This window comes from Oncorhynchus masou, chromosome 2, assembly GCF_036934945.1.
Source record: "Oncorhynchus masou masou isolate Uvic2021 chromosome 2, UVic_Omas_1.1, whole genome shotgun sequence".
Classification (NCBI taxonomy): Eukaryota; Metazoa; Chordata; class Actinopteri; order Salmoniformes; family Salmonidae; genus Oncorhynchus; species Oncorhynchus masou.
In genome coordinates, this window is record NC_088213.1 from 15148316 (window position 1) to 15271686 (window position 123371).

Below are 123371 nucleotides of genomic sequence, written 5' to 3' on the forward strand. Positions count from 1 at the left end.
AATTGGGCATGCAAAATTATTCAGCCCCTTTACTTTCAGTGCAGCAAACTCTCTCCAGAAGTTCAGTGAGGATCTCTGAATGATCCAATGTTGACCTAAATGACTAATGATGATAAATACAATCCACCTGTGTGTAATCAAGTCTCCGTATAAATGCACCTGCACTGTGATAGTCTCAGAGGTCCGTTAAAAGCGCAGAGAGCATCATGAAGAACAAGGAACACACCGGGCAGGTCCGAGATACTGTTGTGAAGAAGTTTAAAGCCGGATTTGGATACAAAAAGATTTCCCAAGCTTTAAACATCCCAAGGAGCACTGTGCAAGCGATAATATTGAAATGGAAGGAGTATCAGACCACTGCAGATCTACCAAGACCTGGCCGTCCCTCTAAACTTTCAGCTCATACAAGGAGAAGACTGATCAGAGATGCAGCCAAGAGGCCCATGATCACTCTGGATGAACTGCAAAGATCTACAGCTGAGGTGGGAGACTCTGTCCATAGGACAACAATCAGTCGTATATTGCACAAATCTGGCCTTTATGGAAGAGTGGCAAGAAGAAAGCCATTTCTTAAAGATATCCATAAAAAGTGTTGTTTAAAGTTTGCCACAAGCCACCTGGGAGACACACCAATCATGTGGAAGAAGGTGCTCTGGTCAGATGAAACCAAAATTGAACTTTTTGGCAACAATGCAAAATGTTATGTTTGGCGTAAAAGCAACACAGCTCATCACCCTGAACACACCATACCCACTGTCAAACATGGTGGTGGCAGCATCATGGTTTGGGCCTGCTTTTCTTCAGCAGGGACAGGGAAGATGGTTAAAATTGATGGGAAGATGGATGGAGCCAAATACAGGACCATTCTGGAAGAAAACCTGATGGAGTCTGCAAAAGACCTGAGACTGGGACGGAGATTTGTCTTCCAACAAGACAATGATCCAAAACATAAAGCAAAATCTACAATGGAATGGTTCAAAAATAAACATATCCAGGTGTTAGAATGGCCAAGTCAAAGTCCAGACCTGAATCCAATCGAGAATCTGTGGAAAGAACTGAAAACTGCTGTTCACAAATGCTCTACATCCAACCTCACTGAGCTCGAGCTGTTTTGCAAGGAGGAATGGGAAACATTTCAGTCTCTCGATGTGCAAAACTGATAGAGACATACCCCAAGCGACTTACAGCTGTAATCGCAGCAAAAGGTGGCGCTACAAAGTATTAACTTAAGGGGGCTGAATAATTTTGCACGCCCAATTTTTCAGTTTTTGATTTGTTAAAAAAGTTTGAAATATCCAATAAATGTCGTTCCACTTCATGATTGTGTCCCACTTGTTGTTGATTCTTCACAAAAAAATACAGTTTTATCTTTATGTTTGAAGCCTGAAATGTGGCAAAAGGTCGCAAAGTTCAAGGGGGCCGAATACTTTCGCAAGGCACTGTATATGTGTTGATATTAATGCTAAGTGTTGAATAAAAATGGAAGCTTTCAGATTGTTCTCGATGACACATTTGCCAAAATGAGCGAAGAAGTGAAAGAATACGCTAATCTGACAGTGACTCCAGCATTACAGTTGAAGGATGTTGGAGTATATGGGCCACGTCTCGTCTTCTTGGAAGAAAGTAGGCTTTATTTAATTTATCCTTTATTTAACTAGGCAAGTCAATTAATTAATTCTGATTAAAATGACGTCCTACCAAAAGGCCGTCATAGCAAGGCAGCAACACATGACAACACAGCATGGTAGCAACACAACATAACAACAACATGGTAGCAACACAACATGGTACGAACATTATCGGGCACAGTCAACAGCACAAAGGTCAAGAAGGTAGAGACAACAATACATCACACAAAGCAGCCACAACTGTCAGTAAGAGTGTCCCTGATTGAGTCTTTGAATGAAGAGATTGAGATAAAACTGTCCAGCTTGAGTGTTTGTTGTAGCCTGTTCCAGTCGCTAGCTGCAGCGAACTGAAAAGAGGAGCGACTCAGGGATGTGTGTGCTTTGGGGACCTTTAACATAATGTGACTTGCAGAACGGGTGTTGTATGTGGAGGATGAGGGCTGCAGTAGATATCTCAGATAGGGGGGAGTGAGGCCTAAGAGGGTTTTATAAATAAGCATCAACCAGTGGGTCTTGCGACAGGTATACAGAGATGACCAGTTTACAGAGGAGTATAGTGTGCAGTGATGTGTCCTATAAGGAGCATTGGTGGCAAATCTCTAAATTATGTCTCTGTAATCTAGCATGGGTAGGAAGGTCATCTGAATCAGGGTTAGTTTGGCAGCTGGGGTGAGAGGAGCGATTACGATAGAGGAAACCAAGTCTAGATTTAACTTTAGCCTGCAGCTTTGATATGTACTGAGAGAAGGACAGTGCAGCATCTAGCCATACTCCCATGTACTTGTATGAGGTGACTACCTCAAGCTCTAAACCCTCAGAGGTAGTAATAACACCTGTGGGAAGAGGGGCATTCTTCTTACCAAACCACATGACCTTTGTTTTGGAGGTGTTCAGAACAAGATTAAGGGTCGAGAAAGCTTGTTGGAGACTAAGAAAGCTTTGTTGTAGAGCATTTAACACAAAACCAGGGAGGGGCCAGCTGAGTATAAGACTGTATCATCTGCATATAAATGGATGAGAGTGCTTCCTACTGCCTGAACTATGTTGTTGATGTAAATTGAGAAGAGCTTGGGGCCTAGGATTACACCTTGGGGTACTCCCTTGGTGACAGGCAGTGGCTGAGACAGCAGATTTTCTGACTTTATTTACACTGCACCATTTGAGAGAGGTTGTTAGCAAAGAGACACCAATACTCCTTAGCCGGCCCACAAGAATGGAATGGTCTACCGTATCAAAAGCTTTGGCCAAGTTAATAAAAATAGCAGCTCAATATTGCTTAGAATCAAGGGCAATGGTGACATCATTGAGGACCTTTAAGGTTGCCGTGACACATCCAAAACCTGAGCGGAAACCATATTGCATACCTGAGAGAATACTATAGACATCAAGAAAGCCAGTCGGTTGATTATTGACAAGTTTTTCCAACACTTTTGATAAACAGGGCAAAATAGAAATAGGCCTATAACAGTTAGGATCAGCTTGATCTCCCCCTTTAAATAAAGGACAAACTGTGGCTGCCTTCCAAGCAATGGGAACCTCCCCAGGAAGGAGAGACAGGTTGATAGGGGCAGCAACCTTAAAGAGGAAAGGGTCTAAACCATCTGACCCAGATGTTTTTTTGGGGGTCAAGTTTAAGCAGCTCATTTAGCACCTCGGACTCAGTGACTGCCTGCAGGGAAAAACTTTGTAGCAGGGCAGGGGGGAAAGAGGGAGAAGAATCGAGGATAGTCACATTAGAAGGGGTGGAAGATGAGGAAATGTTGGACGGGCAAGGAGGCATGGCTGAGTTAAATAGGAATCCTGACTTAATAAAGTGGTGATTAAAGATCTCAGCCATGTGCTTCTTGTCAGTAACAACCACATCATTAACTTTAAGGGACATGGGCAGCTGTGAGGAGGAGGGTTCATTTTCCAGGTCTTTAACCGTTTTCCAGAACTTCTTGGGGTTAGACCCACAGAGAGAGAACTGCTCCTTAAAGTAACTAACTTTGGCCTTCCGGATAGCCTGAGTGCACTTATTTCTTATTTGCCTGAACAAGAACCAGTCAGCTTGAGTATGTGTGTGCAGAGCCTTTTGCCAATGCAAGTCTTGAGATGAAGTAACTCTGCAAGATCACGGTCGAACCAGGGGCTGAACCTGTTTTTAATTCTAATTTTCTTTATGGGGGCGTGTTTGTCAACAATACCACTGAAAATATCAAAAAATAAGGTCCAAGCGTCTTCGACAGAGGGGATCATGCTGATTCTATACCATTTCACAGAGGCCAGTTCATGAAGGAAGGCTTGCTCATTAAAGGTTTAGCAAGCGTCTATGACAAATCAGGACAGGTCGTTTCACTGAGCAGCCATTACGAACACAGGCTATAAAACAGGGATCACTAAGGTCATTACAGAAAACACCAGACTGATACCTATCAGGATTATTTGTGAGGATAACATCAAGGAGAGTAGCCTTTGCTGGGTGTTTGGAGTCATATCTTGTAGGATTGTTGATAATCTGAGAAATATTTAGGGAGTCTCATTGATTTAGGACTTGGTCAGGGGGTTTAAGCATGTCCCAGTTTAGGTCACCTAGCAGGACAAATTCAGACCTAGTCTAAGAGGCCAGGAGAGAGCTTAGGGCAGGTAGGGTACAGGCCGGTGCTGATGGAGGACAATGGCACCCAGCAACAGTCAACAAAGAACTATTTGAAAGTTTAATACTTAAAACGAGCAAATCAAATAGTTTGGGGACAGACTTGGTGGAGACAACCGAGTACTGAAGGTGATCCTTGGTAAAGATTGACACTCCCCCACCTTTGGAAGATCTGTCTTACTGTTTGCTAAGTCAAACGACACCGCTGGTTCTGCTCACACTGCCCTACCCTGTGCTCTGACCTCTTTCTCCCCTCTCTCTCCAGATGAAATCTCGCTTCTTGTGACGGCCGGCCGCCCAACAACTTGCCCGCTTGACCCTATCCCCTCCTCTCTTCTCCAGACCATTTCCGGAGACCTTCTCCCTTACCTCACCTCGCTCATCAACTCATCCCTGACCGCTGGCTACGTCCCTTCCGTCTTCAAGAGAGCGAGAGTTGCACCCCTTCTGAAAAAACCTACACTCGATCCCTCCGATGTCAACAACTACAGACCAGTATCCCTTCTTTCTTTTCTCTCCAAAACTCTTGAACGTGCCGTCCTTGGCCAGCTCTCCCGCTATCTCTCTCAGAATGACCTTCTTGATCCAAATCAGTCAGGTTTCAAGACTAGTCATTCAACTGAGACTGCTCTTCTCTGTATCACGGAGGCGCTCCGCACTGCTAAAGCTAACTCTCTCTCCTCTGCTCTCATCCTTCTAGACCTATCGGCTGCCTTCGATACTGTGAACCATCAGATCCTCCTCTCCACCCTCTCCGAGTTGGGCATCTCCGGCGCGGCCCACGCTTGGATTGCGTCCTACCTGACAGGTCGCTCCTACCAGGTGGCGTGGCGAGAATCTGTCTCCTCGCCACGCGCTCTCACCACTGGTGTCCCCCAGGGCTCTGTTCTAGGCCCTCTCCTATTCTCGCTATACACCAAGTCACTTGGCTCTGTCATAACCTCACATGGTCTCTCCTATCATTGCTATGCAGACGACACACAATTAATCTTCTCCTTTCCCCCTTCTGATGACCAGGTGGCGAATCGCGTCTCTGCATGTCTGGCAGACATATCAGTGTGGATGACGGATCCCCACCTCAAGCTGAACCTCGGCAAGACGGAGCTGCTCTTCCTCCCGGGGAAGGACTGCCCGTTCCATGATCTCGCCATCACGGTTGACAACTCCATTGTGTCCTCCTCCCAGAGCGCTAAGAACCTTGGCGTGATCCTGGACAACACCCTGTCGTTCTCAACTAACATCAAGGCGGTGGCCCGTTCCTGTAGGTTCATGCTCTACAACATCCGCAGAGTACGACCATGCCTCACACAGGAAGCGGCGCAGGTCCTAATCCAGGCACTTGTCATCTCCCGTCTGGATTACTGCAACTCGCTGTTGGCTGGGCTCCCTGCCTGTGCCATTAAACCCCTACAACTCACCCAGAACACCGCAGCCCGTCTGGTGTTCAACCTTCCCAAGTTCTCTCACGTCACCCCGCTCCTCCACTCTCTCCACTGGCTTCCAGTTGAAGCTTGCATCCGCTACAAGACCATGGTGCTTGCCTACGGAGCTGTGAGGGGAACGGCACCGCAGTACCTCCAGGCTCTGATCAGGCCCTAAATCCACACAAGGGCACTGCGTTCATCCACCTCTGGCCTGCTCGCCTCCCTACCACTGAGGAAGTACAGTTCCCGCTCAGCCCAGTCAAAACTGTTCGCTGCTCTGGCCCCCCAATGGTGGAACAAACTCCCTCACGACGCCAGGACAGCGGAGTCAATCACCACCTTCCGGAGACACCTGAAACCCCACCTCTTTAAGGAATACCTAGGATAGGATAAAGTAATCCTTCTCACCCCCCCTTAAATGATTTAGATGCACTATTGTAAAGTGGCTGTTCCACTGGATGTCATAAGGTGAATTCACCAATTTGTAAGTCGCTCTGGATAAGAGCATCTGCCAAATGACTTAAATGTAATGTAAATGTAAATGTAAAAAAGGTTATAGCCAGAAAGGTTAACATCAGTGTTCAAAACACTCTTTCTTAACCACGTCTCAGTAATGACCAACACATCTGGATTGGAGCTGTGAACTCACACTTGATCCATTTAGGTAATAAGCTTCTAGTGTTAACATGCAGAAAACCTAGGCTTTTACGAGAGCAGAAATTAGCGAAGCAGATATCAGAGCACAAGTCAGAATCGGGGCTGGCAACAGTAGATGGGCCAGGGTGTACATGCACATTCCAGATGTCATCAACAGTAGATGGGCCAGGGTGTACATGCACATTCCAGATGTCATCAACAGTAGATGGGCCAGGGTGTACATGCACATTCCAGATGTCATCAACAGTAGATGGGCTAGGGTGTACATGCACATTCCAGATGTCATCAACAGTAGATGGGCCAGGGTGTACATGCACATTCCAGATGTCATCAACAGTAGATGGGCCAGGGTGTACATGCACATTCCAGATGTCATCAACAGTAGATGGGCCAGGGTGTACATGCACATTCCAGATGTCATCAACAGTAGATGGGCCAGGGTGTACATGCACATTCCAGATGTCATCAACAGTAGATGGGCCAGGGTGTACATGCACATTCCAGATGTCATCAACAGTAGATGGGCCAGGGTGTACATGCACATTCCAGATGTCATCAACAGTAGATGGGCCAGGGTGTACATGCACATTCCAGATGTCATCAACAGTAGATGGGCCAGGGTGTACATGCACATTCCAGATGTCATCAACAGTAGATGGGCCAGGGTGTACATGCACATTCCAGATGTCATCAACAGTAGATGGGCCAGGGTGTACATGCACATTCCAGATATCATCAACATATCATCAACAGTAGTTGGGCCAGGGTGTACATGCACATTCCAGATATCATCAACAGTAGATGGGCCAGGGTGTACATGCACATTCCAGATATCATCAACAGTAGATGGGCCAGGGTGTACATGCACATTCCAGATATCATCAACAGTAGATGGGCCAGGGTGTACATGCACATTCCAGATGTCATCAACAGTAATACAGTCAAGGCACGGCAGAGGACAGGGAGAGCTCATAGGACAGGGAGAGCTCATAGGACAGGGAGAGCTCATAGGACAGGGAGAGCTCATAGGACAGGGAGAGCTCATAGGACAGGGAGAGCTCATAGGACAGGGAGACCTCTGCAGTGCCGATTTATGACATCTGAATGTGCATCAGATGGCAAAAATATCAAATTGTACAGCAATTTCATCAGGTAACATGAATACAAAGCCAGTGAGAGGTGGCTAGAATAGGATGGGAGGCCAAAAGTCTGTAACCAATAGAGAGTCAGTCCCGAGTCTGGGGACAAACAGTCTGTCCCACGGTTGGGTAAAGAAACAAAGTACTGGGCCTTGTTTCCGAATGTATCAGGGACGTTCCGTTTGAATTTGGCCAATGTTTTAGATATTCCTGCAATAATCTATTTACATTTCCTTAGGGGGAAGGATGTTCACATAAATTTGCAAATCTAAAATAATTATTGGGAAATAATTAACTCAAGTTATCCAATGTGTGATATTTTGGACTGAACCCAGGCCTCTTGAAGGACGCCTCAAAGTCTGTGTTGGTGTCATTTCAAGTTTTATTGTCACGTGCACAAGTACAGTGACATGACTTCATTGCAAGCTCTTTCCCAACGATGCAGTAATCAATATCTGTAGTTCCATAAAGTCAAGTAGAACAAAAACACACAGTAAATATTTGAAACATTTGAAACGTTGTGCTCTGAAACATAAGTAGTGTTTATATTTTTGAGTGGGCTCTACTTATTTATGAGTTATGATCTGTTTTAGAAGAATATAAAGGTTCTGCCTCGGCTGTCTCGTTATTGTGAAAGACTATTATCGTCATTTGGTTGTCATCTAATGATTGGTTGCAGGTTGTTTTTGGAGAAATACTTGTTTGTTGTATTTTAACAAATGCCTCTCCTTGACAGATAACCTTGGTGTTTACATCTGTAAACAAAAAGGATCTCCTCAGGATATCTACGTTTCTGATTGTTTAGCTATGAAATTCAAAACGTTGAACGTGGACGAGTTGGCAAATGTGTAAGTACCTCCATCTGAAAATGTACCAAATACTTTGTTTGTGACGACATGAAGCATCACAATAACTGGTGGGCTGTTCATGAAGAGAAACATTTGATCAATTAATGAACTAAACTAATCTCCTTCATCAAACTTCTGGCCTTAAAGCTGGAATCCTTCATTGAAGCAATAACAAAGCAGCCACCCGCCTGTTTTTTGGTAAAAAGCTGAGGGATGGGCCTGGAGTAATGTAACCATTCTCAAATTCAGAGCGAGTGCTATGTATGGATGGAAGAACCATCCATGACATCAAAATGATAGTTTTAACCATGTTCTGAGGCTATACAGTATTTCATCACATTTTTTTTTTTTTTTTTACAAACATTGGGAGTAAAACAATCTTATATGTTGGGTTCAGATGGGATACGACAGTTGAACTACGCTCATGAGGCATTTATAAGTTGTATTTTTCACAAATAAATGTGTATATATCATTAATTGATGAGTCCAAAATGGGTGCAGCAATGAATGATTCTAGCTTTAAGCCTGTTCTACCTCATCCTGTTAAAGTGTGATGGACATGAATAGTGATATGTGCTTCGCTAATCTTCAGACTTGCGAAATGCTGTATAATGTAGGTTATCTGGCAGCATAACGAGATTCATTATTTAAAAGCTGGGGTACAGGGCTGAATGGCTTTAATAATGAACAAATCAAATGCATTACAGTCCATAATATAGTTGTATCTATGGAAACTCAGAGTGGGTTCTATTTCTATGGTGAACTTGTTGCAGCTACAGCTCATAATGCTCATAATGCCATGTCCCTTTTATTCCTGCTGTTTTTCATATCTCAGAATGAGACATCAGAAGTGACCTGACCTTCATGACCACCAGGACTCCTAAAGAGGCCATACTGGTAATTCAAGATATTCTGATAAACAGTTGAAGTCGGAAGTTTACATACACTTAGGTTGGAGTCATTAAAACCTGTTTTTCAACCACTCCACAAATTTCTTGTTAACAAACTATAGTTTTGGCAAGTCGGTTAGTAATTTTTCCAACAATTGTTTACAGACTGTTTCAGAATTCCAGTGGGTCAGAAGTTTACATACACTAGGTTGACTGGGCCTTTAAACAGCTTGGAAAATTCCAGAAAAGGATGTCATGGCTTTAGAAGCCTCTCGCTCGTTGACATAATTTGAGTCAATTGGAGGTGTACCTGTGGATTGGAAAATCAAAAGAAATCAGCCAAGACCCCAGAAAATAAATTTTAGACCTCCACAAGTCTGGTTCATCCTTGGGAGCAATTTCCAAACGCCTGAATGCTCATCTGTACAAACAATAGTACGCAAGTATAAACACCATGGGACCACGCAGCCGTCATTCCGCTCAAGAAGGAGACTCGTTCTGTCTCCTAGAAATGAACGTACTTTGGTGTGAAAAGTGCAAATCAATCCCAGAACAACAGCAAAGGACCTTGTGAAGACGCTGGAGGAAACAGGTACCAAGTATCTATATTCCACAGTAAACAAGTCCTATATTGACATAACCTGAAAGGCTGCTCAGCAAGGAAGAAGCCACTGCTCCAAAACCGCCACAAAAAAAGACAGACTAAGGTTTGCAACTGCACATGGGGACAAAGATCTGACTTTTTGGAGAAATGTCCTCTGGTCTGATGAAACAAATATAGAACTGTTTGGCCATAATGAACATTGTTATGTTTGGAGGAAAAGGGGGAGGCTTGCAAGCTGAAGAACACCATCCCAACCGTGAAGCATGGGGGTGGCAGCATCTTGTTGTGGGTGTGCTTTGCTGCATGAGGGACTGGTGCACTTCACAAATAGATGGCATCATGAGAGAGGAAAGGTATGTGGATATATTGAAGAAACATCTCAAGATATCAGTCAGGAAGTTAAAGCTTAGTCAAAATTGGTTCTTCCAAATGGACAATGACCCCAAGCACACTTCCAAAGTTGTGGCAAAATGGCTTAAGGACAACAAAGTCAAGGTATTGGAGTGGCCATCACAAAGCCCTGACCTCAATCCCATAGAACATTTGTGGGCAGAACTGAAAAAGCGTGTGCGAGCAAGGAGGCCTACAAACCTGACAGTTACACCAGCTCTGTCAGGAGGAATGGGCCAAAATTCACCCAACTTATTGTGGGAAGCATTGTGGAAGGCTACCCGAAAAGTTTGGCCAAAATTCACCCAACTTAAATCATTCTCTCTACTATTATTCTGACATTTCACATTCTTAAAATACTTTTTTTACTAGGATTAATTGTCAGGAATTGTGAAAAACTGAGTTTAAATGTATTTGGCTAAGGTGTATGTAAACTACCGACTTCAACTGTATATCATACATATTTGTGATAATTAAGATATAATTAATGATATACACTACTGGTCAAAGGATTTAGAACTACCTTCTCATTCAAGGGGTTTTCTTTATTTTTTTACTATTTTCTACATTGTAGAATAATAGTGAAGACATCAACACTAGGAAATTACATACATGGAATCATGTAGTAACCAAAAGTGTTAAACAATTCAAAATAGATTGCAAAGCTGTCATCAAGGCAAAGGATGGCTATTTGAAGAATCTATATATATTTTGAACACTTCTTTTAGTTACTACATGATTGCATATGTGTTATTTCATAGTTTTGATATTTTCACTATTATTCTATAATATAGAAAATAGTAAAAAATAAAAACCCTTGAATGAGTAGATGATCTAAAACTTTTGACCGGTAGTGTATATGATATATATATGTATGTGTGTATATGTATATGTGTGTATATATATATATATATATATATATATATATATATATATATATATATATATATGTATATATGTGTATTGTGGCAAACCTCTTCAAGGTTAGGAGCGTTTGTCACAAACTAAGTGGTAAACTGTCACCAAATCACCCAAGAATGAGAGTTCTTTCGAACAGGACAGTACCTGTGTGTTTGTTTCTCTGTCCTGGTCCACCCAGGCCGTAGGCGAGGTCAAGGATAGCAGGGTTCGGTACACAAATCGGGTTCTCGGTAGGTCCAGGTCCAAACGCCAAGTCCAAAACAGTCCAGCTCATACACGGTAAATCCAGCCAATCTCTATTGTCTCTTTCTCTATTGTTCATAGATCCTTCCAGCACTCTCTTCTTCTCTTCCTGGTTTTTCTTGACCCTTTATCTGTGGGCTGGCTCCACCTTCTGAGGGTTCCCCTTGCTTCTGGGACTTGTAGTTTTGGTGGTCGGACATTTTGATCTGTAGTTCTGACAGGGGTGGCCATTTTAGTGATCGGGCAGAGCCCGTTTATTAGTTCTGCTCTCACATATCTGCCATTGTTCACTCGACCCCCTTCTTTGCCACACATCTCTCCCCCTAGATCCGACCCCCTAGGTCGGGCTACCGCAGCAAAATATGCGTGCATGCGGGATAACCCATCCACGTTTCCCATTATGCATCCAGGTGAGTGGGGCATGGTCACTGATGAGGGTGAAGTGGCGCCCCAGCAGGTAGTATTTCAGGCTTTCTAGAGCCCACTTTACTGCCAGCGCCTCTTTCTCATCGACTGAGTAGTTGGTTTCCCCTGGTTCCAGCTTCCTGCTTAAAAACAGGATGGGGTGTTCCACCCCTTCTACCTCTTGGGATAGCACTGCTCCCAAGCCGACCTCTGAGGCATCCGTCTGAACCATAAACTCTCTCTCAAAGTCTGGTACCACCAGCCCTGGATTACAGCAGAGAGCCTCCTGTAATGTCCTAAATGCTTTGGTGGCCCTTTCATCCCATTTGACCATGTTTGGCCCTCTGGCTCTAGTCATGTCGGTAAGTGTGGCGGCCACTGTGGCATAACTTGGGATGAACTTCCGGTAGTAACCGGTCAGCCCTAGGAAGGCTCGAACCTGCTTCTTATTTACTGGTTTCGGCCATTCTCTAATTGCCTTCACCTTCTTATGTTGGGGTTTGATTAACCATCTTCCCACAGTGTATCCCAGATACTCTGTTTCCTCTAACCCCACATAACACTTGGCAGGGTTTACCGTGAGCCCTGCCTTTCTAAGGGCGTCTAACACTGCCTGTACCCGGGGTAAGTGGGATTCCCAATCTGGGCTGTAGATCCCCACGTCATCTAAATAAGCTGCGGCATATGCTTTGTGCGGTTTTAGGACTTTGTCCATGAGCCGTTGAAAGGTGGCTGGGGCCCCGTGTAAGCCGAATGGCATGACGGTGTATTGAAACAAACCGTCAGGTGTTGCAAAGGCTGTCTTTTCTTTGGCCCTGGGGGTCAGAGGAATTTGCCAGTACCCTTTTGTCAGATCAAGAGTCGTAATGTACCGAGCATTACCAATTTTCTCCAGTAGTTTATCTACTCGGGGCATGGGGTAGGCATCAAACTTGGAGATTTCATTTACCTTCCGAAAGTTGTTACAGAACCGCAAAGACCCATCGGGTTTGGAGACCATCACAATTGGGCTAGACCACTCACTATGTGACTCTTCGATCACTCCAGCTGTCAACATTTTCTCTGCCTCTGCTCTAATCGCGGCCCGTCGAGCCTCGGGTACCCGATATGGCCTCATACTCACTTTTCTCCCTGGTAGGGAAACGATATCATGAGCCGTAACCTCAGTTCGGCCAGGTACCTCTGAAAACACATCTCTGTTTTTCTGGATCAGGGTCTTTACTTCCTGTACTTGTGCTGGGGACAGAGTGGGTGAAATATTTACTTTGGCTGTCTCCTGGGGATTTTCATGATGAAGTGGGGGAAACTATTAGGCATCATCCCAACATTTATGTGAGTACCATCTACGACCTGCACATCTGCTCTGGCTTGCTGCAGGGTTGGATCCTGGTTTTGGGCCGTCCCAAAAGTAGTCAAGGACCCTGCCAGGTCTGCGGGTTCTAGATCGTCGTCCTCTGGATTCAGATCGACCCCAGCCCCACTCGTACCGGGCTGTTCGTTATCAGCGAGGTTTGCCACTTCATCCTCCTCCTCCCCTACTAGCACCTGTGATGTTGTCCCCTGGGAGACCTCTTTTCCTGGCTTTGGTTGAAGGCCCCATGCTTCTTCCTGCTTGGTCAGGGTTGTTGGCTTCTCAAATATGCCATTCTTGTGGCCTAACTTCGCAAAGTTAGGAAAGTCTCTACCCAATATTACATCATATGGCATCTTTGGGACCACGCCGACCTCATAATCCAGCAGACCGTCCTCTGTTTGTATGCTCACTAAGGCTGTGGGGTACAGACGGGTATCCCCATGAATGCATGTAACACTGATATCCTGTCTTGTATCCAGTTTATGATTCGGCACTAGGCTTGCAACGACCAGGGTTAGCATACTGCCGGAATCCAGCAGTGCTTCAACCTCTTTCCCTTCAACCTTCACCCTGCACATATGTTTGTTTCTTGATCTTTCAAGTACAGTGGTTACAACAGGACATGCATATACCGTATATCATCTTCATTTTCACCTAGGTTACATTGCATTGGCTCTTCTTTAATAGGGCAGTAGGCTGCAATATGTCCTGGTTGATTACAATTGTAACAGATAATAGGGGTTCGGGGGGAGACCCCCTCGACACCCAGTCCCGGTTTCCGTTTTTTCCCTTAGTGTCTCGGCCTGATTCTGATTCTTTCCTCATGGCCCCACGCTGCTCTCTTCCCCCTCTATATGCTGGGACAGCCTTACACTGTCCGCTGGTTTGCCCATGCCTGGGGAACGGGAATCTTTCCTCCTGTGCCTGCTCAGCTGTTCCTGCCATACAATACCGTTCAACCAGGCCCACGAGATGGTCGGCGGAAAGTACCTCGTTCTGGCCAACCCATCGTCTCACTTCTTGGGGTAGACCTCGCTGAAACTGGTTGAGTACGATGGTCTCGACGATCTCGGCGGATGACCGGGTCTCTGGTCGCAACCATTTCTGTGCCAGGTGAATCAAGTCGAACATCTGTGTTCGTGGGGGTTGTCCCGGTCGGTAGGACCACTGGTGGAAGCGGTGTGCCCTCACGGTATTGGTCACTCCCAGTCTAATCAGAATCTCTCCCTTTAGTTTATCGTAATCCTGTGCATCTTTCAACTCCAGGTCGAAATACGCTTTTTGAGCGTCCCCTGCCAGGTATGGTGCCAGAAGCCCTGCCCATTCTTCTTTCGGCCACTTCTCCTTCTCTGCCGTCCTTTCGAAGGTGGTAAGATATGCTTCAAAATCATCCTGCGCTGTCATTCTTTGAAGAAAATGATTGGCCCTCCTCTGGGTATTTGCAGCTGGTAATTGAGCCCCAATTTGGTCCGCTAGCCCCTTTAGGCCTTCTCTTAACTCCCGGGTGTTTCTCTCTTGCTCTTCTCTGAGCAGCTGGTTGGTGCGGTGCTGGACCTGTTACGTGTCCTGATACATTCGCATTGCATCCTGATGAGCTATTTGTTGAGCTCTAGTTGCCTCTTGTTGGGCGGCCGTCGCTTGTATTTCTTGTAACAGGGCCTGAAAATGAATTACTTCAAAATCATACCATGTGATTTTCTGGGTTTTTGTTTTAGATTCCGTCTCTCACAGTTGAAGTGTACCTATGATAAAAATTAGAGACCTCTACATGCTTTGTAAGTAGGGAAACCTGCAAAATCGGCAGTGTAACAAATACTTGTTCTCCCCACTGTAACTCTGCAATGTTGGGTTGTATTGGAGAGAGTCTCAGTATTAAATCATTTTCCACAAACAGTCTTTGCCTGTATTTAGTTTTCATGCTAGTGAGGGCCGAGAATCCACTCTCATATAGGTACGTGGTTGCAAAGGGAATCAGTGTCTTAGTGCGATTTGACAAGACCAGACCCCGTGTTGCGTCCCATGTACACACTCTAATTGTATGAACGGTTGAAAAACTGCTCACACCAGAATGGGTTCATTTAGATTTGACAATGATGACATTGGTTGCCACCAGGGTGCTGCAGAGTTTTCACAGTTTTTGATAAGGCCCTTAAATGCACACCCAGCATCTGGTGAGGTGCTGAGTCACTCCTTGACGTGGTCAGTATGGCCCTTGCTACTGGTGAGCTGCAGTCAAGAGAATTATCTTCCACCCTTGAACAACAAGGTCATAAACATTTTCAAAGCTGATTAATACACCGTTATGTCCATATTTCCTTCTGATAGACTAGCTATAAGTAGCTAATATTAAAGAGATGAGGTTAGGTAGGGATTGTTTCCAATTAGTGTAAATGTGATAATCATGGGGGTTTTGTGTTTGTGCAAAAGTCCCTTCTCTATCCACCATAACCCGGAAACCGATAAGTGGTGAGGAGTTTGTCAATTTGTTAGTAGGCAAACTGTCCTCTTTAAATCTGCCACAACCCCTTTGAATCAGCTATTGTTTTCTTGAAAGAGAAAAGCATTGTAAGCATGTAGGAACGATATGCTACTGATGCTTTTATCAACAAAATGACCTGTACAACTAGCTACATTTATTTTGGGATTCCACCCTGTAAATGTAATTTGCCTGATGACGCGCAATTGGAGAAGGAGAGGCTCATTTCATACAAGTGCATTTTCGTCACTTTCCCCCCTCCCCGCCTCTCCTTGACTACCTTTGACCTTTTTTCAAAAGGAGAACAGATATGAGAGGACATGGGTATATTGAAAGAGCCATAAACTATAATATATTAATCATAATGTTTTAGATACCATAATACAATTTGTACCGTATTACAGGGGAAATTCATGCTAAGTGTATAATTTGCAATGTTATAATGCGTCTTACTGCTGATTTCTATCCTTTGGTGTGCCAATTTCCAATTACATTTAGTCAACATATTCACAAATGGTGGCTTTGAACACAGTTTTTAGGTTTAGATTGATTTATGTTCATAGCTAGCTAGCAGCACAAGCGAATATGATGCAGGTAGCTTAGACCACATATCCTAGTGAATATGACTCAGGTAGCTTCGGTTTCATTTTCATCCAGCCTTACCCTTTCCAAGAAATGAAAGGTGCAAACAGAACCTGAAAATTCAGAACAACTCAGCACTACCAGTGGAGCAACATCAATCTGCCAAGGTAACGTTTAACACATTGTTAAGAAAAATAGAGACAGAAACTTAAAAGGGCAACATCCAACAAGGAAAATATGTAATTTTATAATATTTCAACTGAATTCCAAACTTTGGCTACAGCTGATACATTTACATTATACAATCTCCATTCTATTCTAGCCTTTGTTTTTATCAAGTGAAGTAGGCCCTAAAACCAATTAGAAACAAATAGTTGTCAATGCTAACACGTCTTATTTTACAGGTTTATTCTCATTTGTCAGAGATTAAAGTCCAGTGCCTGTGCCATTGTCATTAACTATTTGATGTTTTATCTTTATGTTGTTCTAGATGGATAAGATGTTCAAATTTCTTCAAAAGCACAGACTGGAGCCCTACTATAAAAAATTTCTCACTTTTGGTGTCAAAGATGAGAGCGATTTCATTGATGGCGTAAATGGTGAAGATTTAGACAAAATGGGTAAGGTCACAGACTTGTAACTGACTTAATGACACCGTATTAATGCTGTGCAATTCTTTAGCTTGATGAGGCTTAAACCATTAAGTCATAGCTAAGAGTCATTTATTATTATACATCCCCAAGTCCTTATCAACAAAAATGCTAACACACACTCTCAACCTGTTTTTGTGCATATCTGCTGATGTAGTGAGCCTACAGTAGCTAGTTGTTCTCAATCAGACTAACCTACTGGTGAAAATCGAATTAATCTATGCCAGTTAGACTTGCATGTCCGCTAACACTAAAAACAGGTCTAACGAGTAGCATACGGCGTACCATGGTTATAAGGTGAATTCACCAATTTGTAAGTCGCTCTGGATAAGAGTGTCTGCCAAATGACTTAAATGTAAATGTAAATGTTTTAAATGCATGCTGCATGCCAGGACCTAAAGGGTTGTGGTTACTGTCACACCCTGACATGTTTCACCTGTCCTGTGCTTGTCTCCACCCCCCACCAGGTGTCTCCAATTTGTCCCCATTATCTCCTGTGTATTTATACCTGCATTTTCTGTTTGTTGCCAGTTTGTCTGTCAAGTCCTACCAGCGTGATTTCCTGTTGCTATAGTTGCTGGTTTCTAATCCTCCTGGTTTTGGCCATTCTGCTTGCCCTAATCCTACCTGTTTATCGCTAACTTGGATTTCTGACCATTCTGCCTGCCCCGAGCCTGCCTGCCATTCTGTACTTTACTGGCACTGCCCAGGATTACTGACCTCTGCCTGCCCTTGACCTGTTGTTTGCCTGCACCCTGTTTTGTAATAAACTGTCTGCATCTGGGTCTTATCCTGAGTCCTGATAGTTACGGTATGAATGGTTGTTTTTTTGCCATTTCGTGTAGGTTTCATTTTATTATTATTTTTTTTACATTTGACCCCCTTTTCTCCCCAATTTCGTGGTATCCAACTGTCAGTAGTAACTATCTTGTCTCATCGCTACAACTCCCGTACGGGCTCGGGAGAGACTAAGGTCGAAAGCCATGCGTCCTCTGAAACACAACCCAACCAAGCCGCACTGCTTCTTAGCACAGCGCGCATCGAACCCAGAAGCCAGCCGCACCAATGTGTCAGAGGAAACACTGTGCACCTGGCGACCTGGTTAGCGTGCACTGCGCCCGGCCCGCCACAGGAGTCGCTAGTGCACGATTAGACAAGGATATCCCTACCGGCCAAACCCTCCCTAACCCGGACAACGCTGGGCCAATTGTGCGTCGCCCCACGGGCCTCCCGGTCGCGACCGGCTGCGACAGAGCCTGGGCGCGAACCCAGAGTCGCTGGTGGCACAGCCTTAGACCACTGCGCCATCCGGGAGGCCCTCGTGTAGGTTTCATAACCTTAATAACGTCATTTTTTTCTGAACAGGTTTAAGTCAATTAGAGAAGATTCGCTTTGAAAAAATGAAAGATTCCATCCGAAGACTCAGAGCGCCACAGCAAGCGATGCCTGTACAAAAATCAATGGAGGCTTTTAATCTGCAGTACACATACCCCCACTGTCCTGAGCTAAAAGAGATCAGAGGTGAGACATACTGTAGTTGTAGGTCTTATAGGAAAGAAGGGATCATTTTATTCAGAGAGCTTCTAAAACTCATATCAAAAGCATCATGTCCCTGATCCGTCATTATGCCCCTCTTTGTGGAATGCCTCATGCTTGACCCTCAGTACAATTTTGAATGCAGACATGGATCCTGCTACCAACACCGTTGAAGACCTGATGCTAAGGATCTGCCACCAAGAGGGCATTGAGAACTCTAAAGCTGTGTGCCTCTACACCATTGAGGGAATGCCTCTAACTGATGATCCTTTCTTCAACACATGTAAGTTAACCAGATATAGTTTGCGTAATTCCTTTTGTGTTGTCCACATCACAGCTCCTCGATGTGCATTATTTCCATAGAACTCATAGCCCCTTGTATTGACATGGGGTGGCATCCATAGCTCAATACAGTTGAAGTCGGAAGTTTACATACACTTAGGTTGGAGTCATTAAAACTTATTTTTCAACCACCCCACAAAATTCTTGTTAACAAACTATAGTTTTGGCAAGTCGGTGAGGACATCTACTTTGTGCATGACACAAGTCATTTTTCCAACAATCTTTTCCATACAGATTATTTCACTTATAATTCACTGTATCACAATTCCAGTGGGTCAGAAGTTTACATACACTAAGTTGACGGCCTTTAAACAGCTTGGAAAATTCCAGAAAATTATGTCATGGCTTTAGAAGCTTCTGATAGGCTAATTGACATCATTTGAGTCAATTGGAGGTGTACATGTGGATGTATTTCAAAGCCAACCTTCAAACTCAGTGCCTCTCTGCTTTACATCATGGGAAAATCAAAAGAAATCAGCCAAGACCTCAGAATAAAAATTGTAGACCTCAACAAGTCTGGTTAATCCTTGGGAGCAATTTCCAAACGCCTAAAAGGTACCACGTTCATCTGCACAAACAATAGTACGCAAGTATAAACACCATGGGTCCACTCAGCCATAACCGCTCAGGAAGGAGACGCGTTCTGTTTTTTATTTTATTTGATTTATTTCACCATTATTTATCCAGGTAAGCTAGTTGAGAACAAGTTCTCATTTGCAACTGTGACTTGGCCAAGATAAAGCATAGCCGTTCGACACATACAACAACACAGAGTTAAACATGGAATGAACAAAACATCAATAATACAGTAGAGAGAAAAAATAAATAAATGTCTATATACAGTGAGTGCAAATTAGGTCAGATAATGGAGTTAAGGCAATAAATTGGCCATGGTGGCAAAGTAATTACAATATGGCAATTAAACACTGGAATGGTAGATGTGCAAAAGATGGATGTGCAAGTAGAGATACTGTGGTGTAAAAGGAGCAAAATAAAGAAATACAGTATGGGGATGAGGTAGATAGATTGGCTGTATACAGATGGGCTATGAACAGGTGCAGTGATCTGTGAGCTGCTCTGACAGCTGGTTCTTAAAGCTAGTGAGGAAGATGGGAATCTCCAGCTTCAGTGATTTTTGCAGTTCATTCCAGTCAGTGGCAGCAGAGAACTGGAAGGAAAGGTGACCAAAGGAGGAGTTGGCTTTGGGGGTGACAAGTGAGATATACCTGCTGGAGCGTGTGCTACGAGTGGGTACTGCTATGGTGACCAGCGAGCTGAGATAGGGCGGGGCTTTACCTAGCAGAGACTTGTGGATGACCTGCAGCCAGTGGGTTTGGTGACGAGTATGAAGCAAGGGCCAGCCAGCGAGAGCGTACAGGTCGCAGTGGTGGGTAGTATATGGGGCTTAGGTGACAAAACGGATGGCACTGTGATAGACTACATCCAGTTTGCTGAGTAGAGTGTTGGAGGCTATTTTATAGATGACATTGCCGAAGTCCAGGATCGGTAGGATGGTCAGTTTTACGAGGGTATGTTTGGCAGCATGAGTGAAGGAAGCTTTTTTGCAAAGTAGGAAGCCAATTCTAGATTTAATTTTTGATTGGAGATGCTTAATGTGAGTCTGGAAGGAGAGTTTACAGTCGAGCCAGACACCTAGGTATTTGTAGTTATCCACGTATTCTAAGTCATAACTGTCCAGAGTAGTGATGCTGGATGGGCGGGCAGGTGCAGGCAATGATTGGTTGAATAGCATGCATTTAGTTTTATTTGCGTTTAAGAGCAGTTGGAGGCCACGGAAGGAGAGTTGTATGGCATTGAAGCTCGTCTGGAGGTTAGTTAACACAGTGTCCAAAGAAGGGCCAGAAGTATACAGAATGTTGTCATCTGCGTAGAGGTGGATTTGAGAATCCCCAGCAGCAAGAGCCACATTCTTATTGGCAGACTCAACAGCTGTATACATCAATGATATCCATTGATGTATACAGAGAAGAGAGTTGGCCCGAGAATTGAACCCTGTGGCACCCCCATAGAGACTGCCAGAGGTCCGGACAACAGGCCCTCCGATTTGACACACTGAGCTCTATCAGAGAAGTTGTTGGTCAACCAGGCGAGGCAATCATTTGAGAAACCAAGGCTGTTGAGTCTGCCAATAAGAATGTGGTGATTGACAGAGTCGAAAGCCTTGGCCAGATCGATGAATACAGCTGCACAGTAATGTCTCTTATCGATGGCGGTTATGATATCGTTAAGGACCTTGAGCATGGCTGAGGTGCACCCAAGACCAGCTCGGAAACCAGATTGCATAGTGGAGAAGGTACGATGTGATTCAAAATGGTCAGTAATCTGTTTGTTAACTTGGCTTTCGAAGACCTTAGAGATGCAGGGTAGGATAGATATAGGTCTGTAGCAGTTTGGGTCTAGAGTGTCTCCCCCTTTGAAGAGGGGGGTGACCGCGGCAGCTTTCCAATCTTTGGGAATCTCAGACGATACGAAAGAGGTTGAACAGGCTAGTAATAGGGGTTGCAACCATTTCGGCAGATAATTTTAGAAAGAGAGGGTCCAGATTGTCTAGCCCGGCTGATTTGTAGGGGTCCAGATTTTGCAGCTCTTTCAGAACATCAGCTATCTGGATTTGGGTGAAGGAGAAATGAGGGAGGCTTGGGCAGGTTGCTGTGGAGGGTGCCGGGCATTTGGCCGGGGTAGGGGTAGCCAGGTGGAAAGCATGGCCAGCCGTAGAGAAATGCTTATTGAAATTCTCAATTATAGTGGATTTATCGGTTGTAACAGTGTTTCCTAGCCTCAGAGCAGTGGGTAGCTGGGATGAGGTGCTCTTATCCTCCATGGACTTTACAGTGTACCAGAACTTTTTTGAGTTTGTACTGCAGGATGCAATTTTCTGTTTAAAAAAGCTAGCCTTAGCTTCCCTAACTGCCTGTGTATATTGGTTCCTAATTTCCCTGAAACGTTGCATATCACGGGGGCTATTCGATGCTCATGCTCTGTCTCCTATAGATGAACGTACTTTGGTGCGAAAAGTGCAAATCAATCCCAGAACAACAGCAAAGGACCTTGTGAAGATTCTGGAGGAAACAGGTACGAAAGTATCTATATCCACAGTAAAACGAGTCCTATATCGAAATAACCTGAAAGGCCACTCAGCAAGGAAGAAGCCACTGCTCCAAAACCAGCATAAAAAAAGCCAAGGCTGTTGAGTCTGCCATAAAGAATGTGGTGATTGACAGAGTTTGCAACTGCACATGGGGACAAAGATCGTACTTTTTTGAGGAATGTCCTCTGGTCTGATGAAACAAAATAGAACTGTTGGCCATTATGACCATCGTTATGTTTAGAGGAAAGGGGGGGAGGCTTTCAAGCCGAAGAACACCATCCTAACCATGAAGCACGGAGGTGGCAGCATCGTGTTGTGGGGGTGATTTGCTGCAGGAGGGACTGGTACACTTCACAAAATAAATGGCATCATGAGGCAGGAAAATTATGTGGATATATTGAAGCAACATCTCAAGACCTCAGTCAGGAAGTTAAAGCTTGTGTATGTAAACTTCTGACCCACTGGGAATGTGATGAAAGAAATAAAAGCTGAAATAAATCATTCTCTCTACTATTATTTTGACATTTCACATTCTTACAATAAAGTGGTGATCCTAACTGACCTAAGACAGGGAATTTTTACTAGGTTTAAAATGCCAGGAATTGTAAAAAACTGAGTTTAAATATATTTGGCTAAGGTGGCCCGTTCCTGTAGGTTCATGCTCTACAACATCCGCAGAGTACGACCCTGCCTCACACAGGAAGCGGTGCAGGTCCTAATCCAGGCACTTGTCATCTCCCGTCTGGATTACTGCAACTCGCTGTTGGCTGGGCTCCCTGCCTGTGCCATTAAACCCCTACAACTCATCCAGAACGCCGCAGCCCGTCTGGTGTTCAACCTTCCCAGGTTCTCTCATGTCACCCCGCTCCTCCGCTCTCTCCACTGGCTTCCAGTTGAAGCTCGCATCCGCTACAAGACCATGGTGCTTGCCTACGGAGCTGTGAGGGGAACAGCACCGCAGTACCTCCAGGCTCTGATCAGGCCCTACACCCAAACAAGGGCACTGCGTTCATCCACCTCTGACCTGCTCGCCTGCCTACCACTGAGGAAGTACAGTTCCCGCTCAGCCCAGTCAAAACTGTTCGCTGCTCTGGCCCCCCAATGGTGGAACAAACTCCCTCACGACGCCAGGACAGCGGAGTCAATCACCACCTTCCGGAGACACCTGAAACCCCACCTCTTCAAGGAATACCTAGGATAGGATAAAGTAATCCTTCTCACCCCCCCTTAAATGATTTAGATGCACTATTGTAAAGTGGCTGTTCCACTGGATGTCAGAAGGTGAATTCACCAATTTGTAAGGCGCTCTGGATAAGAGCGTCTGCTAAATGACTTAAATGTAAATGTAATGTAATGTGTATGTAAACTTCCGACTTCAACTGTATATGAATGTGATGGTTACATTTCTCCAGCCACCGGGGTAGGGGTAGCCAGGTGGAAAGCATGGCCAGCCGTAGAGAAATGCTTATTGCTTTAGGCCTCATTGATACGAGGTAGCAACTTTAATTCTCTGTACTCCTTAGTCAGTGGGCTTACTACCACTGTATGTAAACATACAGGCCTGCCTACATGCAAATAATAAGGATGAAAATGTGTTTTACAGCTTTACAACTATTTTTAATGCATTAACCTGCCCATATTATTTCAATCAAATAATACTTTCAGCGACACTTTACGTAAGCAGTATTCCAGAGTATCTATAAGAGAATGAATCATTAATTTCATTAATATTCATGTGAATTCTAAAATGACTATACTTATTTGATACAGATACAAATACATGGTGATACATAACATTGATCTATTACAGGATCCATACTGTATATAAATCTGTTACGATCATAGGAAAGTTTTGGGAATTGTAATCTACTTCAATATATTTTGAGGGAAAATGACATGGAAGATCCCTTGTGTTGACAATCATTTTGAATTTAAATCCTTTTTAGGGTCTTTGAAAGACAGGCACATTCAAAATGGAAGTAAGCTTTATGCCATGTTTACACCCAGGGAGAACCTGAAGCAAGCCCCCCAAACGCCACAGCGAGAGATGAATGACATTATAGGAGAGGATAATGTTCGATGCCACATCATGCTCAAGGTAAATTCATCATGTTAATTAAAAATACAAAGCTCAAAGCAGCAAGGCTTGTAGGACTCAAGTTATTTATTAATAGCTGTTTTTGTATAATTTCAAACAGTAGTTTTGAAAGTTGTGCTCACAAGCCAAAATGGGTCCCCGGAAATGTTGTGCACAATTGTGTACAATGTCATCCATTTCGTATGATATGTTACGTCCTGAAAAAAAAAAAACATATACACTGAACAAAAATATAAACGCCACATGTGCTGGTCCCATGTTTCATGAGCTGAAATAAAATTGTCCATATGCGCAAAATGCTTATTTCTCTCAAAGTATGTTACATTCCTGTTAAAGGCTGTGCATGGTCAATCCGATGTCTGCAGTGGCCGTACAGCATTTTCTGCGATATTGCCTCTGTAGAAGTCAGGGCATTCATACTTCTTGCACTTCTTGCCCAGGAATTGAGTTTCTGTTTATACAGGACCTCCCGCCCCCACCTACTGTCAACCAATCATGTCAATGCAGAGTATACGAAGCCCCCAGCATTGTTCCAGAAATTGGGAGGTGCATGGCATCACCGTACGGAGCTCGATTTGGAGGCTCCTCAATTGCGTCACACCCTACATACGGAGCCTCCGTATCGCATAGGCAGAGTAAGCATAAAATGGCTTTTAGTGAGCTTTTCTCATTTGCCAAGATAATCCATCCACCTGACAGGTGTGGCATATCAAGGAGCTGATTAAACAGTATGATCATAACACAGGTGCACCTTGTGCTGGGGACAATAAAAGGCCACTTTAAAATGTGCAGTGTTGTCACACAACACAATGCCACAGATGTCTCAAGTTGAACAAGCGTGCAATTGGCATGCTGACTGCAGGAATATTCAGCAGAGCTGTTGCCAGATAATTGAATGTTAATTTCTTTACCATATGCTGCCTTCAACATAATTTTAGAGAATTTGGCAGAACGTTCAACCGGCCTCACAAACACAGACCCCACGTAACCACGCCAGCCCAGGACCTCCACATCCTACGGAATCATCTAAGACCAGCCACCCGGACAGCTGATGAAACTGTGGGTTTGCACAACTGAAGAAGTTCTGCACAAACTGTCAGAAACCCTCTCAGGGAAGCTCATCTGCGTGCTCGTCGTCCTCACCAGGGTCTTGACCTGACTGCAGTTCGGCGTCGTCACCGACTTCAGTGGGTAAATGCTCACCTTCGATGGCCACTGGCACGCTAGAGAAGTGTGCTCTTCACGGATGAAACCCGGTTTCAACTGTACCGTGCAGATGGCAGACAGCGTATTTATGGCGTTGTGTGGGCGAGCGGTTTGCTGATGTCAACATTGTGAACACAGTGCCCCATGGTGGCAGCAGGGTTATGGGCAGGCATAAGCTACGGACAACGAACACAATTACATTTTATTGATGGCAATTTTAATGCACAGAGATACCGTGATGAAATCCTGAGGCCCATTGTCGTGCCATTCATCTGCCGCCATCACCGCATGTTTCAAGTTTTAATGTCACATGCACAAGTACAGTGAAATGCCTTTCTTGGAAACTCAAAACCTAACAATGAAATAATCAATAACAATGTATTACTAGAAAAAAAACACAAGAGAAATAAGAATAGGAAATATTTAAAAAGTCAGTTCCAATACCATATTTACATGTGCAGGGATATTGGAGTGATGGAGGTAGATATGTATAGGGGTAAGGTGACAAGGCATCAGGATATAAGATAAACAGAGTAGCAGCAGCTTGTATGTGAGTGGCTGTGTAGAGGCAGTATAAATGTATTTGCATATTATGTGTGAGTGAGTAGTTGTGTGTGTGGGGACTGTAGGGCCCTTTGAGTGTGCATAGAGACTTATTGAAAGAAAAGGTCAATAAAGATACAAGGTAAACTCAGTCTGTGTAGCTATTTTGTTAGTTATTTATCAGTCGTATTGCTGTGGGATAGAAGCTGTTCAAGAGCTTATTGGTGTCAGACTTGATCCACCGGTACCTCTTGCCGTGCAGCACCAGAGAAAATAGTCTATGGCTTGAGTGGTTCGGGTCTTTGATGATTTTCCAGGCCTTCTTTTCACACCGCCAGCTGTAGAGGTCCTGAATGGCAGGGAGCTCGGCCCCAGTAATGTACTGGGCTGTCCGCACAACCCTCTGTAGCTCCATGCGATCAAGGGTGGTGCTATTGCCATACCAAGTAGTGATGCAGCCAGTCAATATTCTCTCAATGGTACAGCTGTAGAACCTTTTCAGGATTTGAAGGCCCATGCCAAACTTTTTCAGCCTTCTGAGGGAGAAGAGTCACTTTCGTGTCTTCTTTACGACTGTGCGTGTGTGTTTGGACCATTTTAAGTCTTTAGTGACTTCTACCTGCTCCACTACCTCCCTGTCGATGTGGATGCTTGCCCAACCGTTTCCTGTCATCCACGATCAGCTCCTTGGTCTTGATGACGTTGAGGGAGGTTGTTGCTCCGGCTCCACACTGCCAGGTCACTGACCTCCCTGTAGGCCGACTCATCATCGTCTGTGATCAGGCCTACCAACATCGTGTCCTTAGTGAACTTGATAATGATGTTGGCGTTGTGTGTGGCCACACAGTTGTGGATGAACAGGGAGTACAGGAGGGGACTACACCCAAGTGGGGCCCCTGTGTTAAGGGTCAGTGTGGAAGATGTGATGTTGCCTACCCTCACCACCTGGGGTTGTCCCATCAGCAAGTCCAGGATACAGTTGCAGAGGGAGGTGTTCAGACCCAGAGTCCTAAGCTTGGTGATGAGCTTGGAGGGGATAATGGTCTTGAATGCTGAGCTGGAGTCAATGAACAGCATTCTCACATAGGTATTCCTCTTATCTAGGTGGGTGAGGGCAGTGTGGAGAGAAATTGAGATTGTGTCGTCTATGGGTCTATTGGGGCGGTATGAAAATTGGAGTGGGTCTAGGGTGACTGGAATGGAGGAGTTAATGTGTGCCATAACCAGCCTCTCAAAGCACTTCATGATTACAGAAATGAGTGCTACAGGGTGGTAGTCATTGTGGCATGAAGTCTTAGAGTTCTTAGGAACAGAAATGATGGTGGTCATCTTAAAACATGTGGGGATTACAGACTGGGACAAGGGGAAGTAGAAAATTACAGTGAATGTGCCTTCCAGCTGTTCTGCGCATGCTATGAGAATGCACCCTGGAATACTGTCGGGGCCCGCGGCCTTGCAGGTGTTGACCTGATTAAAGACCCTTCTCACGTCGGCCTCGGCGAGCCTGATCACACAGTCCTCTGTGTCAGTGAAGGCCCTTACACCCGGCTCGATGTTGTTGGGTCTTCTTTTGTAATCCGTAATGGACTGTAGCCCCTGCCAGATGCGGCCTGTGTTATATGATTACACCTTATTCCTATATTGTTCTTTTGCTTGTTTGATGACTCTGCAGAGGTCATAGTGGGGCTTCTTGTACTTATTCATATTCTCGGCCATAGCATCGGTGTTGTCTACGATAGCTCTGTGTGAGGTAGCCCTGCTCATTAGTTTTCCAGGGCTTTTGGTTGGGGAAGCAGCGAACCCTAACTGTGGGTACAACGTCGCTGAAGCCGGTGACAGAGGTGGTTAGCTCATCAATGTTATTGGCGGAGTCTCAAAACATATTACAATCAGCGCTAGCAAAGCAGTCCTGTAGTATACTGTTTCAGATTCTGCTGAAACAGCGAGTACGCAGTCATGATCTGATTTGCCAAATGGCAGACGAGGGACGGCCTTGTATGCTTGCTTGTGGGTAGAATTGCAGTGGTCGTGGACTTTATCGCCCCTAGTGGCGTTGGAGAAGTGTTGATGGAAGTTGGGTATCACATGTCTTATTGACGCCAAATTAAAATTGGTGGCAACCAGAAAGGCATCCTCTGGGTGTAGGGTTTCCTGCTTTTTTTATAGCCTTGTACAGCTCATTAAGAGCCAGCTTATTCTTTTTATTGTCCTGAGGTGGAATGTAATACAGCGGTCTCGATAACAGCTGAAAACTCAGGAGGTAGAAGGGTTGGAATTTTACTATCAGGTATTCCAAGATGGGTGAACAGTGGGTCGATACTTCCACCGTGCTGGAATTAGCACACCAGTTGGAATTGATGAAGAGGCAAACCCCTCCACCCTCAATTTCCCCGACTCCACTGTCCTGTCCGCCCGGGGAATTGAGAATCCATCGAGTTGGATAGCCTTGGGGGTTAGCTAAGAATATTGCCGTTCCAAGAGTCCCGTTGCTAGCAAATATGCGATCGGAGGTCATCCATCTTATTATCAAGTGACTGTATATTAGCCAGTAGAATGGAAGGAAGAAGTGGTTGGTTTTCGCTTCGCCTTAATCACACCAGGATCCCCCTCTCTTGCCTCTATAATGCCGGTGTTTCCCCTTGGGTAGCCCAAAAATTGGTCTGGAATTACGAGAGCCCAGGGCAGATGAGTCAATGTAGAAGCCGGAACTGGGATAAGTATGTTCAAGAGTTCTTGTCGGCTGTAATAATAGCGGATACATTTTGTGAAAATAAAGTAAAAATAAATGACAACATAATCACAAAATAGCAAAGTTGGGTCGGGGCTTGCAAACGGCAGCCCTCCAGTACGGCACCATATTCAGCATCATAATACACGGCCCCATGATCTGTATGGACATAATTCTTGGAAGCTGAAAATGTTCCAGTTCTTACATGGCCTGCATACTCACCAGCCATATCACCCATTGAGCATGTTTGGGATGCTCTGGATCGACGTGTATGACAGCGTGTTCCAGTTTCCGCCAATATCCTGTAACTTCGCACAGCCATTGAAGAGGAGTGGGACAACATTCCACAAGCCACAATCAACAGCCTGATCAACTCTATGCAAAGGAGATCACGCTGCATGAGGCAAATGGTCACACCAGATACTGACTGGTTTTCTGATCCTCGCCCAAACTTTTTTTTTAAAGGTATCTGTGACCAACAGATGCATATCTGTATTCCCATGCATTCCCATTGATTGGAGTCCACTTGTGGCAAATGCAATTGATTGGACATTATTTGGAAAGGCACACAACTGTCTATATAAAAGTTCCACTTTTTTTGAAATATGAGACATAAAGATGAGACAATTATAATCAGAAAATATTATTGACATGTAAATATTATTGGTAACAGAATAAATAGCAGAAGAATAAGTGCAGATTAAGTAATGCTGTAATTTAAAATTGTATACCCAATGTAGGCTACTGCCCCTTTAAGAGCTAGAATTGATTTTGTACCCTATGTTCTGATTAAAATACTATATGTTGGTGAATTCTCACACTATTCAAACCCTACAATCGAATAAACAGCTTATGAAGCTCTCTTATAGATGACATCTTATAAACAAATAATCTTAACTAAAAACTCCTCACATATTTTGGAATTTCTGTGTATTCTTGAAAATCGCTTATCAATATCCAAAAATAGCATGTGTTTGTTCTGCGAACCTGCACATCATCCTCTTCCCTCTTTTGTGGCACTAATGTGAGGTGTTATGTCAGGGGAAGGGTGTTGCAGTAGTCTAGTGGGTGGTGCGGGAATAATGACAAGACAACCTGGGGAGCGTTGTGTTCACATTGCCCTGAAAAAGGGAACCGGACCGCGGAATTCAAGCAAACCGAACTCAGACCACCTCTAGAGATGGTCTCAGATCGGTTCACTTCAGGGGCTCCTTTGAGGGGTCTTAGTACCTTTTTTCACACTTGACAATTAAGCGAGATAAAAGTTGTCTGAAAGGGACCAAGTGTGAAACCACCCTGAGATCACATTCAATCTCTTTAAACTCTTGCTTTTTTATTAATTCTAACCCCTTACTGTACACTTTTCCAAACCTGCTATAAGGGCACAAGGCGAGACCCAAATGCAGAGACAGGAGGCAGATGGTTGAGCTCTGATATTTATTATAACAAAGTGTTGTGTCTTTACTATCATTAACTGAAGACTTATACTTTTATCAAACATTCTCTGTAATTAGCATTTCGTGATTAACTAATCAGGCAAATGTAATTAACTAGGAAGTCGGGGCACCAAGGAAAATATTCAGATTACAAAGTTATAATTTTCCTAATATAACTTTTCAGATATTTTAATATCTGATCAATTAGTCTTGTGATTAATTACCTATTCTTTATTTTACCTCACATTAGTCTCATTCCAAACGTCGTAAATTGTTGGTTATCTGCACGAACCCAGTCTTCACTATGAGTCATCCATACATCAATTGTCTTAAATAATTTATTTACTAACTAAGTAATTCACAGAAATGCATAAAATAACAGTAGATAGGTACAAGGAAATGATAACGGCGTGGGATAAACCGGTATGGCGGCTTGGTGGACAAAAATGGAAGTGGGGATCAACTGAGATGAGACACTACAAAGTTGATAATTATAACAAATGCAATGCTAATCGTTTGCACATGATCGCTCACTCATTCGGGAACAATAGCAATCACTATATACACTGCTCAAAAAAAATAAAGGGAACACTAAAATAACATCCTAGCTCTGAATGAATGGAATATTCTTATTAAATACTTTTTTCTTTACATAGTTGAATGTGCTGACAACAAAATCACACAAAAATTATCAATGGAAATCAAATTTATCAACCCACAGAGGTCTGGATTTGGAGTCACACCAGCATATGGTCTCACAAGGGGTCTGAGGATCTCATCTCGGTACCTAATGGCAGTCAGGCTACCTCTGGCGAGCACATGGAGGGCTGTGCGGCCCCCCAAAGAAATGCCACCCCACACCATGACTGACCCACCGCCAAACCGGACATGCTGGAGGACGTTGCAGGCAGCAGAACGTTCTCCACGGCGTCTCCAGACTCTGTCACGTCTGTCACGTGCTCAGTGTGAACCTGCTTTCATCTGTGGAGAGCACAGGGCGCCAGTGGCGAATTTGCCAATCTTGGTGTTCTCTGGCAAATGCCAAACGTCCTGCACAGTGTTGAGCTGTAAGCACAACCCCCACCTGTGGACGTCGGGCCCTCATACCACCCTCATGGAGCCTGTTTCTGACCGTTTGAGCAGACACATGCACATTTGTGGCCTGCTGGAGGTCATTTTGCAGGGCTCTGGCAGTGCTGCTGCTGGGTTGTTGCCTTCCTACGGCCTCCTCCACGTCTCCTGATGTACTGGCCTGTCTCCTGGTAGCGCCTCCATGCTCTGGACACTACGCTGACAGACACAGCAAACCTTCTTGTCACAGCTCGCATTGATGTGCCATCCTGGATGAGCTGCACTACCTGAGCCACTTGAGTGGGTTGTAGACTCCGTCTCATGCTACCACTAGAGTGAAAGCACCGCCAGCATTCAAAAGTGACCAAAACATCAGCCAGGAAGCATTGGAACTGAGAAGTGGTCTGTGGTCCCCACCTGCAGAACCACTCCTTTTTTGGGGGTGTTTTGCTAATTGCCTATAATTTCCACCTGTTGTCTATTCCATTTGCACAACAGCATGTGAAATGTATTGTCAATCAGTGTTGCTTCCTAAGTGGACAATTGAATTCCGGCGCCGACAGAGATGGCCGCCTCGCTTCGTGTTCCTAGGAAACTATGCAGTTTTTTGTTTTTTTACGTGTTATTTCTTACATTAGTACCCCAGGTCATCTTAGGTTTCATTACATACAGTCGAGAAGAACTACTGTATATAAGATCAGCGTCAACTCACCATCAGTACGACCAAGAATATGTTTTTCGCGACGCGGATCCTGTGTTCTGCCTTACAAACAGGACAATGGAATGGATCGCATGCAGCGACCCAAAAAAACGACTCTGAAAAAGAGGGAAACGTGGCGGTCTTCTGGTCAGACTACGGAGACGGGCACATCGTGCCCCACTTCCTAGCATTCTTCTTGCCAATGTCCAGTCTCTTGACAACAAGGTTGATGAAATCCGAGCAAGGGTAGCATTCCAGAGGGACATCAGAGACTGTAACGTTCTGTGCTTCACGGAAACATGGCTCACTGGAGAGACGCTATCCAAAGCGGTGCAGCCAACGGGTTTCTCCACGCATCGCGCCGACAGAAACAAACACCTTTCTGGTAAGAAGAGGGGTGGGGGTGTATGCCTTATGGCTAACGAGGCATGGTGCGATGAAAGAAACATACAGGAACTCAAATCCTTCTGTTCACCTGATTTAGAATTCCTCACAATCAAATATAGACAGCATTATCTACCAAGAGAATTCTCTTCGATTATAATCACAGCCGTATATATCCCCCCCCAAGCAGACACATCGATGGCTCTGAACGAACTTTATTTAACTCTTTGCAAACTGGAAACCATTTATCCGGAGGCTGCACTCATTGTTGTTGGGGATTTTAACAAGGCTAATCTGAAAACAAGTCTCCCTAAATTTTATCAGCATATCGATTGCGCAACCAGGGGCGGAAAAACCTTGGATCACTGTTACTCTAACTTCCACGACGCATATAAGGCCCTGCCCCGCCCCCCTTTCGGAAAAGCTGACCACGAATCCATTTTACTGATACCTGCCTACAGACAAAAGTTTAAAAAAGAAGCTCCCACGCTGAGGTCTGTCCAACGCTGGTCCGACCAAGCTGACTCCACACTCCAAGACTGCTTCCACCACGTGGACTGGGACATGTTTCGTATTGCGTCAAATAACAACATTGACGAATACGCTGATTCTGTGTGTGAGTTCATTAGAACTTGCGTTGAAGATGTCGTTCCCATAGCAACGATTAAAACATTCCCTAACCAGAAACCTTTGATTGATGGCAGCATTCGCGTGAAACTGAAAGCGCGAACCACTGCTTTCAATCAGGGCAAGGTGTCTGGTAACATGACTGAATACAAACAATGCAGCTATTCCCTCCGTAAGGCTATCAAACAAGCTAAGCGTCAGTACAGAGACAAAGTAGAATCCCAATTCAACGGCTCAGACACAAGAGGCATGTGGCAGGGTCTACAGTCAATCACGGACTACGGGAAGAAATCCAGCCCAGTCACGGACCAGGATGTCTTGCTCCCAGGCAGACTAAATAACTTTTTTGCCCGCTTTGAGGACAATACAGTGCCACTGACACTGCCTGCAACGGAAAAATGCGGTCTCTCCTTCACTGCAGCCGAGGTGAGTAAAACATTTAAACGTGTTAACCCTCGCAAGGCTGCAGGCCCAGACGGCATCCCAAGCCGCGCCCTCAGAGCATGCGCAGACCAGCTGGCTGGTGTGTTTACGGACATATTCAATCAATCCCTATACCAGTCTGCTGTTCCCACATGCTTCAAGAGGGCCACCATTGTTCCTGTTCCCAAGAAAGCTAAGGTAACTGAGCTAAATGACTACCGCCCCGTAGCACTCACTTCTGTCATCATGAAGTGCTTTGAGAGACTAGTCAAGGACTATATCATCTCCACCCTACCTGACACCCTAGACCCACTCCAATTTGCTTACCGCTCAAATAGGTCCACAGACGATGCAATCTCAACCACACTGCACACTGCCCTAACCCATCTGGACAAGAGGAATACCTATGTGAGAATGCTGTTCATCGACTACAGCTCGGCATTCAACACCATAGTACCCTCCAAGCTCGTCATCAAGCTCGAGACCCTGGGTCTCGACCCCGCCCTGTGCAACTGGGTACTGGACTTCCTGACGGGCCGCCCCCAGGTGGTGAGGGTAGGTAACAACATCTCCTCCCCGCTGATCCTCAACACTGGGGCCCCACAAGGGTGCGTTCTGAGCCCTCTCCTGTACTCCCTGTTCACCCACGACTGCGTGGCCACGCACGCTTCCAACTCAATCATCAAGTTTGCGGACGACACAACAGTGGTAGGCTTGATTACCAACAACGACGAGACGGCCTACAGGGAGGAGGTGAGGGCCCTCGGAGTGTGGTGTCAGGAAAATAACCTCACACTCAACGTCAACAAAACTAAGGAGATGATTGTGGACTTCAGGAAACAGCAGAGGGAACACCCCCCTATCCACATCGATGGAACAGTAGTGGAGAGAGTAGCAAGTTTTATGTTCCTCGGCATACACATCACAGACAAACTGAATTGGTCCACTCACACAGACAGCATCGTGAAGAAGGCGCAGCAGCGCCTCTTCAACCTCAGGAGGCTGAAGAAATTCGGCTTGTCACCAAAAGCACTCACAAACTTCTACAGATGCACAATCGAGAGCATCCTGGCGGGCTGTATCACCGCCTGGTACGGCAACTGCTCCGCCCTCAACCGTAAGGCTCTCCAGAGGGTAGTGAGGTCTGCACAACGCATCACCGGGGGCAAACTACCTGCCCTCCAGGACACCTACACCACCCAATGTTACAGGAAGGCCATAAAGATCATCAAGGACATCAACCACCCGAGCCACTGCCTGTTCACCCCGCTATCATCCAGAAGGCGAGGTCAGTACAGGTGCATCAAAGCTGGGACCGAGAGACTGAAAAACAGCTTCTATCTCAAGGCCATCAGACTGTTAAACAGCCACCACTTACATTGAGTTGCTGCTGCCAACACACTGACACTGACTCAACTCCAGCCACTTTAATAATGGGAATTGATGGGAAATGATGTAAATATATCACTAGCCACTTTAAACAATGCTACCTTATATAATGTTACTTACCCTACATTATTCATCTCATATGCATACGTATATACTGTACTCTATATCATCGACTGCATCCTTATGTAATACATGTATCACTAGCCACTTTAACTATGCCACTTTGTTTACATACTCATCTCATATGTATATACTGTACTCGATACCATCTACTGTATCTTGCCTATGCTGCTCTGTACCATCACTCATTCATATATCCTTATGTACATATTCTTTATCCCCTTACACTGTGTATAAGACAGTAGTTTAGGAATTGTTAGTTAGATTACTTGTTGGTTATTACTGCATTGTCGGAACTAGAAGCACAAGCATTTCGCTACACTCGCATTAACATCTGCTAACCATGTGTATGTGACAAATAAAATTTGATTTGATTTGATTTCACAGAAGTGTGATTGACTTTGAGTTACATTGTGTTGTTTAAGTGTTCCCTTTATTTTTTTGAGCAGTGTATATTTATGCTCAGTGTGTCGTCGGGATCTCTGTTGAAAAGTTTGTTTCTTTTGGAGAGTCTCTGCTCTCTCTCTCTCTCTCTCTCGTGGTTAGAAAGAATAGTTCAGAGTGACATTAATTCATGTCATTATAGAATAGATGTTTCGGCGGTTGTCGGTCTGCGCGTTCAATGATACCGAATTCCTAGCTGCAGACTAGTAATTAATATCAAGGGCTTGTTCTTATTCTGTCGGTATTGATAGTCTAAGAGTTTAACCACGTGGGATGGTTAAAAGATTCAGCAGTCTGGTCTCAAACCTTGGCCCTCTCGTTATCAAGGTAAGCTGGTCTGTAACCTTTGTCCTCTCGTAATTGAGAGAAACATGGTCTGTTGAGAAATTCTCCAAGGTGGGGGTTTTATTCGGAAGAGCAGAAAAAGGCTGTCTCATGACGCAAAGTCCTGGCTGTGTTCATGGGGGCGTGCCAGTGACTTAATTGAAACTTTACACAGAAATACAATTCTCTCACTTTACATCATTACATAGCATCCCATAATTTCACAAATAGTTTAATCTTTCCTTATTCATCCTGTACAGCAATTAGATGCAAGCCTCAACTGAGGCTATTATATAAACAGCGTTATGGTAATGTGGCCGTATTGTCTCTCATGAGTTTCACAAATTTGTACCAAACGAACCAGTTCGTAGCTGGATTCTTCACCAATCTTTTATACCTTCTCCAGAACATAAATGTTGTTCGGACCTCAAGTTCTGTGAGATGGAAGAAATTCCTTTGTTCTCTCTATGAAAACTTCACTCTCTCTCTATACTGTGGCCATGAGGAGATAATCTCCAGGAATTTATGACCTGAGGTTGCAGCAGCCTGAGTGTAGGAGACAGGGAGAGGGGGATGGGCTTGCTGTACCCAAAGAGGGCAACATCATGACAAACGGGAGTAGGCAAACACAAGTCGGGGACAGGCAAGAGTTCATATACCAGGTCAGTGTCCAAACAGTACCAGGCAATAGGCAGTCTCGAGGTCAGACCAGGCAGGGGTCAGAAACCAGATCAGAGTCCAAAACAGTACAAGGGGATAGGCAGGCTGGTAGTCAGAACAGGCAGGCAGGTTCAGAGTCTGGACAGTTAAGGGTTGAAACCAGGAGGACTAGAAACGTACAGAGCAAGGAAAACCACTGGTTGACTTGGCAAACAAGACGAACTGGCACAGAGAGACAGGAAACACAGGGATATATACACCGGGGATATAATAGGTGACACCTGGAGGGGGTGGAGATAATCACAAGGACAGGTGAACCAGATCAGGGTGTGACACCTGTATGTATTATTAGGTTACCAGGTAGCAATTAAGGTGTGTTTTGAAATAATGACTGTCAATTATTTTTATATACTTTTCATCAACAGGGAGACTTTGAGGTGAAGGTGGACTTGGCAAGTGACACACTACGAGATCTGAGACAGAAGCTCTCTGATGAAAGTGGAATCCCAGCACATGTCCTCCATTACAAGTAATATTATGTGCATATACAGTATAATTTAATCATTTATTCATACATTTAATAACAGAAAAAAGCAGTAAATTAATTCATAAACACAGGACATATAATAATTTTACCATCTATAGTTTCAGTACACCTTTTTTCTCACATGATAAGCATTAACTACTATTATAATGACTTATTTGATCACAGTGATTTTGGAGGAACATTAAGGACTTTTCTATACATTTTATTACTCATAAAAACACATCATTAATAAACCTCGGTACATCTAATGTTTTGACTACATATAGTATCAATATAACTTTCACACAGCATCAGGAGCCATGATAAGCCATCATTATTAAGTCAATATTGATGTTTCTGCAGATGTGAACGTGGTGGAGTTGGACGGACTTTGCTAGATTGTGGAATCAATGAGGAGTCAACTGTGGTCTTTTCTCTGTCCTCCTTCCCTGATGAGCGTCCAGACATTAAGGAATTCTACTTCAATGATGTCGTTCCCTCAGTGCAACAATCCCAGAAAGGACTCAGTGCTTTCTTTTCTTCACTTTATGCCATTGTGAGATATTCCAATATTTATTACACTGTCTTGTTACTGTCATTTTAACCATAAACCATTATAAAAACATCAGATATTTTATTACCATGCTCAGGGAAAGCACACTACAGTGTTCTTTTGCTTGTGCCGTTGGCATTCTAATGTACAGTACTTTGCCACATCATGCATTAACTTCCCCATTATCCTTATAGAACGATAAACATTATGGAGAGGGAATGAACAAAGTGATTGCATACATTCGAAAGCTCAGTGGATGCAATCCTCTGGCGCAAAGTTTGTATCAGCTGTTGTGCAGAAATGAGATTGGAACAACGACCCAGAAGGTAATGCACATTTTGTCAAACAAACTTATACATATAGAATCATTTAAGTCCACAAATGTATTAATAAAATGTATATTTTTTTAGGTTGCCATCGTTGAAGGATTGTACAATCTCTTCAGAGAGCTGTTGCCAAGCCTCCACAAAAGAAGAGGTGACAAAATCATTGAAGACTCAGATGTTTTTGAGAATGCACCAGTGTGCTGGGCCTACCTGCTATCTGAAGCAAAGGTGTGCCCATTGTCTTTTGAGATAACATTGATTAGAGCAGATGTATTGAATGAATATGCATTACACGTTACAAAATGATTTTAATGGGATATTGAGATACTGCATGCACCTCTATTTGTTTGGTAGTTAAAATATTTTTCAGACCAGGAGAATTTCAAAATGAAACAAATGTATCTGTTTTTGTTCTCTACACTAGAAAGAGAGTTCACAACATGAGGTCTATGCACCGATAGTCTTGAACTCTCAACCTGGAGAACGTTTCTGCGACCCAGTTCGAGTACCTGGGTTACCAGATGTCTTTGAGAGAGAGTATGTTCTGCAGAAAATCAAAGGTAAAACATCAGCAGTTGTGGGTGCTTGTGATATGAACAGCAAAATATTTTCTGTACCATCTACATGTGGCAAGGGCCCTACTAATGGGAAACTTCTCTGCACTACTTTTTAAGTACAAGATGATTCTACAGTATGGCAAATGACATCATATCATGTGCCAAATTCCATAGCTCAGGTCAATTGGCTCTAGATTCTAAGCATTGGTTTGCTACATGTTCACCATCAACTGGTGCTATTTTTTACGCAACGTTTCAAGCAGTCCAATCACAAGTTTTGAATCAATAGCTGTGACTTGATTGGCTAACTGCAGCTATAATGTTAGACCTAGGAACGGGTTTGCTTAAACTGATGGACATGTGCCTTTAGAGTTAACATAACTTATTAATAGAGGTGATGAATGTAGTTTCATGTCAATCAATGTTTCCTTCCAAAATTACGATTCTGTTTGGAACCCGGCATGGCAATGTTAATTGAATTTTGCTCTGATAGTCCAATATAGTGGGCATATACAGTCAAATATGAAGTTATTGGCACCCTTGAAAATTACATTATTTTATACTAATACAATTGCTCAAAATGTTTTCTTTAACAAGTAATACAAAATATCTAAAAAAGATAGGTGTCAAAATGATTGCCACTCATGTTTTCAATACTTTGTGCACCCTCACCTTACGAGGATAACGTCAATTAGCCTTTTTCTATAATGTTTTATGAGATTGGAGAACACATTGGGAAGGATCTTAGACCATTCCTCCATACAGAATCCTTCCAGATCCTTGATATCATTCATCTGTGCTTATGGACTGTCCTCTTCAATTCAAACCACAGGATGTCAATGGGAGAGACTGAGATGAAAAGTTGGTAGAATCTTATTCAAAATGATTCACAGCTATAATGGCTACCAAAAGTGCTTCGACCAAGTACAGTGCCTTGCGAAAGTATTCGGCCCCCTTGAACTTTGCGACCTTTTGCCACATTTCAGGCTTCAAACATAAAGATATAAAACTGGATTTATTTTGTGAAGAATCAACAACAAGTGGGACACAATCATGAAGTGGAACGACATTTATTGGATATTTCAAACTTTTTTAACAAATCAAAAACTGAAAAATTGGGCGTGCAAAATTATTCAGCCTCCTTAAGTTAATACTTTGTAGCGCCACCTTTTGCTGCGATTACAGCTGTAAGTCGCTTGGGGTATGTCTCTATCAGTTTTGCACATCGAGAGACTGAAATTTTTTCCCATTCCTCCTTGCAAAACAGCTCGAGCTCAGTGAGGTTGGATGGAGAGCATTTGTGAACAGCAGTTTTCAGTTCTTTCCACAGATTCTCGATTGGATTCAGGTCTGGACTTTGTCTTGGCCATTCTAACACCTGGATATGTTTATTTTTGAACCATTCCATTGTAGATTTTGCTTTATGTTTTGGATCATTGTCTTGTTGGAAGACAAATCTCCGTCCCAGTCTCAGGTCTTTTGCAGACTCCATCAGGTTTTCTTCCAGAATGGTCCTGTATTTGGCTCCATCCATCTTCACATCAATTTTAATCATCTTCCCTGTCCCTGCTGAAGAAAAGCAGGCCCAAACCATGATGCTGCCACCACCATGTTTGACAGTGGGGATGGTGTGTTCATTGTGATGAGCTGTGTTGCTTTTACGCCAAACATAACGTTTTGCATTGTTGCCTGACCAGAGCACCTTCTTCCACATGTTTGGTGTGTCTCCCAGGTGGCTTGTGGCAAACTTTAAATGACATTTTTTATGGACATCTTTAAGAAATGGCTTTCTTCTTGCCACTCTTCCATAAAGGCCAGATTTGTGCAATATACGACTGATTGTTGTCCTATGGAAAGAGTCTCCCACCTCAGCTTTAGATATCTGCAGTTCATCCAGAGTGATCATGGGCCTCTTGGCTGCATCTCTGATCAGTCTTCTCCTTGTATGAGCTGAAAGTTTAGAGGGACGGCCAGGTCTTGGTAGTTTTGCAGTGGTCTGATACTCCTTCCATTTCAATATTATCGCTTGCACAGTGCTCCTTGGGATGTTTAAAGCTTGGGAAATCTTTTTGTATCCAAATCCGGCTTTAAACTTCTTCACAACAGTTTCTCGGACCTGCCTGGTGTGTTCCTTGTTCTTCATGATGCTCTCTGCGCTTTTAACGGACCTCTGAGACTATCACAGTGCAGGTGCATTTATACGGAGACTTGATTACACACAGGTGGATTGTATTTATCATCATTAGTCATTTAGGTCAACATTGGATCATTCAGAGATCCTCACTGAACTTCTGGAGAGAGTTTGCTGCACTGAAAGTAAAGGGGCTGAATAATTTTGCACGCCCAATTTTTCAGTTTTTGATTTGTTAAAAAAGTTTGAAATATCCAATAAATGTCGTTCCACTTCATGATTGTGTCCCACTTGTTGTTGATTCTTCACAAAAAAATGCAGTTTTATATCTTTATGTTTGAAGCCTGAAATGTGGCAAAAGGTCGCAAAGTTCAAGGGGGCCGAATACTTTCGCAAGGCACTGTATTACCTCTGGGGCGTGAAGACATACGCAATCTTTGTTTTTGTATTTTTTTTAAAGTAGGAACATTTTCCTCTAAAAATATTTCACTTTGAAAAATGTGGAGTAGGTTCTGAATATTGGTAGGAATTTTTATTTAATTTATTCCCTTTTTTAATTACATTTTAAGGCAGCATGTGAAGACCGTGTGCAAAGGCTCACTAGCGACTATCTTTTTTAGATGTTTAACTTGTTAAACAAAATATTTTCCCCGAGCAATTGTATTAGTATAAAATAACATAATAATAAAATAAAAAAATGCATATAGCTTGGTATTTGTATTTATTTTATACTGTGTTTTTTGCTCATCTATTTCAAGGGTGACAATACACTTGGATTTGACAATCGTGTCTTTTTCTTCCAGCACCTATAGGTTGATGTACATTTTCAGTTGATCATGTAATTAGCAAAGCTTTTTCTGAATTTTTTTGCCAAATCTTCATATTTTACTTACCTCAATAGAAGTTCTTTGTTAAACTACAGGCTTTATGGAAAACCCTGTGAAGTAAACAATGCATGGAATGCGAGTATGAAAACCTGGACAAAGAATCTTTGAAAAATGTTGTTTTAAAGTGTTTAATCCTAAAACTAAACACAGATCTTTGAGTGATATTGTTGCAGTATAAATTGGATAGAAGTATTGGTAAGCTATTTGGGGATGTTTTTAGAGAATCCTAGCAAGCACAATCAAGGGCTTTATATAGATAATGTATTTTAATTCATAGTCAAACCCAGATTTAATAGTACTACACCTATGTTAATGATTGTTGAGATGTGTAGATGACTGCACTGAAAGAGTAAGGTAATGTTGTTTTTAGATCTTGTTTGTTCTATATACAGTACCTTGCAAAAGTATTCAGACCCCTTGGATTCATTCACATTTTATTGGTTTCCCAAGTGGGATTGAAATGTTTTTAATTAGTCAACAATCTACTCAAAATATTCTAATGTCAAAGTGGAAGATTATTTATTTATTTATTTAAGATGAATACAAATGTGATAATGAAATATAGTCATTGCACAACTATTCAGCCACTTTGTTTAAATTAGTTCAGGAGTCAAATTTGGCTTAACAAATCACATAATAAGTTACATGGACTCGATGTGAAATAATATGGTTTGATATGATTTTTGAATGACTACCCCTTCCTCTGTCCCCCCATACATCTGCAAGGTCCCTCAGTCAAGTATTACATTTCAAGCACAGATTCAACTACAAAGACCAGAGAGCTTTTCTAAAGCCTCATTTAGATGGGCAGTGATTGGTAGATGGCTAACAATAAGAAATCAGACATTGAATATGTCTTTAAGCATTGTCAAGTTAATATTTATTCTGTGGATTATGTGTGAAACCACCCAGACACATCAAAGATCGTCGTCCATCTGAACTCTGCTGCAGGACAGGAATGAAACTGCTCAGGGATGTTACCATGAGGCCATTGGTGATTTTAAAACAATTACAGAGTTCAATGACTGTGATGGGAGAAAACCGAGGATGGATCAACAACATTGTAGTGACTCCACAATAATGACTTAAATGACAGAGGGAAAAGAAGAATACAAATATACATAATAAAACATGCATCTTGTATGCAACAACGCACTAAAGTAATACTGCAAAAATACCTGTGAAAGGAATGTACTTTTTGGCCAAAATGCAAAGCCTTATGTTTGGGCAAATCCCACACAACACATCACTGAGTAACTGCCTCTGTATTTCCAAGCAAGGTGGTGGCTGCATCATGGTGTGGGTATTGGCAAAGACTAAGGAGTCTTTCAGGATAAAAGAAACGGAATGGAGCTCAGCACAGGCAAAATCCTAGAGGAAGACCGGCTTCAGGCTGCTTTACACCAGACACTGGGAGAGGACTTTACCTTTCAGCAGGAAAATAACCTACATCACAAGGCCAAATCTACACTGGAGTTGCTTACCAAGAAGACTGAATGTTCCTGAGTGGCCAAGTCACAGTGTTGATGTAAATCTGCTTGAAAATCTATGGCAACTTTGGCAAGACTTGAACATTGCTGTCTAGCCATAATTCCCAACATTTAACAGAGCTTGAAGAAATAATCTTTAAAAAAAGTTAACATTTTTCTTACACTTTGACATTACAGAGTATTTTGTGTAGATGGTTGACAAAAAAAATACAATTAAATCCAGAATGGCGCGTCTTTAATGAGTTGGACACCAAGTGAGTCATTCATAAGAAGAAGAGACGCCGCTACAGAGGTTGACGAGCCGGATGCCAGGCGAAACTGTCGATAAATGGATAGTCTACCTTTACCCTCCGTTCTACTGGTGAACATGCAATCAATGGAGAATAAACTGGATGAGCTGAATTCGAGACTATCCTATCAATGGGACATTAAAAACTGTAATATATTTTTTAGCTGAACAAGGACATGGGAATATATACACTTAGCTGGGTTTTCCGTGCATCGGCAAGACAGAACAGCAGCCTCCCGGTAAGTTCAAGGGGGTTTGGGTGTGTCTCTTTGTCAACAACAGCTGGTGCGCGATCTCTAATATTAAGTTAGTCTCAAGGTTTTGCTCACACTATTTACCAAGAAAGTTTTCATCTATATTCTTTGTAGCTGTCTATTTACCACCACAAATCAATGCTGGCACTAAAACCGCAGGCAACGATTTGTTTAAGGCCAAGTAGATTAGTGGTTAGAGCATTGAACTTGTGCCTCTGAACAAGGCAGTTAACCTACTGTTCCTAGGCCGTCATTGAAAAGAAGAATTTGTTCTTAACTGACTTGCCTAGTTAAACAAAGGTAAAAAATAAATAAATAAGCAAACAATGAAATGCTCATCCGTGGGCGGGGCGTCTAGTGGCCGGGGACTTTAATGCAGGAAAACTGAAGTCCATTTTAACTAATTTCTACCACCATGTCATACAGTGGAGCAAAAAAGTATTTAGTCAGCTACCAATTGTGCAAGTTCTCCCACTTAAAAATATGAGAGAGGCCTGTAATTTTCATCATAGGTACACTTCAACTATGACAGACAAAATGAGGAAAAAATCCAGAAATCACATTGTAGGATTTTTTATGAATTTATTTGCAAATTATGGTGGAAAATAAGTATTTGGTCACCTACAAACAAACAAGATTTCTGGCTCTCACAGACCTGTAACTTCTTCTTTAAGATGCTCCTCTGTCCTCCACTCGTTACCTGTATTAATGGCACCTGTTTTAACTTGTTACCAGTATAAAATATACTTTTTTGCCCCACTGTATGTTCAACTAGAGGGGGAAAAACCCTCTAGATCACCTTTACTCCACAAACAGAGACACACACAAAGCTCTCCCTTGCCCTCCATTTGGAAAATCTGACCATAACTATATTTTCCTGATTCCTGCTTACAAGCAAAAACTCTTAACAGGAAGCACCAGTGACGCACTCAATATGGAAGTGGTCCGATGAAGTGGATACTAAGCTACAGGACTGTTTCGTTAGCACAGACTTGAATATGTTCCGGGATTTATCCGATGGCAATGATGAGTATACCACATCAGTCATGGCTTTATTAATAAGTACATCGAGGACATCGTTCCCACAGTGGCCATACTTACATATCCCAACCGGAAGCCATGGATTTACAGGCAACCTCACTGAGCTGAAGGCTAGAGACGCCGCTTTCAAGGAGCGGGACACTAATCCGGACGCTTATAAGAAATCCCACTACATCCACATCGTTGGATATGGCAGGGCTTGCAAACTATCATATATTACAAAAGGAAACTAAGCCACGAGCTGCCCACTGACGCTAGCCTAGCAGATGAGCTAAATGCCTTCTATGCTCACTTTGAGGCAAGCAACACTGAACCATGAATGGGAGCACCAGCTGTTCCGGACGACTGTGATCACGCTCTCCAGAGTCAATGTGAGTAAGACCTTTAAACAGGTTAACATTCACAAGGCCGGATTACCAGGATGCGTACTCAGAGCATGTGTTGGTCAGCTGGCAAGTGTCTTCACTGACATTTTCAACCTCTCCCTCACCCAGTCTGTAATATGTACATGTTTCAAGCAGACCACCATAGTCCCTGTGCCCAAGAATGCCAAGGTAACCTGCCTAAATGACTACTGCCCCGTAGCGCTCACATCTGTAGCCATGAAATGCTTTGAAAGGCTGGTCATGGCTCACATTAACACCATCATCCCAGAAACCCTGGACCCACTCCAATTCTTATACGCCCCAACAGATCCACAGATGAGGCAACCTCTATTGCACTCCACGCTGCCCTTTCCCACCTGGACAAAAGTAACATCTACGTCAGAATGCTGTTCATTGATGACAGCTCAGCTTTCCAACACCATAATTCCCTCCGAGCTCATCACTAAGATAGGGACCCTGGGACTGAACACTTCCCTCTGTAATTGGATCCTGGACTTCCTGACGGGCCGCCACCAGCTGTTGAGGGTAGGCAACAACACATCCGCCACGCTGACCCTCAAAACGGGGGCTCCTCAGGGTGGCGTGTATAGTGCCCTCCTGTACTCCCTGTTCACCCACGACTCCAACACCATCATTAAGTTTGACGACAACACAACAATGGAAGGCCTGATCACCGACGACGAGGAGACAGCCCATTGGAAGGAGGTCAGAGACCTTGCAGTGTGGTGCCAGGACAACAACCACTCCCTCAACGTGAGCAAGACAAAGGAGCTGATTGTGGACTACAGGAAAAGGAGGGCCGAGCACGCCCCCATTCACATCAAGGGGGATGTAGAGCTTTAAGGCCCTTGGTGTCCACATTACTAAGGACCTATCATGGTCTAAACACACCAACACAGTCGTGAAGAGGGCACAACAAGCCTATTCCCGCTCAGGAGGGTGAAAAGGGTAGTGCAGATGGCCCAGTATATCACCAGGGCCGAGTTTCTTGCCATCCAGGAACTCTATACCAGGCCCTAAAAATTGTCAGACTCCAGCCACTCAAGTTATAGACGGTTCTCTCTGCTACCGCATTGACCCCCTCATTTTATTAATATTTATTTGTGTTTTTTGCACTGACTGTCTTTCACAGGCTCAATGTACACTCACTGGACTCTAACCATACACTCACACATATTACACTGACACACACGGACACCCAAACAAAACACACGCATGCATATTGACACCACACACACATTTCACATACGCATTCACATTTTTCACATACGCTGCTACTATTCTGTTTATTATCTATTATCTTGTGACTGCACTTGATGAAACGTTCAAAGTTCTTGAAATGTTCTGTATTGACTGACCTTCATGTCTTACCTCAATTACCTCGACTCAATTAGTACACATTTCACGTTAAGGTTGTTGTATTCTGTGCATGTGACGAATAACATTTGATTTTAATCCCACTTTGTAAAAATACAATGTGAAGAAATCCAAGGGGTATGAATACTTCTGCAAGGCACTGTATATGTGAATCAAACTTTGACATAATAGTTTTATGTAGCATGATCTTTAATTGCATGATATACTGTTTTCCCATTGTTAAGATGGAGAGAAAATCCCAAACTGCTCTGTGGAGATCCTGACAGAGAATGCAATGTCTAGAGCCTCTGATGTTGAAAAGATTTTACTCAGCCTACCTCCATCCATCAAGACGTTCCCTGTTTGGATTTCGTATGGACGTGTAACTGGTCAAAAGTAGGCTTACAATTATTTCATTATATCATAAAATACTGTATTGATATATAGTGTATTGGTAATAATAAATGTAATGGTTTAATATTAATAAAATTAAAGCTTTCAGATCAATCTAGAAGGGACATTTACAGAGATGACTAAAGAATTGAAAGCATACCCTCATCTGACGGTCACTCCACCACTGCTGTTGAAGGATTTAGGAGTGAATGGGCCACGTCTCGTCCTTTTGAAAGAAGGTAGAATACTGGGCCTTGTGCTAACTAGTTCCAGTCTTGGTACAATGTATCATTAATTAATATATATATATAAAATATTTGAGCTTAATATGTTTATGAATTCTCACATACCACTCTACCACACACAAAACATCCTATACTTCTATTTCAGGGTGTTCACTCGTTGTTGCGTAGGCCTATGCAAATGAATAGATAAGGTTAGAAAGTTTAATAGTCGCATGTACAGGTTTGCAGATGTAATTACAGGGTACAGTGAAAATCTTAATCCCCGAGCTCCAACAATGCAGGCAATTTGACCATGAAGGCCTGATTTCACATAGTCTCCTCTGAACAGTTGATGTTGAGATGTGTCTTTTACTTGAACTCTGAAGCATTTATTTGGGCTGCAATTTCTGAGGCCAGTAACTCTAATGAACTTATCCTCTGCAGTAGAGGTAACTCTAGGTCTTCCATTCCTGTGGCGGTCATCATGAGAGACAGTTTCATTATAGCGCTTGATGGTTTTGTGACAGCACTTGGAAGAAACTTTAAAAGTTCTTGAAATGTTCTGTATTGACTGACCTTCATGTCTTAAAGTAATGATGGACTCTCGTTTCTCTTTGCTTATTTGAGCTGTTCTTGCCATCTTTTTGTAATCCGTGATTGTCAGGAGCCCCTGCCCCACACAGCTTTGTCCAACCCGCTGAATTGGTCCTCCAGTTTATCCCTGTACTTGTATTTCACCATCTTAATCGATCTGCGTAGGTCGTACTTGTACTGTTTAAACAAACTATTGCCCCTGGTCACCTTGCTATGTTTATAGAGATTCTGCTTATAAACACGGCAAGGTGACCAGGGACAATAGTTTGGTTAAACAGGTTTCCCCACAAGGCTGCCATCAATCCATGGTTTTTGATCTTGAAAGACACTATCGGTATCACATCTATGCATTTTTTAATGAATCTTAGTCAGCGTATTCATTGATGTTATCGCTAGAGGCCACCCGGTACATATTCCAGTCCATGTAATCAAAACAGTGTTGGAGCATGGATTCTGATTGGTCGGACCAGCGTTGTACAGACCTGACCACCAGAACTTCCCTCTTGCGTCTTTGTTTGTAGGCGGGGAGAAGCAAAATGGAGTCATAGCCAGATTTGTCGAAAGGAGGACGAGAGAGGGCCTCATACCCATGTCAAAAAGGCATGTAGCAGTGGTTAAGCATTGAATTTTCCGAAAGTTAAACAGTCAATGAGTTGCTAAATAATTCAGGAACACGGTCCGTAAATTCCTTTTGTTAAAGTCCCCCGTGATAATGAACACTGCCTCTGGGTATGCAGTCTCCAGTTTGTTCAGGGACCAATAAAGATCTTTGAGAGCATTTTTGGTGTCAGCTTGGGGCGGGGTGTACACAGCCATAGCGATAATCCCTGAGAACTCTCTTGGAAGGTGAAATGGCCGATAATTAATGGCCAAGTTTTCCAAGTCGGGAGGGCAGAAGCTCGCCAGTTCCTGTACATTTTCTGAGTATGTTGCAGAATCTGATGTCCCGATGGAAGGAGATCCTCGCTCTGAGTTCATCAAGTTTATTCATTAACGATTGAGCATTGGTGAGTAATATGCTCGGTAATGGAGGACAGGTCGCCAGGCGTTTTAATCTAAACTAAGACCCTCTCCCCCACGTCTGCCTCTCGCCTCTGCTTCCTTCTCTCCGGTACGACTCTCAGGCAGCCCGAAGTCTCATCAAAGAGGCCAGTTAAATTTTTCCTGCCGTCTCAGGGAATTCCCGGAAGGTCGGGTGGACAGTGAATACCTAGCAATTCAGATTTTAATAGTTCTACCCGGGTGTATGAAGCAATGCACAAAATAAACAGATTAAGAACATTTGAGAAAACACTATCAAAAACATTTAAAAAGTAGAAACCTGCGATGTTTTATAGGAGCTCGAGGCAAGGCACCCTACGTCAGCGCCAGCTTAGCCAAAAATACCATCTTAGCCAAGAGTACCGCTTAGATGTAAAGTTCCCTATTGAGGGGACTAGCGTGGTTCTGGTACTGGTTCCAACTGCCATTTTAGATTAGAAATCGATCTGTGGACACGAGATCAAAATTCATGCTTGCATTCAGCGATAGTACTAGTTCTCACGGACTCAGGAGTATATCTCTTCCGCCTGTGTGACACCACTTGAAGCTGGATGTCCTGTCTACCATTTCATTCGTTCTTCCGTCTGTCCATCAACTCTTGGCTAAACGCTACGTCACAGCTACTGACAAAGCACATGCCTGCCATCCTTACATCGTAGAGCAGCAGGAGAGTGTGGTAGCACATTCAAAGATCGATTTATAGCTAACTTTATCAAAGTTAACCCACTGTTCCTAGGCCATCATTGAAAATAAGAATTTGTTCTTAACTGACTTGCCTAGTAAAATAAAGGTAATCTAAAATAATTCAGAGATTTTATTTATACAAAAAACACTTTCTGTTTGTCATAGATGGACAAGATTAATATGAGATTAAACGGAAGTTCCTAACAAGTTCAGGAAGCCAAGCTAGAGCCCTGTTCTCAAGGTTGGGGGCAGAAGTTTTGAATCAAGAGAGCCTTTAGAAAATATGGACATTTTCTCTAACACCGAACATAAAAGTATGTATTTTACAGTTAAGGAAGGTGAAATCTTATAGTTAATAGTTTTATAATATGATTGTACGAGGCCTATAATTAGAAAGCATATAATTTCAAGCCTTTTATTCATACAGTTTGTTGAATAGGAAATGCGTCATATAAAATATTTGAAAGGTGAGATATTAATCTTTCATGGAGTATGCAGCATTGCTAGTTCTTTTTATGGACCTCTCATGATAAATAATTACTTTTGGGATTACATTTTAGATGACGTCTCACAGGTTAGTGCCTTCATCAGACAGCAAAATATGATACATTGCATTTACAGTTAGGAGTTTGTTTATCACATGCTTGTTATGGAAGTGTGTATTTTGTTTATTTTATGAGAATATTAATGTTTTTACGGGAATAATTGCTTATGGTGTTTTGTGATTTTAATTGCTAGCCTATTGTTGCCATTTAAAGTGGTTTTTATGAGAAATACCTGTTTGTTTTTTTAAACAAATGCCTCTCCCTGACAGATAACCTTGGTGTTTACATCGGTAAACAAAAAGGATCTCCTCAGGATATCAAGGTTTTTGATTGCTTAGCTGGGAAATGCAAAACATTTAATGTGGACGAGTTGGCTCATGAGTGAGTATTTATAATCTGAAAACTAGTTGAACATTCAATTTAAGATCATAAGGCACTTCACAATTACTGGTGGGCTGTTCATGAACAAGGATAACATAGATAATTATTTAAATTAATGGACTGAACTATCATCTCCTTTATGTCACTTAATTGCTATGTTACTATCATTTTCTCTCCAGAATGAGAGACACCAGGAGTGACCAGACATTCATGACCAGCAGGACACCAGAAGAGGCCATACTGGTAATTAATGATAGATTACATTTGCATCTATTTCTGCTGTTGTATTTCTGCTACTGCTATGGCTCAAATGATGGAGATGTAGGCAAACACCAAGGAGCAGCACATGGTCTTACAGATACAGTTAAGTCGGAAGTTTACATACACCTTAGCCAAATACATTTAAACTCAGTTTTTCACAATTCCTGACATTTAATCCTAGTAACAATTCCCTGTCTTCGGTCAGTTAGGAGCACCACTTTATTTTAAAAACGTGAAATGTCAGAATAATAGTAGAGTGATTTATTTCAGCTTTTATTTCTTTCATCACATTCCCAGTGGGTCAGAAGTTTACATACACTCAATTAGTATTTGGTAGCATTGCCTTTAAATTGTTTAACTTGGGTCAAACGTTTCGGGTAGCCTTCCACAAGATTCCCACAATAAGTTGGGTGAATTTTGGCCCATTCCTCCTGACAGAGCTGGTGTAACTGAGTCAGGTTTGTTGGCCTCCTTGCTCGCACACGCTTTTTCAGTTCTGACCTCAGATTTTCTATAGGATTGAGGTCAGGGCTTTGTGACGGCCGCTCCAATACCTTGACTTTGTTGTCCTTAATCCATTTTGCCACAAATTTGGAAGTATGCTTGGGGTCATTGTCCATTTGGAAGACCCATTTGTGACCAAGCTTTAACTTCCTGACTGATGTCTTGAGATGTTGCTTCAATATATCCACATAATTTTCTTTGCTAATGATGCCATCTATTTTGTGAAGTGCACCAGTCCCTCCTGCTACTTCCAAAGCATACCCACAACATGATGCTGCCACCCCCGTGCTTCACGGTTGGGATGGTGTTCTCTGGCTTGCAAGCCTCCCCTTTTTCCTCCAAACATAACAATGCTCATTATGGCCAAACAGTTTTATTTTTGTTTCATCAGACCAGAGGACATTTCTCCAAAATGTACGATCTTTGTCCCCATGTGCAGTTGCAAACCGTAGTCTGTCTTTTTTATGCTGGTTTTGGAGCAGTGGCTTCTTCCTTGCTGAGCGGCCTTTCAGGTAATGTCGGTAAAGGACTCGTTAACAATATAGATACCTTTGTACCTGTTTCCTCCAGCATCTTCAAAAGGTCCTTTGCTGTTGTTCTGGGATTGATTTACACTTTTCACACCAAAGTACGTTCATCTCCAGGAGACAGAACGCGTCTCCTTCCTGAGGGGTATGACGGCTGTGTGATCTCATGGTGTTTATACTTGCGTATTATTGTTTGTACAGATGAACGTGGTATCTTCAAGCATTTGTAAATTGCTCCCAAGGATGAATCAGACTTGTGGAGGTCTACAATTTTTATTTTTAGGTCTTGGCTGATTTCTTTTGACTTTCCCATGATGTCAAGCAAAGAGGCACTGAGTTTGAAGGTAGGCCTTGAAATACATCCACAGGTACACCTCTAATTGACTCAAATGATGCCAATTAGCCTATCAGAAGCTTCTAAAGCCATGACATAATTTTCTGGAAATTTCCACGCTGTTTAAAGGCACAGTCAATTTAGTGTATGTAAACTTCTGACCCACTGGAATTGTGATACAGTGATAAGTGAAATAAGGGCCGCGGCTTTTGTGGAGCGATGGGTAACGATGCTTCGTGGGTGTCAGTTGTTGATGTGTGCAGAGGGTCCCTGGTTCGCACCCGGGTATGGGCGACGGGATGGTCTAAAGTTATACTGTTACATAAACTTCCGACTTAAACTGTAGATACCTTGAATGATAAAGATGATAACCAAAAACGATCCATGTTGATGTAACAAAGTTATACAATATAATAGTTAGATTATCTCCTCTGTTTTGTTATAGCTAAATAATACTTCTCCATCCAACCTTTTAGGTGCTAGTGGATTCAAGCTCCTCCATGAATGAGACATGCTATGATTCCGATGACAACATGACACGGTTGGATGCTGTTAAACAGCTCTTTGATAACTTTGCAACTAGAAGCATGGCGTACAATTTTCATCATGTCATTGGCTTGGTGAAGTTTGACTCATCAGTTAAAACTCTCCACACATTTACAGAGAATTTGGAGACCTTTAAGGTAAATATATTTTATAATTTTATGAAGGCAAAATGGCAAATTGGTTAAACTCTCCTCTGTGGTTTGCCGCTTGCATCTATACAGAACAAAAATATAAATGCAACATGCAACAATTTCAAAGATTTTACTGAGTTACAGTTAATATAAGGAAATCAGTCAATTGAAATAAAAACATTTATAAGTCACACCAGATACTGACTGGTTTTCTGATCCACACCCTTTTTTTTTTTTTTTTTTTTACAGTTGAATATTTGTATTCCATAGATTAGGGCCTAATGAATTTATTTCAATTGACTAATTTCCAAATCCTTGAAATTGTCGCATGTTGAATTTATATTTTTGTTCAGTATACAAACATCACATAATATTAGCATTTTAAGTCAACATTTTTGGCACTTACAGGAACACGTACACAATCTGGAGGCCAATGGATGCACTGTGCTGTATGATGCCTTGAAACGTGGCATGTCTCAACTGAAACAAGTTGGAGAGCAATTTCCAGACTGCAGACTTCGCATCATATGTCTCACAGATGGGAATGATGATGGGTAAATACAACAAACATTTAAGCGTGCAACACAGTCATTACAATATATTTGTGCATGGACAGTGCCCATTTTGATGTTACATTCAATGCATTAACACAAAGATATGGTTCAATTGGGAATTGATTTGCTAAAAACATTATCCATAGGTCAATGACTGAACCAGATGCTGTCACAACCAAACTGATGAGCCTGAACATTGTTGTTGATGCCATCATTGTTGGAAAGGTGGACAACAACATGCTGAATGGAATCAGCAATGCAACAGGTACTGTATAATGTCTAAGAAGGACAAGTGTGTTTTGCATCAGAAGTGAGTATTACAGAATATTGTAATATTATTGATTTGATTTGATTTATTTAACCTTTATTTTGACAGATGAGCCTTGTATACACATCAATACACTAAAAGCAAGTTTCAAAGTTTATTCGCCACACACATAGGATACAACTGGTGTAAAATAGTACACCTTGAGAGCTCTTTCCCAACAATGCAATGATAATAATAATATACTGTAGATAATAATAGAAAATAGAATAAAAACTTTGATGTGAGTTAGAAACACGAGAATGCAAGTATATACAGGTTCTTGCCAGTACCTTATTCATGTGCAGGGGTACAGGAGTGGCTGCAAAACACAATCATAGAAAACAAACATATTCTTCAGTAGAAAACTTCTCAATCAGCCTTTAGAATTTGCCAAGAGGCACCATTTCAGAGCTCGAGCTTGGCATAAATAATTAGATAAATTTTTATGTGATTTGAAGAATAACATATACTTGGTTTTAACTGCGTTAAGTACCAATTTCAGTTCAACAAAGGCTTTCTACAATGCAATGAAGGCAGATTGAAGCTCTGAAAGAGCCTGGTGTCGTCTGCATACAGATGTATGATTTTTTTGTTTGTTGCATAGACCTACTTTGCTTACATAAACAGTAAAAAGAACAGGAAAAAAATCGATCCATGTGTCAAATGACTGTATTTCACAGTATACAGTGTATTCGGGAAGTATTCAGACCCCTTGACTTTTTCCACATTTTGTTATTCAAAAATGGAATACATAGTTGTCCCCCCCTCATCAATCTACACACAATATGCCATAATCAAAAAGCAAAACAATTTGTTGCACATTTATACAAAAAAAACCTGGATACATATTAAGTCTTACATCTTAAGTATTCAGACCCTTTACTCAGTACTTTGTTGAAGCACCTTTGGCAGTGATTACAGCCTTGAGTCTTCTTGGGTATGACACTACAAGCTTGGCACACCTATATTTGGGGAGTTTCTCCCATTCTTCTCTGCAGATCCTCTCAAGCTCTGTCAGGTTGGATGGGGAGCGTCGCTGCACAGCATTTTCAGGACTCTCCAGAGATGTTCAATCAGGTTCAGTTCCGGGCTCGAGCTGGGCCACTCAAGGACATTCAGTGACGTGTCCCGAAGCCACTCCTGCATTGTCTTGGCTGTGTGCTTAGGGTAGTTGTCCTGTTGGAAGGTGAAACTTCGCCCCAGTCGGAGGTCCTGGGCGCTCTGGAGCAGATTTTCAGCAAGAATCCCTCTGTACTTTGCTCCGTTCATCATTCCCTCAATCCTGACTAGTCTCCCATTCCCTGCCGCTGAAAAACATCCCCACAGCATGATGCTGTCACCACCATACTTCACCGTAGGGATGGTATTGGCCCGGTGATGAGTGGTGCCTGGTTTCCTCCAGACATGACTCTTGGCATTCAGACCAAAGAGTTCAATCTTGGTTTCATCAGACCAGAGAATCTTGTTTCTCATAGTCTGAGAGTCCTTCAGTTGCCTTTTGACAAACTCTAAGCGGGCTGTCACTCTACCATAACTTTCTGGAAGGTTCTCCCATCTCCACAGTGGAACTCTGGAGCTCTGTCAGAATGACCATTGGGTTCTTGGTCACCTCTCTGACCAAGGCCCTTCTCCCCCGAATGCTCAGTTTGGCTGGCCGGACAGCTCTAGGAAGAGTCTTTTTTATTCTAAACTTCTTCCTTTTAAGAATGATGGAGGCCACTATGTTCTTGGGGACCTTCAATGCTGCAGACAAGTTTTGGTACCCTTCCCGTGATTTGTGTCTTGACAAAATCCTGACTCGGAGCTCTACGGACAATTCCTTCAACCTCATGGCTTGTTTTTTGCTCTGACATGCACAGGTGTGTGCCTTTCCAAATCATCATGTCCAATCAATTTAATTTACCACAGGTGGACTCCAGTCAAGTTGTAGAAACATCTCAAGGCTTTGAATACTTATGTGAAGGTATTTCTGTTTTTATTTTTAATACATTTGCAAAAATGTCAAAATCTGTTTTTGCTTTGTCATTATGGGGTATTGTGTGTAGATTGAGTGCGACACAAGTATTTAATCCATTTTAGAATAAAACTGTAATGTAACAAATTGTGGAAAAAGTTAAGGGGTCTGAATACTTTCCGAATGCACTGCACAACACTGCAACTCTTTCTCTTCAGCCTGCTCAAAAGCCAGCACCCCATTTCAAAGCTGTTTGCAGCTATTTTTCGCCTTAATTTCTTTTTCCCTGCCAGGGGCCAAAACAACACATTTCTCTTGCAAAATGCATCAACTCCATCACATCTTAAAGTTACTGTCACAAAATAAATCACCTTATCAAAACAGTAACAATTGTCACCAAATGAGAATATTTATTTAGCAAAATCAAAAAACTAGATCGCTGCATCAAAACCATTTGTCATCAAATGACCATTTATTACATAATGGTTCAACAAATACTAACTGTAAACATCAATAAACCATATTTTTTCTATGAAAAAGTTGGTAATACAGTTCTTCTACAATGATTTCTTTGGAACAACGTTGTCGATTTTCAAAGCAGAGTCCACAAGACAGAACTCTGTGGCCTTTTGCAAAACAACATTTTTTTTAAATGTAGTTGCCTTCTCAAAACGTAAATACATTCATCAACCCTATATTATACCATCAGAATTGCAAATACATTCATCAAAAGAACATGACTGCCTACAAAAATATTAACTCAACCATACTTATCTCAACTAAGCTGACAAAACAAAAAGTTAGTTTGTCTTGTAATATCCCAGTTGATCAATATATATTTGTTGCAGTTACTAAATCATGATGATCAAAACTTGATATACAAAAATACAACTATCAAAAGGTGCAGAATTATGGGTAATTACTCTTCTTTTATGCATATTTCACCAAACAATTTCATACACGTGAAAAATCTAATATTATTCCTGATTAAAAAAAATAAAAAAAAGATAAGCAGATTGTGTGCTGGATTCATTCACTGGTATCATCACAATCCAACTCCATGTATTCAATACATAGTTTTGTAGACGTTTCCAGTGGCGCACATAAACACACCCCACAATAGAAATAAGTGAACTGATATGAATGTATAGACCTCAATTCACACCAAAGCAAAGCTCTGTAATGTTGGGGATGATGATTTAGGAGAAACCTATTTCTTTAACTGCATTGTTGGTTACGGGCTTGTAAGTAAGCATTTCACGGTAAGGTCTGTTGTATTCTGCGCATGTGACAAAGTTTGATTTGATTTTGATCTCTGCAATGTTAGAGATAATCATAGAAATTAGACAGTCCCCGTGCCTTAGCTCTTTTCCTATATTCTACCTGTTTATGGCCTAGTTAAAGCAATTTACAATATTCTGCAGTAGTATTGGTAGGTCCCTCCAGTAACCACGAGCACAACTGTTCCTTGATTTTAACTGGTGGTTTATTCTGTAGTTTTAGTGAGAATTATCACCTTCCGTGAGAACTCATTGGCTGCTTATTCCTGGCATGAATTCACGCTTCATCCTTAATTATTATAACGTTACCATCGTAACATACACGCTTCAACCTTTATGAACTACACCTGAAGACATTAAAAACCTAGCTAACACAGCGTGGGATTGCCTTCACTCCAAAAGTGTGTTGCTACGATAATAATCCCCGTTACAACCGTTTTTAGCCATGTAGTTCCGATTGTTTTACCATTTCCCCCGCATAGCGAACACATAAACAATTCAAACGAAAAACAACGACATCGACTGACAGGTTAATTGTCAGTTACAGTATTTACTGATTGCCGGAAACAGTGAACCCATTTGCAACTGTTTCACTTCTGATTAAAACAAAATGTTGGTATTCTGTGAACAAAACACATTACAGTGAATTTTGTATTCATTGATGGCATTTGTATTTAAAGTTTTGCTAAAGGTGGTCTATGATATGCAAGTTAGGTACAAAGGAAAGAACACTATCAGAAGTTCTGTAAAAGTATTTGAGCATTTGATCATTGCTGTTCTGCTATAAATACATTTCAACACAGATCCCATTTTCTAGAAATTAACTGTACTGACTTGTGTATGCTGAAGTAGTCTCAAATACTAAAGCAGGAAGAATAAACATATTAAAATAATAATTAAACTACATTTGATACAGTTGGAATTGAGGTGTTCCGTGCTGTATATTGTAATGCTGTAAATGTGACAAAATACAGTAATATTGAAAGTAGGTCTAATTCCAAAAATGAAACAGTGAAGAAATTTTCAAAGTACAAATGTGACTGAACTTCTGTAAACAAAATTGTATGAAAGAAGTGACTGACACGACTTTTCAATTTAATTTGTGTTGATTTAGCTGGCAATTTAAAACATAAATATGATCTACTGTATAAACCATGGAAAACAAAACAACTGTATTTATGGACTTTTTGTGAGGTTAATAGTTATGCAAAGAGAGTTTACATGTTGATGGTAAAGACATTACATCATGGGAGTAATTCTTATTAACTGTGAAAAAATGATTTTGTTTTGTTTGACATGGTTTAGATTTTTGTGTCTTGTGTAAAGAGTTGTGTCTTCTGTTTTTGCAAAAGGTGTTTTGTGATAGTTGTCTACTGTTTTGCAAAAAAGTGCTTAGCATTTGCATTTAGTGTGAAAACAATGAGAAATGACTAACTATTGTGCAAAAAAGTTACTGTTTGGCCTTGTGGATCCCAGTTTCGCTCACAGTGTTCAAGCAATCTAGAAAAACTGTAAGAGGACACAGCAGACTAGTCTACTAAAATGTGATGTGTTTTTTGAGACACTACATAACAATGTCCCATATATTTGCATCAAGTAATAACAATGAAGCAACTGAATCCACTTCATCGATGTCTTCCTGTAGGAGGGTGTTGTTTTAAACCAGAGACGAGTAAAGCTGGTCTGAAGCTCTTTGAAATGGAAACTGTTCTGTCTTTGGAGATGAGGAAGCTGAAGAAGAAATTGGATCCATCCTACATTAAGAACGAGGTACGATCTATTAAATGAAATCTATTCAATAAGTATATAAATGTTTCCATTTATTTTAAATTAATTAAGTGATCCATATTTAGTATGGATGTTAAAGTCACTGTCCAGTGAAAATCTCATTTTTAAAGGTGCAATGTGCTGAAATCGCTAAAATTCTAATAGTTTGCCTAATTTCAGTTTGAGACAAAACAAGCAGTCATTGTGTAAGGAATTTCAGTTTGAGACAAAACAAGCAGTCATTGTGTAAGGAATCATTGTACCATCTAAACCGCTTTGAAATATATTTTCCATAACCAGAAATATTGTATTTTCAGGTGTTTGAAGCTTGTATACAAAAAGGAAACTTAAGAATTTGAAGCATAGAAATAGCGCACATGGAACAAACCTTCCACTTCTTAGACTTGCTTTCAATAGAATGACAGATATATAACTCACATTTATATTTGAATTTGGTCGGGTTGCCCAAAAATTGACATTGCACATATTCTGTTTGCTCATTCCCAAATAATGTTGTTGTCCTTTACTTGTAGTTATGGCCAAAGCATAAATGAGAGAGAACCCACTCAGTGAAACCCAATCTCAATTGTTTTTTTTTGTTTTTACAAACTGTTTCCAAAAATGCTTGAAATTTGCCTGGAGAATGACATCATCCTCGTTGGCCGGGACAGGCCCGTCTGTGATTGGGCCAGCAGCGTTTTTTTTAAATTTATTTTGATTAATTCTCCAGTGGGAAGAAGGAGACTAACATACTACCCAAACCGCAGGCGTGCGTCCTCGTGCACCATCGCACGCAAGTTGATGTTTCAAGTTTCCACAGCTGTCTCAAGTTTTGAGGGAGCGTACATTTGGTATGCTGACTGCAGAAATGTCCACCAGACTGTTGCCAGAGAATGTAACGTTAATTTCTCTACCTAAAGCCGCCTCCAACGTCGTTTTAGAGAATTTAGCAGGACGTCCAAATCGGCCTCACAACCACAGACCACGTCAGCCCAGGACCTCCAGATCCGGCTACTTCACCTGCGGGATCGTATGAGGGGGCTCTGAGGAGTATTTCTGTCTGTAATAAAGTCCCTTTATGGGGAAAAACTCATTCTGGTTGGCTGGGCCTGGCTCCCAAGTGGGTGGGCCTTTGCGTTCCCATGGCTACGCCCTTGCCTAGTAATGTGAAATCCATAGAATAGGGCCTAATGAATTTATTTAAAATTTGCTGATTTCTTATATGAACTGTATCTTAGTAAAATCTTTGAAATTGTCATGATGCATTTATATTTTTGTTCAGTATAATTAGAATTTCCAAGTGTGTATGCGTGTCTAATTGTCTGAGCTGGCAAAACAGTTTTTTTTAATTTACCAATTTACTCTCACACCACTGTTATTTCCACTCAGGCTAAGCAGGAGCACAGTAAAATACTGATTTTTAACTCCATTATACTTTTTTGGAAAGACATCTATTAAATTATATACTGTAATTAATTTTAGGTTAATATTTCATAGAAATCTGGAACACTGGACAGATACTTTAATAAACTTTTTATTTGATTTAAATATGGAAGTTAATGCCATTGATATAAAACAAATTGTACTGAACAATGCTCATTTGCCTGTACAGAGCATTCTAGTTGCTCTCTTCGCCAACCGAGGTTATGACGAGAAGCCAGAGGTTGCTCTGCCAAGTCAACTAAACGATAAAGTGACCTTAACAGAGAAGTAAGTGATGTTCCTATACCAGAATTTCAAGAGGCATATACAGTGGGGCAAAAAAGTATTTAGTCAGCCACCAATTGTGCAAGTTCTCCCACTTAAAAAGATGAGAGAGGCCTGTAATTTTCATCATGGGTACACTTCAACTATGACAGACAAAATGAGGAAAAAAAATCCAGACAATCACACTGTAGGATTTTTAATGCATTTATTTGCAAATAATGGTGGAAAATAAGTATTTGGTCACCTACAAACAAGCAAGATTTCTGGCTCTCACAGACCTGTAACTTCTTCTTTAAGAGGCTCCTCTGTCCTCCACTCTTTACCTGTATTAATGGCACCTGTTTTAACTTGTTATCTGTATAAAAGACACCTGTCCACAACCTCATACAGTCACACTCCAAACTCCACTATGGCCAAGACCAAAGAGCTGTCAAATGACACCAGAAACAAAATTGTAGACCTGCTGGGAAGACTGTATCTGCAATAGGTAAGCAGCTTGGTTTGAAGAAATCAACTGTGGGAGCAATTATTAGGAATTGAAAGACATACAAGACTACTGATAATCTCCCTCGATCTGGGGCTCCACGCAAGATCTCACCCCGTGGGGTCAAAATGATCACAAGAACGGTGAGCAAAAATCCCAGAACCACATGGGGGGACCTAGTGAATGACCTGCAGAGAGCTGGGACCAAAGTAGCAAAGCCTACCATCAGTAACACACTACGCCGCCAGAGACTCAAATCCTGCAGTGCCAGACGTGTCCCCCTGCTTAAGCCAGTACATGTCCACGCCCGTCTGAAGTTTGCTAGAGAGCATTTGGATGATCCAGAAGAAGATTGGGAGAATGTCATATGGTCAGATGAAATCAAAATATAACTTTTTGGTAAAAACTCAACTCGTCGTGTTTGGAGGACAAAGAATGCTGAGTTGCATCCAAAGAACACATTTACATTTACATTTAAGTCATTTAGCAGACGCTCTTATCCAGAGCGACTTACAAATTGGTGAATTCACCTTCTGACATCCAGTGGAACAGCCACTTTACAATAGTGCATCTAAATCATTAAGGGGGGTGGTGAGAAGGATTACTTATCCTATCCTAGGTATTCCTTGAAGAGGTGGGGTTTCAGGTGTCTCCGTAAGGTGGTGATTGACTCCGCTGTCCTGGCGTCGTGAGGGAGTTTGTTCCACCATTGGGGGGCCAGAGCAGCGAACAGTTTTGACTGGGCTGAGCGGGAACTGTACTTCCTCAATGATAGGGAGGCGAGCAGGCCAGAGGTGGATGAACGCAGTGCCCTTGCTTGGGTGTAGGGCCTGATCAGAGCCTGGAGGTACTGCGGTGCCGTTCCCCTCACAGCTCCGTAGGCAAGCACCATGGTCTTGTAACACCATACCTACTGTGAAGCATGGGGGTGGAAACATCATGCTTTGGGGCTGTTTTTCTGCAAAGGGACCAGGACGACTGATCCGTGTAAAGGAAAGAATGAATGGGGCCATGTATCGTGAGATTTTGAGTGAAAACCTCCTTCCATCAGCAAGGGTATTGAAGATGAAACGTGGCTGGGTCTTTCAGCATGACAATGATCCCAAACACACCGCCCGGGCAAAGAAGGAGTGGCTTCGTAAGAAGCATTTCAAGGTCCTGGAGTGGCCTAGCCAGTCTCCAGATCTCAACCCCATAGAAAATCTTTGGAGGGAGTTGAAAGTCTGTGTTGCCCAGCAACAGCCTTAAAACATCACTGCTCTAGAGGAGATCTGCATGGAGGATTGGGCCAAAATACCAGCAACAGTGTGTGAAGACTTACGGAAAATGTTTGACATCTGTCATTGCCAACAAAGGGTATATGACAAAGTATTGAGATAACTTTTGTAATTGACCAAATAATTTTTTTCCACCATAATTTGCAAATAAATTCATTAAAAATCCTACAATGTGATTTTCTGGATTTTTTTTCTCATTTTGTCTGTCATAGTTGAAGTGTACCTATGATGAAAATTACAGGCCTCATCTTTTTAAGTGAGAGAACTTGCACAATTGGTGGCTGACTAAATTATTTTTTGCCCCACTGTATGTAACTTGGCAATTGAGGTAAACTACTGTATTGTTCTAACAAAACAAATATCTCACATAATAGTTCATTGAAAAAGAACATAAAAGAATCCAAGAGCAGACTCTTTTTGGAGAAGGACAAACGCATTCTAGAAGAGCTGAAGAGCCTGCACTGTGACCCACATCCATTCTGCACAGTTTTGCCGTCAGAGTCAGACTTTAGTAAGTAAACATTATTGATCTGGTAACACTTCAATCAATGGGAAATATTACTTTACTCTTAGGTAAAGTATTTATTTTTAGGACAATCTCGGTAGAAATGATACAAATAGAGGTTCAAGACCCTCAAAAGATATCACAGTAAAATAGGATGTATTGCAAAAGGAAATAGTAAAATGGTAGTGTACTGGGAAAAATGGGTTAGTCTGTGGATATCTGAGGGTTGGAATTATGATTTAGTGTACTGTATATGTGAGCGAAAATAGCTGTAAGTAGCAGTAGAAGACATATTGTTGTCTGTTAGTTTACTCCAATGGGGACGGGTTGGTAGGGTTAAAAATAATAGGGCGATTAGAAATTATGCAAAGTTTAGTTTGATAAAACCTAAAAATCTATCTGCAATACTGAAGCTGATCTTTTATGTTGTCTTTTAAAACACACACTGAGTGTACAAAACATTAAGGACACCTGCTCTGTTCTTAGACTGAACAGGTGAAAGCTAGGATCCCTTAGTGATGTCACTTGTTAAATCCGCTGCAAATCCGTGTACATGAAGGGGTGGAGACAGGTTAATGAAGGATTTTAAAGCCTTGAGACAATTAAGACATAGAGTGTGCATGTGTGCCATTCAGAGGGTTAATGGGAAAAACAAAAGAATGCTTTGAACGGGGTATGGTAGTAGGTGCTGGGCGCACCGTTTTGTGTCAAGAACTGCAATGCTGATGGGTTTTTCACACTCATGAAAAACCGATCCAGCATTGGAGTCAACATGGGCCAGCATCCCTGTAGAATGCACTTAGTTTAGATGTGCTATGCCAGGCCTTGATAAGCACACTGGTGCGGGCAATCATGATGACCGGTAATCAGTGAGAGAGAGGTGGCCAGGGAGCCTCTCGGCCTGCCAGTCTTTTTTAGGTTACCTCTTTAGTTGTAGTTTTTTGGTATATACTGTATGTGTTTTGGTTACCGCTTTGAACAACAAACTATAGTCTGCGTGGGCTTGCCGACCAAGGCGTCAAGACGGAGCTGGTCCTGGACCGGGTTACGGTTGCTATCCCCTGGGGACACATGCATACAAATGCATACTCTCACAAATGCACATATTAAATCAGGCCATTTAGCTAGGCCTAGGACCCCTCGATGTAAGTGTAGCGGAATCAGTAGGCTAGACAGTGGCTTTCGTAACAGAAGGGACACACTCAACTTCTTATGGATCCAGGTAGAGTCAGTGATCCACGAAGTAAACAGCAATATCTTCTGCAACAACTAAGAAGGTGAAGCGTGAGGCTAAATGTCTCTGTTGTTTTGGTATTGCAGCTATCATTTTGTCGCAACATGAAGCGCACACACGCCCATGTACTGATATGTTTACATGACTGTCAAATGGTAAAATCCCCTGTTAGCATGTTCCCACAAACAATTAACCATCCCATCCAGATGACCAGTTGTTATTTTAATAATTTTGTATAATATTGTGTAAAACATTTAACCCCTGTGATTCCATACCTATTCAGCGTTTTGGAAGATTCTCATGCAAGGCCCTCCTGATACACCTTATGAGGATGGAGTCTTTGAGCTGTACTGTCAGTTGGGAGCTGACTACCCCGTCAAACCTCCACATGTGCGCTTTGTCACACCTGTATCCTTCTACACAATGAATACATGAAGACAGTGTCTTTGATATTTTGTGACTGCTTACAGCTGTCACAATATATTTATTAGTATTGCCTATAACTTCTAGATTATCAAAGGTAGTGGAATTTATGTGAAACTCCTGAAAACAGCCTGAAAATATTTACAACGCTTACCCTTGAGCAAAACTACAAATATTTACAACGCTTACCCTTGAGCAAAACTACAAATATTTACAACGCTTACCCTTGAGCAAAACTACAAACATTTACAACGCTTACCCTTGAGCAAAACTACAAATATTTACAACGCTTACCCTTGAGCAAAACTACAAATATTTACAACGCTTACCCTTGAGCAAAACTACAAACATTTACAACGCTTACCCTTGAGCAAAACTACAAATATTTACAACGCTTACCCTTGAGCAAAACTACAAATATTTACAACGCTTACCCTTGAGCAAAACTACAAACATTTACAACGCTTACCCTTGAGCAAAACTACAAATATTTACAACGCTTACCCTTGAGCAAAACTACAAATATTTACAACGCTTACCCTTGAGCAAAACTACAAATATTTACAACGCTTACCCTTGAGCAAAACTACAAACATTTACAACGCTTACCCTTGAGCAAAACTACAAACATTTACAACGCTTACCCTTGAGCAAAACTACAAATATTTACAACGCTTACCCTTGAGCAAAACTACAAATATTTACAACGCTTACCCTTGAGCAAAACTACAAACATTTACAACGCTTACCCTTGAGCAAAACTACAAATATTTACAACGCTTACCCTTGAGCAAAACTACAAATATTTACAACGCTTACCCTTGAGCAAAACTACAAATATTTACAACGCTTACCCTTGAGCAAAACTACAAATATTTACAACGCTTACCCTTGAGCAAAACTACAAATATTTACAACGCTTACCCTTGAGCAAAACTACAAACATTTACAACGCTTACCCTTGAGCAAAACTACAAATATTTACAACGCTTACCCTTGAGCAAAACTACAAACATTTACAACGCTTACCCTTGAGCAAAACTACAAATATTTACAACGCTTACCCTTGAGCAAAACTACAAACATTTACAACGCTTACCCTTGAGCAAAACTACAAACATTTACAACGCTTACCCTTGAGCAAAACTACAAATATTTACAACGCTTACCCTTGAGCAAAACTACAAATATTTACAACGCTTACCCTTGAGCAAAACTACAAACATTTACAACGCTTACCCTTGAGCAAAACTACAAACATTTACAACGCTTACCCTTGAGCAAAACTACAAATATTTACAACGCTTACCCTTGAGCAAAACTACAAATATTTACAACGCTTACCCTTGAGCAAAACTACAAATATTTACAACGCTTACCCTTGAGCAAAACTACAAATATTTACAACGCTTACCCTTGAGCAAAACTACAAATATTTACAACGCTTACCCTTGAGCAAAACTACAAACATTTACAACGCTTACCCTTGAGCAAAACTACAAATATTTACAACGCTTACCCTTGAGCAAAACTACAAATATTTACAACGCTTACCCTTGAGCAAAACTACAAACATTTACAACGCTTACCCTTGAGCAAAACTACAAACATTTACAACGCTTACCCTTGAGCAAAACTACAAATATTTACAACGCTTACCCTTGAGCAAAACTACAAATATTTACAACGCTTACCCTTGAGCAAAACTACAAACATTTACAACGCTTACCCTTGAGCAAAACTACAAACATTTACAACGCTTACCCTTGAGCAAAACTACAATTATTTACAACGCTTACCCTTGAGCAAAACTACAAATATTTACAACGCTTACCCTTGAGCAAAACTACAAACATTTACAACGCTTACCCTTGAGCAAAACTACAAACATTTACAACGCTTACCCTTGAGCAAAACTACAAACATTTACAACGCTTACCCTTGAGCAAAACTACAAATATTTACAACGCTTACCCTTGAGCAAAACTACAAATATTTACAACGCTTACCCTTGAGCAAAACTACAAATATTTACAACGCTTACCCTTGAGCAAAACTACAAACATTTACAACGCTTACCCTTGAGCAAAACTACAAGTATTTACAACGCTTACCCTTGAGCAAAACTACAAATATTTACAACGCTTACCCTTGAGCAAAACTACAAATATTTACAACGCTTACCCTTGAGCAAAACTACAAATATTTACAACGCTTACCCTTGAGCAAAACTACAAATATTTACAACGCTTACCCTTGAGCAAAACTACAAATATTTACAACGCTTACCCTTGAGCAAAACTACAAATATTTACAACGCTTACCCTTGAGCAAAACTACAAATATTTACAACGCTTACCCTTGAGCAAAACTACAAACATTTACAACGCTTACCCTTGAGCAAAACTACAAATATTTACAACGCTTACCCTTGAGCAAAACTACAAATATTTACAACGCTTACCCTTGAGCAAAACTACAAATATTTACAACGCTTACCCTTGAGCAAAACTACAAACATTTACAACGCTTACCCTTGAGCAAAACTACAAATATTTACAACGCTTACCCTTGAGCAAAACTACAAATATTTACAACGCTTACCCTTGAGCAAAACTACAAATATTTACAACGCTTACCCTTGAGCAAAACTACAAACATTTACAACGCTTACCCTTGAGCAAAACTACAAATATTTACAACGCTTACCCTTGAGCAAAACTACAAACATTTACAACGCTTACCCTTGAGCAAAACTACAAATATTTACATGCAAATGCAAGAGGATAAGTTGAGGCATGCTAAAGAGTGGTTAGAGTTAGGGTAAGGTTAAATTGAGGCATGGTAGCGAGTGATTTAAGGTTAGAAAACAAAAACACACCTGGATTTGAAATGCTGCCACTCTCGTCAGATTAGACTAAATTGTAATGTACCACAAATACAGTGCAATCGGAAAGTATTCAGATCCCTTGACTTTTTCCACATTTTGTTACGTTACAGCTGTTTTAAAATGTTTAAACTTAAATATCACGTTTACATAAGTATTCAGACCCTTTACTCAGTACTTTGATGAAGCACATTTGGCAGCGATGACAGCCTCAAGTCTGCTTGGGTATGACACTACAAGCTTGGCACACCTGTATTTGAGGAGTTTCTCCCATTCTTCTCTGCAGGTCATCTCAAGCTCTGTCAGGTTGGATGGGGAGCGTCACTGCACAGCTATTTTCAGGTCTCTCCAGAGATGTTTGATCGGGTTCAAAACCGGACATTCAGAGACTTTTTCCAAATCCGCCTCTGCGTTGTCTTGGCTGTGTGCTAGGGCCACCCTAGTCGGAGGCCCAGAGCGCTCTGGAACAGGTTTTCATCAAGGATCTCTCTGTACTTTGCTACGTTCATCTTTCCCTCGATCCTGACTAGTCTCCCAATCCCTGCCTCTGAAAAACATCCCCGCAGCATGATGTTGCCACCACCATGCTTCACTGTAGGGATGGTATTGGCCAGGTTTCCTCCAGACGTGACACTTGGCATTCAGGCCAAAGAGTTCAGTCTTGGTTTCATCAGACCAGAAAATCTTCTTTCTCATAGTCTGAGAGTCCTTCAGGTGCCTTTTGGCAAACACCAAGTGGGCTGTCATGTGCCTTTTACTGAGGGTGGCTTCCATCTGGCAACTCTACCACAAAGGCCTGATTGGTGGAGTGTTGCAGAGATGGTAGTCCTTCTGGAAGGTTTTCCCATCTCCAAAGAGGAACTCTGGAGCTCTGTCAGAGTGATCATCGGGTTCTTGGCCACCTCACTGACCAAGGCCCTTCTCCCCCGATTGCTCAGTTTGGCTGGGCAGCCAGCTTTAGGAAGAGTCTTGGTGGTTCCAAACTTCTTCCATTTGAGAATGATGGAGGCCACTGTATTCTTGGGGACCTTCAACACTGCAGAAATGTTTTGCTGCCCTTCCCCAGATCTGTGCCTCGGCGCTCTACGGACAATTCCTTTGACCTCATGGCTTGGTTTTTGTTCTGACATGCACTGTCAACTGTGGGACCTTATATAGACAGGTGTGTGCCTTTCCAAATCATGTCCAATCAATTGAATTTACCACAAGTGGACTCCAATCAAGTTAGAAACATCTCAAGGTTGATCAATGGAAACAGGATGCACCTGAGCTCAATTTTGAGTCTCATAGCAAAGTCTGAATTCTTATAAAAAAACAAACATTTTAAAACCTGTTTTCGCTTTGTCATTATGGGGTATTATGTGTAGATTGATGAGGACATATTTTATTTAATCAATTATAATAACGCTGTAACGTAATAAAATGTGGAAAAGGTCAAGGGGTCTGAATACTTTCCGAATGCACTGTATATCACTATTTTTAAGCTCCTGGTGTGAACTCAGGCTGAAATATCCTGGTTTTTTTATGCTTTCATATGAAGTGTTATATAAAATCCTTAATGTGGACGAAGGTGTACCACTGCAACATAAACAGTGTGGGTCGTATCTGCCACAACATATTTGACCGCAGCTACAACGCTCACATAACCATGAGAGAGATCTTGGATGCTGTATATGGACTGCTCATTGTCCCTGAACCTGATGATCCACTGGACAGGTTGGCTTGCAACAATTAGTTTTTATACTCTTTACAAGAGTAGTTCTAACTTTTTTGATGTGATTTTCAAGTCCATTTGAGTTTCTAAATGGTATACTCTGGCTCTGTACTTCAGCATTTTGGATTTTTGAGATCAAATGTTTCATATGAGACGAGAGTATAGAATGTCCCTTTTTATTTAAGGGTATATTCATACATATCTGTTTTACCATTTAGAAATGAAAGCATGAATGAATCGTGAATATTGAGATGCAGAAATATCAAATGTTATTAGTCACATGCGCCGAATACAACAGGTGTAGTAGACCTTACAGTGAAATGCTTACTTACGAGCCCCTAACCAAATCAAAATCAAATCAAATCAAATTTTATTTGTCACATACACATGGTTAGCAGATGTTAATGCGAGTGTAGCGAAATGCTTGTGCTTCTAGTTCCGACAATGCAGTAATAACCAACAAGTAATCTAACTAACAATTCCTAAACTACTGTCTTATACACAGTGTAAGGGGATAAAGAATATGTACATAAAGATATATGAATGAGTGATGGTACAGAGCGGCATAGGCAAGATACAGTAGATGGTATCGAGTACAATATATACATATGAGATGAGTATGTAAACAAAGTGGCATAGTTAAAGTGGCTAGTGATACATGTATTACATAAAGATGCAGTAGATGATATAGAGTACAGTATATACGTATACATATGAGATGAATAATGTAGGCTATGTAAACATTATATTAGGTAGCATTGTTTAAAGTGGCTAGTGATATATTTTACATCAATTCCCATTATTAAAGTGGCTGGAGTTGAGTCAGTGTGTTGGCAGCAGCCACTCAATGTTAGTGGTGGCTGTTTAACAGTCTGATGGCCTTGAGATGGAAGCTGTTTTTCAGTCTCTCGGTCCCAGCTTGATGCACCTGTACTGACCTCGCCTTCAGGATGACAGCGGGGTGAACAGGCAGTGGCTCGGGTGGTTGTTGTCCTTGATGATCTTTATGGCCTTCCTGTGACATTGGGTGGTGTAGGTGTCCTGGAGGGCAGGTAGTTTGCCCCCGGTGATGCGTTGTGCAGACCTCACTACCCTCTGGAGAGCCTTACGGTTGTGGGCGGAGCAGTTGCCGTACCAGGCGGTGATACAGCCCGACAGGATGCTCTCGATTGTGCATCTGTAGAATTTTGTGAGTGCTTTTGGTGACAAGCCGAATTTCTTCAGCCTCCTGAGGTTGAAGAGGCGCTGCTGCGCCTTCTTCACGATGCTGTCTGTGTGGGTGGACTAATTCAGTTTGTCTGTGATGTGTACGCCGAGGAACTTAAAACTTACTACCCTCTCCACTACTGTTCCATCGATGTGGATAGGGGGGTGTTCCCTCTGCTGTTTCCTGAAGTCCACAATCATCTCCTTAGTTTTGTTGACGTTGAGTGTGAGCTTGTTTTCCTGACACCACACTCCGAGGGCCCTCACCTCCTCCCTGTAGGCCGTCTCGTCGTTGTTGGTAATCAAGCCTACCACTGTTGTGTCGTCCGCAAACTTGATGATCGAGTTGGAGGCGTGCGTGGCCACGCAGTCGTGGGTGAACAGGGAGTACAGGAGAGGGCTCAGAACGCACTCTTGTGGGGCCCCAGTGTTGAGGATCAGCGGGGTGGAGATGTTGTTGCCTACCCTCACCACCTGGGGGCGGCCCGTCAGGAAGTCCAGTACCCAGTTGCACAGGGCGGGGTCGAGACCCAGGGTCTCGAGCTTGATGACGAGCTTGGAGGGTACTATGGTGTTAAATGCCGAGCTGTAGTCGATGAACAGATGGATTAGGGCAGTGTGCAGGGTGGTTGAGATTGCATTGTCTGTGGACCTATTTGGGCGGTAAGCAAGTTGGAGTGGGTTTAGGGTGTCAGGTAGGGTGGAGGTGATATGGTCCTTGACTAGTCTCTCAAAGCACTTAATGATGATGGAACAATGCAGTTTAAAAATTTAATTAAAAAAAAAAGTTTAATAGAATTTTTTTTAAATACGGATAAGAATAAGAAATACAAGTAACAAGTAATTAAAGAGAAGCAATAAAATAACAATAGCGAGACAATATACAAGGAGGTACTGGTACAGAGTCGATGTGCGGTGGCACTGGTTAGTTGATGTAATATGTACATGTAGGTAGAGTTATTAAAGTGACTATGCATAGATGATAACAACAGAGAGTAGTGGGGTTGTAAAAGGGGGCGGGGGCAATGTAATTAGTCTGGGTAGCCATTTGATTAGGTGTTCAGGAGTCTTATGGCTTGTGGGGTAAAAGATGTTTAGAAGCCTCTTGAAGTACAGGATCCAGTTGCAGAGGGAGGTGTTTAGTCTCAGGGTCCTTAGCTTATTGATGAGCTTTGAGGGCACTATGATCTTGAACGCTGAGCTGTAGTCAATGAATAGCATTCTCACATAGGTGTTGCTTTTGTTCAGGTGGGAAAGGGCAGTGTGGGGTGCAATAGAGATTGCATCATCTGTGGATCTGTTGGGGTGGTATGCAAATTGTACTGGGTCTATGGTTTCTGGGATAATGGTGTTAATGTGAGCCATGACCAGCCTTTCGCAGACGTGAGTGCTACGGGTAGGTAGTCTTTTAGGCAGGTTACCTTAGTGTTCTTGGGCACAGGTACTATGGTGGTGGTCTGCATGTTGGTATTGCAGACTCGGACAGGGAGAGGTTGAAAATGTCAGTGAAGACACTTGTCCATAATTTGCAAACAAATTCATTAAAAATCCTACAATGTGATTTTCTGAATTTTTTTCCCTCATTTTGTCTGTCATAGTTGAAGTGTACCTATGATGAAAATTACAGACCTCTCTCGTCTTTTTAAGTGGGAGAACTTGCACAATTGGTGGCTGACTAAATACTTTTTTGGCCCCACTGTACATAAATTGCATTCATTTCAAAATGGTAAAACAGAATAAAACAAATTAAACATTTGATCTCAAATGTAAATGCTGGAGTATAGAACCTAATTAAAAGTTTTAGCTTCACTGTCCAAATAAATACGGAGGGCAGTGTATTATATTGAATATGTTGAATTCATGCCTACATTAATATTATTTGAATAAAAATGTATTTTAAAAGTATTTTGGCAGAGGAATACCTGACCAGCAGAGAAAAGTATGAAGAAGAAGCCAAGAAGAACACAGAGGAAGTTGCAGGCCAATCAATGGATGACATGGAGAAGGTGAATGCACTTATTTATTTGTCTGTAAAGGACTGGGGCAGTCCCACTCCTTGTTGGTGTATATTGAGCAGATAGGACAGTGGAGAGAAGACAGTATATGAAGGAGAGAGGTGTGAGTCAGAAGGGCACTGGATCAGTTTTGAACCCATGGCGACTCTGGTATACTGTATGTGTATAGCTTTTTACATTTACATTTACATTTAAGTCATTTAGCAGACGCTCTTATCCAGAGCGACTTACAAATTGGAATTTTTAAAAGCTATATATTTTTTCATATGATATGCTCTGTTAATTATGAACCACATTAAGAACCACATCATTGAGACTACATTTCTGGTGAAGAAAACAAAAATACTCAAGAATGTGCTGGGGGTGGAAGTGGCCAGTGTGATATTTCATTGACACATTGGTGCATATGGACTTCAAATTTTAAAAGTAGAATCAATTTGATGAAAGTGGTGGTGAATTAAATGGCAGTGTTTTATTTAATTTCAATACTGCATTTCTCAAACCAGTTGTCAATTAATCAATTCATTATTCTATGTAATTGCTTTCATTTAATTATAATTTTTGTAACCATCCCTCGTGGAATTTACTTGTGCAGGTTTGTCACATTCTATATTTGTCAATTCAGGTTTAGATAATAATTTCTTTCTTAATTTACAGAAATTGGTGGGTGAAGAGTTGACTGAGAAGTTTATTCCTCCACATCTGATTTGTCCACTAACCAAAAAGATGTTTGTTGATCCAGTGATGACCAAATATGGAACAATCTATGAGCGAAAAGCGATTGATAATCATATAAAAACGTAAGTTTGTTACAGCTGGATTATGAATATAGATTTGTATTGTGAATTAAATATGAATCTCGAAGCAGTTTCCTTATTATCTGTCTGGTCAGTCAGGGTGTTATGATACACTATCCACGTCATAATGATTGACTTGACCATACTCAAAGGGTTATTCTGTGTCTTAGATCATTTTTCCATACGCACAGAAATATAATTTCTCTCAGATTTTGTGCAGAAATTTGTTTTCATCAATGTTAGTGAGCATTTCTCATTTGCTAAGACAATCCATCCACCTGATAGGTGTGGCATATCAAGAAGCTGATTAAACAGCATGAGTATTACACAGGTGCGCCTTGTGATGGGGACAATAAAAGGCCACTCTAAAATGTGCAGTTTTGTCACACAACACAATGCCACAGATGACTCAAGTTTTGAGGGAGCGTGCAATTGGCATGCTGACTGCAAGAATGTTAATTTCTCTGCCATAAGCCGCCTCCAATGTTGTTTTAGAGAATTTGGCAGTATGTCCAATCGGCCTCACAACCACAGACCACATGTATGGCGTTGTGTGGGCTGCTGATGTTAAAGTTGTGACATAGTACCCCATGGTGGGGTTATGGTATAGGCAAGCATAAGCTATGGACAACGAACACAATTGCATTTTATCAATGGCAATTTGAATGCACAGAGACAATGTGACGAGGTCCTGAGGCCCATTGTTGTGCCATTCAACCAATGCCATCACCTCATGTTTCAGTATGATAATGGACTGACCAATGTCGCAAGGATCTGTACACAATTCCTGAAGCTGAAAATGTCCAAGTTCTTCCATGGCCTGCATACTCACTAGACATGTCACCCATTGAGCATGTTTGCGATGCTCTGGATCAACATGTATAACAGTGTGTTCCCTGTTGATGCCAATATCCAGCAACTTCACAGAGTCATTGAAGAGGAGTGGGACAACATTCCACTGGCCACAATCAACAGCCTGATCAACTCTATGCGAAGGAGATGTGTCATGCTTATATTTTTGTTCAGCATTGCATCATTAGTAATTCTCTAAATTTAAGTTTGAATTAAAATTATTCACACACTTTTCCCCTTTTACAGGTACAGGATAGCGACTGATCCAAAAACAAAAAGATTCCTGAGAAGAACTGACTGCAAGCCACACCCAGACATGAAGAAAATGGCAAAGGACTATCGCGAACAGCAGATTCTGGAAAATAGTGATTAAAACACAATATTATAGCCAAATGTGTGTTCAAATAATGTTAATGATGGCGATGAAAGTGGTACCCATTGGGTTATTGAAGTATGATAAAATGTAAATGTTATTCATTGATTTCTGTACTGACATTTTCTAGAGGGCTTTTATGTTCTGAGGGGTTGAATCTACACACTTTATGTGTAGCTAATATGAGACAATCAGTGGTCATTTCCTGTTACTCTGTTATAATTTTTTTATGTACATTTTTTTTGTCACAGTTTCCCAGGAGATTCCCAATGTCTTGATAGAGTGATGTGGGTTACTTTTAAATGCTGTTAAGGAAATTCAATGTGTGAGATTAGTCGAAGGCCCACAATGATGGTGGTGTTTTCTTTTCAGGAGTTTACTCTAATGAAACTTAACACAATGATTTAAATAATTATTTGATATAAATTAACACAAGATAATAATTTTTAATGGTTATTATCCTATTATTGAAGTATTTCTGATTGTTCAGTTATCAAATATTCACAATATGCCCTGTCAGTTGAAGTTGTATGTCAACCTTGCCACTCGGTACCTTGACTAAGACTGACACAGTTGTTGGTTTAGTGCAGCGGCTCTCAACCTTTTTTGGTGACTGAACCCCAATCACATTGTGCTCTGCCAAAGTAACCCCCCCCCCCCCCTTTTTTTTTTTGTTCTGCCACTTGGTGGCGCTGTGTGGCAACTATATCACTTCATGGCCATTTACCAGAGTTCTCTGTTAACACGTGAGACAATCAGTTGTGGGAAAAGTACCCAATTGTCACGCTTGAGTTAAAGTATAGATACCTTAATAGAAAGTTACTCAAGTAAAAGTCACCAATAAAATACTACTTGAGTAAAAGTCTAACAATATTTGGTTTAAAATATACTTAAATATCAAAAGTAAATGTAATTGCTAAAATACACTTAAGTATCAAAAGTAAAAGTATAAATCATTTCAAATTCCATATATTAAGCAAAGCAGTCGGCACCATTTTCTTGTTTTTAAAGTGTACTGATAGCCAGGGGCACACTCAGACATTATTTACAAAAGATGCATTTGTGTTTAGTGAGTCCGCCAGACCATAGGCGGTAGTGTTCTCTTGATAAGTGTGTGAATTTCACAATTTCCTGTCCTGCTAAGCATTCAAAATGTAAAGAGTACTTTGGGTTGTCAGGGAAAATGTATGGAGTAAAAAAGTACAATATTTTCTTTAGGAATGTAGTGAATTAAAAGTTGCCAAATATCAATAGTAAAGTACAGATACCACAAAAAACTACTTTAAAGTGTTTTTAGTACTTTACACCACTGGAGACAATCAATCACTCCTTGTTGTGGAGAAGTGTAAATAAAACTATAATGCAACTGAAGAGATCGTTATAGAAATGACAAGTTCTTATCTTTGGTGTTATCTTTGGTGAAAAGATAGGCCTATATACATTTTATCACGGTCAGTTTTACATTTGTGTGTGTGTTCCTAATCTTAGACAAGTGTTGAGGCCCGTGCACATGCTCTCACAAAAATTTGATGAGGTGTTGAAAAACAGTTCACACCAGGATGGGTTCATTTAGAATTCACAATGATGAAATCTCTACTGGATGAAGACATTCAATGATATGCTGTTAATGAAGACATTCAATTATATACTGTTACTGAAGACATTCAATTATATACTGTTACTGAAGACATTAAATTATATACTGTTAATGAAGACATTAAATTATATACTGTTAATGAAGACATTCAATTATATACTGTTAATTAAGACATTAAATTATATACTGTTAATGAAGATATGAAATTATATACTGTTAATGAAGACATTCAATGATATACTGTTAATGAAGACATTCAATTATATGCTGTTAATGAAGATATGAAATTATATACTGTTAATGAAGATATTCAATGATATGCTGTTAATGAAGATATGAAATTATATACTGTTAATGAAGACATGAAGTGATATACTGTTAATGAAGACATTCAATTATATGCTGTTAATGAAGATATGAAATTATATACTGTTAATGAAGATATTCAATGATATGCTGTTAATGAAGATATGAAATTATATACTGTTAATGAAGACATGAAGTGATATACTCTGAGTAACGGTGATTTAGTGGGAGACCTTAAAGTGAGAGATGGCTCTCTGAATGATCATAGAAAAGCATCACATTTTGGGGACAATTCCAGCACCTATCCAGATCGAACTCTGAATGTTTTATGTTTCTGGGGGGAAGAGCAGTAGAACCTTGGCTATAGATGAGAGGTCAAATACCAGGTGGTACTTCTCTGGTAAAGACCAAGTATTTGATGTGGGGTGTATCAGTGTGTGTGTGGTCAGTAATGGAGAGACTGAATGACCGTTACAGTCTGGTGGTGGTCACGATTGATAACAGCTGCTGCTGTGGCTGTGCCACACAGAAACACTGTCTGAACAGCCACTATATACTTCTATACCCTATACTTAAATGCAGAAGACACATTTCAGTTGAATACATTGTTGGACAACTGGCTAGGTTTCCCCCTTTCCCCTATATACCCTACACCCAGGGATTGATTGGGGATTGTGTTTTATGTGTGCCTGTTATTTAGAGCTTTTCCTGTGATGATTCTATCACCATGGTTATAGTGGGTTAACCAGGAACTCAGTGTACACATGAACAAGCTACCCTGAGAGGACAGTGGGTCTAACATACTAAACAGGAACTCATTTAGCAGGTAGAGATATTGGTGTGCAAAAGAGCAGAAAAGTAAATAAATAAAAACTGTGGGGATGAGGTAGGTGAAAATGGGTGGGCTATTTACAATAGATTATGTTGTATTACTAAAAAGGAACTGCCCACTGGAACTTTGGTTTCTCCACTAAACTCGACTCAACACAGAGCCAATATTACAGTCTGTCAGATCCTGATAACAGACGTCAATGAGCTTGGGATCAACTGAAATGAAGCTGTTGCATGGAGTACAGAGTCTGCAGGACCGTGTGAATGACTTCTCTTTCATCCACGGATCATTTTCATTCTCCATGCGTCATGGTTAGGTGCGCACACATCCAAACTACTAGTTTTTCCATTGCTTTCAATGAACATAAAGTGTAAATCAACAGTCATTAAACTTCTCAAAGGGCAGTAACGATGAGGTCATGCATGTTCTCTAGTGAGCCCTAATTGTTTTGACCCGTCCTTGGCTCTGGGTTTTGTTCATGAGGGCATGCAATGGAAAAGGTTTAAAAACATTTTGCAATAAAAAACAAAAATGAAAGTTCTTTATTGGAAGAGTCCTGGTAGTATCTCCTTGTTTCATTCCATTTGCAGCCTAATGACCATGACTGTGATTATGAGTGGGAGGATCTTGGCAGCGAAGCGGTGGTGGTGGAGTAGCCCCTTGGCCCCCTGTCCTTAACCAGTAGAAAGAGATAGAGGGGAGTGCTGGGTAAGCTGTTGCCGTGTAAACACAGGCCCAGAAAAGGCAGTGGAATGTCTCAGTGGTGGGAGTTGGAGGAAGGTTCAGGGAGAGGCCAAGGCAGGTGGTATACATCAGCAACGAGCTGACGTCTCCCCACTAACTTATCCAAACAAGAGACAGGCGCTAGCGATGCTGGGGAAGGGAAAGAGGAGGAGCGGGGGATAGATAGACAAGGGCCAGTATCAGGGGCAGTCATTCTTCTTCCTGGCTCTGCTTTGCTCTGGTCTGTCCTCTATCCCAGAGGGAAAAAACAAGCGTTAGTGCATGAGACGAGACTGTTGCCATTTCTATAGCCCTTGATCCCGAGGCCTCCAGTCCTCCACTGATCTTGAGAACTCACGCAACAAATCACTGACGGGCAGATCAGAGCTGGTTTACATTGCAGGAGAACACTGAAGATACACATAGACAGAGGGAGTAGAACGTGCCATCCCCCACTGGGCACAGACGTCAGTTCAACATCTAGTTTTCATTTACACTTGGTTGAGTTGTCAACTAACTTGAATTCAATGTGAAATCAGCCAAAAATATCACCTTGTCATTGGATTTCCAAAATTTCCTTATGTTGATGGCTTTTTGCTAATCCAATCAGTTATCTGTGTTGATTCAACGTCATCACACTGAATTTTTGGGTTGAAATTATGAGGAAACAACGTTGATTCAACAACTTTTTGCACAGTGGGATGTCTGTGTCTCCTTTTGCCTTTAGAGTCTGACCAATATTAATGTCCCACTGGGCACAAACTGATTAAATTGACGTTGTTTCAACGTAATTTACATTTACATTACATTACATTTAAGTCATTTAGCAGACGCTCTTATCCAGAGCGACTTACAAATTGATTTGTCAACGAATCTACGTAGGAAATTCATTAGATTTTTAAAAAAGTAATCAACTGTTGTTTTGAGGGTAAAAATTCAATCACAGGATTATATACAGTATGTCATCATGGTAACCAATTTTCAACATAGACAAACCTTGTATAAAATATGTTGAATTTGTACCTTTGAAACAAGGTCAGATCAATAAAACTATAGGCTGGGCAGCACCTCCTACTGGAGAGTTGATCTATCTACAGCTAACCCTTTGGTCTCCTATCCAGGGTTTTAACCAAGCCCAGACCTGCTTAGCTATGATGTCACTGACTATTACCAATGTGCTATCATGAGAATGATTGTTGAGAGATCGCCACTTAATAGATTCACTGTTGCTATCGAAGTCATTCAAAAGGGTAGGTTCAATAGAGCAAATTAAATCAATCATGTATCATCAATTATGCTATTTTGGCCTATATAGCATTTGCCAAGTTATCAACAGCTCTAGTTGAAATTCAGCCCAGGATTCAACTAAAAATAGATAATACATGGGCCTAGAGTTTCAAGCTTTGGTTGGTTTAAAAAGGAATCAACAAGTTAATAAGAAATATGTTGGATTCACGTCTTTATCTCAACCAAAAACAAAGTCTTATTCTATATCTCAGATTTTTGGTTGAAATGGAGACGTGAATCCAACATCAATTATTAATTTGTAGACAAACTGCAATTAGAGCCAGACTCAGTGGCACAGATGGAACTATCCAAGCAGAAGATACATCTCCTTCAAATGTTGATATATGGTTGTGTTGATAACCAAACACAATTCAATATTACTTTTGCAAAATGATCTGCACAGAATCTCCAACGGCATTGATCTCTTGCGCCATGTAATTTAATCAGCTAACTGCAATCCAGGTCATTTGGTTCTGCTATGAGTTACTCTTTAAACATTATGGCCATTATAAATTCACCACAGTGGTGTCTGCCCTGTAAACATAATGTTAGGTACTCTTTAAACATTATGCCATTATAAATTCACCACAGTGTCTGCCCTGTAAACATAATGTTAGGTTATAATGTTAGTTACTCTGTAAACATTATGAGCACAGTGATAACGCATTAAGTTGTATACATAAACATAATATCTGACATTGCATTCCCATTCTAACTTTGGTGTGCTTTCAAATGGTTGAAAGTGGAGTTATAACACATTTAGGTGCAACTAAACCAAAAATCAGACATTGCTTTTCCATTGGAATTTGAATGTCCTTTTAAATGGTTGAAATCGTAATGATAACACATTGTGAATTCAGCAAACTTTTGGCTGTCTTTTTGAGTGGGTGAAAAGAGGTTGGAATCTTATTGATCAATATCTACATACTAAATATGAGCTAATTTTCCACGCTGAAATGATGTGGTGTGTCCAGTGGTGTCTGCCGTGTAAACATAATGTTAGTTACTCTGTAAACATTATGGCCATTATAAATTCACTACAGTGGTGTCTGCCCTGTAAACATAATGTTAGTTACTCTTTAAACATTATGGCCATTATAAATTCACTACAGTGGTGTCTGCCGTGTAAACATAATGTTAGTTACTCTGTAAACATTATGGCCATTATAAATTCACCACAGTGGTGTCTGCCGTGTAAACATAATGTTAGTTACTCTTTAAACATTATGGCCATTATAAATTCACCACAGCATCTAATGTATCTGTTTCATTTATTTGGGCTCGAGACTAAACAGAAAAACCCCATTCTCAATAGAGTCCTAAAACAGTCAACTTACTTCTCTATAACTTGGATATTGATGGTGTCTCTTCTGAACTTGCAGTGGCTGGGCAATGATCCAAAACCTTACTTTGAGTAATTACCATCATTTGACCATAACTGGTCATTCATGACCAGCATTTGAGCAGAATTACAGAGTAGGGTTTAGTAATGCCCTTACAATATCACTAAAATAACAGACAGGCCTTCTGGTGCGTGTAAACATAAGGTTCACCTTACATGGAGGATGATGAAGGGTTCATTTTCATGGATGTCAACAATAATTAGGAACTGGCAAACATGGCCTTCTATGGAGATATATTAACTTTCTACCTCTCTGTGTCTATTGGCACACAATCACATGGTTGGATTGTATGGTTTCCCTCTCCGAGCTCGAAGAAGACAGACCTGCTTTGTTCTTGTCTTGTTGGGGCAGACAATAAACACTTTTATTTTATTGCTGAATAACATTTTGCTTCTTAAAATGTACAAGATTTTGACAAAATATATATTAAATTACATCTGTAGCAGCTGTTGTCTTATTTTGACATCATGTCTTAGGAGAAAGTTTTGGTACTATTTAAAAGTATTATTGAGTTCTCTAAATAAACTCGGTATGGGAGGCCATTTCAAAGTATCTACCATAATGAAAAGATGCTTTTGCTTTGGAACCAGACTTTTTCTGCTCCAGCAATTTATGCTTCCCGTAAACATTTTAGACCTACTACATGTATTACCACTTATAATGTTAGTATGTCTTATGCTATTTAATTATAAACCTGCCTGCTAGATGCAGCACATCTCCTTTATGCCTAGGCCAGTTAGATAACAGAGAAATAACCTGTAAACATAATGTTAGTTACTCTTTAAACTCCTACACAACTCACTGGCAAGCAAATAATCCCAGACTTGACCTCTTGACTCTTTAGTAGATTCACAACCATGCCTGTACTCCCACGCAGTGGCCTCTCACATTCATATGACTGAAAACACTAGAGCAGGGCTCTCCAACGCTGTTACTGGAGAGCTACCCTCCTGTAGGTTTTAACTCCAACCCTGTTCCTGGAGAGCTACCCTCCTGTAGGTTTTAACTCCAACCCTGTTACTGCAGAGCTACCCTCCTGTAGGTTTTAACTCCAACCCTGTTCCTGGAGAGCTACCCTCCTGTAGGTTTGAACTCCAACCCTGTTACTGGAGAGCTACCCTCCTGTAGGTTTTAACTCCAACCCGGTTCCCGGAGAGCCACCCTCCTGTAGGTTTTAACTCCAACCCTGTTCCTGGAGAGCCACCCTCCTGTAGGTTTTAACTCCAACCCTGTTCCTGGAGAGCCACCCTCCTGTAGGTTTTAACTCCAACCCTGTTCCTGGAGAGCCACCCTCCTGTAGGTTTTAACTCCAACCCTGTTCCTGGAGATCTATCCTCCTGTAGGTGTCTGCCCTGTAAACATTTTTTTTTTAACTCCAACCCTGTTCCTGGAGATCTACCCTCCTGTATGTTTTTACTCCAAACCCAGTTATAACTAACCCGAATCAGATTATCAACCAGCTAATTATTAGATTCAGGTGTGCTAGATTAGGGTAAGAGTGAAAACCAACAGGAGGGTCCTCTCCAGGAACAGGGTTGGAGAGCCCTGTACTAGAAGCATGAGAACAGATATAATATTCTTGCACAGGGATGGGCAACTTCAGTCCTCGGGGGCCTGATTGGTGTCACACTTTTGCCCCAACCTCAGTTAACACACCTGAGTTCCAATAATAAACATATCACAATCATCAGTTTAGAATGCAATTAGTATAATCCGCTGTGTTTTCTAGGGGTGGGGAAAAGTGTGACACCACTCCAGCCCCTGAGGACTGGAGTTGACCAATCCCAAGTAAAACCCCAACGACCTCATCAAAAGGTTTGGATCTCTTCATCTAATGGCTAAGGTGTTAAACTGACAGCCACAGTGTCGTAGGTTTACCATTTGGGTGACCCCCAGAAATAGCTACACTATTATTGAGAAATGAGGTTAAGACAATTTCCCAAAGACTTACCCATACAGCAAGTGTTCCTTGCAACTCTCCACTAGTCTTCCTCACCACTACCCTTCCTCCCCACTAGTCTTCCTCTCCACTACCCTTCCTCGCCACTAGTCTTCCTCCCCACTAATCTTCCTCTCCACTAGTCTTCCTCACCACTAGTCTTCCTCACCACTAGTCTTCCTCACCACTAGTCTTCCTCACCACTACCCTTCCTCTTCGCTAGTCATCCTCTCCACTACTCTTCCTCTCCACTCGTCTTGGCCTGTTTCACCTTGACCTGTGTAACTGCAGCTGTCCTCATTGGCTCCCTTCCCAATGGGCCTTTTGTTCCATGATGATCATCACTTCTGTTTAATAAACACACAGCTCAACTATTGTGCTACCACCATTTTCACATGCTTCTCCATTTGCTTTCATAGGCCCATTTGTTATGGTGACGATCTTGCTCTACCTCACTGCTCCACTGTGATAAGGGGTGAGTGGTAAAGTTTCTGGTGCAAAATGGCTGCCATGGCTTGGCCAAGGTGGGTGCTAGACATTTGTTCCCCCATACAATGTAAAAAGCTATACATTAAATTGTTTTAATAGTAATAATTATAAGAGAATGTTTGTTTTTATTAGTGCTGATAAAATTGGTAGTGCAGACTGCGTTTCTGTCAGGAGAGGTAGGCTTTCCCATGTTGTTAGTTCCCTTTATGTTGCTGAGGCTTTATTGAAAAGGAGTACTTTTTTTACTTCCATTTCCAATTGGAATGTTAAACTGTTGGTGTTATCAATAGGAAACAGTTATGCATCCAACCACTTCAAGGCTAGGATCTCTAGAGTTACATTCAGTATTGCAAGTGGGTGGATTATCTTGCTCCAGTTAACCAAACTATTGGCTGTCTTTGAATATGCATAGGTTTCTGCTTTCCTGCACTCATGCACTGTGTGTGTGCAGGCACGCACATTAACATGTACACTATCCATGCACGTTAGCATGTACACTATCCACGCACGTTAGCATGTACACTATCCACGCACGTTAGCATGTACACTATCCACGCACGTTAGCATGTACACTATCCATGCACGTTAACATGTACACTATCCAAGCACGTTAACATATACACTATCCACGCACGTTAACATGTACACTATCCACGCACGTTAACATGTACACTATCCACGCACGTTAACATGTACACTATCCACGCACGTTAACATGTACACTATCCACGCACGTTAACATGTACACTATCCACGCACGTTAACATGTACACTATCCACGCACGTTAGCATGTACACTATCCATGCACGTTAACATGTACACTATCCATGCACGTTAACATGTACACTATCCATGCACGTTAACATGTACACTATCCACGCACGTTAACATGTACACTATCCATGCACGTTAGCATGTACAGCATCCACGCACGTTAGCATGTACAGCATCCACGCACATTAGCATGTACAGCATCCACATACGTTAGCATGTACAGCATCCACGCACGTTAGCATGTACAGTATCCACGCACGTTAGCATGTACAGCATCCATGCACGTTAGCATGTACAGTATCCACGCACGTTAGCATGTACAGCATCCACGCACGTTAGCATGTACAGCATCAACGCACATTAGCATGTACAGCATCCACGCACATTAGCATGTACACTATCCACGCACGTTAGCATGTACAGCATCCACGCACGTTAGCATGTACGCATCCACGCACATTAGCATGTACAGCATCCACGCACATTAGCATGTACAGCATCCACGCACGTTAGCATGTACAGCATCCACGTATGTTAGCATGTACAGCATCCATGCACGTTAGCATGTACAGCATCCACATACGTTAGCATGTACAGCATCCACGCACGTTAGCATGTACAGCATCCACGCACGTTAGCATGTACAGTATCCACGCACGTTAGCATGTACAGCATCCACATACGTTAGCTTCCCAGTGGTCTGGACAGGAAAAGTTCTTGACAGAGTCACACTACTACTTTGGACTTCACACACATCTATTGTCTGGACTAGCTCTTCAACCCCAACCCACCCCCATGCCAAATACAACCTCCCTGAAGTTCAAATCTGATACATATTTGATAAGAGATGGGACACATTTCACAGCATGGGCCGTCTAAATTATGCAAACGCCAGCATCCTCTTATGGCCAGAAGTGGAGTTGTGCTTAGTTGTCAGAGGGAACGCATTATGACAGGCCCATGCGATGGGGAAGGTGGTGTATGAAATATTTATCCCGCTAAGTAAAGCCTCAGCTGGCGCTGGTGGAGTTGACTGGAGGCGTTGTGTAACGTGTGATGAGCCTGCCAACCCCATCGGGCGCCCCCGAGTAATGCACTTCACTTTGACTAAGTCTGGAATGTTCCTTTTTCTGATCCCATTTCTCCCTTCCCATTACTGCTTCCCTTTAAAAAACTCCACCTGCTCAAAGCTCAACCTCCTCTACCCACTCTAAAACTCAACCTCCTCTACCCACTCCAAAACTCAACCTCCTCTACCCACTCCAAAACTCAACCTCCTCTACCCACTCCAACACTCAACCTCCTCTACCCACTCCAACACTCAACCTCCTCTACCCACTCCAACACTCAACCTCCTCTACCCACTCCAACACTCAACCTCCTCTACCCACTCCAAAACTCAACCTCCTCTACCCTCTTCAACACTCAACCTCCTCTACCCACTCCAAAACTCAACCTCCTCTACCCACTCCAACACTCAACCTCCTCTACCCACTCCAACACTCAACCTCCTCTACCCACTCCAAAACTCAACCTCCTCTACTCACTCCAAAACTCAACCTGTTTAACTCAATCTGTTTGTACAGATGAACGTGGTACCTTCAGGCATTTGGAAATTGCTCCCAAGGATGAACCAGACTTGTGGAGGTCTACAATGTATTTTCTGGGTTCTTGGCTGATTTCTTTTGATTTTCCCATGATATCAAGCAAAGAGGCACTGAAGAATCTCAAATATAAAATATATTTTGATTTGTTTAACACTTTTTTGGTTACTACAGGATTCCATATATGTTATTTTATAGTTTTGACATCTTCATTATTATTCTACAATATAGAAAATAGTCAAATTAAAGAAAACCCCTTGAATGAGGGGTGTTCTAAAACTTTTGACTGGTACTGTATATATATATGCAATTAGAGATAGGAAGTTTCATTGCAAAGAGCTGTGTTAACACTGGAAGTGTTGGCCTCGTTTCTTGTGGTTTACAAAACGCTTCTTGTTGACAAGATCTACAACGTGTGTTGAAGTCCCCTCTCTCCTTGCCTGCATCAGATACATTGTCAGCATTTCGTCTATAAATCTGAAGTGGAAGTGGTGGCACAAAACAGCATTGACCTTATTTTCTGTAGGTTTCTTCTTGGCATTGTCTACTCTTTCAAAATGGCCGCTCCAGGTTTCACTTCCTGTACACTGTGTTCTATAATCCTGAAGCTTTGTCTATGTTGGATCCCAGGGGAATCCTGCACCACTGAACCAGTCTCCAAACCAGGTTTAATATTTGATGAGATTAGTTCCGCTCACTGCTCTGCACTGTTAGTTCTGCTGACTGCCTTAGAGTCTAAATTGAGCAGGTGACTCAAGAATCCAGCTTTCTTCTGTCCAGATAACCCTCTGCTGGTATGCACATTCCAAATAGGGCACCAATCAGAGAGAATACAGATTTTAGCCGTAAAAGTGTGTAATCCCAGTGTTTCCATCTGTAATGATGACCATTGTCATTTGATTTCCATATTTTCAGAGGCAAAATACATTTGAATGTGATTCCAATGATCCCTGAGAAAAGAAAGAAGATTGAACAGGATGTAGCACTGGCCATGTTGTATTTCCCAACGACAGACAGGACTAATGTCAAAAACACAACTGGTTCTTGTCATTAAAAAAAGGTGGCCATATGGCTGATTTCCCATTAAGACTTGACATCATAACATGCGATTCCTGCTTTGTAGAAGTGTTGAATTGCAACTAACCGCCTGAAGACAATCTGCATCCCACCTACAGCACAGGTTTCAAGATTACATATTGTAAGAAAAGTGTTTATTTGGATTAGATCGATTTAGTCCCTCTAAGTCAGAAAGGACTGTGCTCTGTCACTAGTAGGGACTTGACGTTGTCTGTTAGTCAACAGATGTTCTGAGAGGTAGAGAGAGCAGGAGGGGTGGGTGGAGAGTTAATTATATGTTTGGATTTAGGTTCTTTGATTGATGTTCATTTAGACAGCAACAGACAACACTCTCTCTAAGTACTCCGCACTTGTAAAAGAGCAGCACAACAGGGCTTTAAAATGCAAAGTGGGGCCAGTAAAACTCTAAACAAAGTAAAATCCTCGTCAAACTACAATGTAAACAAACAGATGTAAGAGAGGGTACAGACATGTCAGGGTGTTATGGTATCTGTGGTTGAACTAAGAGAGGGTACAGACATGTCAGGGTGTTATGGTATCTGTGGTTGAACTAAGAGAGGGTACAGACATGTCAGGGTGTTATGGTATCTGTGGTTGAACTAAGAGAGGGTACAGACATGTCAGGGTGTTATGGTATCTGTGGTTGAACTAAGAGAGGGTACAGACATGTCAGGGTGTTATGGTATCTGTGGTTGAAGTAAGAGAGGGTACAGACATGTCAGGGTGTCATGGTATCTGTGGTTGAACTAAGAGAGGGTACAGACATGTCAGGGTGTAATGGTATCTGTGGTTGAACTAAGAGAGGGTACAGACATGTCAGGGTGTTATGGTATCTGTGGTTGAACTACAGACAGAGGGTACAGACATGTCAGGGTGTTATGGTATCTGTGGTTGAACTAAGAGAGTGTACAGACATGTCAGGGTGTTATGGTATCTGTGGTTGAACTAAGAGAGGGTACAGACATGTCAGGGTGTTATGGTATCTGTGGTTGAACTAAGAGAGGGTACAGACATGTCAGGGTGTTATGGTATCTGTGGTTGAACTAAGAGAGAGAACAGACATGTCTTTCTATATTGGTCAGTGTGTTCATCTTATCTCCGAGGTAAACATTCTTTCTTAGAAACAGTGCACAGTAGATACTGGTAGAGATGTAGAATAGTGTACATTTCAGTATTCCTCAGCCCTTTAAAGAGGCAGTATTGAACATAGCTTACTACAGTTTTTTTTTACCTGATCATAAACCAAAAACACATTCCTTGTGGGACATGAAATATGGTCAGGCCTATGTTGTTTACATTTGCAACCTGCAAGAAGGAAAACCTATTGCGAATCAGGAAGGCACTGCTGTTGAAAATGGGCAGACCAGACACTCAGTAGACAAGCAACCTTGTAGCTTTTCAAATGATTCAAATACAACAACAAAAATATTTCAAGGAATACTATTCCTTTACTACTATATATCATAGACATTACAATCTATTTGTGTGTGGCAATATTATGGAATACTCTTTTAATAGGCCTAGTTAGAAGGTTGTGTTACAGAGGAAACAGGCAGTCAGATGTTGATCTAGCCCAAAGACAGACAAGCCTATAGAGGAGTAGTTGAACTTGAGTTTCTAAAATTAGCTTGGGAAATGTGAAATAGTTCCGTCCCATGGCTATATGACAAGAACAACACACATTTACCCATACATGGTCTGCAAACCAAGCCTTTCTCTCTGATGGCATCATAAAATGTAATTGATAAGATCACTTACCTCGAAATGACTATAAGACACTGTGGAGATATGACAAACACAGTTTAAATAATAAGTGGAGGTAGCCATGGTTACCACCAAAACACAGTAGCCCCCTTAGTTCGAGACATTTAAGTCACTAGAAAGTGTATCATAAAGTCCAGTCCCAGTCTATAGTTGGTTATAGAGTCAAACGATAATCATAATGTCATCTTTTACTTTATTCATATCATTCCAAGTCTGGATTTTAGAACGGATAAGCAGCGGCTCCATTGTGAATGAAAAACTCCCCGAGAAACATTCATGTTTTTGTCGTTGAAATTTACTAAATGTATTTGTACTGTAGTTGTTGTGGTTACACTGATAATTATCCATGCACATATAACCAAATATGTTGACAAGGAAAACCATCTTAAAGTAGCCCTATGTTTACTTAACAGGTCATTCTGCCCATTATAAACCATTGTATAATGTTCTAGTCTGAGGGTGTTTAGAGCACAGACTGCCTGGTGGGATTCTTATCAACAGGCCTTCCTGTCTTTGAAATTCCAGGGCTGCTTACATGGGCCCATGCCCACTTCCTTCAGTAGCCTCAGACATTACAACTGCATAGAAACACGCGGACATCACAGCACATTGGACAGTGATTAGGGGGTCCCCAAAGGAGACAGAGGCAAATCCAAAATGAATACGCTGAGTTCATTGATGTTTTCTCACCGAGTCACTGCAGAGATGTCAGTAAAATAATTGAATTTGCAGACTGGGTTGAGGGGTATCAACACCAATGTCCTTTAACTCAATTCATATGTTTCAACGCTTGTCTTGCTATACATATAAAGTAGAGATTCAACCAGACATGCGTTCAACAATGTCAACAGTTCACAAATGTTTGCTAATAGTCTAATTTGTCTATATTGACTTGTTGCTTGAGAATTGTGTAATGGTTCAACACGCTGATGCACAAATGACATTCCTAGTTTTGTGTCGGAATCTCCTCCGGGGATCTGGCCCCATTCCCTTTCAACGGACCTCTTCCTCCATCCCCTCTCCCCTTGAGAAACTGGCAACATAGTTTATCAGATTCCTCTTCCTGGGAATATGTTGCCCTTTGGTTTTAATAGCATAACCCTCTGTGTCCATGTCCCATACTTCAACAGGAAGTGGAGGACTGTTGTAGAGAAAGGACATTGAGGGAGTGTTTGTGGTTTCACTGAAATGTATCTATATTATTATTTGTTCTGCTGATACCCGGCCGAGAAAGTCCCCTGTTTTGGGACTGAAGGTTTAATTCTTACACTGACACTAATAGCAAGACATATCAAAATCATAACATATAAGTAGGAATTTAGCATTTGCTAGTAAGCCAGTGCTGACATGTTAGCCATGCTTAGTTTGAATAGCACAATTCAAATCATTTCAGTTGTTGTTGTTGTTGTTGTGACAACATCTATGACATCTATTACAGGCTGTGAGCATGCAACAGAGAGGGCAGCAGTCCTTTCCCTAAGATGATCTGTCCTTGTCAAAAGGTTGAATGAGAAAAAACAACCAAGGGTGTTCTGTCATTCACATGCAACACATCAGACACTATCAGTACAGTTCTCTGACTGTTGTTCAGGGAGCACCAGAGATACAGTCACCATCATGATAAAATCTCATGTCATATTGCAACTCAAAGTTATTGCATTCTATTCTGTATAAAACAATAAACAGAGGCTACCTTGGCACTAACTTTGTTTTCATTGTGGGGAAGAAAGAAAAACAGCACAGAATTTAAAGGTCCAATGCAGCCATTTGTACCTAAATATCAAATCATTTCTGGGTAACAATTAAGTACTTTACTGTGAATGTTTTCAATTAAAGCGCTCAAAAATAAACAAAAATGGCTTCTTAGCAAAGAGACATTTCTCAAGAAAGAATTTAGCTAGGACTGTCTGGGAGTGTTCTGAGTGAGGAGGGGAAAACAGAAAATGAGCTGTTATTGGCAGAGAGGTTTGGAACTCTTTCTTATTGGTCTATTAACTAATTTACCGCATGGCGATGTCACCACGGAAGGCCAAAACTCCATCCCACCAAAACAGGCCGAAATGTCAGGATGTCTTCTCAAACAGCTCTTACGCTAAAAGGGCATTCTTATTAGTTTCAAAATGTCACACTATTATTCGAAATGCATAGTGTGGAAATATATTTTAAAAAACACATAAATATCATGTTTTTGACTGCAATGGGCCTTTAAGAAGTGGTGGAGGCAATGAACTGAAGTTAGAGTAAATTTGTAGATGTTTGTGTTTCCTGGGATGTGAATGACAGCCAACATGTCAAAGACTACTGGAGTCTCTGGAACAGTGTACCACAGCTGGGCAGTGTGCTGATGGAAGAGAGAAGAGATCATGTTACCAGTGTTTGATGTTGTGATCTAGAGGACGCTCTATAACAGAGATTCACCATTTAAGAACATTTTTTTATCTTGTTGTTAATCTGGAGACCTGCCAAAGGGAGATGACAGTCACGTTTTCTTTCCTCAAGCTACGGTCGGTGAGCGACAGAGACTGGGTCATGTTCAGTAGGACTCAACGTCGTAAAACGTTTTACAATATTATGAGCGTTGTTATTGGACAAGTTCAGGTAGTACCTCCCTTTTCTAAATATATGATTTTTTTTTCTACTGAACACCATTTAGTCAGGTAATCTACAGTCAGAGTCTGGTTACATTACAGTCAAAGAACAATCTTACTAGACCCAGCTGCTATTGCATTGGCATCTATGGGACAACCTTCCCGTTAAGCAGACCGGAACTGACACATTTTTTCCGGTGCTAAACGGCCTCAGTGAACTATCTTAATTTATCAACCCATTTTGCTACTGTCTTCCCTCTTCCTGTTGACTCCCGGAAGCTACATATTGACTCCCAGACGCTACCCCTGGACTGCCAGAAGCTACCCCTTGACTGCCAGAAGCTAACCCTTGACTGCCAGAAGCTACCCCTAGACTGCCAGAAGCTACCCCTAGACTGCCAGAAGCTACCCCTTGACTCCCAGAAGCTACCCCTTGACTGCCAGACGCTACATATTGACAGCCAGATGCTACACCTTGCCCACCAGAAGCTACCCCTTGACTCCCAGAAAGCTATGTGCCACTACATTGTCGACCCTAATTGGGTCAAGAACAGAGTCAACTATATTATGTAACGATTAATAAAAAATAACTGAAGAGAACAGTAGGATTCTATGATTTATATTTTGTAATAGTAAAAGCAGTTTTAATAGTAAAGTCAGCAAAGCTATGTTTTCGTTATTTCTAGAAAATACCTTGATTCTCTCTATATAAACCATCCATAAAGGGATATACATATAAAATGCACATCACTCTGTGCAGGCGAAGTCTTCAAAGTTCCTTTGGACTTCCAAGTGGATGTTTCGCTCAGCCACAGAGGACACTGGGAACACAAGCTAAGTGCTTTAGCGGCCGGTGACACTAACGCAACAGGACAGAGTCAGTGAGGCGCTGCAGAAGAAGAGTGCTGTGTGAGGTGACTTGTGGGACAATGGGGCCGCTTTTCACAAATAAAACACAACGCTCATCAAGAGCCTCCACTGTGTACTTTGGCTTTGTGTCAGGTGTTTATCTATAGCAAAAGAGGACAGGGAGACATCTGACCTGATGATAACAAAAGCTGTAACTATTAGGGGTATAGTCTACAGTAGTCTACATTTCTCCCTCTTCCAATGGTGGAACACTCTATTGTATAGTTGTAGAAACTCCACACTAGTGATGGTGTTGGGGGGGGTTGTGACGCTTTGATATTCCCATTGCTTTCTCATGCTTTGCATCAGGTTACCTGTGTACAGTTACAGTACGAGGCGTAAAATATTCCAAAATGGTTGCCTTCCATTGAAGGCCAGAAGGGTAAACATCTCGCTATGATCTTAGTCTAAAAAGTTCTATAGTGAATTTTGTAAAGCACCGAGGGTAGTCCTGACAAGGAACAGGGTCTGAATTTAGCTCAGAGCTCATCATTTAAAATACTTCTGAGATTTGTTGTCAATGTCCCCTTTAAATCAAACTGGAGAAGGCCATAAAGAGATGACCATCCAGCTTGTCGCTGGTTGAGAGTATGGTATTGACGTCTCTGGTTGGAAAGAAAGTAGCTTGTCTCATTTTTGTCTATTTTCCGTTAGTTTACCACGATCCCCAATAGTTAAACCTCTGACATAATGGAGTTTACACTGTTCTCACTGCTTTACATTAGACGTTTGATTCAAGACACCATCTTCTACGTTTGTGTTTGAATCCTGTATATTGTTGTATTAAAAGATACACTGTGGATGATAATATCTCATGAAGCCACACCAAACTCTAGTTTTAGGCAAACTATACTGAACAAAAATATAAACGCAACATGTAAAGTGTTGGTCCCATGTTTCATGAGCTGAAAAAGATTCGAGAAATCTTTCATACGCACAAGAAGCTTATTTCTCTTAACTTTAGTACACAAATTTATTTACATTCCTGTTAGTGAGCATTTCTCATTTGCAAAGATAATCCACCATCCACCTGACAGGTGTGGCACATCAAGAAGCTGATTAAATGGCATTTTCATTACACAGGTGCACCTTGTGCTGGGGACAATAAAATGCCACTCTAAAATGTGCAGTTTTGTCACACAACCCAATGTCACAGATGTTTCACGTTTTGAAGGAGGGTACAATTAACATGCCGACTGCAGGACTGTCCACCAGATCATTTCTCTACCATAAGCCTAAAACATAGTTATAGAGAATTTGGCAGTACGTCCAACCGGCCTCACAACCACAGACCACGTGTAACCACGCCAGCCCAGGACCTCCACATCCGGCTTCTTCACCTGCAGGGTCGTCTGAGACCAGCCAGCTGATGAAACCGAGGAGCATTTGTTTTCTGTAATAAAGCCCTTTGTAGGGGAAAACTAATTCTGATTGGCTCAGCCTGGCTACCCAGTGGGTGGGCCTGGCTCCCAAGAGGGTGGGCCTATGCCCTCCCAGCCCACCCATGGCTGCACCCCTGCCCAGTAATTGTGATATCCATAGATTAGGGCCTAGTGAATTTATTTAAATTTACTGATTTCCTTATATGAACTGTAACTAAAATTATTGAAATTGTCGCATGTTGCATTTATATTTTTGTTCAGTATATATGCTCATGGGCATGGGGGAGGTGTGTCCCATTCTATCCAATGAGATCACCTCTGGATAATATTTCTGCCCATGTATGAGACCCATTCTTGTCTCCATACGTTCTGTGTAGCACCTTTAATTGTAAGCAGCATTTCTCCTTTTTTTATCCCATCCATTTTCCCTCTTTAAAAACATCATGCGGGGGAAGTATTTTCAACTTTGCAAAAGTAATGAGGCTGAAGAATCGACTGTGTGGAAGCAGTGCAGTGAGATGGAAGGACCTTGGAGGACTGCTAAAAGCAAAGCCCCCCGGCAGAGGTCTATAGGACATTACAACTCAAACAGAATGAGTCTGAAAACAGTCCTTGAACACAGGTTTGATTTTCAAAGCAAACATTTAACTGTGACGGACTGGATTTAAACCCAGCACTGCTATACACCACAAGACTGTGTCAGCCCGCTGCAGAAGCTCTGGGAGCTAATACTAGTCGTGAGATTGACCTATATAGGGCTACCGAGTGGCGCAGCAGATCTAAGGCACTGCATCTCAGTGCTAGAGCTGTCACTACAGACACTGGTTCGATTCCAGGCTGTATCACAATCGACCGTGATTGGGAGTCCTACAGGACGGCGCACAATTGGTCCAGCGTTGTCTGGGTTAGAGTTTGGCCGGGGTAGGCCGTCATTGTAAATAAGAATTTGTTCTTAACTGCCTATCCTAGTCAAATAAATAAAAAATATACAGTGCAAGTCATGTGAAGACATTGAAAAGCTTTGTTTAAATCCATTCCATGACTATAGCCTGGCGTTCTTCTCACTCTGTGTAAATCCATTCCATGACTATAGCCTGGAGTTCTTCTCACTCTGTGTAAATCCATTCCATGACTATAGCCTGGCGTTCTTCTCACTCTGTGTAAATCCATTCCATGACTATAGCCTGGAGTTCTTCTCACTCTGTGTAAATCCATTCCATGACTATAGCCTGGCGTTCTTCTCACTCTGTGTAAATCCATTCCATGACTATAGCCTGGCGTTCTTCTCACTCTGTGTAAATCCATTCCATGACTATAGCCTGGCTTTCTTCTCACTCTGTGTAAATGTGACTGACCGAGACACAGAACATGAAACTGTCAGAGGTCACATAAACACAATCTTCTTCCTATAACATCAGGGGAGAGAACATCATCTACAGTGTAATATAGAGTGTGTGTGTGTGTGTGTGTGTGTGTGTGTGTGACACTGTGAACTACTATATTGTATTACTCCATGTAATATAGTCAGTAGGACTACTACTCAGTGTAATATAGTCAGTAGGACTACTAGTCAGTGTAATATAGTCAGTAGGGCTACTACTCAGTGTAATAGAGTCAACAGGACTACTACTCAGTGTAATATAGTCAACAGGACTACTACTCAGTGTAATATAGAGTCAGTAGGACTACTACTCAGTGTAATAGAGTCAGTAGGACTACTACTCAGTGTAATATAGTCAGTAGGGCTACTACTCAGTGTAATAGAGTCAACAGGACTACTACTCAGTGTAATATAGAGTCAGTAGGACTACTACTCAGTGTAATATAGAGTCAGTAGGACTACTACTCAGTGTAATATAGAGTCAGTAGGACTACTAATCAGTGTAATATAGAGTAAGTAGTACTACTAATCAGTGTAATATAGAGTAAGTAGGACTACTACTCAGTGTAATAGAGTCAGTAGGACTACTACTCAGTGTAATATAGAGTCAGTAGGACTACTACTCAGTGTAATATAGAGTCAGTAGGACTACTACTCAGTGTAATATAGAGTCAGTAGGACTACTACTCAGTGTAAAATAGAGTCAGTAGGACTACTACTCAGTGTAATAGAGTAAGTAGGACTACTACTCAGTGTAATATAGTCAGTAGGACTACTAATCAGTGTGATATAGAGTCAGTAGGACTACTACTCAGTGTAATATAGTCAGTAGGCCTACTACTCAGTGTGATATAGAGTCAGTAGGACTACTACTCAGTGTAATATAGAGTCAGTAGGACTACTACTCAGTGTAATATAGAGTCAGTAGGACTACTACTCAGTGTAATATAGAGTCAGTAGGACTACTACTCAGTGTAATATAGAGTCAGTAGGACTACTACTCAGTGTAATATAGAGTCAGTAGGACTACTACTCAGTGTAATATAGTCAGTAGGACTACTAATCCATGTAATATAGTCAGTAGGACTACTACTCAGTGTAATATAGAGTCAGTAGGACTACTACTCAGTTTGTGCTCTCTTTCAATATCTCTCCCTCTCCATTGGATCCAAAGATCTTGTTTTGTAACAGTTGAATGTCTACATATAAATATCTACCCTCCTGGGATTAAGTTGACCTATATATAGCCAATAACCCCAGATGTACAATAAACATGGTCAAAGCATGAGAAAAGGCTGCTCTATAGTTAGATGCAACTGTTTGACATATTGCCTTTACAGAGTAACAGAGGCTAAATATTTCCATGACTGCGTTTCACGCTTCTGCCCAGTCTTTCCCTGATTGTGTTTCTATACAAAGTGTTGCTATACAAAGTCAGGAAGCTGCCTGCCCTTTGAGATTTAGTAAGACCTTGTTGCGATACACTATATATACAAAAGTATTTGGACTCCCCTTCAAATGAGTGGGTTTGTCTATTTCAGCCACACCCGTTCCTGACAGGTGTGTAAAATCGAGCACACCGACATGCAATCTCCATAGACAAACATTGGCAGTAGAATGGCCTTACTGAAGAGCTCAGTGACTTTCAACGTGGCACCGTTATAGGATACCGCCTTTCCAACAAGTCAGTTGGTCAAATGTCTGCCCCGCTAGAGCTGCCCCGGTCAACTGCAAGTGCTGTTATTGTGAAGTGGACATGTCTAGGAGCAACAATGACTCAGCCGTGAAGTGGTAGGCCACAGAACTGGACCGGTGAGTGCTGAAGACACGCGTTAAAACCGTCTGTCCTCGGTTGCAACACTTACTATCGAGTTCCAAATTGCCTCTGAAAGCAACGTCAGCACAAGAACTCATCATCGGGAGTTTCAGGAAATAGGTTTCCATGGCACACCATGCGCAATGCCAAGATCACCATGCGCAATGCCAAGATCACCATGCGCAATGCCAAGATCACCATGCGCAATGCCAAGATCACCATGCGCAATGCCAAGATCACCATGCGCAATGCCAAGATCACCATGCGCAATGCCAAGATCACCATGCGCAATGCCAAGATCACCATGCGCAATGCCAAGATCACCATGCGCAATGCCAAGATCACCATGCGCAATGCCAAGATCACCATGCGCAATGCTCGCCGTCATTTTACTCTGGAGCAATGGAAAGCGTTCTCTGAAGTGATGAATCACGCTTAACCAACTGTACAGTTTGGTGGAGGAGGAATAATGGTCTGGGGATGTTTTTCATGGTTCCGGCTAGGGCCCTTAGTTCCAGTGAAGGGAAATCTTAACGCTACAGCACACAATGACATTCTAGACGATACTATGCTTTGAACTTTGTGGCAACAGTTTGGGGAAGGCCCTTTCCTGTTTTAGCATGACAATGCCCCTGTGCACAAAGCAAGGTCCATACAGAAATGGTTCGTTGAGATCGGTGTGGAAGAACTTGACTGGCCTGCACAGAGCCCTGATCTCACGCCCATTGAACGCCTTTGGGATGAATTGGAACACCGACTGTAAGTCAGGCCTAATCACCCAACATCAGTGCTCGACCTCACTAATGCTTTTGTGGCTGAATGGAAGCAAGTCCCCGCAGCAATGTTCCAATATCTAGTGGAAAGCCTTCCCAGAAGAGTGGAGGTTTTATAGCAGCAAAGTTGGGACCAACTCCATATTAATGCCCATGATTTTGGAATGAGATTTTCGACGAGCAGGTGTCCACATTCTTTTGGTCATGTAGTGTACGTGAGATACACCAGCCACAGGGCATTTCTCCAGCATCATGCTTTGGCATAAACTTGATCTAGTTTTGCTTTAAACAATTTCAATATTTGTTCATCACAATCTGTTCATAAAGACCTGGTCAACATGAAATGCATATTATAAAACATAAAATATGTATAGGATTGTGTATACTTCGATACAGAATAATTGTATTGATTCTGTACTATTAACTTTGATTAAAACATTTGACTAGTAATTAATGCAGTTTAAGAAATGCAGTAGTTATAACAATCTATGTTACAAAGACCAAAGTAAAAAAAAACATGTACATTGATTTGCAAATGTGAATAGAAGCTCACTATATACTATAACAGTTAATACTTTGGGATGATATGTCATAATCGAATTAAATTCATCGAAATGTGGTGTTATCTAAGCATTTATTCAGGATTTAAGTGAAATATCCCTGATCTTTGTCTTGAATAATATTTTCAGTAGGTGGAATCATTACCGTTATGCATTATACAGAAGAGCATTTTAAAGAAAACAGACATGTGAAATATTTAGCCTAAAGTAGGCTTATATTGAATATCAACTTTGTAAAATTAAATTAGGCTAATAAAAGAGAATTTTATCAGTGATAATAAATCTTATTAGGCTATATAAAACAAATATACAGCTCACAATTAAATAATATTAGCCAATGATACAAAAAGTATATTTTTCTAATTAAAATGGCCTATAATATCACAAATATAAAATATAAAAGGCCTATTCAGTTGGTATTAAATTCTAAAGTATCTCAAATAACTGGCACAAATAATAGGTTTATACATTCGATGTTTCTGGAATTCGATGGCTGGTGTTTAAAAAAAAAAAAGAAAGTTAAGTCAATTTGTATCAAACAATACTGAAATTGTATATGAAATAATCTTCCTTTTTTAATCATGAAAATAATCTCAGTCATTATTTAAAGGCTAATTTGATTTGACAAGAAAATAAGATACTCGAAATGCATGTCAAACAACCATACCTTGAGATGTATAGGTCTATAATAAAATGTGTGGAATGCTCATTTTATAGGCAGACAAAAAGAGAACGTATGGGTTGATAAAATATTTTCTATTGGCTCATGGTCTCCAATAGAAACGGTGATGCATTTATGAAGGGGCTGGGTTCGACACCAGCTGAGGCGGATCTCCAACATGATTACAGCACACACAGGGCTGGAACATAATTGATGACCTAATTGCAAAACAGGGGAACGACCGCGGAGACGCGCTCCACTGAAAAAGTTTACTTGTTCTCCCACCAGATTCCCCAACCAAACGCAATTGATGTGAGCAGAGGTGCATACGAGCGCTTCTTTCCCACTGTCGCACCTTCACACTGCACTTATCCACCTTAAGTTTATTTTAATGAATGATTATCTCTCGCAATACATCTTTGGATACACCACGAACTCACCTCGGCACATCTTTTTTGAAGTCGAAACGCCACCAATACTTCTTCAACCACAAGCGCACTTGGAAAATACTCTGAACTTCACATTTGTTCTCTAACTGACGCTGAAGTAAACCTCAACATGTCTATCACAAGTCTGAAGTCCGATTCCGAGACGAATAACGTTTCCATAGAAGAGGAGGTAAGAATATGGACTTTTTTTGGTCAAAAGTTCTGTATGATGTCTTTGTTTGGAACGGGTTGTGAGCGTGGCTACGAAGTCTAGCCTGGAAGAGATGTAGAGTAGCATTAAAATAGTTTTGCTCCCCAAAATTGCAGGCTAATTAATGATCAACTGATTCAAAGCACATTGCATGAGAATAAGGGTGTGAAGTTCCCTTTTAGTTATGGTTTTCTCACCAAAAAGTCGTTCCGAGTCCATTGGAACCTCTGAAAAGGGTGTGCCTCCGTTTTTTTAAATGGACGTTATTTTTTGATTGCAGGTTGCAAGTAACACAGCAATGTTTTTTTTGCAAGGATTGCTGTCTTTAAATTAGGCCTACAGTAGATTATTGTTATGGCCATGTGAAATATTGTTTTAGACTATAGCCTAATTGTAATGACATTTGTGCTGTATTTCAGGATTTTATTTGGTTTGAACTCTCAAATCTATACAATTACAATTGTAGATCTACAGGTTATACTTAATTTTAATATTTTGTTTTTCAAATCCACGGTAGGCCTAAGAATTTCAGGTTTCTGTTCTGTCGCTGTATGGACAGACCCACCTAATTTCATATACGGCGGATGAACTTCAGCTCACACGATCGGCACCTAACAGAACATGAGACTTTTATGCCATACATAGATCAGATAAGGATCGGATGTGTTCAATGTATTTCCAATCTTTCAGTGTATTTTATTTTTTTACTGTCCTCTCTGCACATTAACTGACCGGATCTACGAAATCCACTTGCTATAGACTACATTTCATGTACATTTATTTTTAACTAAGCACGTCAGTTAAGAACATTCTTATTTTACAATGACTGCCTACCCTGGCCAAATCCTCCCCTAATAACCCAGAAGACGCTGGGCCGATTGTGAGCTGCCATATGGGACTACCAATCACGGCCGGTTATGATGCAGCCAGGGATCGAACCATGTTCTGTAGTGATACCTCTAGCACCGAGATGCAGTGCCTAAGACCGCTGTGCCACTCGGGAGTCTTTATCCCAATCACTTATTTAATTTTGATCCAGATTTCCGCCATATACTTTAAGTATGGTTTTATTGCCTTAGCCTTGTATGATTTAGGCCTACACACACTTGATGCATTTTTTATTAACCTTCAACAAACATTCAATTGTCCAAGAAACCATATTGTTCTGAGGTTAAACCAATTAAAATCATTACACGAAATCTGTTTACAGTGAAGCTTAACTTCTATTCCCTAGTCAGATGTTATAATTAGTCCAATGAATTTGTCTAGATGGGATGTGGCTAACAGTACGTGCCTTAAACTTGCATGGGAGTTCTGTTGCCAGAGCACCTGAGAAATGTTGTATCCGGGCTGTGTTTCGCAGGCGCGGGTCAAAGGAAGGAAATGGTGTCACACTGTGCACTGTTGTCCACCGCTGTTCCTCTGGCAGCCCATTGTGCTGCACGGGCCTCCCCACAGAGTGGGACCCAATGGCCCTTCTGTAGGCCTGTTTATTTCCTCAGCCACTGCAGGGTCCAATGGACAACATTACAGGCCCATGTTTGTTGAATTCGCATGTGGAAATCCAACCCTTTTTCCCTACTAAATAATGGCTGCATTTACACAGGCAGCCCAATTGGTCATAAGAAAAATACATTTAAAAATAATAATCAGACCACCTCTGAAAAATATCTGATGTAAAAACATAATTTAGTGGAACAATGTTAGATTTGGGCAGCCTGTGTAAATGCAGCCTGAGTCGTGAGGGGCTGTACATCACTACTTTACTTAGATGGTCTCAAATGTAACATTCCTCCAGTACTCACAATTTAGGTGGTGTTTATTGTCGCCTTAGTACATCCTTTGTTATTGTTTTTTTTATACTGCATGTTCAAGGATTTGGGCTGACATCTGGGGGGGCTTGAAGAGGGAGCATTCCTACAGTAGCCTAGTCATTGAGGTGTTGTGGTATGGTATCAGGTAGAGTAGTGTTGCAAATTGATTTTTGTCCCACCACACCAAACGCAATCAATGCACAGGTTGAAATGTCAAAACAAACTCAGAACCAATTATATTAATTTGGGGAAAGGTCGAACAGCATTAAACATTTATGGCAATTTAGCTAGCTTGCTGTTGCCAGCTAATTTGTCCTGGGATATGAACATGGAGTTATTTTACCTGAAATGCACAAGGTCCTCTACTCTGACAATCCACACATAAAACGGTAAACATAATTTTTTCTAGTCGTCTCTCCTCCTTCCAGGCTTCTTTTTCTTTGGACTTTATATGGTGATTGGCAGCTAACTTTCATAAGGTGCATTACCACAACTGACCTCAGTTCATATCTCAATCACCCATGTGGGCATATGTTAAAAACCAATAAGAAGATGGCACGTGTGTATATGCTTCTATAAACCAATGAGGAGAAAGGAAGTGGCAGGACCTGCAGTGTGTTCTGTGCAATGATTGAATGTGTGTGAATTTATTTTGCACGGCTCGCGCACGTGACCGGTGTGGTCAGCATGTAAGCAAGTGGTATTGATCTTTATTCAGTCAACTAGGAATAGGTTAGTCTGTTAGGAGATGAATGTAGGAACTGCCATTTGTCCCGCACAGAGACTTATAGAATTAGTGTTGATATTTCAAACTGCATCAGAGGTGGACAATCCTCCCCGGCCGTCGACCGTCTGTGTGCAGGTTTTTGTTTTAGCCAAGCAGTAACACCTGATTCCGCAAATTCTTTAAATCAAGATGGCGCTCCATTTTCAGGGCGAAGTTTGTGCACGATATCCCATATGTAAAGGAGTAGAACCTGGCCATTGACTACATCCTTCAGACACGATTCATATATGTATGTATTATGCTATTTAGCAGACACTTTTATCCAAAGTGACTGTCATGCTTGTCTGATATTTTATGTAGTGGTGACCGTTTTCAAGCGCCATGCTCTACCAACTGAACTGTACAGGACCACTTTCCATAGTCTTCTCAATGTCATGCTTGATTCTATTAATGTCTAAATATGGGTTTCCTATCAAATAAATTGTATTTTGAATCCTATGCTCTGGACAATTTTTCAAGCCATCTAGCTGTATTTTACCTATCGGATAGCATTAAATGTGCAGACGTAGAATGCTGATTAGTCCATTCAATCCATTCCGTTTCTATGCATTTAACCCTGTCCGATAGGCGAAACCCGGATTGATAACTTTTGAATAAACGGGGCCCTGGAGATACACTATACTGTTTTGTTTTCCAGGTACGAACTCTTTTTGTTAGTGGCCTGCCGGTGGATATCAAACCTCGTGAACTGTACCTGCTGTTCAGACCATTTAAGGTAAGCATGGGATTAGTTTCCGAGGCGATGGGAGAATTTGGCCTCCGTATTTAACTTGTTGTCCTCTGCAACGGAGACTGCAGACGGTCCACTCCTGTCATTGGCTCTTCTGTTCCCTGCATTTTTATATTAAAACATTTCATAATGAGAATAAACAAAATGCATATCAGAAAGCTTCATCGGGTGGCAATGTAGCGATCTTAGTTTGACGTTATTACAAAGCAGATGCCCATATGATGAATTATATATTATTACCATCTTACAATACCACAGAGGACTCCAGGAATATTGAAAGTAGTAACGCTACATCACTGTTCATCTACACTACATTGTATATTATTAATCAACATGTACAGTTTCATTAACCCTCCCTCCCTGACCAAAATGGAAGTGGTATCCCTCACACATGGATGGTCTTGTGGAATGTGTAAATGAATAGCACTGCTATTGGCCAACTATCCCGTTGACCCAACTCCCCTCCAGGTCAAGAAGATTAGGATTCTTCCATTTCCTTTCATGTGTGATTCATGACAAGCTTTCAAAGCAGTTCTATGAAATCACTGAAACCAGTCCATTCTCCGCCTGTTTTCATAGATTAGATTCCATTGGATATATTGTTTGTCAGACTGGTTGTAGTCTGTACTATCTGCTGTTGTATCATTCTGTATATTAGATCTGAAGCTTTGTTTTGGCAATCGACCTCCCAACCCTTCCAGCTTGCTTTTTCTACACGCAAAGATATGGTAGACAGGTTGTTTGTCCTGGAAAAAACACAGGCCCACATGCTTTTTAGTGATTTGTATGAAGCAAAGTAGATGGGATTCAGCTGCCTCTGTTATTAGTTGTATGCATTTAGTGTTACATTTCTGTTGAAGGTGGTTTGCATTTCCTGAAAGGACAAAAACACTCTGAACCAAACATGGTCTTAAGTTGTTTAATTTCCCCATGTCTGTATATCAGGGTTAGACAACTTCTCATCCATCAATACCACAGTCAGGCTAAAATCTCCTACATTCCCCAGGAATCTGACTCATACTGACACCCAAACCAAACATTTCTTGGCCCATTTAAAACTACTAAGAATGATTCACATTAGTAATTCACTGGTTGTTGAACAGCCTATGAAGTTGGTTGAAAGATGTCAACAAATGGATTTTTCAGGAGAAGGCTGGAGAATCATTTAACATTAAATACACTTGGACATACGGAGTAAAATATAATGGGTTCCTTTAAAATGAGAAAAATACCTAATTACAGGTCTGTGGATTTCTCCATTTTTTAATCAACATATCTGAGTGGAGTGCATGTCTGGCTTCCTGCATGTGACTTCATCATTGTTAATTGGATGTCTTTTCTTACAGGGTTACGAGGGTTCACTGATTAAGTTGACGTCAAAACAGGTGAGATGCTTTCTGTTATTACTATATGGGACTCGTGGCCCCAAATGAGGGCTATATGAGAACACCTTGGATTGAGAGTGGCATTGTTCAGTTTTCCTACCACCATTTGGGTAATCAAAAAGTGGTACATGGCTAATTAACGTAGGATTGCTAACATTGGTCTAGTTACTCATTTTTCAATAGGAAATGACCTTCCCATGCAGTTGCCATGCTATCATCTTATAATATTAAACCTATGTGATTTAGCTTCTGTTGTGAACTGTTTTCAAACGTATTGAATAAGTGATTTACTTATGTGATCCGTCTACGCTCGCCTTGTCTAATGCATTTCTGATTCAGTCCCATTGTATTCTGACCATTTACCTGAAGTGACTTGTGCAGTGTTCCTGTGCTAACCTGTTGAGGTGGACATTAGGGGCCCTTTGTCTCAGTGTTCTCTCCTCTCTTCCAGCCAGTTGGGTTTGTCACCTTTGACAATCGGACTGGAGCCGAAGCTGCCAAAAACGCACTAAACGTAAGCATCAGACCAGGCGGACAGCTGACAGTAGCCGTGAATAGTTGCAATGTCGTCATCCTCCCTGGACAAAAGGATTTTGCCCAAAAATGTGTTGCTTTGTTTCTTTCTGTGGTATATAGCTACATGGTAATGCTTTACGTAAAGCCTGCATTGTGCTTAATAACTTGGTATAAGCCTTTTTAGAAGTCTTCTATCATTAGATTAGACCTAAAGGTGGCATACACAATCATGATGTAATCGAGTCATACAAAACAGAACTGTCATAATGCAGGCTTTAAGTTAAGAGTTACGCTACATTTTTGACTCAACCTCTTCTGTCCTGTTTCTAACCTATGAGGTATGGTTGGGGGTTCACTGCTGGGCTAACGGAGTTCCTCTGATCACTCAAACAAAGCATTTTGTCTCTTACAATTCAAGGGCAGGGCCATTTTTGGAAACAGAGACCAGAATCCTGTAGACTTACGGTAGTTAACTTTGGTATAATTGGACACATCTTTCGCAATACATTATAGCTCTCCTAATTTGCATATCACTGCTTAGCCATATAAATATATCATTATAGAGCTACATTGGTAGTGTTTTGAACACCTTCTGTAATATAACTTCTTATTCTGTCACTACGTAGCCACATTGGCTGTATCTAACACAGCTCTCATAGCATAGTCTTCCTTATAGGAACATCACAGCCTGTAGCCACGTAAGCAGTCTCGCACTCACACACACCAACATACTCACCTGCATGTGGGCACAATGCTTAGGGCACAGAAACACAACCAGGGTCAACCACATCCAAGGCCAAGTCTTTCACAGCTTCCTCTCCTCGTTTCCTTCTCTCCATCATGAAAGGGCTCAATATGGTGGAAGTCATGTGCGGAGTACCTACCCAAACCATGTGTCCTTCAGTAGTCATGGAGAGGAGCGTACTAGTGCCCTGTGAGACTACTTTAAAAAAGTATGCATCCTTCCACCTTTTCCTATTTGACGTTGTCACTGATCTGATGCGGTTGGATTGGTCAAGACAAAAGGGAAACTTAACTTTTCTTCTCCAGTCACGTATAAGATCAGTGGTTACCTTAATGAAGGTGGGGGGAAAAATATGCATTGGACAAGTATTGGAGCGGGGCCAATGGAGAGGGGGTCATGTAAGGCTGTTGACACTTGCCCTAGGCCGAGACTCACCTAGGCCACCTTTACAATACTGTGTCCCCGTCCCGTCTCTCCTCTCAGGGCATCCGTTTTGACCCCGAGTGCCCCCAGACCCTGCGGTTAGAGTTTGCTAAAGCCAACACGAAGATGGCAAAGAGTAAGCTGATGGGCACACCGAACCCCACTAATATCCACCCTGCTCTAGGAGCTCACTTCATTGCACGGGACCCATGTAAGTTGTTACGGCTTCACACCACCACTCTAGCCTCGACCCACACTCTCACCACTGTGCCAGTTATTCCCCCTTTTCTCTTGCTTGGCGCGTTGCAGTAAACCCAACAATTGGGTGAAATAATCTAACAACTGAAGACTAACTCACCCGCCACATGCATGAGTCATCGGACTGTAGAGTTTAATCCATTTTCTTCAATCCAGAATTTCTACAGTATCTGTGCGAGTCTGACTCGGCCTAGACTGCAGGTGCCCCCTCTCTTGCCCATCCACCTGCTTGTTGCCCCTGGATGGGAGGGGTGGCACTGGAGGGCCCTGGCATTAATGACCTTAGTGATGTGTAAATGGTACTGGGATGACTTCTACCGGGTTTAGTTATATTGTTTCCACTTAAAGATCTACAATGTTTAGACTGTAATTGCTTAACTTCGCTGACTAAGTCAGCCCAACGTAAATACTTCATACTTTCTATCGGGAATATTACGCAGAGGAAAGCAAGACAATGACGTTCCTACTTTAACTTTACAGTTCACATTTACTGTATAGTGGATTCCGTAGGGTTTTGAGTGCAATGTTCTAGTTGGCGGCAATTTCTGCTCATTCAGTTAACAGCCTCTAAGCACTACTGATAATGTCAATGGGGGCATTTGAACAGATAATTGTTATACCCAATACTGTTTCCTCTGCCCTTTTACCTCCTGCACGTTTCCAGATGACCTGACGGGGGCGGCATTGATTCCAGCGTCCCCGGACACGTGGACCCCGTACCCCCTGTACACCACGGAGCTGACCCCCGGGCTCCCTCACGGCGCCTTCGCCTATCCTGCAGCGGCTGCTGCTGCTGCAGCCCTCCACGCCCAGGTACGGGACCAACTGGTCTCTTCCCTTTTGTCCTTCCATCTCTCCACTCACTGCAGTTCAGTAAGAATGGATGCCTATAGGCCCGCCCTTGTGCTCTTGACATTCCCCCAGAGACTCATTAGCCCAGTGCCAATTCAATGCCTTGACGCCATCCTTAAAGGTCGACTCAGCAATACAACGCCATCAAACACGTTGGCCTTGACGCCTGCAAGTGTGAAGTCACCCCAACAGAATTGTTGGCTCTTTTGCGCACTTGAGGCGTGTCCATTGGGATGAGCTGTTAGTTGCATTCTTGGCAGATCTGAATTTTGTTTTCTGTGAACAGGAAATTGCCCCGCTGTGTATATCATATAGTCTACCTTTAACGCTCTGTTAAGCTTCAAACCGACTTATACCACAGAGGAAGTTATTTCTGACTCACTGAACTAGTAGCATCCCCTTCTCTGTTCTCTACACTAGTAGCATCCCCTTCTCTGTTCTCTACACTAGCAGCATCCCCTTCTCTGTTCTCTACACTAGCAGCATCCCCCCTGTTTCTCTGTTCTCTACACTAGCAGCATCCCCTTCTCTGTTCTCTACACTAGCAGCAGCATCCCCTTCTCTGTTCTCTACACTAGCCCCTCTGTTCTCTCTGCATCCCCTTCTCTGTTCTCTACACTAGCAGCATCCCCTTCTCTGTTCTCTACACTAGCAGCATCCCCTTCTGTTCTCTACACTAGCAGCATCCCCTTCTCTGTTCTCTACACTAGCAGCATGTCCTCACAGCCCCTCTCATTGATTCCACCAGAGAGTAGCCCCACTGCTTCCTAGGTGTCTGGGCCAGAAAGCTGCAAGTGTGACTGGAGGCTTTAATGCATCCCCACCTTCAGAGTTCACTTCCTTCCTGTTAAGTCCGTATCCAGCCTCACACAGTAAGGCCATTAGGGAGAGGAGACCATAGAGATCATATTAAATTACCTTTTCTAAATCTATGGAGGAGACACTCCTACCCAGTGGTGGAAATGGACTTCACTCAGGAATACCCAAGTAGGGAGGTCTGGGGACAGACTGATGGCCGTATCGCTGGCCCCATAGTTTACACCTGGAATCCAGGGGCCACAATCTGTTGGAAAACATTGAAACGTTACATCTGTTAATTACATTTCTAGCTGCAATTCGGCTTCCTGTCAGAGGCATGTTCTTTATATATTTCTATCCGAACCTTCAACAATGTTGTCCCCTGTTGAACGAGGCCCTGTTCTAAGTGGGTTCCCCCTCAATTTCACCACTGCTTCTCCTGTCAAGTGAGACTCTTGTGAGGAAACGAGCCTATGATAAAGAAGCCAGCTATAGGACCCTTCAACCAGCCTTTCCATCTGTGTGCTGTAGGAATGCTCTCACTGCAAACTGAGGCAGAGAACACTGTCTGAAGTCCTGCCATTTCTAGCTAATTGCGGTGTAAGTGCTGGTGTTATGGTACAATGGGCTACACTGCAGTAGTCAGGCCCGGCAAGAAGAATGGAAACTTTCTGCCACGGGTCATTTGAAGTTCAACGCCAAGCTCACTTGTGTAATGTATGAACATGGTGGAGTGTTAACCTGTGAAATGGGCAGCGATTGTGTTTGTCATTGGGTTAAACTACCTCAAATGTGTGTTATTTACTGGGAGAAAACTGTCGGTCATGACAATCTTCTTTGGCGGTGATAACTTACTGTCCGCGTCCTTGATTGGAACAGAAGCTTTTCTGTTTGAAATGGAAAGCAGAGTTCCTAATTGCCATCTGATGAAAGATCCCTCAAATGCTCTGAATTTGCTCCAGCCAACACTCCTGTCGAATGAATGAGGGAAATACACTGAACGTCGCATATTTGCCAAACCACCAATGAATTGTAAGTCTCCAAAACCAAAGCTTACCTTACATTTACCGGTAGTTCACCCTGTCGTGGTCAAATTTCAGGTGTCTTTTGTTTGAAATCCTAAGGCAATAACTCATATACAAAGTATGGACCGTTGTTCCTGTCAATTTGTACTGTCATGGTGTACCTGTTTGACCTCATTTAGTCCAACCAAACTAGTTGGACCAGAGGTATGGAAAGGTAGTTGTCAATCAGTTGTTTTTGAGATGGAAATGTTGATCACATGGAAATGAGACAAGCAAGCTATTCCATGAATGTTGCGTTACGATACTGTTCATTGTCATAGGGCAGCTGTGACCCACATTCCTATGGTCTTTGAATGACCCGTGCTTAAAGGGGCAGTTCATCCAAATCTCTGAAATGTGTTATCCTTTTAGAGCTTTTCAGTAGGTAACAAGACTTCAGTCCACAAGGGAAATAAATTAACGTTATCCTTTCTGTCAAGTCTTGTTTCCTACAGACCTGCTGGAAAATCTCACTGGATGCGATCAATTGTTATTGTCTGACTGGTTTCTTTGGTCTCTCTAGATGCGCTGGTACCCTACTCCATCTGAAACTAACCAGCCAGGATGGAAGTCCCGGCAGTTCTGTTAGATATATAGTGAGTATCTTTATACAAGTGCTTTCATCAAAGGGTTTTTCAGAACATACAATATGGATTACATTAAAATGATTGAAGATGACTTGTTGTCCAATTTCCCTCTTCAGATGTATTTTGGGAACCATACCTTCTCCGTCCAGTTGAAGGGAGGTTTAACTGAGCTCGTCATTAATTTAATCAGGTTATTTAATGGACAAATGTGCATTACAGACCTATTCATGTTCTCTGGAGGGGTCTGAACTGACAACCTTGCCATCGACAGATTGAGCTGATTCCTTTCGGCAACTATTCCGGTACCATCTTAGCACTTCCAAACCTCACGTGAGCCAAGTAAACGCCACAGGTCATTATTTGCTGAAGAGAATAACATTCTGAAGAAGTTATACATTATAAAGCAACTCCTTGGGTTATGGCCTAGAGAGCTGAGTTCAGTCATTGCATGTTGAAGTATTTTTGGCATGAATTAGAAAGCAGAGTTCTGTGTCCTTGTTTTTCTTAGTGCTTGTGTTGCTTCTTTATCTGGACCTAAAGTCTAGACAATGAATCCCCTTTGCTTCCTGTGTATTCCTGGTCTTACCTGTGAAAGATGGACTGTTGTGTAGATGGCTCCTCTTGCATGGACCTTGTAGAATGCACCCCTAGGTTCTGACAATCCCAGTCTCTCCCAAAATATCAATGTCTATAAAGAGTATATTTGAACAAATGCAAAGTACAAGTATTTTTGTACTTTCGTTTAATGTATATTTATGCATTTTGTGCTACTAAATAATTAATGTGTGTTTGTTTAGGAGTATTTTGTGTGTTGGTGTTTTGATCTATAATCCTGTAAGTACTTTAAAAAAGTGCAATTGTATTTGTTTGAGGGTCTACTGAAATATTCAAGAATTCTAACAGTGGCCCATGTGCCATTTGGACTGCTAAGAAATTAATTGCTGTAAAATGTTGATTATTCAGAATGTGAAACTGGACTACAAACATGAAGGGGTTGCTTTTGGAAGCCATTTTTTTAATGGTTTAGCAGGATTAGGTGGATGGAGAAATTTAAGTTTGCAGTTTAGATTAAGTTTGTCTCTGTATCTGCTGAATATGAGATGTACAACTGTTCCCATTTTATGAATTAAACAAAGTGAATGCAATTATTTTTCTGATTGAATTAACCAGGTCTAAACTATGCACGTCCTTTGTTATGCATAAACTATGGTTTGCTGACTCCACTTTACATCAGAGCTTAATTTCAGATGTTTCCAGGTCAATTATTAATTTTAAATGTACTATTGTATTAGTCTTTGTATTATCAGTAGAGCTGACCTACACCACCCACTCTGCCCTCTGAAGATGTTATGTGTTTCTGCCCAACCAAGCATGATGGCTTCTCAAGGGATTAAGTGGCCATTTTCAATAGAACCAGCTGCTTATGTACATCGGGTGATGCACTGCTGGGATTCTGTCCATTTTCATGGTCTGTTTTGTGGCCAGAATAAGCATTTATGGTATTCAATACAATTTTGGCTTATGACTAGTTAATACTTTTTCGACCCCAGGAAGGGTAGTTATATCATTTGAACTATGATAAACCATAAGTCTATGAAACAATTTAACGTTAAAGCTCAAATGCTGACTTGTCAACACAAACTAATCCACATGGGGTAGAAATAAGAGTACCAAACTGCCTTTCCTGGCCTGTTCAGTCAATATAAATATTGGTTGTAGACACTCTTGCTCTGACTAGTCGTCTCATAATGGGTGAATCTGATTTCAGCAGCATACTCTACACAACCTTGGATGTGATCTGTGATCAAACAGGATGAAACATTCCATCTTGAGTTCATAAAAAGCAAAGAATCAGTAGCTTGCCCCACATTACAGCAGCTTGACCTTCAGGGAAACGGGACATAACACAAGACCTGTGCTTTTATGCAATAGAGTTGATTTGACAGGATATCGATGACGCCTGCTGTGACATCATGCATGCTATGGATTAAGGACAGATGGGTGCTTCGGTGGCCATCTAATGCACCAACCAAATCTGAAAGTAAAAGGTAGAGCAGGTCAAACATCCGACAATGAAGTCTTTCTAAGTCATTATTGTAATCAGTGAGCAATGAACAGAATTCTGATTGGTCATTCAAAATCTAGTGTTTGTGAATGTATCAATGAAATGTAGATTTGTAACCTAGGTCTATTTGAATTTGTTTGTAAACGGATCACTTTCACAACCGGTATAAACAACTATTTGATATTAGCAAGTGTGACAGATTTAATGATGTGCATATAGTTTTACTTCATTGCTATTGTAATGGGGAACTGACATACAGTACTATAATGAAATAATTCACCATATACCATTAATGATGAATAAATTATGATTGAATGATGGATGGGGGGTCACAGGCTAAAACAAGAACATACACAAAAACAAATAATTTGTATCGGTGCTGTATGTACTGTATACATGTGCATCTGGGGTGGCAGGGTAGCCTAGTTGTTAGAGCGTTGGATTAGTAACCGGAAGGTTGCAAGTTCAAACCCCCAAGCTGAAAAGGTACAAATCTGTCGTTCTGCCCCTGAACAGGCAGTTAACCCACTGTTCCTAGGCCGTCATTGAAAATAAGAATTTGTTCTTAACTGACTTGCCTAGTTAATCAAAGGTTTTAAAAAAAAATGTTTTTTTTGTATCATTAGATACTTGTTTGAATAGGTTAGACTAGAGGTTGCCCCTGTAATATAACTGAAATGTACCTTTATAGTGACATCCATTGGGGGAAATGTACATTAACCACTCAGAAAGGCAGGCTTACATAGGGAATGTTTTGGCATGGTGGTCAATGGCCAACAGTCTGCATTTGAAAGGAAAAATGAATAGTTTAAAGTTGTATTTGTTACATGCACAAGTACAGCACCAGTACAGTGAAATGTTTAACTTGCAAGCCCTACCCAACAGTACAATAGTGACAAGTTCCAGAGCAACTACAGATACTTATACAAATCCATGAGAGAGGAACAAGTGCGTCATCTACATGTGTGCAGTCACACAAGAACCATGTTCACTTTAGTAGAGTAAGCATGCCCCCTTGTGACAAACTGAAGTAATAAAATGTGTTCGGGTGTTGGCTGACTCCATCTGTTAACAACCTGTAGCCTCCACTCCTTGGCACATGAGTTCATCTGAGAGGATTGGATATGGAGAATATTCAGGGCCGGTCCTGACTCCCCTGGGGCCCTAAGAAACATTCTGCTAAGGGGCCCTCCTACCTGACCCGTGAGAACATGTAAACCATTGTCCATTGCCACACAGTCACACCTGACACCTCAGTGCTCCCACTACAATCCTCCCTCCTTTAAAACAGTCTGGGCACCAGTCTGTCTGGGCACCAGTCTGTCTGGGCACCAGTCTGTCTGGACTGTCTGGAAGAAATTGAGAAAGTATGTCACATAGTTAAGCAGTCATTTACACAAATGCACTTCTGCTATAAAATCTTAAATGTTACTAAGTGTGTAAACATTTTAATTTTTGAATTAAAATCTTACCATCAAAATATTCCTCTTCTGCACTTTCTTGAGGCAAAATCATCAACAATGTCATCATAGGACATGTGATTCGCCACGTCATGATTTATACTCATGATGGCCAGACGTTCCTGTGACATGAAAGACCTCAGGTAGCTTTTGATGAGCTTTCATTTTGAAAAGGTTAGGAGAGAGTTCCTCCAGGTGTTTCTCACAGAGAAAGGAAAGCAGCTCAACGGCAGCCATCTTGTCTGATGGCAGATCAGGTCCATTCTGAATCTCATGTGCCAGATCCATTCCACTGATGTCACAGACATCTCTGAAGGTTAGAGTGTTTTCAACTTCCATGCAGTGAGCCTTTAAAGATTCACTGGACATCTGAGAGACAGTGCTGAAGTTCAGCAGCACTCCATATTTAGTTTTCACCTGGTTGAGTGTTTTAAATCTCTCATCCATGGATGTCACAGCAGAGTCGACCACAATGTTGAAGTCGTTGAAATCAAGGTTTTTCAGTGCATCAGTCCCTGGTACTCTTTGGATCCTACTCTCCCATCTTGTGTCACTCCATGACTTCACGGTTATGTTCACTGTTTCTTCAAAACACTCCATCTTTGTCTGCCAGTTGAAAAGAAGGTGAAGATCTTTCACTAATGCGCAAAAACCCTAACTGCATCTTTTGAAGATTTGGCAGCATCTGCAATGACAAGGTTTAGAGTATGTGCTCCACATGGGATGAACACGGCTCTGGGATGTTTCTGTTGCAGTCTGGCTTGTACTCCTTGGTGCTTGGCCTTCATGTTGGTCTCATTATCATAAGCTTGTCCTCTGCAATCTTCAAATGGAATCTTGAGCTCGTTCAGCTTATCTAAGATGACAGTGGACAGGTTCAAGCCTGTTGTAACCTCAACATTCACAAAGCCGAGGAAGGGATCCTTGATCTCTGGCTTTCCCTTTAAAGCCACGTTTCTCAGAATAATGGACATTTGCTCCTGGTGACTAATGTCAGGTGTACAGTCCAAGATAATGGGGAAATACTTTGAGTCTCTTACTTGAGTCACTATTGCTTCCAGAATCTTGTCACTCACGATCTGTATCAACTCATTCTGTGTGCGCTTCCCAAGGTATAGAACATGTGTCTCTTATTAAATGTGTAAGGACATTCCGCCATCACTTTCTTTCAGCCTCCAAAACTGTCATTTGTATCTGGTCAAGAGTCTGTCCCCTACTTAGGCGCAGATCAAGTTCTCTCCACTTAATCATATTGTTTGTGTTCAGGAAGACCCTCATGGTGTTTCAGAATGGCGTTGATATTTGACCAGTTATTCACACCTTCCTTTATTATTCTGTAGTCTTTTATAGAAAAGAGCTTACAGCATAAGCAATACACAGCGTTGTTTTTGATTGAGTATGAAAGCCAGCTCCTGGTAATCTTTTCCCCATTTGACAGCTGTCTCTTTAATACACCTGAATGGAAACCTCTTCTAGACTTGTCTATAGGGTAAGAAAAATCTAGTCCTGGTTTGAATGGACCTCTAACTCAGAAAAGGCTGTTAAGACTGGGGGCCAATCTGCTGAGTCATTTGGTGGAGCAGCAACTGTTCTATTAGGGTCTGAGCTGCTTGTGTATCTGATGCTGGCTGTACACCTCTGGTTGTAGAGTTGCTGGCTGAGGCTGCCTGTACTTCACCTGGGTCTGTGTTAGTATTTGCTGAAGCCAGCTGTACTGGGTCTGTGTTATTACTTGCTGAAGCTGCCAGTACTGGGTCTGTGTTAGTATTTGCTGAAGCCGGCTGTACTGGGTCTGTGTTAGTATTTGCTGAAGCCAGCTGTACTGGGTCTGTGTTATTACTTGCTGAAGCTGCCAGTACTGGGTCTGTGTTAGTATTTGCTGAAGCTGGCTATATTGGGTCTGTGTTAGTATTTGCTGAAGCCGGCTGTACTGGGTCTGTGTTAGTACTTGCTGAAGCCAGCTGTACTGGGTCTGTGTTAGTACTTGCTGAAGCCAGCTGTACTGGATCTGTGTTAGTACTTGCTGAAGCCAGCTGTACTGGGTCTGTGTTAGTACTTGCTGAAGCTGCCAGTACTGGGTCTGTGTTAGTACTTGCTGAAGCTGCCAGTACTGGGTCTGTGTTAGTATTTGCTGAAGCTGGCTGTACTGGGTCTGTGTTAGTATTTGCTGAAGCTGGCTGTACTGGGTCTGTGTTAGTACTTGCTGAAGCTGCCAGTACTGGGTCTGTGTCAGTATTTGCTGAAGCCAGCTGTACTGGGTCTGTGTTAGTACTGGCTGAGGCTGGATGTGGATCAACTGAGTAGACCTATCCAATCCTCTCAGATCCACACAAGTGTATCAAGAGTCAGGGCCAAGGTGTTGTTTCTGAAATAGAGTCTGAGAATGGATAATTTTGCTCTTGTGATTTTACAAAGCATAAGGGTATTTTAATTTGGAGTTGACAGTCAATGTAGGCCTACAGTAAAGGACAGCCAGCTGAAATGGGAAAACAAGTGTGTGGTGGACGCTTATGATTGACCATACCCGGGCTCGAACCAGGGACCCTCTGCACACATCAACAACAGTCACCCACGAAGCATCGTTACCCATCCCTCCACAAAAGCCATGGCCCTTGCAGAGCAAGGGGAACTACTACTTCAAGGTCTCAGAGCAAGTGACGTCACCGATTGAAACGTCATTTAGCGAGCACCGCTAACTAAGCTAGCCGTTTCACATCCGTTACATGAGTAGCCTACCGTGTTCAAAAATCCATTCTAGGATGTAATACAATTTCAATATGTGTTAAACATGTATTTATTTTTATTTTATTTAACTAGGCAAGTCAGTTATTAAGAACAAATTCTTATTTACAATGATGGCCTACCAAAAGGCAAAAGGCCTCCTGCGGGGACGGGGACTGGGATTTAAACATTTAAATAAATAAAATTAAAATATGGGAGAAAACACACATTACGACAAGAGAGATAACACAACATAAAGAGAGACCTAAGACAACAACGTAGCATGGTAACAACACATGATAACCACATGGCAGCAACACAACATGGCAGCAGCACAGGGTACAAACATTATTGGGCACAGACAACAGCACAAAGGGCAAGAAGGTAGAGACAACAATACATCACATTACGCAAAGCAGCCACAACTGTCAGTAAGCGTGTCCATGATTGAGTCTTTGAATGAAGATATTGGGATAAAACTGTCCAGTTTGAGTGTTTGTTGCAGCTCGTTCCAGTCGCTAGCTGCAGTGAACTGAAAAGACGAGTGACCCAGGGATGTGTGTGCTTTGGGAACCTTACTAGAAGGGGATTTGAACGTTTGAACTTGACATTGGCGAGCAATTTTATATGGTTGGCATTTCAAACTGTTGTTAGTCGAATGCTGTTGCTAGGGAAAAGATATCACCCAGACACTATCAACTGCAACAGTTGTAAGAGACAGGCGTTAGATATTCAACATTATGTGTCAGCATCACCAATCTGTTATGGGTTCTAAAAGTCTGAAATGTTTATTTAAGCAATAGGCCCGGGGGGGTGTGGTATATGGCCAATATACCACGGCTACGGGCTGTTCTTACGCATGACTTAACGCAGAGTGCTAGGACACAGCCCTTAGCCGTGATATATCGTCCATATATCACAAACACCCCGAGGTGCCTTATTGCTATTTTAAACTGGTTACCAATGTAATTAGAGCAGTATAAATAAATGTTTCTCATACCCATGGTATACGGTCTGATATACCACAGCTTTCAGCATTCAGAGCTCTAACCGCCCAGTTTATAATAACTGTAATACCATGGCATTGTTGAATACTCCTTTCTGACTGTCTTGAAGGGCCTTCTAGAGTGTGAATTATATCCCATAATAATGCACATTATATTAGCAAGGTATAATTCAATGACTATAGTATATTTTTTACATGTTCTATGTTTGAGCTGCTTTTAAAAGCAAAAGTCAAATTGAAAACATGACTGGCATTGTTGAAATTGATTTTCATAATAGCAAGCTAGGCCTGATGGTTTGGTTAGCTAGAGAACAGATGTAGCTATCTAGTAAACTTGCAAGCTACTTCACTGGATGTTGAACACATTTCTACCTGCAAATGAACATACTACACAAAATAATGTCACTATCCTTTTATTTGCCTAGCAACACCTTGTACAACTTCAGAACTTGGCCCCTAGTTGTGTCCTGACCATAGTAGACCGTATCTAATGCACTAGTTTACCGAACAGAACTAAAGAAGTATCCTTGTCCTAATCGCAGGGTCCGGTACATAGGTCGGGTAGTATGAACCAGATCTGGTTTGGAGCTACATCTTGACCAGTTAAGTGACAGATAATCAACGACGGTCTCGTTGCGTTCTCTGGAAAATAATGCATCTCCATGGAAACTTAGTTCCATTCCGCTTGCGCCGTCGTGGAACACACCTTCCGCGTCGCTTTACATTTTCCATAGAATGTATAGTCCCTCGTTGATTATCCCTTAATTATTACTGGACGAGGATACTTCTTTAGTTCTGTAAAATATTGCATTAGATACGGTTTATTATGGTCAAAACATACCTATGGGCCAAGTTGTAGGCTACAAGGTGTTGCTATAGGCTAATAAAACGATAGTAACATTATTTCATTACAAAAAAAGTAGTCGTAGTAATCAATTTTAAATGGATATCAATTATACATAATTTAGTTGCAATAATTATATGTGGACATTTACGTTTTTTGACTGTGCTAGAAATACGACATTTTTCATGGAATTGCATATCAACTGACCTAAAAAGGAACGTCGCATTAATTTCATGCCAGGGGTCAAATGGTTGCTGAAGTGCAAGTGAGCAAATGTTGCAGTGCTCTTACATTTATAACGTATCAAATTACAATGAGGGAGTTTGATAGTTGATGCTATGTAACATTTTAGTAATTGAACAAATTTAAATGAGCAATTGGGGTACGTGCCTTGCTAAGAGAACATTGATATATTTTCCTTAGTCAGTTCGGGGATTCGAACCAGCGACCTTTCGGTTAAAGGCTCAAAGCTCTTAACCGCTAGGCAACCTGTCACATTCATCTGCAACTGTCTCGTCTACTAATTTATTTCAGCACATTCCTATAGGTTGCAACTGTTTCATTCCAGCATTCACGCGTGAAAAACGCCAGTCAAATGCTGTGTTCATAACCAAGTGGGAAGGTGGTAATTTCCCGTTGTGAAGTAGTAAATACTAGTTGGACGCATTCATGTGCTTTGAAGTTGTTGAGATACGCCGATTGGCTAATGGCAAACAAGCTGCGCCAACCGTAAACAAAAATTACAGCTATCATGCTCGCAAACAAATTATATTGTTTTAAAAACATATTAATAGATTGATTTTTATAAATAATGTGTTGTTGTTGCATTTAACTGCTGAAAATGCTGTTATCTAGGTAATTTCCTTAGTAGGTAACGTCAGATATCAGCGAATTCGGCCTTCGTGGATGATAGATGAGTGACCCACTAGTAATTAATAGTTCAAGTGGATTTTTCCCAGTTGTATGCAATGACTGTATATATAAATGGACAAAGCCATCGATCACATGACACCATTCATCCTGTGAACACTCGATAGTGCATTGAAGCCAAATGAAGTTGGTTAAAATGGAGTCTCATGGAGTCAAAAGCCGCGTTCAAAACAACTGGGAACTCGGAAATATACGATGTCAAATCATGGCGTCGGTGATCTTCAGGTCGGAAAGTCTGAGCTCTGGAAAGAAGCAGGGTTCCAGAGTTGGATTCCCGAATTGGATGACCCTTCAAATAGATTTTTCCCAGACGGAGCTCGATTTCCCAACTCTTATTGCAAGAACTGAGGTGTCCAAATACCTTAGAAAATATGGTAGTAATCTTAAAAACAATGTTCTCCTTCCTACAACGAGTCAGGGGTTAATAACACTGATACCTAAGCATAAAAAAGGAGTACTGCTCATGGATAACTTGATGACTATAAGATATTAGCCTTACTACTTGCAAAAATAATTAAAGAAATCCTGGATGCAATCATTGATGAAACACAGTCTGTCTTCATGAGGAACAGACATATTTCTAACAATGTCAGACTAGTATTAGACGTACTTGACTACTCAGACCTAATAACTGAGGATTACTTCATATTATTTGTAGATTTTTATAAAGCATTTGACAAGTAGAGTATCAGTTTCTCTTCTATTCCTTTGAGAGACTTGGCTTTGGGGATTTTTTTCTGTAAGACTATTAAGACTCTCTATGCAAATGGTAACAGCTCTATCAAATTGAAATATAGCACCTCACCTAGATTTGAGTTAAAGAGATGAATAGGCAAGGTTGTCCTATCTCTCCGTACCTGTTTTTATTAATCACCCATCTTCTTGCAAATTCATGAAATAATAGTCCTGTACAAGGTATTTCCATAGCTGGTAAAGAAATGATTATAAGCCAGCTGGCTGATGATACTACACTTTTTTCTGAAAGACGCTAACCAAATTCCCATATCGATCAATGTGATACAATCCTGTTCCAAAGCGTCTGGTCTATATCTTAACATTAATAAATGTGAACTCATAGCTGTCAAAGATTGTGTGACACCTTCATATTATGTTATTCTAGTAAAATAAGAACTCTCATATTTAGGCATAAACATTACAAAGGATCAAAAGTCTAGAGGCTTACTAAATTTTAACCCTCTTATTAAAAACCCCCAGAAGAAGCTAAATCCATGGCTACAGAGGGACTTATTTTTAAAAGGTAGAGTCCTAATAACCAAGACTGAAGGTATCTCTAGACTAACATATGGCACTCTATCTTTATATCTTGACAGTAAAATAAGCAAGGAGATAGACCAGATGCTTTTCAACTTTCTTTGGAGAAACTGTACCCATTACATTAGGAAAACTTTTGTAATGAACACTTATGAGAATGGTGGACTGAATTTTCTGGACTTTACTACTTTAAATAATACTTTTAAGATCAATTGGATAAAACAATTCCTAAGAAGACCCACTTCTATCTGGACTTTTATTCCTCATCATGTCTTCTCTACTTTTGGTGGCCTTAACTTCATGTTGTTTTGCAATTTTAATATTGACAACATTTCAGTGAAACTTTCTGCTTTTCATCGGCAGGTTTTCTTGTCATGGTCCTTAATTTATAAACATTTTTCTCCACACAGATATTATATATGGAATAATCTGAATATATTGTATAAAAATACTTCTTTGTATTTAGAATATTGGTTCCGAAATAATATCCTATTGGTGAGCCAACTGGTAAATGCAGAGGGTCTTTTACTCAGTTATAAGGAATTCTTATCACTTTACAAGGTCCCTGTAACACCTAACGATTTTGCAATTTGGGCATTTTATTAATGTAAGAAAACTGTGGCAAGACATCAGTAGATTTATAATTGAACACATTTATGAAGATTTTACACTATTGTGGAGAGATGTACTGCGTGGATTCTTTACATACGATAGAAATAAGCTGAAACATTTTTATGTAATTAATTTCATTATTCTTTTGGCCAAATTTCATATACACAAATGTACATTTACAAACAAAAAAACACATTATCTTACCCTACAAAAATAAATGTAACTGTATTTTAAGACAGTTAAAAACTCTACTAACAAAAAAGCTGTTAGAATTGCAAGTATATGCATGTCCCTTAAGGTCCTTGTGTAATTGTAATGTGATATTGTACCCCCTAGCTCGATTGTCCATTGTATATAATCTATATATACTTGTGTTCCCTCATGTACTTTCTGTATTGATTTGTTGTTAATAAAAAAAGCTCAATTTCCCAATTCCGAGTTCCCAGTTGTTTTGAACGCGGAAATAACATGCGCAGTTTGAGCCACTCCAGGAAGTGACGTTACATGCTAGCTCAGTGCTGCCCCTCTCATTGACGAACTCAAATTGAAGACAACCGGGGAACTGCAGGCTGCCCAGGGGTGAAAGTAGATTACATTTATTCCCAGTACGGGACCTCATGTTTGCACACTCTGCGAGTGCAACACATATTTGCATGGGCCTAATCATATAATTATATTAATTCAATATCATCGATATGGGCCAAGTCGTAAAGATTTGTCATATAACTTCTAAAATGTGCTATTTTTTTATTGTGGCATAAGCACAACCACTCATTATGTTTTCATCTGATTATCAATAACTTCAAAGGGCTCCTTTACGAGGCTACCTCCACACGTTCATCCACTCGCAACATATTTCCCGCCTCCAAACAGTGGTGAATATGACGAGACATATTTTACACAAAACAACATAAAGGGTAAGGATATTTGGCGATTGTCATTAGGACAAAATTTGTGTCCACAGTTGTCTCCGCAAGTCTCGATGTCGGCCACTCTTCTCTGCCTTGGCAAAATGGCAGTCTTCTCACCGAACCACATCGCATTTTGGTGTGTAGGCTATACCACCCGTTTTAAATCTAATTCACTAATTTGTCATGCCTCTGACATGCGCTAATGATAAATAATAGTGTAGTAGCCTACAGTTTTTTTGTGGTAGGCTCGGGTTTTACCGGAACGGCGTACCCCCACTATTTATTTCGCTGGGGCCGCCTTACATGACCTTACACATGATGCTGCCATTAGCAACTATATTATCCTTATAAAGGTTCTTCTATGTGGTATTTTAAAATACTCGGTTCACGGACATACATATGTTGTATTCGAAGCAATTTTTTGCCACCATGACTGTCTTTGAAAAAACAGTTTATTTACACAAAGATTGACATTTTTCCATTCACTTATAATGGGGATCCTGTTTTCTGCTTACAATGTAATGAGATACACCGGTTTCAATGCGAGGGGGCAGTGTACTCGCCTAGCCATATACGGTAAATACCATCTTCCCACTTGGTTATGAACGCAGGGAAAGTACTTGGCAATGGTACCGCCCAAATCACCTGATTGGATAGGCATACGTTTTCCTAATCAATGTTGATAATTGTCTACCGACCACATTCATAAGTATGTCCTCGACTTGAGTAGCGGTTGTTTGAAACATTTCTGTTAGATATTTCCTACCATGGCGTTTTCATTGGTAAGAAAAACACCAACGAGTAGTTGTATTTTCGCTCAATGGTTTTTGTCTTTCAACAGTAGCACATGATAAGCATATAGGCCTAGGCTACAATTAAAAGTAGTCTGCTACTGCTAGCCTAATAGGTTTAGGCCTAAATCTGTCTAAAATGGATAAAAATACAATATCGAGATTTTTGGCCTGAAAATAAACCTAGAATATGTATTATCCATGGTGATCGATGTAGCTTACGAAGCCATATATTTTAACTTCAAATGTTAACATGTTCAAATGTTAACAAACATTACTTGAATGACATCAAACTGATATTTTAACAAGTTTGTTCTCATTTCTAGAGAGACGAACTTCGACCCCATGACAATTGGGCACCAGAATCTGCGGCCTTGTCCACTTGCAGTAACGCGGACATATATCGTAGGATGAACACCATGCTGGGCAACTCTCTGGATTTTACTGGTGTGTGCACCACATCCGGCACCAAGGGAAAGCTAGATATGCTCCTGACCGGTAAACTTCCTTGCTGCACGTGCACTTTGGAATGACACATCGTTATGCTTGTACTCAATGGCAGTAAAGGGAAACTATTAACATACTAAACATACAATTTTCCCTTTTTAATGGCTTTTGTAGTCTACACCACAGCCCTGTCATAATAGTGGGAACAGCTGATTCATGCTGCATCGTCTGCAGCATTGCAGCACTTGTAGGCTGAGCTTTCCAGAGCTTGAGGTCTTTGCCAAGACTCTCAGCCACTGCAATTCTACTCTGTATTTAACCTGATATATTTATTTTAAAATCAGTCATGCACTAGGCCACCCAGCTTGGCCACTTTGAAGTTTCTAATGAATAGTTTCTAATGAATTGCATTATAGCTTGTAACATTGTTATATTCAAAGTTCTTAATATAAGGAAAATGCCAAAATGCACCCTGGTCTCAGAGCATTTTGTGTTCTGTGTAAATCCGAGACACTTTTTAGTATATTACTTTTCGTCATCACCGCTTTTGGATTATATTTTATGAGTTATGTTAAAGAATGATCTAAAATAGATGCTTTTAGGGTTAGTGAAAGGGTTAGCTAACATGCTAAGTAGTTGCAAAGTAATAAGTAGTTGAAGCAAAAGTTGTCAGTGAGATTCAAACTCACAACCTTTGGATTGCTAGACGTTCATGTTAAATGCCCACCCTGACCAACCACCTTAAATTAGATCGGTTTTATGTAACGGTTTTATGTAACTACCAAACGTTACATAATATTCTTTGCAATCAGTATTTACATTTACTATGATACGTCTAGTCTGAGACCAGGCTGCAAAACGTCTTACACTTTTATTTGTAGCTTCAACTCAGTTGGCACCAATGGTTTTTGACCAACTTGTCATTCCTTATTATGAACCTTCCATACAGCTGTGTAACCAGACTTGAGGCATATTTTAATTTTATCATAGGCTAGTATGATTGTAAATCATTATGTTTCAGCATAAAAAATGATGATTATGACTAACATTTTACAAAGGTTACAACAATCATCCCTCCTTGAGATTGGGTGTAAATGATGCATTGTAAATCTGGCAATATTAATCCAGCTAGAAACAAAGCTTCAATGATGGCCTATCCTCTTCCACCCTCTCCTCTGCCCAGCCTTGAGTTGCTGAATCAGGACTGTAGATAGCAGTTGGATGCTGTCCAGCCCTGAAGTGCAATGGGGCAAGCTGGCAGTGCAAATCACTCTGTCCTGCTACTTCTGATCAGTCAGCTGCTGCGACTATAGCTTCTGTGTGTGTGACACTGGCAAATCTGGGAGGGTGAGCCAGCCAGCTCAATACACCAGGGATTTCTGCTCTCAGTGCCCCCTCCTACCCTGCAGCTAGAACACTACCACACCCCTCTGCCGGTCCCCCACCTTCTCTGCTCATGACTCTCTCCCTCTGTCTGCTGCAGCTCACTCAGGAAACTAGGCTAGAGCCACTGTTAGCAGCAGCGGCTGGCTGCCACCTCCATCGCTGACAGACGCTGTGCCGGGGGAGTCTGAGAATATCTCCAACAGGAATTTTTCATTACCCAGTTAGAGGAAACGGAAGGGGGGGTGGTGGGTGAGCTGATGTCATTAGCAGGGGGGTGCGAGTGAATCAGCAGTCCGGTCACATGCTAAGTCGGTCAGTGATTCAGATGGAAATGCATGGCAGTTGCAACGGGCACAGTCGCAGCAGGTTCACCTGATCAACATGCAGGGAAGGGTTGCTACAGTCTGACTTCATTTCTATCAGTAAGATTATGTTTTTGGGAAGCGAAGCCACTTCACTCGACACCCCTCCCTTCTCATGTCCTCTTCCCTCGAGGGGCAGATGCAGGGTGCTTAACTGTTTATTAGCTCATCTCTCTCCTCGTTCGTCCACAGACCTGCAGGAATCGGAGCTGGCTGCAGTGGGCAGCAGGATGCTCTTCCCCAGTAGCAGTGTCAGCGGAAGCTCTCTCCACGGGCTCCTCCAGAGGCCTGCCAGACGTCAACGACCTGGGCCTGGGCCTCCAGTCCCTTAGCCTGTCCGGCTGGGAGCGCCCCTGGAGCAGCCATGACACGGACACACACACCACTGCCGCTTCCCAAGCCCACACCAGCTCTACCTCCAGTGAGTACTGGAATACTTCCTTTGTATTGAATATTCAAATATACTGTTGACAAAGTGTACATTTAAGTAAAGACTGTAAGTACATTAACATAAAGGCTTTGGCTGTCTTGTTAGTCTACTGTACGACCTGTTCAATGTGCTGGGAAAAGACTGCTAGTTGCTAGTCTGCTACTTCATATTGGATTTAATGAATGCTATAGCCTAGTTAGGTTTTGTGTGGCTGTGTGTGTAACTTGCTATGGCTTTGAGATGGTATGCTGCATTATCAGTAATCACTTCCATTCAGGTGTTGGCCTTGGAGGTTTCTCTTGGGTTTGGTCTGTTGTATTTTTAGTGATACTGGGCTTTTGTCATCCCTAGATTTAGATCTTTCATCAGGCTGTTGCAGAGAATGAT

At 41.6% G+C, this 123371-nt stretch overlaps 2 protein-coding genes across 7 annotated transcripts; both read left to right on the forward strand.

Moving 5' to 3' along the window:
• Positions 1-8208: 8208 nt before the first annotated feature.
• LOC135555798 (uncharacterized) lies at positions 8209-75382 on the forward strand. 6 transcript variants are annotated; one of them, XM_064988536.1, is made up of 26 exons: positions 8209-8331; positions 9167-9228; positions 16687-16816; positions 18212-18367; positions 18528-18665; positions 23780-23931; positions 36412-36515; positions 36876-37068; positions 37260-37391; positions 37476-37619; positions 37816-37951; positions 46028-46178; positions 46278-46414; positions 49533-49644; positions 49824-49887; positions 51747-51953; positions 52356-52501; positions 52648-52766; positions 57688-57812; positions 59422-59519; positions 61652-61788; positions 63300-63424; positions 67897-68042; positions 71150-71252; positions 71919-72061; positions 73157-75382. In XM_064988536.1, the coding sequence occupies exons 2-26, from the start codon at positions 9196-9198 to the stop codon at positions 73281-73283; spliced, it is 3258 nt and encodes a 1085-aa protein (XP_064844608.1). In that variant the 5' UTR covers positions 8209-8331; positions 9167-9195; the 3' UTR covers positions 73284-75382. The 6 variants fall into 6 exon arrangements, with proteins under 6 accessions (XP_064844608.1, XP_064844628.1, XP_064844635.1 ...); XM_064988556.1 differs by lacking the exon at positions 73157-75382 and adding an exon at positions 72975-73145 and having other exon boundaries at positions 8223-8331; XM_064988563.1 differs by lacking the exon at positions 73157-75382 and adding an exon at positions 72801-72958 and having other exon boundaries at positions 8224-8331.
• A 22174-nt stretch (positions 75383-97556) lies between these two features.
• LOC135555828 (RNA-binding protein, mRNA-processing factor 2a-like) lies at positions 97557-108913 on the forward strand. Its single transcript, XM_064988590.1, has 8 exons — positions 97557-97767; positions 101027-101104; positions 102466-102504; positions 102956-103018; positions 104249-104399; positions 105111-105259; positions 107684-107756; positions 107864-108913. Exons 1-7 carry the CDS (start codon positions 97708-97710, stop codon positions 107747-107749), a joined length of 606 nt encoding a protein of 201 aa, XP_064844662.1. The 5' UTR covers positions 97557-97707; the 3' UTR covers positions 107750-107756; positions 107864-108913.
• The last annotated feature ends 14458 nt before the right edge of the window (positions 108914-123371 follow it).

Excerpts from the sequence above, each read along its gene's own strand:
- LOC135555798 (XM_064988536.1), top strand. The coding sequence starts at position 9,196 with ATGACCACCAGGACTCCTAAAGAGGCCATACTG. Across the intron at positions 9,229-16,686 it reads CTCCTAAAGAGGCCATACTG|ATGGATAAGATGTTCAAATT; the intron begins GTAATTCAAGAT and ends ATGTTGTTCTAG. Across the intron at positions 52,767-57,687 it reads TGGAATCAGCAATGCAACAG|GAGGGTGTTGTTTTAAACCA; the intron begins GTACTGTATAAT and ends GTCTTCCTGTAG.
- LOC135555828 (XM_064988590.1), top strand. The coding sequence starts at position 97,708 with ATGTCTATCACAAGTCTGAAGTCCGATTCCGAGACGAATAACGTTTCC. Across the intron at positions 101,105-102,465 it reads TGCTGTTCAGACCATTTAAG|GGTTACGAGGGTTCACTGAT; the intron begins GTAAGCATGGGA and ends CTTTTCTTACAG. Across the intron at positions 103,019-104,248 it reads CTGCCAAAAACGCACTAAAC|GGCATCCGTTTTGACCCCGA; the intron begins GTAAGCATCAGA and ends CTCTCCTCTCAG.